Source organism: Typopeltis vanoorti, chromosome 15, assembly GCF_054136105.1.
Source record: "Typopeltis vanoorti isolate ZY-2024b chromosome 15, IOZ_Tvanoo_1.0, whole genome shotgun sequence".
Classification (NCBI taxonomy): domain Eukaryota; kingdom Metazoa; phylum Arthropoda; class Arachnida; order Uropygi; family Thelyphonidae; genus Typopeltis; species Typopeltis vanoorti.
In genome coordinates, this window is record NC_143563.1 from 30,028,416 (window position 1) to 30,150,311 (window position 121,896).

At 35.7% G+C, this 121,896-nt stretch overlaps 2 protein-coding genes across 6 annotated transcripts; one reads left to right on the forward strand and one right to left on the reverse strand.

Annotated features, from left to right (window-relative positions):
• The first annotated feature begins 9,814 nt into the window (after positions 1–9,814).
• LOC150098556 (EARP-interacting protein homolog) lies at positions 9,815–84,587 on the forward strand. 2 transcript variants are annotated; one of them, XM_090404964.1, is made up of 10 exons: positions 9,815–9,898; positions 11,932–12,027; positions 19,447–19,530; positions 32,286–32,421; positions 39,851–40,010; positions 47,548–47,644; positions 60,724–60,860; positions 72,374–72,541; positions 82,578–82,745; positions 84,356–84,587. In XM_090404964.1, the coding sequence occupies exons 2-10, from the start codon at positions 11,986–11,988 to the stop codon at positions 84,522–84,524; spliced, it is 1,161 nt and encodes a 386-aa protein (XP_090261090.1). In that variant the 5' UTR covers positions 9,815–9,898; positions 11,932–11,985; the 3' UTR covers positions 84,525–84,587. The 2 variants fall into 2 exon arrangements, with proteins under 2 accessions (XP_090261090.1, XP_090261089.1); XM_090404963.1 differs by lacking the exon at positions 9,815–9,898 and adding an exon at positions 9,911–10,077.
• Positions 84,588–98,456: 13,869 nt separating this feature from the next.
• LOC150098557 (dual specificity protein phosphatase 23-like) lies at positions 98,457–120,874 on the reverse strand. 4 transcript variants are annotated; one of them, XR_016549525.1, is made up of 4 exons: positions 120,759–120,855; positions 111,836–112,107; positions 101,602–101,859; positions 99,151–99,274 (listed from the first exon to the last, which is right to left on the reverse strand). XR_016549525.1 is itself a non-coding variant. In XM_090405523.1 (3 exons), exons 1-3 carry the CDS (start codon positions 120,842–120,844, stop codon positions 99,074–99,076), a joined length of 495 nt encoding a protein of 164 aa, XP_090261649.1. In that variant the 5' UTR covers positions 120,845–120,874; the 3' UTR covers positions 98,457–99,073. The 4 variants fall into 4 exon arrangements, 3 of the variants coding, with proteins under 3 accessions (XP_090261649.1, XP_090261648.1, XP_090261650.1); XM_090405523.1 differs by lacking the exon at positions 101,602–101,859 and having other exon boundaries at positions 98,457–99,274; positions 120,823–120,874; XM_090405522.1 differs by lacking the exon at positions 101,602–101,859 and having other exon boundaries at positions 98,457–99,274; positions 120,759–120,801.
• Between the last annotated feature and the right edge of the window lie 1,022 nt (positions 120,875–121,896).

Here is a 121,896-nt window from a genome sequence, read left to right on the forward strand (position 1 = left end):
TTTTAGAAGGAAAAACTATGGGAAAAGGATCAAGAGGCAAAAAACGAAGGACATGGCTTGAAAGTACATGGGCAGGTTCACATGCAATGCAGAAACAAAAAGGAAAGTCACCAACAGAGCCAACTGCAAGGTCATGGTGCTGCACCCTCTCACTGAGGAAATTACATGAAGAAGTAAGAAATACAGAAAATATTGCATATCACAATATTATATTCAATGTCTTCTGAATATCATGTGAAAAAAGTTGCTTGGTATTTCAAGTTTGCTAGTTTAATTTACATCATATTCATATGACAACTGGAGCTTTATAATCACTGCTAATACAAACGTGGAAGTGATGTAAATTTTGGCAAATAAAAAAGCATTTGAGTATTTTTATATTTAAAAAAATCAGCTTGTGCCTTTTGTTCCCTTATAGGGAGTAGGCGAGGGCTTTATACTCTGTCTAGCTTTTGGAGACTGAGTGGGCAGTTCAATCTCAACCAGTAGCCAATCAGAAATAGCTGGCCCATGTCTATCACTAATTATAGGTGGCCACTGATGAAGAGACCACCAAACAAGCGCTGCCATCTCTTAGTACCTAACTCTAACAGGATATGTTACGGTCTGAAATAATGTGGGTACTACGGTCGATTTTCTTGAGTTTATGTGATGAAAAACCCGAGTTTCCAGGAGAAAAAACCCGCTGGCCCTTGCTAGAGATCATCAAATCAGTACAATGTCTGGTTCATGGGCTTTCGAGGAAGCTCATGAAAACAGATAAAGCAGAAATAAATAAATAATTTGAATTAGACATCTGTGGAAATAGTCATTGCATTCATAACGCTAGGCCATCCACACAAAGACCCGTAGAGTTTCGTTTCTAGTTGCCAAGTAGAATTACTCTTCAATGATTACTTTTCGACCTGGCTTATGACCTTTTCATACATTTGAAAACTAGAAAAGGTAGTCTATGTAGAGTGTAACCCAATGTTCCAGGAGTTCTTGAAAAACTCAATATTTTGGATGCTATAAAAGCATTAGAAATGCCTGGAATCAATTTGAGGAAAAAAAGAGAGTCAATTGATAGTTGGTTCGAGATTAGGTGAGTCATCATCTCTGGTTATTCACTTCACATGACATTGCATTATGAGTTTCACTTGGATTTTGGATCTCGATTCAAAATTCTGTCAATCAAATCACCAGCCTTCGGATATAGAGTAAGTATTCTTTATCTTTCTCTCTTTCCTTACTTTAACCATTCCCGACAAAGCAGGAGCGAATGATAGATCTAAAATGTAAGTACCTGAACTATGAATAGGTGCTCGGGATTCATGAGCAGGCTGAGTGGTGCTGCAGTAGAAATGGCCACACCGTTTCCAAAACGCAATTAGTTTCCGAACATGTTCAAATCAGGCTAACAATAGAACAGAAACGGGCTACAGGAAAACCTAGCACAGCGGCCTACGCAGTTTCCAATAAGTCGACTCGGAAACAAAAAGCGCAAGAAACAACTAATTAATACACAGAAACGTCCATGGATGCAGAAACCAACAAAAGAGAAAGAATATTACCAGTCATACTGTAGACAAGATACAGTGGACCGCACTAATCCAAACTCTAAAAATCCAGAAAATAAAGTTCAACAGGGCTAAAATCATCAACAAAGGCGTCTGCATTCAACCAATAACAGTGGCGTAGCTTGAGCTGTTGCCACCCAGGCGGTCCCTAAGCTTGCCGTCTCAATACACCAAAAATACTACAAAAAGTCAAAACGACATATAGGGAAATTAATTAAAACACCATGTTTAATTTTGAAGTAAAACTTTAATTTCAACATTCTAAAATTGTATTTTCTTGTTTTTCTGTTAGTATAATCGTCGATGACATTGCCGAAGTCTATTTCATAGTAATATAAGTAATTCTTAATCACATTTTATTTAGAAAAACTCCTCTCACAACTAGCAACACTTACAGCTATTTTGAGGAAAATTCGCAGTAGTATTACAATATTTGGAAATGAGTTTTCGAGACTCTATTTTAGAATTAACCGCAAAAGTTCAGAAAGGTTAAAAGTGCGGCCCGGGGCAGAGTCCCCCCTCCGCACCCCCTAGCTACGCCACTGACCAATAACAATAGCCGACTCCTCGATTCTAGTTGCCGAGTAGAATTAGTCTTCGATCTGCTTTATGATTTTTTTTCGTAAGATCTTTTCTTGTAAGTGTGATGACATTCATGTCCACAAACTATGCAACTACAACAGCAGCATTATGACATGATGCATTGTCTTACTGAAAGAGACAATGGTCGGTTCCGTAGAAACGCCACAAAGTAGGATGCATTGCAATTACCCAGAATGTTCAGATATCTCACAGAGTTCTGTATTTGTTGCACCACAAACAGAAATCCGAGTCCAAACCAGGAAAAACAGGACTATACTACCATACCTCCACCTCCGAATTTCATACATTGATTACTCACTCTGGTACCGCGATTCGTCGCTCCATAACACAGCCTTCTAGCCTTCACATTCCACTGTACACGCTCTTTGCAACACTAAAGACGATGCTACATTTTGATTGTGGATAATGTGGGATATGAATATTGCAATCATACCATGGAAACCCATGTAATGGACCTCTATTTTAGATGTTTTTATGCAGATTCATGTTCTTGTCGATGCATAGAACTCCTCATTCAGCGTGTCGGCCTAAAAATAGCGATTTTTACATTTTATCCTTCGTAGCACGTCACATTTGGTGAGTGTGGTGAGTCGTCCACTGCGGTAGCTCTTGCAGTTAACTGCAAATTCCATCTCATTATGCTGTCACTGATTGTTGACTTGGGATGGTCGAAGTTGTCAACAGTTTGCAAAACAGGAAAGCCTGCAGCAAGGCATCCTATAATAACGCCTCTTTGAAACTCCACCAGTTCCCTTCTCGCAGCCATTTTACTTGGACACAGTTGCACTGACTTGGAAGAATCGTATTCGTCCAATTTATACCAGTTACAAACATGTGACTCATAACATGGAGCATTTCACTTTTCCCTTTGGAAGTCCGTTAACTTCTTTTCAAGCAGAGTACGTTTTATATCATGATAACAACTCCAACGACATAGTAGACAGCGTGGGTATCTTTATCAAATGCAATATTGAACACAGCGAAATCTAAAAATTCCCAACGGCTACCATAGACATCACAAAAGTGGAAATCCATACATCCAGTGCAAGCAGCCTAGAAATCTACTACATGGTTTATCAGCAAATGACTACTTGAAACCGACTCAGCAGAGATACCAGACATGAACCGAACAGGTGCTAGTGACTTGACGTTAAGCAGGTGACTTAATGGCCAAGCATCTAGAACTGGAATAGCAGGACGACAAATCATAAAAGTTAAATCCTCAACGATTACGCCTGCACAAGGAATATCGAGGTTGTAAGACCACTAGAACCAACATGCTATGGCACGATAGGGACGTGTTGACGTTTCTGACATCCCATAATCCGAAACGTCGCTCAGTCATACAGACTGAATTGAGAGGATAACCTCAGCTTTGACCACAACCCACCACTGCTTTACTTAAGGATGGAAAAAGAAACGATTTGAAAATATTTATCAGTAATCAAGTATGGGAAGCTATCTAACACACTGCTCGAGTTTATAGGTCCATTTCCAATTATTACATCTAAAGAGATTAACACTTCAATACACCAAGCTGCTATCTCTACCGTTCGAAGGAGAAATAAAGAATTCCCTCTGCAGAGAACAGAGCTAATTGCCTGTATCACAGATGTTGAACATTGAAGACGACAAACCCTCAATAGAGCCCCTTATTCAGTACAGCAAACACTGAGGAATCATCAGAACGAACAGTAGGAAACGAAACTGCTATACAAATAATAATCACCAAGTTGGGGACACACGGTGGACCAGAACGTCTAAATAATAATAATAATAATAAGTCTCTTCAGTGCCCTCCCGAAGGAACACGACCTTGTCGTAGGGGTGGGGCTTGCGTGCTTCAGTGATGCCGAGAGCTATTCTGGAGCCAGCATAACTGCCAGCATGGCCACTCTTGTCAGACAGGTCTCAACTGAGGAACCAGACTAATAGTGTTCCAGTCCCCATCTTAATGGTGAAAAGAAAGAAGAAATCCATACCGCATCAGTCGACTCCCGGGTTATCAAGGACTGCATCAGATGTTCGTGATCCTGGGCATCAGGCTACAAGTGGGCTACACGACCTAGCTCTCCTTGCTGGGCAATCAGGGTAGGAAGCTGAAAAGCGACTGGTAAAAACCAGTCGTTTTACTAAATATCGAGATCTGGCAATCGAAGCTGGCCTGCTGTGGCTTAAACGCATCAAAGTTACCTGGATAGTTATTGGTGCAATTTTAAAGTAGCCGTAAAATATTTACAGCAATTAAACATCAACGAAGTGACCCGAATACACATCAACGAAGTGTGTTCGGCCTTTGGAACACAATAGACCTGGCATCACAATTAATGAACATCGACAGGTTTGGATTATTAACATCGCAGTAGTGATAACAACAAAGAACTGGAAACAATTACTAAACATCGAGAACTGGCAAGCGAAGTTGACCGGGTGCGGTTTAAGCACACCAAAGTCATCACAATATTTTAATTAAGGGGATATTAAATCCCACATTGTTTCAAAACTGAATAAAAAATTCAAAGATCGGAATAAAAGAGTTTCATGCCGATAGTAAACTATAAAGGTATCGGCGGATACTACGGTGAGCCAAAGCACATACTACAAACTAGGGCAACTCATAGCAAAGGAGGGTAAAGCTCTGATCGCTGTTCTTAGTATTGCCCATAATGTAAAACACATCTCCTAGGAGATGTATGATGTTATGCATTATGGTGGAAGGTCACCCACTACCTAGGCCGGTTTCGACCTTTATTGAGGTCTCATCAGTGAGTAGGTAGAACACATTAATACTGAGGGTATAGCGAAAAGAACTTATATACTCTGCTATACGAGTTGCCAAACAGGTGCACCCATTAAATCACTTAAATAAAGAGCCAATAAGCTTCATTTCGGCAATGTAACATCGCCGAGGTGAAGCCTGGTGGCTCTTTATTTAAGTCATCACAACAATTATTGGTGCACTTGGTGCAATTTCAAAAAAAAAAAAGCTATCCAACTATTTACAAGAATTAAACGTCAACGAAGTGACTACATATGATCTAAAAAAATAATAAACCCGCATTGCTTGGAATAGTCTGTATTTTACGATGCTACCTGACAGACTATAATTACTTGGAACAGTCTCAGCATTACTTGGAACGGTCCATATTCTACGACGCTACCTGACAGACTATTCTTAGATTCTTGGATAGAATCTGAATTGTTTTGTATCACCAGTCAAATTGTTGTTTAAATGATATCTTGTTTTGACTGTGTATCAATTAGGTGAATAAATAAATAAATAATCAGCTAATGCGTTTTATTCCCATAAAGAGAGTAGGCAAGGTCTTTTAATCCCATGTAGTTTTTTGAGGACTGAGTGTGCAGTTCAATCTTCATCAGTACCCAATCAATCAGAGATAGTTGGCCCATCACTCTCACTAATTATAAGTGGCAACTGATGAAGAGAAAAGCAAAGAAGTGCTACCATCTCTTGGACCTAACCTTGACAGGATGTGTTACTGTCTGAACTAATGCGGATTCTGAGGTCGATTTTCTTGACTTTACCAGACGAAAAACCCTAGTCTCCAGAAGAAAAAACCAGCTTGCGCATGCAAGATATTTTTAAATAATCAGATAATGCCTTTTATCTCCTTAATGGGAGTATGCAAGCCTTTCTAGCTTAAAATCCTATCTAGCTTTTAGAAACTGAATGGGTGGTTCAGTCTCCACCAGTAGCCAATCAGTGATAGCTGGTCCACATGCCTATCACTAATTATAAGCAGACGCCGATGAAGAGACCGCAAAGAATTGCTGCCATCTCTTGGTACCTGACCTAAACAGGATATGTTACTGTCTGAAATAATGTGGGTTCTACGGTCTATTTTCTTGTGTTTCCGGGACGAAAAACTCGAGTTTCCGGGAATAAAAACCCGTTTTCCCGTGCGAGACATTGACTAACTCGGGAACTGGTCGAAGAAAGGCTTAGATTAAGTTCCTCCATTTGGCGACTAGACTTGAACTATAAGTCTATTTTCGGGAGACATTGCACAGAAATTACACACGTCACTTCCACTGAGCTACACAGGCCTGAGAAAAATAATAATGCTTGCAGCAGGATAGCATGAAATAGAGGCAATATCGGAAAACGAAACAGCAAAAATTCTCTGGGACTTTAGAATACAAACTGATCTGCCTTTGGAACACAATAGACCTGATATCACAATTAATAAACATTGACAGGTTTGGATTATTGACATCGCAGTGCCCAGTGAGTGATAACAACAAAGAACTGAAAAAAATTACTAAATATCGAGAACTGGCAATCAAAGTTGACCGGGTGTGGCTTAAGCACACTAAAGTCATCATAATAGTTATTGGTGCACTTTGTGCAATTTCAAAAAAAAAGCCATCCAACTATTTGGTTTCGAATCTAGTCGGCGACTAGAAGAAATTTTTATAAGCCTTTTCTCGACCGGTTCCCGAGTTAGTCGATCTCTGGCACCGGGCAAGCTGGTTTTTTCTCCCGGAAACTCGGGTTTTTCGTCCCGTAAACTCAAGAAAATCGACCGTAGAACCCACATTATTTCAGACATTAAATACGACTGTTGGGGTTAGGGACTATGAGATGGTGGCACTTGTTAAGCCGTCTCTCTTCACTTCTTCTCTCAGTACACGTTATTCCCGCTTCCTATGCAGGGTCTGCATGTTACTTAGATAGCGATTTCTTATTAGTACCACTCTCAACTGACCTGTCATCTAGTCTGTCGCTGGGGGGGAAATATTTTTGATTGTAGCAGCGTATGTTCAAGGGGTCAGTTTGCCTGCTTGCAGGATGAAAAGCGCCAGATAAACTGGTGGAAAAAAACCCTACTGGTGAAAAAAACCGTGCCCAAGACCGGCTAACTTGGCTATGCCTAAGGAAGATCCTCAAGTTCCTCACGTCTTCGACGGGAATCGAACCTGGGACGCTCCTTCCCCAGGCATATGGTTGCGAAGCGCAAAAGCCACTAGGCTAACCTCGCAGACAGCCGTCTCTCTTCACTGCGTGCAGCTTAATTAGTGATAGCCTTGGGCCAGCTATCTCTGATTGGGTACCAGTGGAGATTAAACTGCCCACTCAGTCTCCAAACGTTAGATAGAGCTAAACGGCCTTGCCTACTCCCCATATACGTGAATAAAAAGGCATTAGCTGATTTTTTTTAACTATTTATAAGAATTAAACGTCAACGAAGTGACTACATATGATCTAAAAAAAAACAGCATTGCTTGGAACAGTCTATATTTCATGATGCTACCTGATAGACTATAATCAGATTCTTGGATATAATCTGAATTGTTCTGAATCACCGGTCAAATTGTTGTTTAAATGATATCTTGTTTTGACCGTGTATCAGTTGCAGAATGTTTCCTATGAAGATAAATTGAGGGTGTGTGGATTGCAGAAGTTGGTTGATAGAAGAACTAGATTGGATATGAATAGAAAAATGTAAATTGTTTAAAGGGTTTATAGGATTTGTGTATGGGTAGGCTGACTACACATACCGTTTTGAACGGGACAGTACCGTTTTTTTTTTCATATTTCCTAGCCGTCCCGTCGTTTTAATAAAAATGTCAATACTGTCCCATTTTTAATAAAACTTAGAGCTTGTGTAGCTCAGTAGAAGTGGCGTTTGCACTCTACAGCGCTTGACCCCCACGACGAAAGTCGTTCGAATCTAGTCGCCGACTAGAGGGACTTTTTCTGTCTTTTCTCTACCGGTTCCAGAGTTAGTCGATCTCTGGCACGTGCTAGCGCGTTTTTCGTCCCGTAAACTTAAGAAAATCGGCCGTGGAACCCACACTATTTTCGGACATTAAATATATTGTGTTAGGGTTAGGGACCACCAGATGGCGGCACTTACCAGCCGCCTTCTTCTCTGCGTGCTGATTAATTAGGGATAGCCTTAGGCCAGCTATCTCTGATTGGCTACCAGTGGAGATTGAACTGCCCACTCTGTCTCCAAAAGTTAGATAGGGCTTAAAAACGGCCTCACCTACTCCCTATACGGGAACAACAAGGCGCTAGCTGATTTTTTGATTTGATAAATATACTTGAATATTGGTGAATCATAAATTATTATTCATAACCTTTAATCGTATATCGATATCATGGATACCAATAATTTGTATAAACATGGAGTCGCATTTTTCGATACTAAATATCGATATCTGTAGTGATTTATTCAGAGAAAATAATAAATACATGTTGGCAACATTTGCGCGACTCTGATGCGGCGTCTGTTCTGCTATAGCGTTAGTTTTTGTTTTGTCTGTATGCTAACCGGTGGCTTTGTTATTCAATGGCGGTGATTTAAATTTTGTATTTTTTAAAGTTTTAAGTCTAGCCTTGCAATGTCAAAGAAGCGAAACTGTAGTTTTAATGATCGATCTCCAGAAAGAATTCAAATTTATTAAACTGAATAAACTGTGTAGTGATGGAACAAAAAAGTGTTATGCCAACATTCAATTTTTCCGTTACTTATGGAAACAGAAGCGATATCAACCAACATCTACGTAGCCAGAAACCATAAAGGATGCTGAAAACATTCTAGCTTCAGTGACAAAAAAAAAAAAAAAACATTAGCTCGTCTATGGTGAGACATGATGGTGATAGCGAAAATGATAAAATTGCAGCAAGTGAAGCTCTTGTGGCTTATCATACTGTGGGTCACAGCCAATCGCGCAAATGAGAGCTTGTCGACATTGATCAATAATATTTATGAACCAAAATTTCTTCAGCACGTACCAAATCAGAAGCAATAACTACCAACGTTTTATCACCATACATATTGGGCAAAGTAAAACTTTTTTATCGTCTTACAGTTTCATGAGTACTGAATATTATAAAACCCCCGTCCCGTTTTTGCCATCCCAATGCCATCCATTTTTGTCTCAAGGAAATATGGTCAGCCTATGCATGGGAAATGTTTCAGCACTTGGCTGGAGGGGCCAGAACAAGGTGGTCATCCCTGGAAGTTGAAGGAAGGCGTTATTATTAGGGGTTGGGAGGACTAGATTGCTTGGAGAGTTGTGAATAAGTGGAATGGATTGGCATAGTCAGTTGTGGGTTCAAGTCAGTAGCGCATTCAGGATTTAATCCTGGGGGGGGGGAGGAAGTTGAGTAAACAGTTTGAGAATACACACTATGCATCGCATACGACCTGTGACAGCATCTGCAATGATCGCTAATCCATAAGTAGTATAGAAATAGAAGACACGACACAACATAAATAAAAATATGAATTTTAATTAGGAAAAGATTTTTGGAAAATTTTCTAGTGTTTTTTTCCTTTTTCTTTCAGGGAATCAGGGGGCCTTTCCCCCTCGGGTGCGCCACTGGTTCAAGTAGAGGTATGATAGATTGCGTGAATAGTTCGGGTCTCCCACGATGAGTCTTCGGACTGCATGGTGGTGCCCATATAATAATAATTATTATTATTGTGTGCATCAAGTAATAATAAAAAACATGGTCGTTTCATTTCCACACAATTATTCAAATTGCAAAAAATGGATGCTGAAATCCAGATGATAAAATCCAGATAATTATGTTGAGTTTTAAACGTTGTATGATTTTATCTCATTTTTATCATTGGATGAAATGATGAAAAATCTACACTAAGACATGTACAGTACTCAAAATGAATTTGGATAATTTTAGGTTTTGAGAGCTAAGAAAAATCTATGATGGCAGCACTAGTAATCGTTGTTTTTAACAGGTGATTGTTATTTTTTCCCCTGCAGATTGGTTATTTAGAACTTGGAGTGTGAATGAAATAAGAAAGAGTACAGTGATATTAGAAATGAAATGTGAATGGAAAGTTCCTTTTCAGACAATGGATTATGATTTTCGATATACTTTTCATACAGTTATGCCCTTCAGATCGCTAACGCAAAGGTGTTTGTCACTGCTTGATACATAGTAGTATTTACGTGTTTGGCAGAAGTCATTTAATAACGTTCGTGGATTTTTTATTTTGACAGAAGAGAATGACAAATTTTATCTGACAATCATGAATATTAAAAATACAAATATGTCAATAAAATCGTATTGTAACTTGTTCAGGTATTCTTATTAGACCAATAGAGTCACTTGATTCATCACGAGTAGCTTGTTTTCACACTCGTTATACCCTCCCCGATTAATGCATCTTATTTATTTATTACTGTGATTGAAGAATTACCTTTTATTCGGACCCCTTGGAGGTATCAGGAATAATAATAATAATATTATCTTTCTCGCACTCCTTTGTATAAATAACATTTTCCCTTATTCTTCCTTTCTCTGTCCTTCGCTAAAAGGCAATAGTGGAATCTGAATACCAGTACGTATTTTCAAGCAGTATAAGCATATCATTAACGAATCTCTTATTAATTTCTCCAAAATCTTAATCACAGAAGAAATGCACTCTGGTTTATAATTTGATGCACGCATTCTACCACCACCCTTGTTCAATGATTCCCCCCCCCCCCATCTTCCACTCAGTGAATCTTTTCCCACTAACTAGGCTATAATTGAACAGCTTGATCAATGGAGATGTCAGTTCCTTGTTGCATTTTCTCTAAACATTCAAAGAAATCCCATCCAATCCCACTGCAGCATTGATCTCCAGAATACTTTGTACTTGAAACACATTCTCCTTATTCCACTTGTAAGCCTTCAACCCTTCCTACTCCTATAGGAATAAAACCTACTTTTCAGAATGAAATGCTCCAATAAACTGATCATTAAATAGCTGTACTATATCATCTTCAATGGTCACTTTACCTCTTTTCCATCTGATAGGGTCATTTGTCCACAATCTTTTTTTTTCCTTCTTACTAGCTACATAAAATAATTCCTTGGGATTTTCTTTTGGCTGTAGAGCTATTCGCTCCTCATATTCCATTTTTGTCTTCCTTACTTCTTCCTTAGTTACCCTCCTGACCTGAATTATATTTTTCATGCAACTGCTCTCCATCTCTCCTCTTTATACTTTTTTGACAATCTCTTTTACATCTGTAGTTCCTGTTTGATTTTTTAGTCATCCACTTTACACCAAATTATTTCATATTTTTTACTTGAGTAATGTTATTTGCCATTGCTGTTGATAAATATTTCTTCATTATCCCCCATGCACTGCTGATATCTCTCCCACAATTCTTCCATCAGTGGTACTGCCCTAAGCTGGTTTCTAAGATTCATAATTGTCTGCCTTATAATTCCACATAAATTTCTTCTGCCTCAAAACTTCTGCATGTCTATTCAACTTCTCAAGACTGCATAGTCACTTTCAACAACGGGGGAAAGATTGACATCTCAGTTACAATTAGCTCCTCTGATGCAAGGACCAAATCTAAAATTCTTGATCCTTGTGTTCCCTCTACTACATGTTGCTTGAGACATTTCTCCCTCAAGAATTTCAGAAATGTCATTCCCTTGCTATTGTATACTGCTGCTTCTACTCTATAGCATTTTATATTACTACAGTTAACATCTATAATGATTACTCACTTTGCACTTGCCAAACTGATCTGCTTGAACATTTCCTGTTCCTTGGCATATAGTAACATCCTAATAAGTATATATTGTCCTGTCCACCTCACATCGTACACTTTCAAAGCAATTAGTACCATATTATACTATACTACTATGTAAACTAATGAAATAATTATACTAAATTATATCATAATGATGGTATATCATAATAAATTAATGTTGTTTTAATGTCATATGTTTTGAAAATTTATTGGATTATATTATTTTATTTAGCACTTAAAGAGACTAGGCAGCCAATCATTTGATTGAGAAGTTAATGCAAATAGAATGGAAGAAGAAGCACCTATAATATATGGGTTGGAATTGCAAGTAATAAAAATTTCATGAATACTTATCAGTATTATTCTGTATAAGTTTACTTTATGATTCTTATACATCATTCTTCCAGTTATGTATGCCTTTGTCATTAAGACATAAATAATATAAATCATGACATCTTTGTCTTTTCTTTGAATGTGGCCTCAAGAGATATAATGCTGTGATGGGCCAACGCAAGATTTTATCACTACTTTCATATTATTCATTTTGTTTCAAATTGGTTCGTTTGTTAGGGATGTAATTTTTTCAGCTGTTCTTTATTTTTTATTTCTAGGGCAGTCTTAATTTACATAATTTTTTTTATGTTTTAGAGCATTCTTTGCAATTTTTTGCTTCAGATGCCTGTTTTGTTTGAATAGAACAAAACAGAATAGATATTCATAATTCACATTTTATCATCTTCACCGTTTCTTTAAGGGATTATTTGTTTTATGTTTTGAATATGTATTGCCATGACAGTACACAAGAATTCATCACTGCTTTCTTATCTTCCTTTGTCTGGTTAAGCCATATTATCATATGACCTCTACAGTCTTCAATACAATGCTCACATACTGAACCTTACATATTGACACACAATTACATTACATTCCATACCTACCCATCCCTCTGAAAAAAACTATCTCTTTTCCCTTGCTCACATCCTCTTGTTATTGGAAAAACTCTGTATATCAGTCTCTTACAAACTCTTTACGAACTTGGAAGTTTATTTTGCACTTGGTTAGGCTATAATAATAATTTATTATTATCTTTACCAACTTATTTCTCTGTTGTAAACATCATGTCTCTGAAATCACTCTTCTCTGGATGCTTTTCAAAAATTCTCTTTATTGCCTTAAAATTGGTTGACCAAATCTGCATGCATTAGTCAAAATGCATGCTTGTATGATGTAGCAATTAATGGTAGGTGTGCAGTTATTTGCAAATGACTCAAATTGGAGACAGCTGTAATGAGTGAAGCTGATATCATGGCTCAGTAAGATTTAAATTGGCTGACTGTGGACAGAAGAGTGGTACTACTGACTTTACCATTCAGAAGACATGGTTGGAAATTTTTTATGTAAATCCTGCCTGTCCACAGCTGAAAATCTGACATACATTTAGCACCATAGATTAGATAATCCTCTTCTGCTCTGGAGACCAAATATGGTACTTTTCTGGCCACCTCAAGTCTCTAATCAGTAGGATAGTGATGTCATAGCAGTCAAGGATAAAATTCCCCATCACAATGAAATTCAACCATACGGCTTGCTGATTTGAAAGTGGTGCTGTCACTTGTGTATTTAATTAGTCTGTGCTGCTAGCTTGTGCATTTAATTAGTGAAGATATATGAAAAAAGACAAGAGATCTTGGAGTGACACTGAACAAGGAGCTGATATTTAGTGGACACACTTCATCAACTGTAAAGACAGCAAAATAGATTATAGCAATGTTAATGATGATGACACTGACATGCAGTTACTTTCCTTTCCTGGGATTTCCTCCTTCCCTTCATGGAGTCTGAAGATTCATTGCAAAAAAAGCCAACACCATTTCTGTTCATACAGTACCTATCATACTTTTCCTTGAACTTATCTACCAACAAAGCACTCACAGCAGACTGGCAACACATCTGTTCATTTGCCTCTCCTAACAAAAAATTTAGTTTTAACACCATTACTAACCATGCTCTTATGCAATTTTTAGGGTGACACTTTGTTCTTTCCCTTTTTATCTTCCTACCAAAAAATATTTTCTACATAAGAGTGTAGGTATTAATGTGTAGTAATCCACAAATCTTCAATCTATCCTGACAGGGAGAATTCTATAGAACTGTTACTATTTTGGGCACTTGTCTCCAGAACAGAAAAATTCCATTCTATAAAATGGGCATTCCGTTGTGGCCAGTAATCAACTGTATTGGTAGTCTTATATATAAATTGTTGAAATTTTTATCTAATCTAATATCCAATAGAACAGAAAAATCTCCTTCCTGCATAAAAAACCACAAATTTCATTGTTAAAGTGAAAGGCCTCCACCTCCGCTGTTCTGGTATCATGTTATCTTTGATGTTGTTTCCTGTCTTCATGAATGTTCCATTAGATAAAACTATCCATCTCTCTCTAAGAACTTTCTAGCTGACATTCTGAAATTATTTGATTTTTCTATACACTCCAGATTCTTTTTCTAGTGAGGCAATCTATATAAGCAGGTGGAAGGTTGCACTATGGGTTCACCCTTCTATCAAAGTACTTCATGGAACACTTGGAGGAATGTCTCTTCGCTACTATCACCCCTTGTTCCTCTACTTGGTTTTGTTATATTGATGATGTGTTCACTGTTTGGTCATACACATATTGAAAATTACAATTTCTTAGATAAATTAACAACCTTTTCCCTAGAATTAAAATTTATGTTAGAAAAGGAAAATAAGGGAGTCCTCTCTTTCTTGGATTCACTGACAAAGAGGGAAGTGGATTTCACTCTCAACTTTTCAGTTTATAAAAAGCCTGTGTTCATCAGAAGATATATTCTTTAGGACTCTGTGCACTACCTTTTGCAGAAACTCAGCATTGCCAACTCTTTTCCCTAGGGCATGTCATTTGTTCCACTGAAGACCACTCAGACAAGAATTAATCTATAAAAGATAACAACAGGTTATCTTTTATAGATTGTACTTCTGTACAATCTAAAAAATGATGGAAAATATCTGTACATTCTGAACAGATATTTTCCATCCAAATTACAGCACATCTTGGACAATTATTCTCCTACTAATAGCCCATCATCAGATACCAAGAGAATTGCGATTCCTTGCATAAAAGGCATCTCTGAATGGATCAAATATTTTAGGACTTTTTAGAATTCCATACAATCTTCAAGACAATAAACAAGATTTCCTCAAGCCTACTTTCCACAAAAGACAAACTTCTGCACTTGACTCACCCAGAAGTCTACCAGATTCCTTGTTCCTACAGTCTCTTCTATTTTGGCCAGACCATATACATCCAACAATCACAATATATGGAATATGTCTGTTTCCTTCAATTTGAGAAATATGGCCTTGCAGAATTGAATTTTCTTTTGCTCACAGGATCCTATAGGACAACACAAAAATTCATCACACGAGTTTTTTTTTTAATTCTAAAGACTCTTCAAAGAATGTTATGAACCTCTTTGGAATCAACCCAATCTTAATGACAGTCTAAAAATTTCTAAAATCTGGGAAATAGTAACTCTGAACTCTCATCAATCTTGTTTTCAAATTGTAACATGTATTTGCAATGCTTACTCAAAGTACTTTTTGTGGGTTAAATGTATATATGTAGGTGTGTGTGTGTACACACACACACACATATATATTAAACTCACAGAAAGGACTTTGAGTCATACATATGTTTCTTTTCACTATACGTGAATAATTGTTTTTCTTGATGTGTCTCTTTATACAATTCTAGATGCAAATACTTAATTTGATGTTAGCGGTAAATTTAAATTCAGTAATATTTTATTAAACCTGCTCTGTGCCATACACTTTGTAACCTTTGTGTGGTCTTTCTTGCTTTATGTTGCTTCAGTTTTCATGTTTTCATTCTGATGACGTGTTGAAATACTTATCATGAAATATTAGTAGTTTATATAAATTCTTTATTTCATTATGTAATTTTACATATATAGTCATTTAACTAATTATTTATTTACAACTACAGCACACCTAAACTTACTGCAGTACATCATGCATGATGTCTTCCATAAGAAGGATGGAACGTGTGCTTTTGTCAGCTCTGATATTCCATTCCGAAGGTTATCAAGTCTGGAATCTTCTTTGTATGATCTGTTTGGGCTCAACATTGTCTTGCCTGACTTTATTGTCTTAATTGCTGCCTTTGCTCCTCTATTAATTCTGATGATTATACAAATTATATAAACTATTAATTAAATTAAAATATATTAAAGTAATTATATAAATTATATACAAATTATACTAATTATATTAAAGACAGTCTAATCACCCAAACATTGAGATAATCTTCCTTGGAAATTTCAATGTCCACACATCTGGCTCCCCTTCTCTATCTTCACAGATCGAGCTGGAAGAGAAGCCGAGTTGCATGCTGTCATTAATGACAATGCAAATTAGGTCATTACTGACTTTTAGCTCTCCCTCCAAATACACCATTGATATTAGCTTTCCTCTTTGCAACTCTGACCATAACCTTGTTCATGTTTCTTTTTCTGCAGATCATCCTTCTCCCACCTCATATCCTATAGCACTACAATAGCACTTTTTTCCATAGACTGATTATTACTTTCACTCTTCTGATCCAAGCATGCACTTCAATCTAATAACCAAAATTATTCTTTCTGAGATGAGTGCCTTCATTTCCCATTCCATTTGAAATCCTGGACCTTTATTCTGAGCATTGCTTTTCCAGTAAATGTGCCAAAAATGCAACATATACTTAATGTCCAATCTTAACTACACTACAACCCATAACAACTGCACATGTAATGAAGACTTTTGTAAGGACCAAATGTGCTAAGCTTGCCTTCTGCTTAAGTGGCAGTTGTCTCTTGGCATCAGTTTTCTTCTCCAAATCTTCCCTTTTATTCCTAAAACTACAATTAATATGCATCATCTGATTTTTGTCAGAAGAACATCAGAAAAATACTTCACAGTCATGATACAGAGAAGTCTTCTGGTCAAGATTGTATCCCTCCAGTAGTACTAAGAGCTTCTCCAGAATTAGCACACATCCTGTATTGACTTTACAAGCTTTCTTACTTATTTGGCATCTCCAACATCATGAAAACAAGCATTTGTCCAGTTTTGTTCCTGAAAATAAAATAAAAGTCAGCCATCAAACTATTGTCTCATTACCTTCACCTCAGTACTCTCAAAAGTGATTGAGAAGGTCATCACTCTTTGAGAGTACTGAGTACTTCACAACATAGAGATCCATTGGTTAATTAGTGACCACCAACATGGATTCTTCCTTTCTCATTCTATAGAAGTCCTCCTTGGTGACCTCATCCATTTTTGGACATGGGTCATGGAAAGATTTGGAGAATCTCATGTAATCACTCTTGATATTTCCAAAGTATTTGACTGAGTCTGACATCATGGTCTTCTTTAGCTGCCATTTTATCATTCTCCTTCTTACCTTTTGTGAGCAGATTGCCAACTTCCTCTATGGTTGCCAGCCTAGTTGGCCAAGTGGTTAGCATATCCGTTTTCCAGCCAAGAGGCTGTGGATTTGAATCCCACCAGGGGCATGGATGTTTGTGATTGTCCTACTGACCATTTACCATACATACTGTTGTAACCTGTGTCCTGGCACAGTATGACTTTTAATGTCTTTGCATCGTAAAAATCAAATATAACTAACTAACCTCTCTGATCATTCATTGTGTCATGTGGATGGCACCTTCTTATCTGTTTTTCCATCAATACCAGAGTATGCTTAAGGCTCTATGCTTTTACCTGCTCCTCCTATACATCAATGATCTTCTCTCACTAATATCTAATGCTATTCATAGTTTTGCTAATGATAGTAACTCCATTCTTCTTTGTCCTTTGCAAAAAAACTTGCTACTTAGATGACTCAAGCTTCAAGATCTTCTATGGCCAATTCCTTAAACACTGATCTTCTAGCCATTCTCAAGTGGGGATGAAGATAATTTGGTAAATTTTAATTCCACCAAAAACAATCCTAATTTATATCCCAGAAGAAAAACCATGCATCATTTTCTCTCACTTTCTATAACACTCCACTCCAGTCCAAGAAGAGATTATTTATCTCTTCTTGGACTGACTTTCATATATATATATATATATATATATATATATATATATATATATATATATATATATATATATAGCTTATCTTTTTTAATTATATAAATTATGCATATAAATTCTGTTAAGCCAGTAAGAGTTATCATTTTGAATCCTTGTCTTAATAAAAACAGTCTAATTGTAGCAACAAAGAATATATATAAAATATTATATTATATTTATGTCAGATTATTTTGCCAATAAAAATAAAATTTATAATATCTGTGGTCTCTTGGTCGGATAATGCATATGACATAGATATATTCTTCTCAGTATCGTGATTCAAGGGTCAACCATAAATTTCATTTTTGCTGTTAAACCCCTACACAAATTAAATATTACTATCTCCTTAACTTATAAAATAGTGATTTTGCTGCATTAGCAAACATGCTCCTTATGATTACCCACACCTGTAGATGGTTACAGAATATTATATGGAAGATACTTCACTCTTCATCTCCTAGTATAAACTAATTCACATCACTGTCAAGCTATGGGTCTGACATGCATTTCTTTTCATACCTTAGAAGAAATGCATGTCAGACCCATAGCTTGACAGTGATGTGAATTAGTTTATACAAATTTGGTGCTATGGAGGCAGATTGGGATAATAATCCCCTCTTTGTTTCCTCCCCATATTGGGAAAGGGTAACGATTTTTGCAACACAACTGTAAATTCATTGATCATGCAGTGGTACATGTTTTCTGAATTGACAGGATGATTATTCAAAAAAAAAAAGAAAAAAAAAGAAAAACATTTTGCACATTTAGAGGTTCACACATATTGCATAATTTCTTTGTTCTAACAATACATGCTTTTTAGTAATAAAATTTATTATCTTACTTTTCAAATAATCCTCATACATTCATAATTTTTTTGCAAATATTGCAGTTTATAGTTTTCTAGACTTTGAAGTGTCACGTATTCATCTTCCTGATGAATATTTAATGCTTAAATGGTAATGAAAATAATTTCATTACAAATGAATTTTTGTAAAACCTTTTTTTCTTTTTTTTTTTTTATAATAGGCAGTAGAAGGTCTGGTTTTATTCATTTACTGTTTTTGAATTATTCAGAGCACTTGTAAATTTGGATGGCTTGGTTGGACAAGTGATTACTATAACTTCTCTCCAGCCAACACACTGCAGGTTTGAATCCTACTAGTGGTATAGGTATTTGTAAATGCCTTTACATAAGAGATTGATTTCATTATCAGCATAAAACCATAGCTTTGTTTATTGGAGGTCTGAAATTGCTTGAAATAGTTCCATGTTGTGTCTCAAGAGCAAGACTTCCAGATTATTTGAAGTAAATAAAAATAAATGAAAAATAAAACCTTATTCCATCCATGATGCTAATGTACTGTAGGTTTACAACCTTTAATGGTGAGAGAGTCACATTAAAAAAAAAAAAACTTAATGTAAGTATTATTTGAAACTGTTCAATAAAGATTCCTCTATTATAAACATATTACCAAAAATAATTTGCTAAATGTCAGTCAGACTTAGATAAATACATAATATTTCATGTCAGAAAATATCAGAAGATATTTATCTTTTGGTAATTTTTTAAATTTCAATTTAATGCAGGCACGAGCTCTTGCTTCACAGGTTGCAGAAACTGAAGCAGTGAGGTTTTTTGTTGGAACTCAGTCACTGAAGTTTGATAATCAGGTAAAGTTTTTTTTTTAATTAATATGCATAATTAATTTTAATCAAGCCCCACATGGCATGAATAAATTTTTGGTTCTGAAATCTGATGTATGGGATTGATATTTATATAAAACATAGCAGCCAATTTCTTCAGGACTGAGGGAAATTGCTTAAAGCAGCTTAATGTTATAGGGAGAAATATATGCAGGTGTCTCAGAATTATGTATAAATAATTTAGAAACATATAGAGATCCTTCATAGATAATTGCATGACTTTGTTTTGCAAGACAAGGTAGGTCTTTGGTAATGTACTCATGTTTTACAGTGAGTGACAGTGCAGTTGAATATGTGTAATGGATATATACAACTGAAAATCACTATAGAAACACCATTATAACAAATTTATTCCATTACACACTGCTGAAAAGTCTTGACAAAAGCTGATAGATATAATTCTAAAAGAATTTCACTATAGTAAACTGTCCACTAAAACAAACTATTCCTGTGGTCTTGCTGTAGTGAGATTCAATACCATGATACTTTTGAATTTTGTCAAGGCATTTTACAGGATTTACATGGGAGATTATTGCATATATATACAAAGGGTAGGTCGAGATAAGCCTGTGACATGAATAGGAAAGTGGCTGGCTGGCTGAAAAGTATCAGAGTGATGTGGGGAGGAGCTGATTCTAAGAAAATGAGTATAATGAATGGTTATCACAGGGTTCTGTGCTTGGACCACTACCATGACACTTTAACTGTCTACTTATAGTAGACAGTTAAAGTACATTGCTAAGGTGATTACATCATCACATCATATATGAAATGTTGAAGTTGATAATGCTAACTTGTAAGTGTGAGGATGTTATTTTCTTGCTTTACAAGCTTTGATAAGACCACATCTGAACTGATGTGTTCAGCTATAGTTGCCTTGAGTTCTGTAGAAATGAGAAAACATTTAAAATGATTTGGCATCTGGTGTGTGAAATTTTGATGGGAAGATGGACTGAAGGTCTGGTCTTCAAAGTTTTACATAAAGTTTTAGAAATAGAAGGAGAGGAGGTATGATAGAAGCATATCAGTTGATATGCTTCTATCATACCTCATACTGTACAATACAGACACAGAGGACATTTTGCAGCTCATAGCAGGTTGGAGGAACTCTTGGTCATCTCTTGAAGCTGAGTAAGTATATGATCAAGAAACATGATGAGTTCCAAGTTCTTCTTATGGCATATGCTGAGTGAATAGAATAAACTGCCAGTGGACATATGAGTGCATCTTTTGGCAAATTTTTTTTTGCAAGAAAAGAGATAAGTACTCAGGCATTGCATGACCTGCAAAGTGCACTTCCTCAATTAGCCAGTGACTCCCTGGACATGATCATTGACTAATAATGTTTTCTGTGTCTTTTGGATGAAAAATTTTATATAAACATGGGTGCTGACACATATGTAATTTTTTTTTTTTTTTTTTTACTTTATAAGCTATAAACATATGACTCCTAATTCTGTGAATGGCCATGGAACTATGGCCACTTGAATTAATGTTTTTTTTTTAATTCATCATCTAAAGAAAAGACCTGCTAAATCTGAAGATGACTCCTGATTCTGAATCATTACTGATCTATGACTTTGAATTTTCAATATGAAAATGGTTGTAGTCAATCATAAAAAAATTGCATTTTATAGTTGCATTCTTGTATAGGTGGCATCATTCATAATCACAATAGCAACTGGCCTGGTTGGCTAGATGGTTAATGTGTATCCCTTTTCCATCCAATACACTTCAGATTTCATCTAATGTATCCCCCTTTCCATCCAACACACTTCAGAATTCATATACCACCTAGAGACAATCACCCATGTTGAGCATGGGTGATTGTCTCTAGGTGGTATATGAATTTCATTGCATGGTGTGAGACTCTACTTATTGGAGGTGGGAAGTGACCATGTTGTCTAGAGCATGGTTTCCAGACTATGTAAAATTATTATAATTTTACATAGTTTTTTATATTTATATAATTTTTTTAAAAAATTATATAAATATAAATAAATAAAAATGAGCCCATCCTCTATATTAATGTACTGCAGATGTTCAACCTTTCATGTGTAGGAGACAAATTAATATATCAAACTATTGCATTGGTTTGATATATTCTTTATTCAAGCTGTCTTGAATCTTAGGACTTTTAACACTGAAAACTAATATGTTGTGCTCCATGCATTATGCTCTATGAATATTAGTGTTAGTAGGTTCTTATAATTCTTTATGTACAATACAAGTTAAATCGTTCAGAGGAGAAATTTTGATTATCAGTATTTCTGTCATCATCAGTGATGATAGAAATACTGATATATGACATCTTTTGGCTACTCGTATATGAAATTATGACTTCAGCCTATTTACTAATGGTAACCTTTCTTTCTCGGTATATAGAAAACCTACTCATACAGGCAGATACATTCACAAACTCTCCCACCACCACCCCTCTCAGCAATATGGCATTATTGAAACTCTAACCAATAGAGCCCACAATGTTTGTTCCAGTGAAACTGCCCTTTCAACTGAACTCACACACATACACAACACCTTCCTTTCCAATGGCTACAATGACCACAGGATTAAAAAAAAATAATCAAATCCTTCCCCATTTCCCGACCACCTCTTCAGAAGGACTACAGAAATGTCATCACTATAATTACATCCGTGGTACATTAGAAAAAATAACCAGATCGTTAAAAAAGTACAACCTCCATACAGCTTTTAAGCCCTACCGTAAACTTGTTACCCTTATCCCTTCCACCAAAGGCCAACTCCCTCCTCTCTCAGTGCCTGGAGTATATAGAGTACCTTGTGCCTGTAAACTGGCTTATTTTGGACAGACAGGCAGGTCAGCATCCATTCGGTTAGAAGAACACAGATCTTACATCTGCAATCACGATTATGGTCAATCTCGCCTTGTAGACCATGTTTTGGATACTATCCACAGGATCTCCTGGAAAAAACGACCATGCTCCACCATAGTAAATTCAAAAGAGAAAGACTGTTTTTTGAATCTGCATTGGCACTCAGGAATCATCCTAATTTAAACAAATAATGGTTGCATTAAACTTCCCAAAATTTGGGAAACATTAATTATTAGAGATCCCTCTTTACATCCTAGGCCACCTGCGAATGCCCATAAAGGGCACACCACCTAGATAGGACTTTAGTTTTACTCACTATTGTATTGCTTTTGTGTGTGTGTGTGTTGTTATAAAAAGTTTTTTGTAATCCCTGATGATGTCTCTGTGACAGAGATGAAATATTGGAAGTATTAAAATTATTTTTAATCCTTTCTCAGTGCTGATAATTATTCCATTAAACCTTCAACATGAATTCTGCACAGCACTTAAGCCTCAACACATGGAGACCTCAATAAAGGTCCAAACCAGTCTGGGTAGTGACCCTTCCCATAATGCATAGTATTATACATACCTGTAAGGATATGTGCTTTGCATTATGGGATACGATAGCAAGTGATGTGAAGTCATTAGCCTCTATATATGAGTTGCCTCAGTCCTGAAAATACTTCATGTGCAAACTTTGTTTGCTTACACTTGGATAAAGGATTAAACCAAGTATATAATTTCTTGACATCTTTAATTTATATTATAACCAAGTGAAAAAACTTTAACATTTATACCCTATGCCACACATAGGGGTGTATATAAGAATTACCAAAAAGATCACATTACAGAGGTTGACATGGTATGCTTGAAAAATAGTTGCATAACACCAGAATGGCATATAATCCAATCCCCTCTAATGACTAAACACACCTGATAGCAGTGGACCATGCTCAGTGTAAGGGATCCATAAGATTCTGTAGCAACAAATCCCATTCTTCTGCTCTAGTGGAAGTGACCAAGGTAGTGGCTGTCAGCATGGAATGTTATGCCAAGGGTATTCGACACATGTTCAGTCATGTTTAAGTGTGATGATGATTGCTTGTTACAGCCATGTTTAAGAGTGGTGATTGCTTGTTACAGCCATTGGACATCTTCAGTTTCAAGGTACTCATCTACCACTTGAGCTATATAAGCATTGTTATATGTGGGGAGAAAAAAAAAAATCGTAGCTAACTGCACTCCAAAAAAAATGGCACATAGGATTCAAGGATTGTTCTCAGTACCTCTGCATCAAAAACATGAAGGGTGGAGTGCAGCCATTAATCATTATTCTATCCCCACACAAGAACACTGCCTTCACTGAAAGTGTCCCTTTCTCTAATGTTGCAAGGATGGCATTGAATTCCTCATTCTCTCCAGATCAGCCAATGTCTAGACTCTGATGTAGGCTAAAATGAGACTCAGAGAACAGAACCATACCCCCATTTGTCAGAGCTCTAAGTAACATGTTTATTGCACCAATTTCGATGAACTCTGCAATGGTTTTGTGGTTAATGGGATACAAACCACTGGTTTCCTTGCTTAGAGTCCACTTGGAAATCTTTTCACCTGTGGCCACAGCAACTTTAAGAAACAGTTGGTGGCAGGACACATTCCATCTTACTGTTAGATAGCAGTCTCTTCTGGTTGACATAGCCTTCTTGTGAACTTAGTCAGCTCTTGTAATGGCTCCTATCTCCTGAAACTACATCTATAATTTTGAGATAACAATTCATGACATATTAAGCCAACATGGCACCTTTTCCTGTGATTTCTTGGCTTCAAGTCATCCAGTGACTTACCATCTCAAAGAACCATCTAAATGACAATGACTTGTCATCCTGAAGATACTGGAGATATGGCTAAATTACTGACCAAAAAAAACTCAAATATAAAGTGATGCAATTGCAACCTGTGTTTTTATAGGTATGGATAATTTGCATTGGTCTGGACCTGTTGGGCAGTAGATCAATTTCTATTGGATATTTGGAATTTCCATGTGGAAATACCTTTGGTTAAAAACAAAACAAAACAAAACAAAATAAAAACACTGGTTAAAAACAAAATATACATGAAAAACATTTTGTTCTGTAAATTTTTTGGGGAGTAGTGTATTTTGTTATTATTATTATTATTATTATGTGACACCTCGGGGTGCTTAAGGGTCAAAGCTGTATAACTGAGAGGAGACTTCCACATAGCCTTTAAAGAAATGTGGAGAACCGACCAGGGCTTCTGACCTAATGTCCAATCCTCACCTTTACGTCGTGCACCCTGTTTGGTATCTACCTGGATACTGAATGAATGAGGATGGGCTGGCAATTTAGGATTTAGCCAACCAAATTGTATTCTGGTTAAACCAAAATGCAAAATGATGGTACAACATGACAAAATTTCATGCTGGCTGGAGCGTTGCCCGGTTAAACAAGGCCCCCATTGTTTTTGCCAAGGAACCAGGGTGAACAGCGAAAAGTCAGCTACTGGAACAAATCTGAAAACACACCCCAACTCAACATCACTAGAGTTAAAGATTGGTACTATCAACATAAGAAGCCTGAATGGCAAAGAAATGCAGCTAGCTGAGGAATTAGATAAGTACCAGGTCGACATAATAGGAGTTACTGAAACAAAAAAGACAAAAACTGGTGAGATCTTTCTGAGCAATAAATACAAAATGATATACTCAGGCAATGACAATCAAGGAAAAGAAGGAGTAGACATAGTATTCAACACAAAATACGATGCTAATCATCTTGAATGGCAGGCAGTCTCAAGTATAGTGATGTGGGCAAATATTAGAATGGGGAACTGGACAATGAGACTTATTTGTGCCTATGGTCCCACAGAAAGTTCTACTAAGGTAGAAGTGGAGGAATTTTTTGAGGATTTAGAAAAAGCAACTGACACAATGAAAAAGGAAATGTTGGTCCTTGTTGGGGATCTAAATAGCAGAGTAGGAAATGATTATGAGACATACAAAAATATTTTGGGAAAATTTGGAGAAAAGAGCAAAGCTAATAATAATTGCAAATATCTGTTGGATTTCTTCTCAGGACATGGAATGGTTATTACTAACACCATGTTCCAACATAAAAATGTGCACAAATTCACATGGAGAGAAGAGGTAGGGAATAAGAAAAAGTCTCATTGACTATGTTATTGTTTCTCCCTGGTTCAGGACACCAGAGTGTACAGAGGATTTAAAATTGGAAGTGATCACTATTTAGTCTTGAGCAGGATAAAATTGAATTTCATATTGAAAGGGAATAACATGTAAGAAAGTTTTAAAGCGAATAAAAGTTGAGCAGCTCTCAGATGTGAACTGTAGACTAAAATACACAAAGATTATTGAAGAAAAAATGAAAGAGTTTGAAAAAAGGAACCAAACCTTGGAGATTCTATGGCAAGCCTTGAAGAAAACCCTGATTGATTCAGCTAGAGAGGCTTGTGGCGAAGTTGTCTGCAAGGATAGAAAAATTAGAACTCCATGGTGGACACAGGAAGTTAAAGAGGCAGTGAAGGAAAAGAAGAAAGCATATCAAAAGTTCCTGGCAAATAAGTCAGCTTGTGCTCTTAGAGAATACAGAGGCAAATCTAAGAAAGCTAAACACTGTGTAAAACTAGCTAAACAAAAGTCATGGGAGGACTTCGGCAAGAACATAGAAAATAAATATCAAGAAGGTGGAAAAATATTCTGGAGATTTTTGAAGAAGCTTAGGAATGGAGGAAAAATTGCTGTAAAAGGAGTTAGAGATGATAAAGGTGACATGAAAGCAGGAGAAAAAGATATCCTTGAAGTATGGAGTAATTACTTTGAAAAACTGCTAAATGAAACAAGCAGTGATGACAGCACAGTGGTAAAAAACACTGACCAGGCATGCAGGCAGGAATACATATCCATACTTGAAGTAGAAAAAGCCATCAAAGGCTTGAAATGTGGAAAGGCAGCAGGATTAGATGATATTCAACCAGAAATGCTGAAGTACGGTGGTATAAAAGTCTTACAATGGCTGCACTGCATAGTTCAGAAAGCCTGGACAGAAGGATGAATTCCTGATGATTGGAGTAGAGCTCTCATAGTACCCATATATAAAAAGGGAAATAAAACTGAATGGGAGAATTGCAGAGGTATTTCCCTACTGAGTGTTCCTGGTAAGATATATGCAAGTATACTTGAGAAACGGTTAAGAAGAATTGTGGAAGAAAAGCTTGGTGACGAACAAGCTGGATTCAGGTCAAATAGAAGCTGTCAGGATCAGATCTTCACTTTACGACAAATAGTGGAGAAATCATGGGAATATAACAAAGATCTGTATTTAAGTTTTGTCGATTTGGAAAAGGCATATGACAAGGTGCCAAGAGAGAAGCTATTCAATGTGCTACAGTTATATGGTGTCAATGGGGCATTATATGAAGCAATATTTAGTATTTATTTGAGTTGTAAGTCAGCAGTTAGGAAGTACAGGAAGATGGTTTAAGGTTAAATCTGGTGTCAGACAAGGATGTACATTACCCCCCTGTTATTCATTATCTATATGGATAACATTATGAAAGAAATTTGGTATTAAACATGATATCAAAATTGGAGATGTTAATGTCAGCTCTTTGCTTTATGCGGACAATGTTATACTTGTAAATAAATCTGCTACTAGTCTGCAAGATTCACTGACTAAATTGAATAACTGAATTGAATAACATAGTAGATATGGTATGAAGGTCAGCAATAAAAAGACAAAGACAATGAAAATAGGCAGAATCATTGAAAATGTCAACTGTGTTGTGAATGGAGAATCTGTGGAACAAGTAAAACATTTCAGCTACTTAGTCATGATTTTTAGTGAAGATGGTAAATTAAATATAGAAATAGACAACAGAATCAACAAAGCTGGTATGATAGGAAGTCAATTTAATAAATTCATATGGAATAAGAAAGAAATTAGTCGGAACACTAAATTCCAGATCTATAAGTTAAATCAGTTTTAGCTTATAGATCTGAGAGCTGGGTCAGAAGTAAAACACTTGATCAAAGACTAGAGACCGCAGATATGAGAGAGTCCTGAGAAAGATTAGAGGCGTTAACAGATGGCATCAATGGCAATATCATATTAAAAACGAGGATATTAGGAAAGAATTTGATATTGTCAGTATCCAGGAATGCATTAGCAGTGTTTATCTCAGGTAGTATGGTCACTTAAACAGAATGGGTGAGGAAAGATTAGCAAAACAAGTGTTCTCTGCCAGGTTGGCAAGAAAACGACCCAGAGGAAGACCAAGATATAGGTGGATTGATACGGTACAAAGTGCCTTAGACGATAGAAATGTAAGATCTGATAATGTTGGAGTCTTGACAAGTAACAGACTGATTTGGAGTAAAATTGTAGATAGGAAGTTGGTAATGATGTAAATTTTTCATGTAGTACTATCATATCCTGTACATCCCTCTGAGGGTACATGTCAGGAATTTGATGATGATGTGACACCTCCAGGGAGTCCCAAGACTCATTGAGCGAGGGGATCCACTCTACAACTCTGTCTCCACCACTCAATCCACCAACTACAAGGACCCACAACTACACTAAAACGATCTACTGCCCACCACAAGTATTTCTACAGACGATCACAAACATCTATGCTCACGGCGGGATTCGAACCCACTGCCTTTTGGCTGGAGAGCGGGTATGCTAACCATGTGGCCAACCAGGCCAGCAATTATAGCTGTATGGTCACTGTTGGATCCTACTTTCTACTCCGATGTATATTCCAGCTTTTGACTGACTCCACATTCAAACACAGTGAAAATTTATTTTTAACTGTGCCACTCTATGTTCTAATTTGCATAAGCAACATTGTGAAATCAACCATCAGCTAGCACAAATTGTTATCAACTGAATTCAGGCCGAAATTCTCCTTATTATATCTAGGGTTCCCGCTAAGATTCGAACTATTTTAATGAGCGGTGCAATGAAAGAAATCAGGCAAACACAAGATTCAACTCAAATAAAATTATTTAATGCTTTAACACATAATTATACATTAAAACAAGGATTTCTAGTTGGGATAATGCAATTAAGAATGAATAAGTTCTCATTAAGACATCAGCAATTTACTCAGCTGAGTATATCATTTACGATTAGAATTTGTGCAAATAAATTCCACTCTTCTTATTATCAAGATTCCAAACACAATTTTACTCTAAACAAAGCTATCGTTCAATGTACTCTAAATATTGATTCAGTGTAACTATTCAGAACAATCACAAAGCACAAGTCATCAGTCATTCTTTCAGTAACTTTCAAGTTTATCAGTCTAACACAATAGTTCTCAGAAAGTTCAGTCTCAATTTTACATTGCGTTCTCACGTAACAGACTTCACTATATCACACATTCAAATATGAATTATTGATCAAGAGATACTTCATATATTATGTTTATGAGGAAATGTTTCACTATATCACACATTCTATCTTGAACTGTTAATTTCAGCAATATGAACTATATCATGCTCTCTAGAAACAAGTTTCGCTACTTCACACGAGGCATAGAAAAGATATCCTTACCGGTATAAACAGTATAGCTTCCTCGTTATCGAGCATCCTAGAAACACTCCTTGGTTCTTGAATACTTTCACTTTGAGAGCACACAATTATTATAGAATACTGGGTTTCAGTAACTGATCAGTTAACTCAGGAGAATTTATCTTCTTGCTTGTAAGTGCCTTCAATGTACAATAACCTCAATATTTCTTACCGGTTCTTATTATCCTTTTGTCCAACGCTATCCTTCTGCGAGGCGATAGGAATTTATAAAAGAATAAGAGCTCGAAGAAAGATAAGTCAAGATACAGAGCGGTTCCCAGTCCTTCTTATTCTGTTCAATCCCAGGTTATTTCTCTCCTCTTTCTACTGTGTTCTTCTTTTTCATGTCTTGCTCATGACCTCCTACTCTCCTTTTCCGCCAAAATCTGGTTCTAACTGGTTTTGTTGATACCGAACTGGCTTCTTGCATACTGTACAGTAACTCACGTTAAGGCAAGCGCTGGCTAAAAATAACAAAATTTCTCACAACAACCAATCAAGTCTTATTTTGAAGAATTACTTGAATACATTACATTTTACTAATAACATGAAAATATTGCATATTTTACAATTTTTATCTCTGTATCAGTAACATTAATCTCATAATAATAAGCGACATTTAATACACAGTTTTCACAACTGTACTTCATCTCAAAATAATAAACGAACGAATAAATATTAATAAACATAACTTTAAAGAAATCATATAAATAGCATACTGTTAACAAGAGATTATTAGTTGGATGAGCAAATTTGGCTTTGGGAATAGCTGATTATGTTGGACTCTGAATGAAGTATTAATAATTTCCAATTCTCCTCATTCAGTATCCAACAGTCACTCTAAGCACAACTGTTCTACTTTATTTCATGCAATCTTTGTTTAGTAGAATATTGCAGCCTTTCATTTAAGTTGATGTTGATAAATTATGGAGACTACAACTGTGCTAAGAATAATTGCAATCAGTGACAGTGATGACACAGTTTCTTTTATAAGCCAAATAACTGCCCAATATCATGGTGCTCTTTTCCCATGTACCACATTCTGGTTATTTTGTGTGGCACAATACTTTTTACTTCCATTTTGTTATCCCCCCTGCCAAACTTTTATATCGAAGCTTTTGAGCAACGTCCTCTAGATTCCTTTATTTTAAAACCCCAAGTCTGGCTTAGGTATGTTGATGTTTTCTTTATCTGGCCCTATGGCCACCAGACTTTAGACACCTTCCTCAGCCACCTAAACAAACAAGACATACAATTCATAATTGAAATTGAAAGTCAGAATACGCTTGTCTCACTTCTTCCTTCCGGCAGCCTTTCCTTCACTGTTTACCATAAGTCTACATATACTGGCCAATATATACACATAAACTCCTACCACCATCCAACACAAAAACAAGGTATCATTAACACACTAAAAAATAGGAATTTAAAGATTTGCTCCAATGAGCAAGCACTTAAGAAAGAATTAAGCGCTATCAACAGTATCTTTCTAAAAAAAAATTAGGTGCAATCTTGAAAATTCTTTTCAAGATTGCACCTAATAATAAAAATAAACTAGATTATAATAAAAACTGTGGCCATTCCATATATTAAAGAAATATGACCTTAATGCCATCTTTAAACCTACTGCAAAATTAAAGAATGTGTTCAACTCCTCCAAGGATCCACTTTCTCCTCTAGCCCACCCTGGACTATACCATGTTCATTGCATCTGTAATTTGCTGTATGTAGGTGAAACTGGATGCATAATTCCTATCCAAAAAAAGAAACATAAATGGCACATTAAATTTAATAACTATGGTAAACTGACCTTTCTGATCATGTCCTGAATATTCTATAGAATTAACTGGAAAAGCATCTCTCCATTACATCATACCAAAATGTGGTGTGGCTGCAAATTTAAAGAGGCCTGTGAAATTCTAATCAACCACCTTAATCTTAACAATAACGATGATCTAAAATTCCCAAGAATATGGATGGCACATATTCTACCCACATAACCTTTTGTATTAAGAGTTCATTATAAATCATAATTAGGATAGTAGTAATCTAGTTTCTTAGCCTAAATATAATGAACACTTATGTTAAATTATTGATTAGGCCACCATTATTGCTGTATTAAAAGTATTAATATGAATTTCTTCTCTGACCTTGTCATAAATAGGGTATAACTTATTGATATTATTATTATTATACAGGCACTTCCATGGAGTCCGAAGACTCATCACAGGAGACCCAATCTATCTGCACAATCTATCATACCTCTCCTTGAACCCATTACAGACAGAGCACTCACAACTGACTCTTGCAACCCATTCTACTCATTCACAACTCTCCAAGGAAAAAAATCTTGTCCTCACACCCCCTAATAACCACATCTTTATTCAACTTCCAGGAATGATCCCTTGTTCTGGTCCCTCTAGCCAAGTGCTGAAACATTTCCCCTGCATTCTTTAAGCAACTTAAATGTTTCTATCACATCCCCCTTTTTTTTTTTCCTATCAACCAACTTCTGCGATCTACACACACACACACACACACACACACACACACACACACACACACAATCTATCCTCATAAGGAACATTCCATAGGCCAATCACCATCTTGGTCACTTGCCTCTGAATTAACTCCACCACTTCCTCATCCCCAAGAAACCCAGGGGACCAGACTTGAGCAGTAATCCAGATGTGGGTGTATCAAGGCCTTATAAAGAGGAATAACAACTTCCTTATCTCTACTTGTTAATGTGTTTTTCAATAGCCAAGTAATCTTATGGGCTACCTTAGCAATATGTCCTCTGAACTTTAACTCTCTCTACCACCACCCTTAAATCTCTAGCATCATCTATTTCTTGATTACAGTGCCATCAGTGTGATACACAGCTTGTTATCTATTTATCCCAAAATGCATAACTTTACGTTTCTCCACATTAAACTGACAGCCTATAAGTTTTTTTTTTCACTAGAGGTCAAGCCAGTAAAATAATGGTTGATCAAATCATTGTCAGTTTGGCTTGCTGTTTAAATTGTAATGTAGCTTATCTCTCTATATATATATGTGTATACAGATGATGACCTTAATGTGAAGGTGAAAATGTTGGAAAATTAAAGTAATTATTCTTAACACTTTGTTAATGAAATTTTCTATTTAATTTCAGTATTAAAACCAAAATCAGTATTTATTTATAATGAACATTTAAGTTTAGAATAGTAATGTGCAGTTTTAGTCATTAATAGTTTTGTTTTTGTGATTTGACAAATATTAGATTCATCTACTAGAATATGATGAGGAGAGTGTTAGTGTCACAAAGATTGTATTTCTACATTTAGCAGGTGAAGTGTGGCATATTAGTGTATCACCTACACACTCAGAACTCTTGACTACATGTTATAATGAAATCAGTAAGCTTCAAATTTATTATTCATAATTTATATATTTCTCTAATTTTTAATGCATAATTGTCATATTTGTTTGATTATTTTTTACATATTTTTTCTGCATTTTAAAGTTTTGTTGTTATTAGTAATTTCTCTGAAGACTGTTTCATTTTATGGGCTCACATAATTTTATGAATACCTCTTAAGGAAAGGTGACTTTATTTATATTTATATAGTCAACTCTCACCCTAGTAGACACTGATATAACAAATTGACTCATTATAACAAGCTGCTATAAAATCCCAACCAAAGTCCATAGTCAAAATGTTGTTGTAAAGAAATTTCACTATAGTAAACTATTTACTATGACAAAATATTCATATGACCCCAGTGAGTTCACTACAGTAACAGTTAACTGTATAGCATCTTATGTTTCATCTATATTTAAATTTTATTATTATTATTATTATATTGGCATCACCGTGAAATCCAAAGATTCATCATGGGAGGGCCAAACTAACCATTATTTTCACACAATACTTATCATGCCTCTCAGTAAACTCATTCACTGTCAGAACATTCACAGTTACAATCTGACAATCTATTTCAGTCATTCACTGCTCTCAAAGCCAAAAAACTAGTCTGTGTACCCTTACTAACCACAGCCTCCAAGGGTGATTCTTTTTTCTTTCCCTACTGGCCATGTATTGAAAAATTTCTTCTGCATCAACCCCCCCCCCTTGTCTTCTTTTCATCTAAAACTATAGGGAGCAATTTGCAAATCTGTCACAATGATGCCTCTGGATCCTTGCCATCATTTCATCATCTCTGAGAAACTCAGGTGACCAAACTTGTGCAGAGTAGTCAAGAACATGCAGCCACATCAAAACCTTATAATAAACAGTAATAACCTACTTCTCTCTGCTTGTCAAGGTAGTTTTTCATCATCCAAGTAATCCTTCAAGCTCTTTTATCCAATTTTGTAGCATGCCCACTAAAATTCATCACCTGTCCACTATCACTTCAAATTCCTAGCTTTATTTATTTTTTGCAGTCTGGTACCACCACTGTTATACACAATACATTATCTATTCACCCCAGAATGCATAATGTTACACTTTATCACATTAAACAGACAACCATTATCTACTTAATGATTTAAATAGATTATAGCCCATACTATGATCTATTTAAATCATCCCGCAGGATCAGCTAAACTTTATAACCAGTCATAATCTTTCATCACTATCATCACCTTTATCCTTTTCCAATTGTGTATCATCAGCAAACAACTAGATATTCATTCCCAAATCATTCTTTATATCATTAATATAGAAATTAAACAGCAGAACCCTGTGGCACTCCATCAGTCACCCTCATTCTTCTGAAATTTACTCCACCATATATTACTTTAAGGTGTATATCCACTATTTACCCTTCTATTCTATCAATGCAACTGGCCTCATATCTATTCCTAATCTACATAACAGATTTACATAACAGATTTTCATGATGTATTCTGGTGTTGCTGTTTCTTTTACCCAGCTCAGCTATCACTTTATTATAAAAAAAGTGAGTAAATTACTAAGGCAGGACCTACCCTTCATAAAGCTTTGCTGCACTGTCCCATAGAGTATCATATTCACATCCACTCATCTTTAAATTCTGCATTTAACCAACTTTTTCAGTACTTTAACCACCACTCACCACTTCTAAGATTCCAGTTGGCATGTAATTTGCTACTTCTGGTTTGGAGCCACTTTCATGTAATATTGCCCTCTTTTTACACTCAAGACCTTGCCAGAACCAAGACTTTAAACAGCTTGGTCTGAGAGACTACCAGTTCTCTTGCACATTCTCCCATAGGTGAATACCCCATCCAGTTCTGGCTGTATTCACATAGATATTTAGCATCTCCAGTTCATATACCTCTATTCTCACACTTGTTTCTGTCATGTCAGCAACTGTACTATCTCTACCTGAATGAAATACACTTGCAGAGTGATCAATTAGTAGCTAATTTATTTCTTCTGCTTCTATCACCTTCCTATCATCATTCATTAAACTTATCCTTTCTTAATCATTTTCCTGTTACTCACTACATAGTAAAAGAACTCTAGGATTTCTTTGTCCAGTTCAACCAAGTTCCTCTCATTATCTGATTTCTTCCTCTCTGTCCAGCTAGTTATCCTTGTCTGTGTGCCATGTTGCTCATGAACATGCTGAACATCTTTTTCTTTATATTCCCTTCACATTTTTATTCTTTCCCTGTTTCTGCTTAATGATGCTATTCATATCCTGATCCCAAGCATGCAGCCTGATACTACTTTCTTCAAACATTCTTCCCTTCCCCACACACACCCCAACTATTTCCCATGCACTACTGACATCCTTCCCATGTAGTTATTTAAGCCATGGCACTATTCCAAGCTCCCTCCTAAGTTTGTCACAATCACTGACTCTGTTGTAATCTCACATTCAATTAAAAGTGAGTTAGCTGATCTCATACAGGGATAGCAGATTTTTCCTCCCAGAAACTTGCCTTTAGAATACTTACATTTTTCATTCCACATACAGGCATATTGGCTAGAGAAAACACAATTTACAGACAAAAATACTATTAGCGAGCAGTAGATGGTGTTGGGAGTAAATGATGAATAGCGGCGTTGTAAATAGAGGATTGAATAGTATAGATGGTGAGCTGTGTGGAGTGGTATGCTCTTGCCCACAATGAGTCCTTGGACTCATTGTGGGCGAGAGCATACCACTTTTTTTGGAGTTGTCACAAAAAATAATACAACCCTTATTAATTGGAAATTCACATGTTTATCAACCTCCCAGGGTAAGACTGCATGTGATCTTTTTCTCTCTCTCTCTAATCAGAGGCATAGTGGCTGTGTTGGCTTTGGATACACCTTCTGATGCTGTTACCAGATAGAGTTTTGTTGCCAGATACAGCACTTTCACAAACATCAAATGTTGTTTCAGGTAATTATCCCATAATAGCTGTATAAATTCTATTTCAATCCTGCCATGTGCTCTTTCCTCTTTTTATCCTGTTGCCATAACCAAAGTCTCTTCCTCTCCCTAATAATTACTTGACCCACACTCATCTTCTATACACAGCAATAGCAAGACAAAGACAATGAAAATAGGCAGAAACATTGAAAATATCAAATGCATCATGAATGGAGAACTTATAGAACAAGTAAAACATTTCAGCTACTTAGCCACAATTTTTAGTGAAGATAGTAAATTAAATATGGAAATAGACAACAACAGAATCAACAAAGCTGGCATGGTAGGAAGTCAACTGAATAAATTTATATGGAATAAGAGAGAAATTAGTCAAAATCCTAAATTAGCTGTATACAAGACAGGGTTCACACCAATTTTAACTTATGGATCTGAGAGCTGGGTCAGAAGTAAAACACTTGACCAAAGACTAGAGACCGCAGATATGAGAGTACTGAGAAAGATTAGAGGCGTGAACAGATGGCACAATGGCAATATCATATTAAAAATGAGGATATTAGGAAAGAATTTGACATTGTTAGCATCCAGGAATGTGTTAACAGTGTTAATCTCAGGTGGTATAGTCACTTAAACAGAATGGGAGAGGAAAGATTAGCAAAACAAGTGTTCTTTGCCAGGTTGGCAGGAAAAAGACTCAGATGAAGACCGAGATATAGGTGGATTGATACATAAAAAAGCACCTTAGAAGACAGAAATATAAGATCTGATAATGTTGGAGTCTTGACAGATAACATATTAATTTAGAAGAAAATTGTTAATAGGAAGTTAGTAATGATGTAAGTTATTCGTGTAGTACTATCATAATATCCTGAACCCCCCTTTAGGGTACATGTCAGGAATATGATGATGATGATGATAGAAAGTCATTTGAATTGGATAAAAGAGATAGCCACATTGTGATATTGCTGGACTTTGCCAAAGTGTTTAACAAGGGCTAATACGGCATGGTTCTTATGTAAATTGGATGAAATAGGAATGGATATTGTTGTTTATTATGTGCATAGGTGTGTGTGTGTGCGTGCACGTACGTGCATGTACGTGCTTGCACACACCCATTTGTTGATTTTGCAAGAGGGAAAAAAAACCTGCTGTTTCTCTAGTGTTAGTAGACTAATAACTTTTTCAAGTAAGACTAACAGAGGCCTTCCCATTGTAGATGAAATTTGAATCTAGATCTATTACTTATCAAGTGGTGATGCATAAAAATCACTCATTTGCATATTAAACAGAAGTGATTATGTGATATTCAATTTAAAGAGGAGAATAACAGTTATGAAGTACATAATGTGTTTTGTACTTCGACTTATGCAAAGTTGCAAAAGAGTTAAAAAATCAGATTTTTTTGTATTAACTTTATGTTGTAAGTCAAATGAAAATTAAGTTTAAAAAAATGTTATTTAACTTTTTTCCTTTTTTTTTTTAATCATGGATTGTATATGACAAACAGGTGAAATTAACTAGAGAAGATGATTATGCTAATTAAAGAATCTAATTATAATATTTCTAAGAATTTATTTCTTTTTTTTGTCATTTATATATGCATATATTATTAGCTGAATTATAAAGGTTCAGCAATAAAATAATAAGATTTTGTTATGGAGCACATGGCAACACTGCATCAAAAAGCAAGTATTTTTGGCACATTTCTCAATACACCTTTCTTTTAGTTTTCTTTCTTTTCTCAATACACAAATGCTCTTTGGTAAAGTTTTGATGACATTGATGTATCAGAAACAATAAAATTATTTTATCGAGGTAGTGGTTGCCACATTTATTGTAGAAACGAATGACAAATATGTAGACAAATGACTAAAACAGTTATGAACAAAAAAATTCATATCTGTTTTAGTGAAACTTGGAATAATGGTACTGAGATTCTTGAAACGTTAAACCCACTTGCTTACAATGCCATATCCTCAACATCCAATCTATGATGAAAATTTTGAAATAGTAAGATATTTGATGAGAAGCAATAATTGTTTAAGTGCTAAAATGATAGCTGAAAAGTTACATATCACCAGGGTGATTGTAAGATTAATATTAATCATAATTTTAAGCACAAGGAAAATCAGTGAAGAATTTTTTTCACAATCTTTCACAAAAAAAAAAATTGTGACCTGCTCCATGTGTCATTACTAGAATTATAGAAATTGGACATTTAACCCGTAAATGAAGAGCCAGCATGCAGCATCAAATTATAATATCTGATGCATGGTATCAGATATCATAATTAAAAAAAAAAGTCAAAGTAAAAAGTAAGATAATGCTGATCTGTTTCTTCAGTAGAGAAGAAATTGTACATAGGAATTTATTTCAGTATGCAATTTCCTGGTCAGATGAGCAAGGAGAAGTAGGTATTGTTTTGATGATCAGAATTTGTGTTAATTTTGAAGAACTAGAATTGTTTTCTAACAAACAGATTATGTTATGATATTTCAATTGAGCATACATATATCCCTTTTAGTTAAGAAATTTTTGGCCAAAAAAAAAAAAAAAAAATTATAGTCCAACAATGATGCTAAAAAAGTCATTGGAAATATCTAAAAAAGTCACTCTTCCTTTTTATCAGCTTGATTTCAATGGTTCAGTGATTTCACTGTTTGATTTGGATGCTCAATAAAGTGCCAAAATGCATACATAGCTGGAGAAGAGCACTACTCTTAGGTATTCATCATTACTAAAAGTAGTTAATTATCATTTATAATACAAATACTTGTTAGGACAGCCTCTGCTTTATTGTTGGAACAAACTTATACAGTATACCCTTGCAGAGCGCGGATTTGCAGAATGCGATTTTGCACATACGCGTTATCTTAATTGTTTCCATTTAATTTGTCCAACGCTAGAATTTCATTCATACGTGGTATGCTGCAGAGCGTCGGCCAGCAACCCTGCTTGGTGCTGCCTGCTAGCTGAGTGACCCAGGCCCAGTTACGATCATTTCACTCACATTAGCAGAGCTTTAATCACGTCTTTATCAGTGTTTATCCTCTTCTCCTTTTGCATTTGTATTTCTTTTAATTTCAAAAATTCAATATGACATCTAAGTGGAAGAATGAAGATGATAAACAGCAAAAAGACACAAAGTTTTGACATTACCTCAGAAAATTGAAATTTTAGATAAGTTGAAAAATGGTACACATGTTTCATCACTTGCAAGAGAACTAGTTATAAACAAATCAAGCATAAAAATAATACGGGAGAATGAAGGAAAGATCATTCGTTAAAGAAGTCAAACATTACTTAGAACAGCAAAACCTGTGCTTTAAAATTCTCCTAATTCTCGATTATGCTCCAGGACACGATGCTGAAGCCCTCACAACATTGCATCCAAATGTAGAGGTTTTATTCCTCCTACCTAACACCACTTCCTTAATCCAACCAATGGATCAAGGGATCATAAAAATTTTCAAAGCCTATTATGTCAGGCATGTTTACACCTCTGCAAATAAAGCACGAAGGAAAGCACAACACGCTAATGGCATTTTGGAAGTGATTCAACATAAGCCACTGCATAGAAATGATTAAACTCGCATGGGAACAAGTGAATTCATCAACATTGAATGCTTGCTGGCATCAGCTCTGGCCAGAAGTTGTCAACAATTTTAAAGGATTTCCATCGATTGAAAATGAAGCCAAAGAAATCGTACAAATTGCAAAAGCAATTGGCGGCAAAGGATTTTCAGATATTGAAGAAGGAGAAGTCAAAGAATTAATTGAGAATGACGATCGAGAAATGACGAATGAAGAATTGGATGATCTTGTAACACCAGCCGACAGTGAAAGCAGTGATAGTGAAACAGATAAAGCATCTTTAACTTACAAGTAGTTAAATGAATTGTTAAAAAAGGCGCAGGAACTGTCTGATTTTGCAATGGCGATTGACCCAAATGAAGAAAGAAAAGGATACTTTATGGAAGGCATTGAAAAACTCTTCGCTCCTTACCACGAAATTTTTAAAGAATTGCGTCAGTCATTGTCCCAAGCAAAAATCACTAGCTTTTTAAAAAATTAATTGTATGATGTACCTACTTATTAAGCAGTAATAAAAATCCTTTCAATTAACATTTGTTTCATTTTTCCCTTTTAATTACAACAACATTTAGGTTAGTTTAAATTATACATACATACTTTCTTAATTTGAACTATACCTAAAACATTTTTTTCCATAGAAAGTTAACTTTGTGGAACACGATTTTGCCATACGCGCAATGCATTAATGACGTAACCCCCACGTTCGGCAAGGGTTTGCTGTACTTGCATATTACATGGTATACTTAATACCATGTTTGGTAATTTTCTAATTAATTTTGTCTTCAGTGTGGGAGAGAGAGAGAATACAATAATAAATGATTATACTTAGTTTAATAATTACATCCTCAGTGGGTACAATTATATATTAGTCATATTTTTATAGCACGTGATGGGAAATGTGAAATGCATGGATCTCTCTGGAGGCTTCCTCCTGAATCAAATGTGGGAGATGTTCTTGCACCAGATGATAACTCTTCAAATGCTACAGCACTAGAGCTGGTCACTACCTTTGACACTGCTGACTTTGGAAATGAAGTGAAAAGGTATAAACATAAATTTGTTAATGATATAAATATTTGTATGAAATATAAATAAAGGCACAAAAATAAACCTAAAACAGAATTGTTTTCCATATGTAGATAGTAAGCAAAACTATGTCATTGCTCATTTATTAAAAAAATAAAAATAAAAGATTTTTTTTTTTTATATGATCCCATCCACAAAAGGTTATTTGCAAACCTATAGTACATTTGTACTCTGGGTAGGCTAATGACTTTTTTTTTTTCATTTTTATCAATTTTATGTTTTTTTTTTTGTAATTTATTTTTTACACAAAGTGCTGCTCTAAAAACCAAACATCGAACGTTTTCAACCATAAGCATCCAGCCCATAGCAGCATTCAAACCTGTGACTTGTTAGTTTGAGAGTGAATACACTAACCACTCAGCTAACCAGGCTAGCTGAGAAGTTACGTATTTGTGCATGTATAGTATTATATTGAGATTTTTTCCATTGATGCAAAATTCTGTAGTTTTCTCCTGAGATGGTCTTAAGGACTTCTTCTAATGTAGCAAAAAATATGGGTGATATAGGATGTCTTTGTTTTACTCCTCTCCCAGTACCAAATTCCTTTCCCTGATGTTTTTTAATAATCAGATATACTTTTTTGGGATGGCTTGTTGGTTTAACCTGTTTATTACTTTTGAATGGTATAGAAAATCAAAATCTTTTTCAAAATCTACAAACAGTAAATATACAATAATACCAGCAATATATAAGTTACTAAAGTAACTTATACATTACTACGATATCCCTTTTTCCACTAATGAAAATGGTGCTGCTTTCACATCTCCAAGAAATACAACCACACTGTGCACAACAGTGTGGTTGTATCAGTCTAGACTAAAAAAGGAATAATAACTTCCTTTTCCTTGCTTGTTATTGTTTCTTAACATCCAAATAATGCTTTGGGCTGTCTTATCACTTTTTTTTACAATATGTTCTCCAAACTTCAGTTCTCTGTCCGTGATTATCCTCAAATTCTTAGCCTTATCAATTCTTGCAGTTCAGATCCATCTACATAATATGCAGTTTGAAGTTTTTTCGTTTCAAAGTGCATACTCTATACCTGGGGTTCTCAACCTGGTTGTGGTTGCGGTGCATTCAAGATTGAGAAAAGAGTGGTGGGCACCAATATTTTTTTTCTATGAAAATTTATACTTGCTTATCATATCAAATGATAACAAATTAAATAACTATGAAAGTAGTATAAATACACATATAACATTTATTATACAACTAAATTAAACCATCACACAATAAGCAAAAACATTTCTCTTTACTCTGGATGAAACGATAATCCTCTTCCCAATCATTGTTGAATTTATAGGTTCATTGTTATTTATTTGGCTTACTCATTTTGGGACAAAATTTTTATACATGAGAAAACAATGGTTAAAGCTTTCCGACAACACTGGTGAAGTGGTGACACGTCACTCAGGTGCACAGTTGCCAGTGGACTAAATACATAAAACATATGCACAAAATTGACACTGGTAACACTCGCACTCAAAGACAGAGGAATTACAAAATGTTCGTAATATAACATAAATGTTTACATTTTTTACGATTCCAATAAATATTATTACTAGGAGAAGACATTTTCGGTTTTAATTTTATTTTTTCCTTATTTAATAATTCACAGTGGGTGCCTGCAAATAACTTCGCATGCACATTTGCACCTGTGAGCATAGGGTTGAGAACTCTGCTCTATACTTTCACACATTGAACTGGCAACCATTATCCCTTGCTCAAACTGCCACTCTATTTAGATCATCCTATAGGATCTCTAACATCACCTTTTTTTAACTATTGCCCTCCCAAGTTTAGCATCATTGGCATTCAGCTGGATATTCCACCTCACATCATTAATTTACAAGCTGAACAGCAGTGGCCCAAGTAAAGAGCCCTATAGTGCACTGCTGGTCATCTGCCTTTACTTTGATTTAACTACACCATAATATAATACTCTCTGATATAGATCAGTCACCCTCTTATCTTTGTAATTGGCATCATATCCATCCCCATTTGCTTCAGCTTGCATTATAGGCTTCTGTGTAGTATAGTATTTGCAAAGTCTAGCAATATTATGTGAGTAAATTACTACCATCCATTCCTGAATTTTGCCCGTAACCACTACTGGAAGGAGAACAAGTTAAAAAAAGATCAAGGGTATTAAGAAAGTGGAGGAGATTATCTAGAATTCAGGTAGATATAGGTAAGATTTGTATTAGATCATTGCTTATAGCAAAAATTCACATCATGTCTATCTTGATTAATAGTGTTGAAGAAGGGGGAGGCCAGTTGGAGTTGTCGATATTAAGTTCTCCCAGGAAGATAACTTCACTGTTTGGATAACTAGACCGAAGATGGTTGAGCTTCATGGAGAGGAAGATGAAAAGGTCTGAGTGGTTTTGGAGTTTGGAGACTGGTATGCAGCAGATGAATGTTACTAATTGGGCAAGGAAATGTTGAGCCAGATGAGATCAAAAGCAGGAGATTTTAAATTTGGCATTCTCTGGAAGGCATTGTCAGATCAAGCAAAGTCAGAGATGTCACTCCTGTGGCAAATTGAATAATGAAAAATATAATTTATAGACATTGAAAGTGAACTGTGATTGATGTAGCTGCAGTTTGTGTCTGTTAAGAACAGGAGATCAGGTTTGGATGTCTGTAAGTGGTGATGATTAACGTTGTTTATGTTGGAATTTATGCCACAAGTGTTGATAAAGTGGATGTGAAAGTGATTTTTTTTAGGGGAGGGGGGATTCTGGTATGTTTGGAATATTGTACTTGATTTGTTTGGATGAGTTGATTTTCATCCAAAGGAGATTTATTTTTATCGCAGTGTTGCCATCATCGTTTGTTTGTTTCATTTTTTGGTTTATTGTTAGATGGAAGGAAAGAGTGGGACATACAGTGGGAGGAGATAGACTCATGAACACAACACCCATACATCCAGCCTCCTTGTCATGCTTTAGCCTCGACGGTGCCTCCTACATACTACTACGACTTCCTCTCCAGGCATGACCTGGCAGAGTATGTGACAGTGGGATTATGCACCAATTGACCAAGAAGGCTCCTGACTTGTTACGGACGGGTTCGGGCCTGTATACTGCCTGGCAGCTGGCTAGCAGTACTACCATTTTAACTGTTGTACCTTTGAAATGGAGGAGGTTCTAAGTATGTTTGGCATTATCATTCACACTGCATGGAAAATAGAGGCAGGGACAGCAGTAGAGAGGTGACAGAAACAGACAAAATAGTTGAGTTTCTAAGTGACCACTTTGCAAGAGTCTGTCATCTGAGTGATGATATTACTGTTGCAGTGACAGGAACTGATATGAGAATAGATGTTGATGAATTGGAAGTACTTACGATATTGCAGAATCTCAAATGCAAATATAGCTATAGAATTCGATGGGATATCAGTTTGCATATTACAAGAATATGCAAAAGAATTGGCATTGCCTGTGATTAGACCTTTTATTTTATGTCTCAGCTCTAGTAAAGTGCCAAGGAAGTGGAAGGAGAACAAAATAGTTCCTTTACATAAAGGAGGCTCCAGGATTGCAGTAGCAAATTATGGACCAATCGGTATTTATTTGGAGTAGTGGTAAAGTATTGGAAAAGTTGGTCAAAACAGAATTTAAAAGTGGGGGAGGGGAGCATGGTTTTGTGAAGGGTCAGTCATGCCTTACTAATTTACTCATCATTATCATCATCATATTCCTGATATGTACCCTCAAGGGGGTGTACAGGATATGATAGTACTACATGAAAAACTTACCAATTTCAAAAAACATATTTCGGTGATTACACCACATTTTTTATTATTCAGTTATACAACATACTGAAATAATAGTTTTGTAAATCGTAGGATTTACATCTTCAGAGGTAAATAGTATAACTTAAAGTTTAAACGAGAAATTAATAAATGCAAATCATAACCATCTGGCTATTCATGAACTCAAATAACAATGCAGATATAAAACGTTATTGACGTTGAACAATACTGGTCGATCTCACTTGTTCTTGTTCTCGTTCATACAGTCCGAGCTCAGATTGAGGTAGATTTTTTATTTGAGCTGACCACACTTGATGGAGAATTAAGCCTTGATTTTTATTGCATTGGGTTGGGTTTTTCAGCATATTAGCAGCTTCTTTAAATTTTCTTATGTAGCAGTTGTTTTCTATATATGACATCGTCGTTTTTTGCCAGTGTACATCATGTCCAGTGGAAGTGGTATGGTAAGTAAGACCCGTTTTTTGTTTTCTTTTGTATTCTACATCTTTTTGGTGTTCAGCCATGCGTATTTCTCCAGATCTTCCTGTCTGTCCTACGTAGCAAATCCCGCAAGAGCAATGGATTTTGTAGACTCCCGGTTTTTTAAGAGGATGATGAGATGGTTTTGGTGGATGTAGGAATCTTGAGATTTTTTCCATAGGAGGGAATGCTACTTTTACATTGTGTTTGTTCAATAATTTGGCTAGCTGATATGTAACATTTTTGATATAAGGAAGCGAGATTGTGTTTTTGTAATCCTGTTTTATTGTGTTGTTAGTTGGAGGCATTTTAAGGATTCTCTTGATGGTTTTTGTTTCATACCCATTCTGTTGGAGGATTTGTGTTAAGTATTTTAGTTCTTCATTACATCTTTCTGGCGTGCTGGAAATATTGTATGCTCTGTCTCGAAGAGTTTTAATTAAGCTTATTTTTTGTGAAGGATGGTGGTGTGAGGCTGCATTTAGAAATCTTCCTGTGTTGGTCGGCTTCCTATATACTGAGAAGGAGAGTTTATTTTCTTCATTAACTTCTAATAGAATAGAATATCTAGAAAAGGAAGTTTTCTATTTTCTTCTTGTTCTAAAGTGAATTTTATGGTGTTGTGCAAATTGTTGAGATAATCTTTAAAACTGATTATCTATATATTACGTAGATTATCTCAACAATTTGCACAACACCATAAAATTCACTTTAGAACAAGAAGAAAATAGAAAACTTCCTTTTCTAGATATTCTATTCTATTAGAAGTTAATGAAGAAAATAAACTCTCCTTCTCAGTATATAGGAAGCCGACCAACACAGGAAGATTTCTAAATGTAGTCTCACACCACCATCCTTCACAAAAAATAAGCTTAATTAAAACTCTTCGAGACAGAGCATACAATATTTCCAGCACACAAGAAAGATGTAAAGAAGAACTAAAATACTTAACACAAATCCTCCAACAGAATGGGTATGAAACAAAAACCATCAAGAGAATCCTTAAAATGCCTCCAACTAACAACACAGTAAAACAGGATTACAAAAACGCAATCTCGCTTCCTTATATCAAAAATGTTACAGATTAGCTAGCCAAATTATTGAACAAACACAACGTAAAAGTAGCCTTCCTTCCTATGGAAAAAATCTCAAGATTCCTACATCCACCAAAACCACCTCATCGTTCTCTTAAAAAACCAGGAGTCTACAAAATCCATTGCTCTTGTGGGATTTGCTACGTAGGACAGACAGGAAGATCTGGAGAAAATACGCATGGCTGAACACCAAAAAGACGTACAATACAAAAGAGAACAAAAAATGGGTCTTGCTTACCATACCACTTCCACTGGACATGATGTACTCTGGCAAAAAACGACGATGTCATATATAGAAAACAACTGCTACATAAGAAAATTTAAAGAAGCTGCTAATATGCTGAAAAACCCAACCCAACGCAATAAAAATCAGTTTAATTCTCCATCAAGTGTGGTCAGCTCTAATAAAAAATCTACCTCAATCTGAGCTCAGACTGTATGAACGAGAATAAGAACACGTGACATCGACCAGTATTGTTCAACGTTAATAACGTTTTATATCTGCATTCTGTTATTTGAGTTTATGAATAGCCAGACGGTTATGATTTGTATTTATTAATTTCTCTTGTTTAAACTTTAAGTTATACTATTTACCCCTGAAGATGTAAATCCTATGATTTATGAAACTTGTCGGGAACTATTATTTCAGTATGTTGTATAACTGAATAATAAAAAATATGGTGTAATCACTGAAATATGTCTTTTGAACCAATTAGCCACAGAGTCTATGCCTGCACTTACTAATTTACTTATTTGTTATAATAGAGTGATGGATGAGTTGGATAAAGGGAATGCCTACATGATAATACTGCTGGATTCTGCAAAGTGCTTGACAGAATACCACATGGAACTCTGTTATGCAAATTGGAGCAGATATGATATAAAGCTGGTGATATGAATACAAAGGAAACTAATGGACAGATAACAAAGAATGGTATATGGAGGCACAGACTTAAGGAGAAAGCAGGTGATGACCAGTAGTATACTATAGGACTAAGAGTGCTTGGAACATACTTTGTGCATAAATGATATAGGAAAAGACTTGAAGGGAGATATTTAGTTGTTTGTTGGTAATGCAAATTGGGATAATATTTAATGAAGGCAATATAGAGAGCTTGTAGGATGATTTAAATAGGCTATCAGTATGGACAAACAATAACATGTGCCAGTTTAATGTAGAAAAGTGTAAAGTTATGCATTTTGGGATGAAAGCTCATAAGCTGTGTACTACATTCATGGAGGTGTATTGCAGTAAATTGATGAAGCTAGGGATTTGGGAGTGTTGGTGAATAAGGAGTTAAAGTTCAAAGGGCATACTGCAGAAGTGATGATGGCAGCTCATATGATTACTTGGTTACTGAAGAACACGCTAACATGCAGAAATAAATAAGTTATCAGTTATCATTCCCTTTTATAAGGTTTTGCTACAACATTTGGATTGCTGTGCATACAGTCTCACCTGGGCTCTTGTGAAGGAGAAAGTAGTGTAGAGGCTCTAGAGGCACGTGACAGTGATCATGATGGTCCTCTTACAGTAGTAGGTTGAAGGGTTTGTGGATTGCAGAAGTTGGCTGATAGGTAGAAAAGAGGAGATAATAATAGAAAATTTAATTACCAGGATTTTATGTGATTGATTCAAAGAAAAATGTTTAGTGCATGGCTAGAGGGGACAGAACAATGGGTAATCCCTGAAAATTGAGTAAGACTGGATTTTTTGGTAGGACTAGATTTTTTGCTTAGAGTGGTGAATGAGTGAAATGAGTTCTCCATCTGTCATGTCTGCAAATGCCTTTGAGAAAAGGTACTACAGATATTGGGTGGATAGTATGGGTCTCCTGCAATGTGTATTTAGGCTCCATGGAGATTCCTATACAATAATGGTAATAATAAATGGGGAAAAATAAACATCCATCAGAATTCCCTAATCCTTAAACCTATCTCCTCTTCTCAGACCGCAGTTCATATTTTGATGATGAATATTTTACTTGATATCATTAGTAAACATGTTAAGTTACTTCTTGTTAGGTCTACATCTATAAATGACTTGCATAAGTTTCCTTTTTTTTTTAATATATATTTTTTATTTGTTTATAATCATTAAGCATATTAGTTATCTGAATTGGGGCTCTTACTGTTCGATAACAAATTAATTAATTTCAGTATTATATGGGAACCTGCTGAAGGATGTCGTCTTGCTGGTCTTGCAGACAATCATCTGTTGCTATGGGATTTAAACATGAGTGGTGTTGAGGCTAAGGTATGAACTTTTTGTAAAGCATATATACATATTTTTATTTTATTTATTTATTGGAGTTATAAGAATATGTTTTCACTTTGAGCATGGTAAGAAATTTTATGAAATGAAAATAAATCAGCAGTTTCTCCTGTGAGGTCCTGCTCTTATATTACCTGGAGCATTTTCTCAACCTTTCTAATGATAAAGGTTTCTAATCAGAAAGAAAGTTTCCCACAAGTTATCTATACAGAGTCAATAATCCTTGCCACATAGGCAAACGAGAATAGTTGTTCAAATTGTTAGTAACATTTTTTGTATGTAGGTATTGCAAGATGCCTGAGCACTCTTCAGTATGCTGCAATGAAATTATTCCATGTTCATGTTACTTTCTTCTTTCTTTTGTGTATTAATTAATATACAAAAGGAAGAAGAAAATGGTTGTACTGGTGTATGTACATTGACTTCTGGACAGATGGCCAATGTGCATATGCCAGTGACTTTTCAGCTCCAGAGGAAAATGGTCAAGAGGAGATCTGGGTGCCCTTGATGTTACTCTGCAGTCCCTCCGTATCTGATATACTAGTTTGAGAAAATTTTGTTTACAAATTTTTAAATGGTTAGTTGAAAATGTGGTGGTGTGCCATCCTGCTGGAAAATGCAGTTGCACTAATGAAATATTATCTACTTTCACTATCGTAAACATGTAGAGTATAGGTGTTGGTTGTTATTCATAATAGGCTTCATGGTATAAGCAACACACTACGAGGAAAATAATTAATTTATTGACTTACTAATATTTTGTTGGATTTCCAACCCCACCATCTTCAGAGCACAAATTATGAATGTGATAAGCACACAGCCCTTAATTAGATAGTTGTAGAGATGGTTCAAATTGTAACTGAAAAGGAACTACTGTCCTAACAAATTGCCCTCTAGGGGCCAGATAAAAACAAAGTTAATTCAGAAATCAATCAGGCTAAATGTTCTTTGAATGACAGTCTTCCGATCTTTGGCAAATTAATACAGCTGTGTATGTTGAGGTTTGGGAGGGGGGGGGGTGCTTCATAGCTGATATTGATTCTAAAAATAGCCTCTCAGATCTATAATGACTTCTGTGCAGCACAGTTTGTCTTTTTACATTTAATTCTGCATGAAGGAATGAGTCTAGATGTCTAGACTCATTCTGATGTCTAGAGCATGTTCTACCAGTCCTAACTTGTCATACAGGTGATTGCAGATATAGTTTTATGTTCTTCAAGGTAGATGTTAACAAATCTATTATTATTACTATTATTACATGACACCTCTAGGAAGTCCAAAGACACATCAAGGGAGGGCACCAACTCTACAGCTCTGTCTCCACTACCCACAATAAACAGCAACTACACCATCACCATCTACTGCCCACCACTAGTGTTTTCACAGACAATCACAAACATCCATGCCCATGGCGGTATTCGAACCCTCAGCCTTTTGGCTTGAGAGCGAATATGCTAACCACTTGGCCAACCAGGCTGGCAAATCTACCAATTCAAAGTAGGCTAAGTTGCAGGCACAAGAAACGTTATACACTCTAGGATATGCAAGAGGATGAATCTGATCCTTAAGAAAGGAGATTAAGGTTGCTAGCGCTACAAAGATAATATTTGTGTAGAACTTTATGTATCCTTTCTGATGTTCCTTAAATATAAGGGATAGGAATAGTTTTACTGTGATCTGAATAGGTAAGGAATTTAATAATCAAGATCAAGACTTCACTTAATTTTATCAATTATGAATCTACAAGGAGCTATTTTATTATTTTGTTTTTTATAGTATTCTCCCTTATCATCATTAATTAGTCCCTGAAAATGGTGATGGAAAACAATCATTTTCTTCACGGCATGTTTATGGAGAACAAGACCATTTTTCCTTTGAAAAGAAATCTACTTGAAACAAGTTTCAAGTATCATCTGCAGCCAACAAAGAAGCAGTATGTGCTGTGTTGGAAATGATTTGGTGACTCAAATGAACTCAGTTTAAAATATATCAGTGTGTAAATGCATATACAGTTCAACATGAATTAATGTGCCTAAAATTAAGAAAACTCAAGACCTTTATTACATCAATCGTACTATTAATAATACGAATATCTCAATTGAGCCAGAAGACTCATGACTCATCGTGGGGGATCCATTATTCACACAATACCTATCATACCTTTCCTTAAACTCATTCATTGATGAAGCACTCACAGCCACCTCTGGCAACCAATTCCACCCTCCAAGTAAAGAATCTAGTCCTATAACATCCTTGCTAACCATACTCTTATACAACTTCCACTGGCGATCCCATGTTCTCTCACTTTTTTTTTGCCATGTGCTGAAAAATGTCTTCAGTGTCAATCTTATAAAACCCCTTTAATAACTTAAATGCTTCTATCATGTCCCCTCTTTTTCATCTATTAACTAATTTTTGAAGCCTACAGACCATCAATCTATTCTCATAGGGAGCATTCCATAGACCTGCCACAATGTTTGTCACTCGTCTCTGAATCCTCTCCACAACTTCCTCATCCCCACGGAATGTTTTATATGGCCTTATATATGGGAACAATAACCTCTCTGAATGATATAATCACGTAATCACAAGAAAGATATTTATTTAACCAAATATTTCGGTCTGGAAATAGCAGACCATCGTCGGTGGTATTACAAGAACAGTTTAAAAAATATACAAGCTAGAATACTAACAATAGATCGTTGAAATTAGAACATGCCGCGTGATGTTATATCACTAAGTATGAAACGAAATATTTTGAAGTAGAAACATGATTGAATTTGCTATAAAAAAAAAAAAAAAAAAAAAAAAAAAAAAAAAAAAAAAAATTAATGAGTAATCTTGATTAGGCTTTCCCAGATTTTTGATATAGATATGCAGTCATTACGATTCAGGTTGGGATGATGCAGCAAGGCCTCCACGCTTTCCTTGAACAAACGTTCGAACCTATAACGGGATCTATGTAAGAGGCGCGTTTTGGACCAAAGGATGCTGTGGTCAGTTTCAATCCCGTGTTGAGCCAAACCAGACTTTTCAGGTTTATTGTGAAGAATGGATGATTGATGTTCTTGGATTCTTTTTTCAAGAGAACGTCCAGTCTGTCCAAAGTAAGAGAGATCACAGTTGCAAGGAATTTGATAAACTCCAGGAAGAGATAAAGTTGAGCGTTTGTCTTTAGGAGAAGGAAAATGAGAAGACAATTTGTTAATAGGAGAATACGTAGCTGTTAAATCATATTTCTTCAAAATTCTTGCGATAGGTTCTGAAATACCGGAGATATAAGGAATAGGTACTCGACGTATTGAATCTTTGTTGTTTTGTGGAGGATTATAAGATGTAAGAAGACGTTGAATACTTTTTTCAGAAAAGCCATTGAGTTTCATGTGTTGCTGGATAGTAGAAAGTTCTTTCTGTAGATAATCAAAAGTAGAACAATTAGTTTTGGCTCTTTTGATGAGACATTTTATAATTCCTGTTTTATGACATGGATGATGGGCTGATTCTTTCAGAATATAACGACCTGTGAATGTTGGTTTCCTGTATACTGTAGTTGTAAGAATATTTGAAGATGATCGGATGAGGAGAACGTCTAAAAAAGATAACTGGTTGTTTTCTTCTAATTCCATAGTAAACTTTATGCGATGATGTAAGGAATTAATACAGTTTAAAAAGGAAGATAAAGTGTTTTTACTGTGAGGCCAAATAGCAAATATGTCATCTATATATCTTACCCAAAAAGATGGTAGAGGGAAACTAGATGTGAAGAGGACTTTTTCTAAATGTTCTAAATAAAAGTTGGCTAAAGCTGGAGAAAGAGGACTTCCCATGGCTGTTCCTTCTACTTGGCTATAAAATTTGTTTTGACATATGAAATAACCAGAATGTATAACGAAATCGAATAGTTTTATAATATCTTGAGGAAAGATGTCAGCAAGTAGTTTTAAAGTTTCTTTAAGAGGTACATTGGTGTATAAAGATTCTATATCAAAACTAACCATAAGATCTGTAGGTTGTAATGAGACATCTTTTAATTTTTCTAAGAAATGTGAGGAGTTTTTTAAAAACGAACTGGAGTTGCCAATGTAAGATTTCAGTAATTTAGCTAGATATTTGGCTATACGGTAAGTAGGAGAATCAATGCAATCTACTATTGGACGAAGAGGATAGTCAATCTTATGGATTTTTGGAAGGCCATAAAATCTAGGAGGTCTTGCAAAATGAGTTTTAAGTCTTTCAATTGTGTCTTTATCCAAACTGATGACTTCATCAAGGAGAGAATTTAATTTCTTTAGTTGTCTGTTGGTTGGATTATAATCAATTTCTTGATATGTGGAGCGATCTCGAAGCAAAAGAGAAAGTTTTCTTCTGTAATTTACTGAGTCCATAACTACTGTTGCTTTTCCTTTGTCAGCTTTAGTGATAATGAGGTGATTATTTTTTCTCAAGGACTGTAAGGATTTCATTTCAGAAGGAGATATGTTAGAAGGAGGAAGTTTAGCCTTAAGTAGAGAAGAAGCGACTTCTAGGCGAAGAGCATTAGCTTTATCGCTGGTTAGATGATTAAGATTCCTTTCAATGTTAACTAGGAAATCTAGATATGGTATTTTATTTGGAACAATAGAAAAATCATGTCCTTTTGAAAGGATGAGGGTTTCGCTTTTAGTCAAAGGACGTCCGGATATATTTACAATCCAATTATCTGGAGTTATGAATGGCTTGGATTGTTTAGACGAAAGAGCCTCATATTTACGGTTAAGATGTTGACTTAGTTTATTATAAGCACGTTGAGTAGAACGTTTAGCTACATTTAGAACTATGTGAGAAAGATGTGGATCCAAATTTGTGGATATATAGGTGCGTAAATCAGAAGTCTGATGACTGTGAATAGCAAGATCACGTTTAGCAGCTTTAAGTTGATTACGGATTAGAGATAAACTTGTGTTCCGGTAAATATTATGAGCTCCAGGAGATTTTATTGTTTCTTTAATCTTAGCGAAATTGGGAATAATCTTGTTGTCGCGGCACTTTTTTAAGAAATTAATCTTTGCTCGTAACCTACCTTGTATAACTGAAAGTTTTCCTAATTTACCAGTTATTTTGGTAGCATTTTCCCCGTGAAGGATAAGAATTTGTTGTTTTAAGGATACTTGCGACATAAGACTGAATGATATAATCACGTAATCACAAGAAAGATATTTATTTAACCAAATATTTCGGTCTGGAAATAGCAGACCATCGTCGGTGGTATTACAAGAACAGTTTAAAAAATATACAAGCTAGAATACTAACAATAGATCGTTGAAATTAGAACATGCCGCGTGATGTTATATCACTAAGTATGAAACGAAATATTTTGAAGTAGAAACATGATTGAATTTGCTATAAAAAAAAAAAAAAAAAAAAAAAAAAAAAAAAAAAAAAAAAAATTAATGAGTAATCTTGATTAGGCTTTCCCAGATTTTTGATATAGATATGCAGTCATTACGATTCAGGTTGGGATGATGCAGCAGTTATATCACTAAGTATGAAACGAAATATTTTGAAGTAGAAACATGATTGAATTTGCTATGTCATTGATAAGAAATGAAACAATAGAGGACCAAGTACTGAGCCACCCTGTGGTACACCACTGGTCACTTTTTTTTTTTTTTTTTTTTTTTTTTTTTTTTTTTATAGCAAATTCAATCATGTTTCTACTTCAAAATATTTTGTTTCATACTTAGTGATATAACATCACGCGGCATGTTCTAATTTCAACGATCTATTGTTAGTATTCTAGCTTGTATATTTTTTAAACTGTTCTTGTAATACCACCGACGATGGTCTGCTATTTCCAGACCGAAATATTTGGTTAAATAAATATCTTTCTTGTGATTACGTGATTATATCATTCAGTCTTATGTCGCAAGTATCCTTAAAACAACAATAACCTCTCTATCCCTGTTTATTAGTGTGTTCTTCAACAGCCACATAATCTGATGTGCTGTTTTCATTACCTTCACAATATACCCTCTAAACTTTCAACTTCCTGTCCACAATCCAAGTGCCTGGCCTCATAAGTTTTCTGCAGTTGAGTTCCATTAATATAGTACACAGCTTGTGATCTCTTCCCTTCTAGCAGCCATTTACTTTTGTCCACACTGCTAATCTGTTTAAGTCTTCCTGCAGGATATCTGCATTACATTTGTTTACCATTGCTCTTCCCAGTTTAGAATCATCAGCAAACAATTGAAATTTCCTATCAAATTAATTCCTATGTCATTGATAAGAAATGAAACAATAGAGGACCAAGTACTGAGCCACCCTGTGGTACACCACTGGTCACTTGGCTTCTCCTGGACTAAACCCCTTCCATAAACCATTCATTGATATCTGTCCATCACCCACCATTAATCCAATCACCAGATTCATAGCCATCCTCATTTGCTCCAATTTATGCAATAGAGTTCTATGTGGAATCTTGTCAAATGCTTTTGCAAAGTCTAGCAGTATCACTGAGTAGCCATTTCCTTTATCCAACTCCTTTGTCACTTGACTATAAAAAAGTAAGCAAATTACTAAGGCAAGACCTACCCTTCACAAAACCATATTTTCCCTTATAGAGTATCATATTCCTATCCACCCAGTCATGAATTCTGTTTTTCACTAATTTCTTCAATACCTTAAATCACCACCCCTGAGATACTGATTGACCTGTAATTTTCTACTTCTCTTACCTTCCTTTCTATATGTGACTTAGCTGTATGTAATAGCCAAGTAAATTAGTCTGCTGATGTGTATATTCTTTGGCTAATTTATTTATTTGTTTTACAAGAGGCAAAACCTGAGTTTCCAGGAGAGAGAGTAAACCTTGCCAATCTTTATTATATTGTAGTACAAGACCAACAAACTTGCCTTCAATTGAAAAGCTTTTAGAAATGTTGCTTGCATCGTTATTGGGATTCAAATCTAAAGCTTCCTGAAAAATTATAACTTAGTTGCTACGGCAGTAGATTATGTTGTTATAGGAAATAAAATAGATAAAAAGTTAGCAATTAAAAATAGACTTATTTTAATACATTGAATATATGTACACATACCAGCCACTTAATTAGAAACTTCACAGAAATCAGTAGTTTCTGTATAGGTATGTAACTGCCATTACTGATTCTCTTCAATTGTGTAGTGTTCGTGCAAGCTCCTGATAAGATAAGTATTATTTTCAGTTATCGTTGATAAAATTAGTTAACATTGCGTAGTTTTGTTTGCCTTGCGTATTTTAGTGCGTCTGTTTGTGTGTTTTTGGTGTGTATAACTTATTATTTGATAAAATACGTTGCAATAATTATGGCACCTGTACGAAGGAAAATGGCGGCCAGTAATGATGGTTCGCCATCGTTATCAAAGAACAATAGTATAAAAGAAATGAGTCAGTGTACTAGCTGTGAAATGTACGCTTTATGGAGTGCAGTCGGAGTGTGGATAGATGATAATAAAGGATTTAATGTGTGTAGAAAATGTAGGGAGAATGAGGAATTGAAGTGTATTTCGGATCGTGAGTGTGATATTTTTGTCAACCTTCAGAATGAAGAAAATAGCGATATGACAAGAAACGGCAAGGTTATGCATGAGAATTATGAGAGTGTGAATGATAGTATTAATGGTTTCTCAGAGAATAAAAAAATGAGATAGATGCATTGAATGAGATCGCGTTGTTGAATGGTGCGATAGAAAGGGCAAAACAGCAGCTAGAGTGCATGAACAAAAGTCGACTGAATGAACCAACCAATAATAAAAGGTATGACAGGAAAAATAGGCGTATGAATGTGAACATGAACAAAATGAAGGATAGAGTGTGCTGTATGGAGACTCGTTAGTACGAGGTGTGTTAGTAGAGGATTTGACAAAATCGTACCAACCTGGTGCGACCATAAAGGATGTAACTGAGTCTATTAGAGAGCAAAAGGAAAGTGTGAAAGAAATGATTGTTGTGGCAGGCACGAATGATTTGAAAGGAGATAAAATGGAAATGATAGAGGACCTGAATGAATTGTTTGAGGTAGCAAAAGAAAAGAGTGAGAGAGTTAGAATGATTAGTCTTTTGCCACGGTATGACAGTGAAATGTTTAAAAGGAGGGCCATAATTGCGAATGACTTTATGCGTGGGTTATGTATGACGAGTGGTGTGGAATTTGTGGACGTGTGGAGTGAGTTTGATGGGCGAAAGGATCTATATAAGATGGATGGCTTGCATTTGAATGGTTATGGTGTAAGAAGACTTGAGAAAGTGTTGCTGAATGTAGTGGATGTGCAAATTCAGGGAAACTAGATTCGTTAAGGGGGGGGAGTAGATATACAGTCCTTAGGGAGGCAGTTGAATGTAAGAATGAATATAATATGCTAGAGCAAATAAGGACAACAAACCAGAGTGGGATAGTTAATAAGGCATCAAGGTAGGGTTGGGGCTAATGGGGGTCTTAAATTCATGTACACTAATACTAGGAGTATTAGGAACAAGAAGGAAGAGTTTTTGGCCATGGTTGGCACTTCCAGACCACAGGTTATTGGTATTAGTGAAACATGGCTGACTGTAGATGATATAGCTAGTGGGATTGAATGTGATGGGTATAGTGTGTTCAGGAATGACAGAGAGAATAAAATGGGGGGAGGAGTATTGTTGATGATAGCTGATGAGCTACAGCCAAGGAGAACAGAAGTTGAATTGCAGGATAGAGAAAAGAGCACATTTGAGGCCATTTGGTGTGAGATTGTGGCTAGCAGAACTAAATATACAATTAGGTGCTGCTATAGACCAGGTGATGGAAAAGATGGTGGTGACAGTATGCACAAGCAAATAGAAGAAATGAGTGGAAGGAGGGTGATTATTATGGGAGATTTCAACTATGGTCGCATTGATTGGAGTGAGGAAAGGACACACGGGAGGAAGGAATTGGATTTGATGCGGTTATTAAGGGATAACTATCTGCGACAGCATGTAATGGAAAATACTAGGGGTCAGAGAGTGCTTGACCTAGTAATTACATCTGAGGATTTGGCTGTAACAAATATGACCACATTGCCACCAATCGGTGAGAGTGATCATAGGGTCTTGACTTGGGAGGTGGCTAAAGGTGTAGAATTTTCAATTAAGACAGGGTACATGTGGAATTATCGGGCTGGAAAGTATGACAAGCTTAGGAGTTTGATTGGCTCAGTGCCATGGCATGTACAACTGCAAGGACTAGAAGTTGATAGTGCATGGGAGGTGGTTAAGAAGTGCTTGCATGAAGCAATGGCTGACTGTATACCTAGAGTCCGAATAATAAATCAAGTAGGGGTTAAATGGATGAATAACACCATTAAGCTTGAGCTGCAAAAAAAGAAACAATTATGGAGGGAATTTAAGGAGAAAGGTGACCGGCAGGCACATGAACAGTATAAAGCGCAGGCCAGAAGGGTGACGAGTGTGATAAGAAAAGCAAAAAACGATTACGAAAGAACATTGGCCATGCGGGCTAAAGAGAATCCTAAACAGTTTTTTAGATATGTAGCAAGTAAAAGGAAAAATGTACATGGCAGAATGATTTTAAAGAATGCCGATGGTAGGGAGGTAACTGAATCAGTTGAGATAGCTGAGTTACTGAGTGAGCACTTTGCAAGAATATATCATCCAGGTGGTGACATTGCAGAAATGAATAAACCAGTAGATTATACGGGAATTGTGGTGAATGAAGTGGAGGTGAGTAGTCTATTGCATAACCTCAATGTCAATACATCTGTGGGGTTGGATGGTATACCAGCTCGTGTAGTACGAGAAGCAGCTAATGAATTGTCAGTACCCTTGACCATTTTGTTTAATTTGAGTCTCGGGTCTGGGTTAGTCCCGAGTGGGTGGAAGGAGGGGAAAATAGTTCCACTGCATAAAGGTGGTTCCAAGACCGCTGTTGTAAATTACCGACCGATTAGCATATCAGGAATCATTGTCAAGGTCTTAGAGAAATTAGTCAAAAAAAGAATACAGGATTGGATAGATGAAAACGGGATATTGTATGGGGGACAACATGGTTTTGTGAAGGGTAGATCATGCCTCAGTAACTTGCTCACGTTTTATAACACAGTGACAGCTGAACTGGATAGGGGTAATGGGTTTACAGTGATACTACTGGACCTTGCCAAGGCCTTTGACAGGATACCACATGGAACCCTAATCAGTAAACTGGAGCAGATGGGGATAGATATAGGGTTGGTAAGATGGATAGGAGGGTGGTTGAAGGAGAGATACCAGAGAGTGGTTTATTCAGGAGTGGAGTCAAAAAGACGTAGATGCAGAAGTGCTAGTGTAACGAAGTGGAGTGCCGCAGGGCTCTGTTCTTGGACCACTGCTTTTCAATTTGTTCATCAATGATATTGGAAAGGATTTGAGAGGAAGTGTTCACTTGTTTGCTGATGATGCAAAGTTGGGTAGAGCAATTGTGAGTGCACAGGATGTCAAAATTTTACAGGATGATTTGGATAGTTTGGAGGACTGGGCTAGGAAAAATGGATGTCAATTTAATGTGGCAAAGTGTAAGGTTATGCACTTTGGGGTGATAAGAATAGCAGCAGTATATCGCATAGGTGGAACCGTACTCCAGGAGATTGATGAGGCCAGGGATTTGGGAGTGCTGGTGGATAGGGAGTTGAAGTTTAGGGGGCACATTGCAAAAGTAACTAAAACAGCTCACCAAATCACTTGGCTTATGAAAAATACTTTAACATGCAGAGAGAAGCAAGTTGTTGTTCCTCTGTATCGAGCCTTAATAAGACCCCATCTGGACTTCTGTGCCCAGTTATGGGCACCAGGGTTTCTGTGGAGTGGAGTGGAGAGGGTCCAGAGACGAGTGACCAAGATGATAGCAGGTCTGTGGAATGAACCTTATGAGAATAGGTTGAGGATTTGTGGGTTGCAGAAATTGGACGATAGGCGAAGGAGGGGTGATATGATTGAGACATTCAAATTACTGAAGGGTTTTTATAAGATTGATCCAGAAGATATTTTTGAAAATATGACTGATGGTGGGAGGACTAGGGGCCATGCATGGAAGCTGGGCAAGAGCGTGGTTGACAAGGGTGTTAGAGCTAGGTTTTTTACTTGGAGAGTGGTGAATGAGTGGAATAAGCTTCCAGAGTCTGTTGTGGGTGCTACGACCGTGAATGAGTTCAAGGCAAGATATGATAGATACTGTGTGAATGTTGAATAGTTGTTCCAGACATGATGTTAGGGCCTCCCTCGATGAGTCTGTTGAATCCTTGGAGTTTCCCGGAACAATAATAATAATAATAATAATAATTCCCTGTGCGCAGTTTGGTGAGATATGGGTTGGGAACAGCCTTCATTAAATGCTTTGGTCAATTGCTGCATACAGGAAGTTCGGTTTGTCCGTACAAGCCTTCAGTTGCAAATTCGTTCCTGACAGACTGTCTTAAGACCACAGTTACTCCTCTTAGACCAGCAACATGGGTTATTTTTCTGCTAATTAAAGACCCAGGATATGTCACCTTTTGAGAAACCAGTCAGCTCTACTGTTTTCAGAACTGATGGCTTCAGCTAGACAGGTCCACAATAAGCCCTTTATTGAACACTGAAAGATCCTTTGTTTATTTCCTTGGGATCTACACTATTGAGAATTACTGACCAGCAGCATTCTTAAATAGTTGCCTAGAAAATGTGGGCAACCAAGTATTTTGCATATATTCTGCATAAGTGACATTTACATACATCTGTATAAAGGTTTTTAATTCAGGGTAGGTATGTGTACTTAATATAAAATGGGATGTATATTAAGTGCATGCATTCAATAGGTTGGCTTTGAAAAGTGGGGGGAATGGAGTGAAAGAATCTTTATTCTTATGAAAAACTTAGTCCAACCTCATCCTTTATATTTATATAATACAAGTAAACTGGAGAATATAATAGAACTCCATTGGTTTTCTTTTTCATTGCATTTTGTGCATTAAAAAGAAAATCTATTTTTCTCTTCTATTGCATTTTGTGTTTGAGATCCATATTATCAAGATGATTTTTTATGCATTCCATAAGTTCTTTTGAGTATAGAGCTCTCTGATTCATAAAATTGTATCCATATCTGAAGCCATCCTTCTCTTTTGCAGTATTTCTTCTTCCTGCATCCTCGTGTAGCCTTAATTTGACTTAATAATATTTCATACATAAGATTTAAACTGCTTTTGGATATCTGAAGCCTTTCACCAAGCTATTCTCTGACCTTGTTAACAATTACTCTTTTTGCTGAATTCCTGTGAAGTCAGTAACACATTCAAGTTAACACTTCTATCAGAATGGTGACGGATATTTCGTTGATAGTAAGCAAGAGCTCGTTACCCGCACAAAAATAGGAGAATCGAGAAAATGCTCAGTGATTCAGGGAGGAAAAACATTAGAATGGTGAAATGGTTATAGTTCAGAACAACAGATTTGGAAACTTTTATGATTTAAGCTATATATATTTGAGCTAAGAGCCTGTGTAGCTCAGTAGAAGTGCCGTTTGCAGTCTATGGTGCTTGACCGCAAGACGAAAGACTTGGGTTCAAATCTAGTCGCCGACTAGAGGAACATTTTCTAAGCCTTTTCTTGACTGGTTCCCGAGTTAGTCGATCACTGGCATTGGCAAGCGAATTTTTTTCTCCTGGAAACTTGGGTTTTTTGTCGTGTAAACTCAAGAAAATTGGCCGTCAAACCCACACTATTTTCAGACATTAAAAAATATTCTGTTAGAGACCAAGATGTTAGCACTTGTTAACCGTCTTTTTCACTGTGTACCGATTAATTAGTGATAGCCTTGGGCCTTGAACTGCCCACTCGGTCTCCAAAAGTTAGATAGGGCTAAAACGGTTTCGCCTACTCTCTATGCGGAAACAAAAAGCCGTTAGCTGATTTTAGCTTATAGCTGATATTTGAGCTATACACATTAATACCAGAGTGAGTAGCCTGTAATTAATATTATTTTTTTATTTACTACTATAATTCTGATTTTGTCGATATCATTTTAATAAATAATGAAGAAGTTTATTTTCTGTAATCCTAGTTGATAGGTTCCGCCAGTGCAGAAATGAAAGGAAAGTCAAAATTTACTTCTGTGCATTGGAATCCTCATCAGAATTGTAATTTAGTTGCTACAGCAATAGACACAACTGTTCAGAGCTGGGATCTTCGTTCAATGCAGTAAGCATATTTTCTACATTAACATAATAACAATTTTATTATAGAACTGTAATATTTTAAATATATTTTGATGATATCAGATATAGACAAGAGAGACCAGGTAGAATTTTTTTGTTGTTGTTGTTTGTTTGTTTTAAGTCATTTCTAGTATGCTTCTTTTTATTGCACACTTGTTGGAAAATATGATTTTAGATTTTAGTTCTTGGACTCAAAATTTCCTTGGTCTGTTTTATTTGTTTCATTTTCTGCCTTCTACCACACCACTTTACTAACTGAACTTTTTTCTTTACTTTCCTCAAATCTGCAGTCTTCCTGCTAATCTCACAGAAAAATTGTTTTCCTTCTTGACTTTAATTTGTACATCTACAAATATGACACTGTAATAGACACTTCCTGGGAAATGTGTTATGCATTATGGGATACTTAGAGCAGTTTTTAGTGAAGACAGCTGCTCTTATTATACTAGTGGCTTGTTATGAAGATATCTTGCATTCAAACTTTTATTGCTTGCACCCACTTGGGTAAAATAAAGCTGAAACAAGAATATTATTTCTTGTCAAGTGTCATATATAATACATGAATCACTCCAATTCTCTGCTTTCACTGTCCCATCAAGTAAGTTGCTGAAGTACTTGTCATCTCAGTGATGATCTTACTCAAAAAGTACGTGTATCCACCAGAATTATCATGTAATTCTGTTTACTTTCCCAATGGTCTTTTCTCTGCAGATAACACTTCAAACTATATGGCTGATGTTTAAATTATCAAATAAGTATAATTGTTATCCATTTAATGTTTGTGCATTGATATCTGAGCATATAAGCTATTTATCTGCTATCATTAATTCAGAAAGAAACTTGGATAAAGTAATAAAGTGAAATGATGAATGTATGTTGAAAAAAAAAGAAGCCAACCAGGCAGTTTGATTTCACTTTGGAAGAGTAAGTGTGGATTTTAAGGGCATTTTTTTTTAATATAAATCCCAAACATGAGAGGCAAAAAAACTTCTGGCATATTACTGCCATGTGTAGATGTAGTTGAGGGCTGGAAAATAATGAGCCTGTTAGCATTTTTCTTGAAAAGCTGGAGGTTGTAGGTGTTAGGGAACACTTCCCAAGAAAGACTGTTGCAGAGAACAGACAGAGATAGAATAAAAGAGGAGGAGGATAAGAAGAAAACAACAGTTTCAGTGCATTTGTAGTTGGATCAAAGGCATGCTGCAAATGAACTACTATTACTATGAAACTGTATTTGTAAGATTTGGGGAGGGGGGGGTTCATTTTTAAATCTACAGATCTATTCATATTGGTTTTGCTTTCAGTTTTTCTTTGGAAAAATCAAATTTAGAGGTAGTAGTATGCAGCAGTAAACTTTATAGGTTGGTCATGCACATGAAAGAGACACTAGATTCCTTTATTTCATGTGTTCTTCTGACTAGTTTAGTTGAAAACTCCATATAAAGATAATCTTCACACCATAGATGGAATTTAAACTCATGGAAATAAAATTGGATGTGAGAATTACAGAAGAATTTCCTTACTGAGTGTTCCATGTAAGATTTATGCAAGCATACTAGAGAAGAGGCTAAGAAAAACTTCCATTAGAGCAAGCTAGATTCAGGCAAAAGGGGTTCATTGATACTAACTGATCTGCAGAACATTAGAAGTGTCCTTCTGCATCCTGTTCTTCTGACTTTATTTAGATAAACTACTTGACAGAGTAGTACAATGAAGTTAACTGTATCTGATAAGTAACCCAACTAATGTAATATCATTAAGTTTGGCAAGGGAGATGTGGTGAAGTTTTTTGCAAGGATAGAAAAATCAAAACCTTTTGGTGAACTCAAGAAGTTAAAGACACATCCTGGAAAAGAAGAAGAAATATTAAAAATTCCTGGCAAGTTAATCAGCTGGTTCCCTGATGTAAGACTTTGTGAAAACTTTAGAAGATAAATATCATGATGGTATTATGATATTCCTTATGCTGTTGAAAATGCCTAAAAATGAAGAAAAGAAAACTACTGTAAAAGGAATTGTACATTATAAAGGTAAGGTAAAAACCAAAGATCTTTATCTTCAGTTTTTAACCTTACCTTTATAATCTATATTCTGGATATATGGAGTAATTATTTTGAAAAAAATTGTTGAATAAAACAAGCAGTGACAGAAGAGTGATAGACACTATTCAAGAGAAATGCAATTAGGAGAAAATTATATATCAGTACTTGAAGTAGAAAAAAGTCATTAGAAATCTGAAATGTAGAAAGGCAGCTGGACTGGATCATATTCCAGTGATTCCACTCAAGACAATATTTGGTAATCTTTGAAAGGACATTCTCTGGATATCTCTGGAGGTATCCAAACCATTTTAATTGCTGTTTAAGAATTATAACTATATTATTATTATACATGCACCTCCATGGAGTCCAAAGATTCATTGCAGGAGACCCAATTTATCCACACAATCTGTCATACCTCTCCTTGAACCCATTAACAAACAAAGCACTCACAATTGAATGACAACCCATTCTACTCATTCACAACTGTCCAAGCAAAAAATCTAGTCTTCACACCCCTACTAACCACACCTTTATTCAACTTCCAGGGATGACCCCCTTGTTATTCTGGTCTCTCTAGCCAAGTGCTGAAACATTATCTCCTCCATCAATCCTATAAAACTCTTTAAGCAACCTAAATGTTTCTATCATATCTCCTCTTTTTCTCATATCAGCCAACTTCTGCAATCCACAAACCCTCAATCTAGCCTCATAGGGAACATTCCGCAGGCCACTCACCATCTTAGTCGCTTGCCTCTGAATCCTCTCCACCGCCACCTCATCCCCAAGAAGCCCAAGGGACTAGACTAGCACAGTAATCCAGTTGTTGGCATATCAAGGCCTTATAAAGAGGAATAACAACTTATCTTTACATGTTAATGTGTTCTTCAATAGCCAAGTAATCTTATGAGCTATCTTAGCAACATGTCCTCTAAACTTTAACTCTCTGTCTACTCACCACTCCTAGATCTCTAGCTTCATCTGTTTCCTAGTACAGTGCCATCAATGTGATACATGGCTTGTAATCTATTTTTCCCAAAATGCATAACTTTACATTTCTCCACAACCGAAACCCAGCTTTTACCCATACTGACAGCCTGTTTAAATTATCCTGTAAGCTCTTCACATTGCCTTAATTAACTATTACTCTTCCTAATTTTGCATCATCAGCAAACAGCTGAATATTTTCTTTCAGGTTATTTCCTACATCATTTATGTACAAATTAAACAGCAATGAACACACCACTAGGCACCTGTTTTTTCCTTGATTCTGCTTCTCCATATACCACTTTTTTATATCTGCCACTAGGGCCACCCTCTTTTACACTTAACCAGTATCATATCCATCCCCCATTTGTTGTAATTTGCTTAACAGAGTTCCATGCAGTATTCTGTCAAATGCCTTTGCAAAATCATTGTGTAGCTATTTCCTTTATCCAATTCATCTGTTACTCTATTATAAAAAGTTAGTAAATTACTAAGACATGACTGACTCTTCACAAAGCCATGTTGACCCTCATACAGTATCACATTTTTATCTAACCATTCTTGAAATCTCTTTTTGACCAATTTTTCTAGTACTTTTACCACCATGCCTTAGATGCTGATTGGTCTAACAGGGATAGACAACTATGCATCCTTTTGGAGCCAAAATAATTCTGATAGGACTTAGAAGAGTCCCAACCTTTGACCGATGTGATGGTACGGGAGTAAGTGAGTGTGTGCACATGGTGAGGCTGTAACGAGCTTGTAAGAACTGCTGTGACTAGTTACACACCTAATTTTAAGGAGCTTACTAAAAAAATGGATACTGGGAAAGCCTATACTAGTAAATAAGTAACTAAAATTATTGTATCAACTTTGAAATTATTCTAATTGTTCAAAGTAAACTTCATTTAATGTGTTTCAAATTAAACTTTTTATTGCAGTAATTTTTATTAACCCTCTTTTTCTCTCTCTCTCTCTTCTCTTCTCTCTTTTTTTTATTTTGTTCCTCTTTTTTGTTGTCTCTCTTCTCTTTTTCTTTATTTTTTTCTTGGTAGATCGTGAAGAGCCACATGACACGAGCTGCATGCAGCTCATAAGCCACGTTGTGGCCACCCCTGCTATAAACTATAACAAACTATACCTGATGTTTAGTGAGAGTTGATTATAGCACAGCACATATTTTTATTATGACCAGTCTATAATTTGCTACTGCAGTCTTAGAACCTCCCCTTAATCAAGGGAATTATTTTGCCCTCTTTCCACTTCCTTGGAACTCTACCAGGGCTGAGACTTAAAGAGCCTAGTCAGAGGCGTTGCCAGTTCCCTTGCACATTCTTGCAGAACCCTAGTTGATATCCCATCCAATTCCACAGCTGTATTTATATCGAGATTCTGCAATATCCTAAGCACCTCCAATTCATCTACCTCTGTTCCCACGTCAGTGTCTATCACATATGTTAAAGCAGTAACCTCACGAGGATGATATACCCTTGCAAAGTGGTCATTCAGTAATTCAACTATTTTATCTGCTTCTGTCTCCTCATGACCATCATCACTCATTCAAGTTAATCTTGCATAGCCATTCTTCCTCTTACTTGCCACATAAGAAAGAACTCTTTAAAATTTCTTTTGTCCTGCTTGACTTGATTCTTCTCATAATCTGATTTTTCCTTCCTTGCCATTCTTGGTCACCTTTCTTGCCTGAGCTTTGTACTGTTCGTGAGTTTGCTGGTCACCTTTCTCGTTATATACCTTCTGCAGCATTTTCTTTTGCAGCTCATGCTTAATGATATTACTCATCCATCTAACTCCTATCTGATTAACCCTCCTTACCTTAGGTATACAGTTTCATATTGCTTCCTCTAGATGACCCTTAACTATATCCCATGCACTTACATCCTTATCCTGCAGTGTTTTATGCCACAGCACATATTTAAGCTTCTTCCTAAACTTATCATAATCACTTGCCATGAATTTCCACATACTCTTTCATGACAGAATATTCCTCATGTTTTACAGTCGCCTAAATCAAGACAGCATGGTCACTTTCACCATTTGTGGGTAATGCCTTGTAAGGTCACCTTGGTTATGATGACTCTTCTGATCTTGTGACCAGGTCCAATACTCTCACACTCCTAGTCCCATCCATCACACATAGCATTAAGTAATTATCTCTTAGTAGGTGTATAAATTCTATTTCCTTCCTGCCATGTGATCTTTCTTCCTTCCAGCTTATATGTCCATAGTTGAAGTCCCCCATAATAATCACTCGACCTGTACTCATTGTACTAATTTGGCGATGATGCATGTCTTCCAGATCATCTGTGGAACTCCCTGGTCTATAACAATAACCAACTGTATGTTTTGTCTTACTGGCCTTAATCTCACACCAGACTTCAAATGAACAGCCACCCTCCTGCATATCTCCTATTCTTTTTGGCTGCATTTCATTCATTATCATCAGCAGTACCTATCCCCATCCTGTCTTCTCTGTCTTATCTGAAAATACTAATCCTTTCACATTATATCCCTATAGCTACATCATCACCTAGTAGCCAAGTCTCACTAATCTGTATAACTTTTGGTGAGGTTGCACAAACCAAAGCTAAAAACTCCTCCCTCTTGTTCCTGATACTACTGGATTAGTATATAGAAACTACAGCATCCCTTTAAGCCCTCACCTACCTTTACTTTCTGAATTGACTACTCTATTCAATATTTTTGCCTGAGAGACTAGATTCCTCACTTGGTCATTCTCACACTCAGTCACTTCACAAATTTTACTTGATTTTGAAAGTAAAATTTGTGATCTTCTTCTTAGCCCATCTAATATAATGATCACATTGGATATAGGTTCTCTATTTACCAACATACTTTTAATGTTGATTTAAGTAAATGCTGGCCTGGTTGGCCGAGTGGTTAGCGTATCCGTTCTCCAGCCGAAAGGCTGCAAGTTCAAATCCTGCTGTGGGCATGGATGTTTGTGAGTGTCTGTGAAAATACTAGTGGTGATAGTGGGCAGTAGATGGCATTGGTGTAGATGATAGTGGTATTTGCTGTTCATTGTAGTTGGTAGATTGAGTGGTGGAGACAGAGAGTTGTATAGTAGATGACCTCCCCCCCGATGAGTCTTTGGACTCCCTGGAAGTGTCAAGTAATAATAATAATAAAAAATCAACATACTGTTGATTTGATACAACAGCCATCAAAAGGCCACTAATCTGAAAAGTATATAAGACAAGAACACAGAATAAGTACTAGTTATGCCAATGTCAGTTGTACTGCCCATGAGTATACTTATTATAGCATGAAAAAATGTGAGTAGATGTTAGTTTTTCCTAAAGAAAAATGTTACATTATTCCTAAAGAAATATAATATTCTGAAAATATTTTATGTATTGCTTAAACTTTAGATATAATACTATACAGGGTGTTTCAGAAGAAATATGCCAAATTCAGGGATTGATTCCTTGAGGGATTTTAAGTAAAAAAAAAAAAATTATATCAACATAGGTCTGATTCTAGAAGGTGAAGAGATATGGTCATTTCATGGTTCATTTGCTAATAAATGTAACACTACATTTGCTGTAGTCTAGTGTTCTCGAATTATAAAGCATTCTATCTTGTGCTAATAAATCATGATCATCATCAAATTCCTGACATGTACCCTCAAAGGGGTGCACAGGATATGATAGTACTACACGAAAAATTTACATCATTACTAACTTCCTATCTACAGCTTTCCTCCAAATCAGTCTGTTACTTGTCAAGACTCCAACATTATCAGATCTTATGTTTCTATTGTCTAAGGCACTTTGTATCGTATCAATCCACCTATATCTTGGTCTTCCTCTAGGTCGTTTTCCTGCCAACCTGGCAGAGAACACTTGTTTTGCTAATCTTTCCTCGCCCATTCTGTTTAAGTGACCATACCAAATGAGATTAGCTCTGCTAATGCATTCCTGGATGCTGACAATGTCAAGTTCTTTCCTAATATCCTCGTTTTTAATATGATATTGCCATTGATGCCATCTGTTCACACCTCTAATCTTTCTCAGGACTCTCATATCTGCAGTCTCTAATCTTTGGTCAAGTGTTTTACTTCTGACAAAGCTCTCAGATCCATAAGTTAAAACTGGTTTGAACACTGTCTTGTATACTGCTAATTTAGTTTTCTGACTAATTTCTCTCTTATTCCATATGAATTTATTCAATTGACTTCCTACCATACCAGCTTTGTTGATTGTCTATTTCCATATTTAATTTACCATCTTCACTAAAAATGGTGCCTAAGTAGCTGAAATGTTTTACTTGTTCTACAGGTTCTTCGTTCAGAACACAGTTGAAATTTTCAACGATTCTACCTATTTTCATTGTCTTTGTGATTTTATTGCTGACCTTCATACCATATCTATTACAACAGTTATTCAATTTAGTAAGAGAATATTGCAAACTTGTAGCAGATTTATTTAGAAGTATAACATCATCTGCATAAAGCAAAGAGCTGACATTAACATCTCCAATTCTGATATCATGTTTAATACCACTTCCTTCATAATGTGATCCATATAGATAATGAATAACAGAGGAGGTAATGTACATCCTTGTCTGACACTAGATTTATCATTAAACCATCTTCCTGTACCTCCTAATTGCTGACTTACAACTCAAATAAATACTAAATATTGCTCGATATAATGCCCCATTGACACCATATAACTGTAGCACATTGAGTAGCTTCTCTCTTGACACCTTGTGATATGCCTTTTCCAGATCGACAAAACTTAAATACAAATCTTTGTTATACTCCCATGCTTTCTCAGCTATTTGTCATAGAGTGAAGATCTGATCCTGACAGCCTCTATTTGGCCTGAATCCAACTTGTTCTTCACCAAGCTTTTCTTCCACAATTCTTCTCAACCATTTCTCAAGTATACTGGCATAAATCTTGCCAGGAACACTCAGTAGGGAAATACCTCTGTAATTCTCACATTCAGTTTTATTTCCCTTTTTATATATGGATGCTATTAGAGCTCTACTCCAATCATCTGGAATTCGTCTCTCTGTCCAGGCCTTCTGAACTGTGCAGTGCAGCCACTGTAAGACTTTTATGCTACTATACTTCAGCATTTCTGGTCGAATATCATCTACTCCTGCTGCCTTTCCACATTTCAAGCCTTTGATGGCTTTTTCTACTTCAAGTATGGATATGTATTCCTGACTGTATGCCTGTTGAGTGTTTTTTACCACTGTGATATCACTGCTTGTTTCATTTAGCAATTTTTCAAAGTAATTACTCCATACTTCAAGGATATCTTTTCTTCTGTTTTCATGTCACCTTTATCATCTCTAACTTCTTTTACAGCACTCTTTCCTCCATTTCTAAGCTTCTTCAACAATCCAGAATTTCTTGCCACCTTCTTGATATTTATTTTCTATATTCTTGCCAAAGTCCTCCCATGACTTTTGTTTGGCTAGTTTTACACAGTGTTTAGTTTTCTTGCATTTGTCTCTGTATTTTCTAAGAGCACAAGCTGAGTTATTTGCCAGGAACTTTTGTTATGCTTTCTTCTTTTCCTTCACTGCCTCTAACTTCCTGTGTCCACTATGGAGTTCTGATTTTTCTATCCTTGTAGACAACCTCACCACATGCTTCTCTGGTTGAATCAATCAGGGTTTTCTTCAAGACTTGGCAGTGAATCGCCAAGGTTTGGTTCTTGTTCTCAAACTTTTTCATTTTTTCTTCAATAAGTATGTATATTTTAATCTACAGTTTACATCTGAGAGCTGCTCAACTTTTATACACTTTAAGACTTTCTTACATGTCATTCTTTTCAATATGAAATTCAATTTTATCCTGCTCAAGACTAAATAGTAATCACTTCCAATTTCAAATCCTCTGTACTCTCTGGTGTCCTGACACCAGGGAGAAAATATCACTGTCAACAATAAAATAGTCAATGAGACTTTTCTTATTCCTTGCCTCTCCATGTGAATTTGTGCACATTTTTATGTTGGAATATGGCATTCAATAGCAAAATGTTTGCCATTGTGAACAATACTTATAATGAGTATTTATGTGCTGATGAAAATTTTATACATAGCTGAAAGAATTTCCAATGCTGGTTTTTGATAAATGTATGGTATAGACTCATTGAGAACAAATTAACTGGATTATGTATGTTAAATGATTGTCTTGGCAGGGATGATATGTCTTAATGATGATATATGTATTCCATTGTGATGAAGCTCCTTCACATTTTTTTTTCCTGACAAGTTTCTGATTATCTGTACTGTCACTATCTACAACCTTTGGATTAATCAATGAAGTACTAATCCTTGGTTAATTGTATCTCCTATTCTCAGTCCTTCAGATTATTTCATCTGAAGCCCACTGAAATGCAAGGTTTAACAATAGGAATGCACTGCATTAAAAAATCTGGACATTACCAATGGAAAGAACAATGCCAGCATTAATTTGAAGCATGTCTATTTCAAGGCAGATATTATGAGCAACTATTATGAAATATTTATTGATTTTCCAGTTTAAAATGAAGTTTTCAAAAAACTTTCTAAAGCTGTATAAATAAACTTTTTTTTTAAACTTAATTCTAAAATAAATGTTTAATAGGGTATTCTGTTTTTTTTTGTTGCAATTTTCTAGCCTGGTTGTCCAAGTCAATAGCACTTTTGTTATTTTATTGCTGATTTTCATTCTAGGTTTGTTACATAAATTATTCAATTTAGCTAAGGAATCCTGAAGACTGGATTTAGTAACATCATCAACATAAACTAAAGAACTGAGATTAATGTCCCTGATTTTGATATCTGGTATAATGCCACTTTCCTTTATAATGCAATCCATTCGCTGGCCTGGTTGACTGAGTGTATAGCATTTCTGCTTTTCAACCAATAGGTCATGACTTTGAATCTCATTATAAGTATGGATGTTTTTGAATGTCTTTAGGTGGGAGGCCTGAAGTCGCTTGAAAATGTCCGATGCTGGGTCTCTAGAGTAGGTTTCCTAGATTATGTGAAGAATAAATAAATAAAAAATTAATAATAATAATAAAATTGCTATATCTCTACCACTTTGATATATGTTGAACTTTTTTGCTTAAAATTACTCAAAGAATCAATTCCTGAAGTTTAGCAGATTCCTCCTGGCAGGAATGCCCCAGGAAGAGTCTGCTAAACTTCAGGAATTAATTCCCTGCTATAAACTCATATAGTTAGGCTATTTAGTTTTATTGCTGATTACTAACAGCGGAAAGGAGTGATGACAAGGAGGCCATCCCTGGAATTTACGAAAGGAAGCTGTGTGCAAGAGGGTGAGAAGTGGTTTCTTTGCATGGAGGGTGGTTGAACCGTGGAATGCATTGCCTGATAGAGTGGTGAGAGCAAGAACGGTCAATGAGTTCAAGGAGTGGTATGATAGACTGTGTTTCCTAGGAGGCACCTCCCGTGATGAGTCTTGATAGACTTTGTGTTTCCTAGGAAGGACCTCCCGCAATGAGTCTTTTGACTCCATGGAGGCCTGAATAATAATAATACCATATTTTTCGATAGATAACATGCACCTAATGTATAATGTGCACCCTCAACATTTTCATCACGCCTTTTGATGTCTAGATAACTTGCATGCGTCAAAAAATCCTACACAGTACAGTTCAAGATTGAAGTGGTAGAAGTAGCAAAGGAAAAAGGGAATTGTGAAGCTGGTAGATTGTTGAGTTGGAGAAAGTAGTGTTCGTGAATGGTGAAAGGCTGAAACAGCCCTGAAATGTTTACATATGAGGAAACATGCTATGAGGTTTAGAAGGTGCTTGTGGCCAACCATAGAAAAAAAAACTGTTTGATTGGGTTGTTAGTGAAAGAGCTAAAGGTATCAGAATATCTGATGTCCGTGCATTGCAGGAATTGAAAAGAATTGCGGAAAACTATAATATAAAGGATTTCAAGGCCTACCCCATCTTGGGTTTTTGGATTTATGAAGAGAAACAATTTAAGAAATGGTTTCATTAAAGCACAAGGGAATGCAGTTGTGTCCAGTGACAATTATTATGCACATGACGATGTATCTTCTGAAATAGAAGCTGAAGAAATACCAAACGAAATTTTTAACACAATTGATTCTTTCATTATTGAGTCTGATGAAGAATTTTTTGGATTTGAATAGTGTAATGTTCAATAAATATTAAGTAATACTTCTACCTTAGTTTTGTTATTACATTTGATTTACCTCTCATAACTTTCAAATGTATACCGTGCATGTTCATTTTTTAACGAATTCAGACTTTTTTGTATAGATAACGTGCGCGTTATCTATTGAAAAATACAGTAATTATTATGAGAGAAAAAGAAAACAGTTATTGTACCAACAGAGATATTTATTAATTATTAAACTATTAAAAATAAATGATAAGATGCAATAGTTGTTTTATGTATAATAAAAGTTATTTTTTTTTAGGCAAGCATGGACAATTGAAGGAAGTCATGGTCAGCTGGTAAGAGATATGGACTTTAATCCCAACAAGCAGTATTATTTAGCCACTTGTGGTGATGATTGTCAAACAAAATTCTGGGATGTCCGGAACCCACATTCTCCTGTTGTGGTACTCTCAGATCATTCTCATTGGTAATTTTTCATGTGATCAATTATAGATCAATTATAGAATCACTATTTCAGTTCTTGATTTGGCTATTTTGAAGGATTCATTTATATTATACATGTGCCAAGATGAGGACTATAATCCTTAGTCCATCACAAGTCCAGAACTTTTTTTTCTAGACTTGCCACATCCATAAAAAATTTATTGTATACACTTCTGAAGATGCTAACATTAATAGATCACACTGGTATCCAGATCCAGTTATGGGACTGAAAGAATGGAGAGTGCATGCATAATGCAATTGTAGTAAATACTGTAGGAAACACTGCTATAATGAAATTATGGACTATCATGAACAAATTAACTCTACAATTCCTTCTGCCATAAGGTGCATCTGTGCTTTTGTATAATCTGATATTGCTTGCCAGTGATGCCAAATTTAGCATCTTGAGCTTCTAACCTTCTTTGGCTTAAGGTTTCCTTGCCTCTTTTAGTAATGCTTGTCTGCTGTATTTCCTGGTCACCAAATTCAAGAAACCATTTTGACTTATTCAACTTCGTATCCTTGAAAGTTGACTTTCTATATCCCAGTTAATGGAAAGGTCCTTGCAGAAATCCTACGTTTGCTATTGAAGTTCACCATCACAAACAAAAGAGTTCAAAACATTCACTATAGCAACCTGAATTTACTAACAGATGACATTTATAATCCATGTCCCAAACCTTTTCATTTGTTGACACATATTTTTTTTTTTAAACTTAATGTACTTATCAATGAAGAGTAGTGTTGCCATGGCAGCAGATTGATAGGAGGTCACCATGCCTAAGATTGGAGGGTAGCCAAACCACATGTTTACATTGACTGGTAGCTGAAAATCAGTGTAACTTAAGATACAGTCCACTTGTGAGTAGTGCAGTGGAAAATACTCTGTAAAAAATTTTAATAGTGTTTTTTTTTTAACTTTTAAAATTAAAAACTAAAACAAATAGTTATTTATTGCACCAGTCATTTTAATAGATGCCAGAAGTTCCCAGGTTTTAGCATTTAGATCAAATAAAGAATTGTGACCTGAAGTGGAGGGACAAACAGAAACTCTTACAATGTTTTAAGTTATGATATAAGAGATGGTTATAGCTTTTTTTTTTGTGTAGATAAAATTTTCAACAGTTTGATCTAGAGCTCCTGGATGTAATGGAAAAAATAAAAGCCTTGAGATGCATAAGAGAAGGCTGATACCAAATTTAGAAAATGTAGTTTTTTTTTATTAAGATAAAGTATGCAATAGCTGTGTTAGACTTCCTGGATGTTTGGAGGTGGGGAAAGGTAATAAAAGCTTTATAAGACTTAAGTTACAATAAAAGGAAACAGTACATTAAATTTTTGAAGGTCATAGTGCTTTTAAATAAAATAACTTTGGTTTGGTTCTTTTCTTACAGGGAGGGGGGGGGACATAAAAGTTTTATGATGCTTTAAGTTATGATAAGAAGCTGTATATCAAATTTAGAGGTCATAGCTCATTTTGTTAAGATAAAGTCCAAGTTTGGTTTCCCTGCCCCAAGTTTATGGTGAGCCAAACCTTTATGATGTTTTAATTACAATCCATCAAATTTTGAGATTATAGTTTTTTCCTTTTTTTTTTTTTTTTTTTTTTTTTTTTGTGGTGGGAAGGGAACAGCAAAAAGTCTTATGATGTTTTGAGTTATGATAAGAAACTGTATACTAAATTTCAAGATCATTGCCCATTTTGTTCTGATAAAATTATCAAGACTGTTTTGGGGAAAGGAGGTGGGTGATAAAAGCCTTACTGTGTTGTAAGTTATAACTAGAGGAAACTATACCAGGTTGGTGATTAAAGATTTTGAATGTCAATCCCACATTGAAGGATGCAAAACATATAGCACATCAGTGCTGTGTGTGTAAGCAAGAGGTTAAGAGATAGGAGGTTGTACTTCTTGAGAAGTGTAGAGAGGGAAAAGATACATGGAATGAAAGAAGAAGAAGAGGAGAAGTTGGTTAGATAGCTTTAAAGCTGAACAGTAAACAGATCTTAACCACTAGCTGCTTATGTTCTTAAAGACCTATCAAAGAAAAGTGAATGAATTAATGATGACCAATTAGTGTGGAATAGTCCCATTAAAATAGAAAAGTGATAAGGCAGAAACAGAATATCTATTTGGAATTTTAGCCTAAGCAGCTAAGTCTCTAAAGCTAATGTATTATGTCTGTTAATTGTATATATGCTTTCTGACTGGTTTTGCCTATTTTTATGAGGTGAAAAACCGAAGTTGTTTCCAGGAGATAAGACACTGCCACCAGTATCAGACTAGCTATCTAATAGAAAGTGACTGAAATGAGTTTGAGAGAGAGAGAGAGAGAGGACAGGCATTATCGTTAAGTAGATTGCCCTTTTCTGGATAACATTAAGCATTTTTAAGGAGATTTTCTGGTGCACCACTTCAAATGTGAGAACAGCATTCTAAAGTTAGGCAAGTTTATGATTTATTAGTGTTAGAAATCATACAGGTGAGAAAAATTGTCTTGAATAGAAAAGGAGTCTTTTGGAAACTAAGTAGGTTATGGTGTGACACTTTGTGTCAGGAAAAGGCTAGAGGTATAAGGTAGTGCAAAAAGGTAAGGGAAATTAATGAGATTTTTCTTATGAGAAATAAGCCAAGATTGCATTTTAGTAGCATTAACATTCATAAGATTGCTGTTGCCTCATTGACAAATGGCAAGGAGATCACAGTTTAAGAAATCGGTTCTGGATAATCTTGAACTTAGAATGGTTTCTCACTGAGAAGGAATGGAATGCATGTCATCAGTAAAGCTGTACATAGAATTTTTTCCAGCAAGAGAAAGTCATTTATGTATAAGAGGCAAAGAGTGGGGAAAAGTACAGAGATCTGGGGATACTCCAGCATTAGTGAGGAACTTAGCCTTCCACCATGATATTTATTGAATGACCAGAGAGAGAAAGCTGGCAACATCTAATTGCAAAAACGGAGAATGCAGGATGTTGGATAGTAATTTGGTGAGCAGGCCTTTTTACCAGACCCACTCACATGCATTGGAAATATCAAGAGCAAGCACATAAGTTTTTCCAAACCTTTCTATGGTTTGTATCTGCTGTGAACTGAGATTAACAGAATTCATATTAATGATCACTAACTAATCAGCAGGCCTCCAAGTAATGAAGAAGTTGGTTGTTTTTGAAAGCATTGAGATAAGGGCAATGGAACAATAGCTTGATAGCTGACTTTTATTACTGCTTTTGAATGGGCTGAATGTAGGCTTGTTTTCATGCTATTAGGTAGATGCATGATAGTATGAAAGGTTTCAGAGATATAAGGGACTCAAAAACACACGTGTTGAACAGATTATTTTATTAATTACAAATAAAATAAAACTTGACGTTTCGACCTCTATATCGAGGTCATCATCGGAAGAATACAACTGTATACAGAACCAAGCTACATGCTCATGCTTTATATACCAGTAAACTAAATCTACGTAGTTAATAAATCTTTTTTCTAGCCTGACCTCTAGTGATAGAAAAGCAAAGCAAAAATAAAGAAATAAAGAAATAAAATTATAAAAAATAAAAAATAAATAAAAAAATAATAATAATAAAAAAAAATATATATATATATATATATTATATATATTATAAATAGATAAATGCAACTACAATAAACTGTTAGAGTCCTCATGTATTAATATTCTTGATGGTTACAAAATGATTTCTTTCAGTTGCTATTGAATGTTCTAAACACTTCACCAAGTCACCAGGTTGTCTTCTTGTAGTGGGAATTTTTCTAATGCTAGTTTAGGATGTTATACAGGTTGTAGATGGGTCCTCCACATTCTTGAAATGATGAGGCCATCATTTTTGTTGAGATTTGGGTTGTGTTTGAGCATTTCACAAGACTCTTTAAATTTTCTCTCAAACCAGGTTTTGGTGCGGTGTAGGGACTTGGTATTTTTCCAGTCAATTCTATGGTATGTTTGGAGTGCATGGTCAGAAAGGCCTGTTTTACCGAAGTGGAGGTATTTAATGTGTCATTTGTGTTCGTCTTGTCTGATTGGGATAGTTCGCCCTGTTTCCCCTATGTATGGTATGTTACATGTGCAGTGTATTTTGTATACCCCTGGGTGTGCTAGGTGTGGAAGAGGATCTTTAGAGGAACTGAATAGGTGTCTTAGCTTATTTGGGGATTTAATGTTGTATTTGCGAAGTGTTCTGTCTATTTTTTCAGAAATGCCTCTAACATAAGGAATGGCAATAGCATTCTTGAAATCTTTTTTGTTCTTACTGGTATCTTTATGGAGGATCTTGTGAATAGTTTTTTTATTGTATCCATTTTTGATAAATGTTTGGTTGATGATTTTGTATTCTTGGTTTAGAGCCTGTTCATTCGAACAAATAGTTAGGGCTCTGTGTTTAAGAGTGCTTATGACACCTAATTTTTGTGTTGTTTGGTGGTAAGAATTTTTGTGTATGTATTGGCCCGTGTGTGTAGGTTTGCGGTAAACTGAGAAGGAGAGACAGCCAGAGGGAAGACGTGTGACAAGTGTGTCTAGGAAAGGAAGAGAGTCGTTTTTTTTCATTTCGATGGTGAATTGGATACGTTTGTGTTGTTTGTTTAGGTGGCTAAGGAATGTATTTAGAGCTTTGCGGCCATGGGGCCAAATGGCGAAAATATCGTCGACGTATCTGAGCCAAATTTTGGGCTTTAGACTTGCTGTCTCTAGAGCACGTTGCTCAAAGTCTTCCATATAAAAGTTAGCTATTGGGGGAGAAAGTGGTGAGCCCATGGCTGTACCTTCTTTTTGTAGGTAAAAATTGTTTTGCCATACGAAATATCCGGAGCGGAGTACGTGGGCAAAAAGGGCCGTGATGTCATGTGGAAATATGTTCTGTAGGAGAAAGATCGTATCATTGATTGGGACATTGGTGAAAAGGGAAGTTACGTCAAAGCTGACTAATAAATCTTGGTCGGTGAGTGTAATGTTTTTGATTTTACTGATGAAATGTTGTGTATTTTTTATGTAGGAAGGGGATTGACCTACCAATTCCTTGAGTGTGGCAGCTAATTTTTTTGCTAAGTGATAATTTGGGCTGTCAATTCCTTCAACGATTGGGCAAAGTGGTGTGCCAGATTTGTGTATTTTTGGCAGGCCATAAATTCTGGGTGCACGGGCATACTGAGGTATTAATTTTTTTGTTGTTTCTTCTGGCCATGTGTGGACGGATTTGATTAATTCAGTTGTTTTCTTTTTGTTACGTTTTGTGGGGTTGTAGTTAACCTTTTGGTAGGTGTTATGGTCCGATATTAACTGGTTCATTTTTTCAATGTATGTCGTACAGTCTAACAGGAAGGTGGAATTGCCTTTATCGGCTTTCGTTATTATAATATCCGGGTTATTTTTTAAGGATTTAAGGGTAGATTTTCGGTTTTGTTTATGTTGGTGTTTAGTTTTTTGTTAGAATTTAGTATACACGATGTTTCCATTCATATTTTATCAGCCAGAATGGTGGGGACGGATCGTAAACCTCTCTCGATATGATACACGATATCAAGCTTGTTTACTGACCTCGGAGCAATGGCGTAGTTCAAACCTTTCTTTAGCAGCGAGAGTTCACCTTCGGTGAGAATGTGGTTTGATAGGTTGATAACTGAGCATTGATCAGATGGTGGTTGGTGGCTCCTAACGTTGTTTGCAGGTGATTGGTTGCTCCTTATGATGTCGGTTCGTGGTTGGCTGTTCCTTTCGTAATGGCGTCTTGATGATCTTGTGCTTTTCTGTTGTTGTAGGGCTTGAAATTTCATTATTAGTTTTTCTTTATTTTTCAGTAGTGAGTGCTTGGCCGAGTCGTCAGTGATCCTATCTAGAATCTCCAAAAATACACAAATCTGTCACACCACTTCGCCCAATCGTTGAAGGAATTGACAGCCCAAATTATCACTTAGCAAAAAAATTAGCTGCCACACTCAAGGAATTGGTAGGTCAATCCCCTTCCTACATAAAAAATACACATTTCATCAGTAAAATCAAAAACATTACACTCACCGACCAAGATTTATTAGTCAGCTTTGACATAACTTCCCTTTTCACCAATGTCCCAATCAATGACACGATCTTGCTCCTACAGAACATATTTCCACATGACATCACGGCCGTTTTTGCCCACGTACTCCGCTCCGGATATTTCGTATGGCAAAACAATTTTTACCTTCAAAAAGAAGGTACAGCCATGGGCTCACCACTTTCTCCCCCAATAGCTAACTTTTATATGGAAGACTTTGAGCAACGTGCTCTAGAGACAGCAAGTCTAAAGCCCAAAATTTGGCTCAGATACGTCGACGATATTTTCGCCATTTGGCCCCATGGCCGCAAAGCTCTAAATACATTCCTTAGCCACCTAAACAAACAACACAAACGTATCCAATTCACCATCGAAATGGAAAAAAACGACTCTCTTCCTTTCCTAGACACACTTGTCACACGTCTTCCCTCTGGCTGTCTCTCCTTCTCAGTTTACCGCAAACCTACACACACGGGCCAATACATACACAAAAATTCTTACCACCAAACAACACAAAAATTAGGTGTCATAAGCACTCTTAAACACAGAGCCCTAACTATTTGTTCGAATGAACAGGCTCTAAACCAAGAATACAAAATCATCAACCAAACATTTATCAAAAATGGATACAATAAAAAAACTATTCACAAGATCCTCCATAAAGATACCAGTAAGAACAAAAAAGATTTCAAGAATACTATTGCCATTCCTTATGTTAGAGGCATTTCTGAAAAAATAGACAGAACACTTCGCAAATACAATATTAAAACCACCTTTAAACCCCCAAATAAGCTAAGACACCTACTCAGTTCCTCTAAAGATCCTCTTCCACACCTAGCACACCCAGGGGTATACAAAATACACTGCACATGTAACATACCATACATAGGGGAAACAGGGCGAACTATCCCAATCAGACAAGACGAACACAAATGACACATTAAATACCTCCACTTCGGTAAAACAGGCCTTTCTGACCATGCACTCCAAACATACCATAGAATTGACTGGAAAAATACCAAGTCCCTACACCGCACCAAAACCTGGTTTGAGAGAAAATTTAAAGAGTCTTGTGAAATGCTCAAACACAACCCAAATCTCAGCAAAAATGATGGCCTCATCATTTCAAGAATGTGGAGGACCCATCTACAACCTGTATAACATCCTAAACTAGCATTAGAAAAATTCCCACTACAAGAAGACAACCTGGTGACTTGGTGAAGTGTTTAGAACATTCAATAGCAACTGAAAGAAATCATTTTGTAACCATCCAGAATATTAATACATGAGGACTATTAACAGTTTATTGTAGTTTCATTTATCTATTTATAATATATATATATATATATATATACAGGGTGTTCGGGATAAATTTGACATATTTATAATTAATTATATTTTTCCGTAAGTTACATGTATTAACACACACTTCTCTTCATTTAAAAGTTTGGACCCTTCTTCATTCATATACAAGATGTCAGAAAGGATGGATAGCTGGAACCCACCTGAATCATGGAAGAGAATAACTTGTATCATGATGATTCGTGCCCGCCATCAAAATAAGGATATTACGACTGCTGCCCAATGCTCCCTGAATACAGTAAAAACAATCAGGCATGAACTAGAGACTTGCAATGGTGACTAGGAGGATGTAGCAAGAAGAAAGATCCCTAGCAGATGATCTGATTGCGTTCGTACAGCAGAATTCCTCGCAAATCTGCAGGAACAGGTGTTGAAGAACCCTGGCATTGGAATTCGGGCTTTGTTCGTGGAGTTGCTAACTGTAGTCAAGCCCTGGATAACAAGGGTAGCCAATGGTAGGCCGTATGTATGGCAGCAGGATTCGGCCCCTTGCCACACCTCTGGGAAAAGTCAAAAATGGTTGTCTGAAAATTTCTACGACTTCACCAGTCCAAATGTTTGGCCTCCAAACTCCCCAGACCTTAACCCCATGGATTATTTTGTATGGGGCTCAGTTGAAAAAGACACCAATCACACTTCCAGTAATACAAAAGCCCAGTTAATGGATAAAATTAAAACAGTTTTTGCGGCCCTTCCCAGGGAGACTGTAGCATCAGCTTGTTCGAGGTTCCGAAGCAGAATTGAAGCTGTGATCGATGCTAATGGTGGTTATTTTGAGTAAATCTTGTTGATAGTATTGTAATTAACTCTGCCTGTAATGTTTTTTTGTCAATTCATTAAATTTAATAGATACGAAGAAGATTTTCTTTTTCCTTACGAAACTGTCAAATTTATCCCGAACACCCTGTATATATATATTTTTTTTTTTTTTATAATTTTATTTCTTTATTTATTTATTTTTGCTTTTCTTTTCTATCACTAGAGGTCAGGGTAGAAAAAAGATTTATTAACTACGTAGATTTAGTTTACTGGTATATAAAGCATGAGCATGTAGCTTGGTTCTGTATACAGTTGTATTCTTCCAATGATGACCTCGATATAGAGGTCGAAACGTCAAGTTTTATTTTATTTGTAATTAATAAAATAATCTGTTCAACACGTGTTTTTGAGTCCCTAAATCTACAAATATGAGTGCTGATCACTGTGTAACCCTAAAAGAAAGATTCAGAGATATAAAATGGATGAAGTCTGGAGAACAAATTTTGAGCAAATTTCATGGGGGGAGGGGGTAGATAGCTTGTTGGTATCCAAGCTGAATATAGCAAACTGTACAGAAATCAATACAAGAATGAAATCACCTGATTTCATTCTTGTATTGATGTGAAATGAAAGATAAACAGTAATACATGATATACATATCCTATATGTATTGTTTTTATTGCATCACATGTACAAAGAACTGTTTTCTACATCACATGTTTATAGATTACCCACTAGCATAAGTACCCATAAAATAATAGGGTGGATCCATGAACATTCAAATAATTGACAGTATGGCCTACTGTTAAATCCTCTAAAATGAAGATTCATTGCTTCTTGACCAAAGCATATTAACTAAAACATCATCATCAATACTTGGCATGTTCCCATCCTTTTGAAAATTCTATTAAAACCATATATTATATACACTATATAGTCAACTCATTATAGCAAACACCTTAATAACAATTTACTCACTGCAAAGAAAAGTTCTAACAACAGGCACAATGTTATTCTAAAAAAAACATACTATAAACCAGGGGTAGCCAACTATGCATCCTTTTGGAACCAAAATAATTCCAGTAAGACTTAGAGGAGCTGCAACCATTGACTGATGTGAGTGGGAGTGAGTGAGTGTGCGCATGGTGAGGTTGTAACGAGCTTGTAAGAACTGCTTTGACTAATTACACACCTAATTTTAAAGCTTACTAAAAAAATTGATATTGGGAAAGCCTCTACTAGTAAATAAGTAACTAAAATTATTGTTTCAACTTTGAAATTATTCTAATTGTTCAAAGTAAACTTCATTTAATGTGTTTCGAATTAAATTTTTTTTATTGCAGTAATTTTTATTAACCCTGTTTTTTTCTCTCTCTCTCTCTCTCTTCTTGTTTATTTTGTTCCTCTTTTTTGTTGTCTCCTCTTTTTGTTTATTTTTTCCTGGTAGATCATGAAGAGCCACACGACGTGAGCTACATGCAGCTCGGCTATAAACTATACCTGATGTTTAGTGAGAGTGGATTATAGCACAGCACATACTTTATTATGGCAAATGCAACATACTTCATTTTTGGTATCACATCTTCAATCCCCAGAGATGGAGATAAACATATTTGAGATTGGCCAACTCCTAAGCTGATAGTTATTGTATTCATAAAACTTTTGTTTTGTAAAAATAAAGCAACTTTTTTGTTACTTTAGTTCGACATAAAAATATTAGTGTTATATTTGATTTCTGTTAAATAAAAGGTTACTTTGAAAAATGCTTGTTTGTGTGCATGTGTGTAAAATCTTTAACCTTATGTTATATAGAAAGGCTGTGAAAAAGTTTGAGCACTTATTGTCTTTTCAGGGTATGGAGTGTTCGTTACAATCATTTTCATGATCAGCTTGTTTTAACTTCAAGTAGTGATTCTCGGGTGATTTTATCTAGAATAGCTTCAATTTCTTCAGAACCATTTGGTCATTTAGTTGAAGATGAAGATACATCACTCAATGGAGAAGATGAACAGCAAGACAGGTAAAAATCTTTTAATTATTTATTAGAAATTAGTGCTGCTGAAATGAGCTGCAAACACAACTGATTTCATACTCATGTTTCCCAGCCATTTATCATATAGTTTGGGCTAATTAGTCTAAAGTATGCATCCACACCAGGTATTGAGATGGTAACACAATTATCATTTGTGTTTTTCTCTTCAATTCAAAAACACATATTTGGGGGTGATAATTAAATAACTTTTTATTAAATTATTTCTTCTTGGCTGCTAAGGCATTTTCATTGGCACAAGGATATGATATACTTATACATGGAAGTATAACTGTAGAAAGGCAAACACCAACTAAATTCAAACAGGTATAATCCTAATGTCCTAAAATTGGGAAGAATGGAGAAATCCCTTATTTGTTTTGAATGAAGTTTTAGTATTTGTTAAGTACTGGATAAGTAAGGAAGACTGTTTGAAAGAGTGGATGAGATGAAAGGTTAGTTAATTGAGTAATTAATGTTTGTATTAACAGATTTGTAGGAAAGTGGGGGAACTTATTTATTACGTATTTTAACATGTGTTGATAAAATGTCCATGAAGCGTATATTTCACCATCTTGTTAAGTCAGTGTATTGCTATTGATTGCAATGTAATTCTGTCTATAACTGCATGTGTTCCCTGGCTAGTTTGTCTGTTTTGTGGAGTGAAAAACTCTTCCATCTCTGTATGAGATCAACTAACTCACCTTTAGTTGAAAAACCCTTATGAAGATCTCAGTTGAACTTTAGAAAATTACATGTGTACGTAGTTTAAAAAAAAAAAAACATTTTTACCTGTTGAACACTTTTTTTTCATAATATAAAAAGTGAAAAAATAATAATAAAATAAAATAAAGATTTCACCTGTAATTGTATATATTAGGTGCAATAATCTCTGTACTTATAAAAAGTATTTTTATTTAGATCCAAAATCTATTTGAATTTAATTTTTTAACACATCATATATAAAATATTTACATATATTATGACTAATTAGGGCTCAGTCCTGTCACATTCATAAGAATGACACATGCCCTTTGGTCAGGAAGATAAAGCTTTGAATCCTCTCGAGAATTCAAGAAATATTTTCTAGGCATATTAAACTAGAGCTTAGTTTAGTGTGGTGGTGACATGGCTTTCTGTAAAATTAGTGTTTCCCTCTCTCCACCAAAACAGATAAACTAGATAATGAACACACTCACTTAACCACCTTACTGTCTATTATGGATCAAATATGCATCCTCATACGCCTTGTATCCATCATATATTTCAATGGTATTACAATTTTAATATGCACTCCACATCCATGATAACCTTGATGTCTTGGACGGTAGCGTGGTCAACAGACATAATACAGTTGACTCAGTAATTGTACTATGTCTTTCAAGTGATGATGTTTATTATTTCTGAATTACCCAAGCCTAGCCTAATAATAAAACTCATATGGGCAGAGCTATGTATCATTCAGTATATAATTTATATACAGAAATCAGTATAACATGAATATCTAACTGCAGTTTATATGTTGTAGTCTCAAAATCTCAAATAAAATGATTTTTCTCCATAAAAATTAGTAGGTTTGTTTTTTTTGTTTTTTTTTTTAGGAAGTTATTACAGGATGGAGTAGTAGCCACTTATGAAGAACATGAAGATAGTGTTTATGCTGCTGAGTGGTCAAATGCTGATCCTTGGTTATTTGCTTCTCTAAGTTATGATGGACGATTAGTCATTAATAAAGTGCCTAGAGCAGAAAAGTACAGAATACTGCTCTAAAAAAAGTTGATTGAATTTCATGTAAAAAGTAAATGAAAAATAAATGTATTTATTTGGCTGTTATGTGTTCTTCAGAAACTGTTATATTTTTTTTTTCTAATAGCATTTAGATCCCAGAAAGAAAAAAAAAAAAAACAGCCGGTGTATTCTGTTAGGTTCTAAAGTCTAAAATGTATTTATTCTATATTCTGTCCTACCAAAAGTCACATATCATCCTCTATGTAGAGGATGGTATGTGACATTTAACATTGCAAGTTATCCTGTTTAATGTGATCCCAATACAGGATAAATGGTCAACGTGCATGGGCATACTTACTTGATAACTATCTTTTGATATTCACACCTAAGGAATAATAAAGACAAAATATTCTTCAGACACCTCTTGAATTGTAAAGGCCAAACACAATAGTGAATTGTTTTTGTGTGGTTTTTCCCATCTTTTCCATCAGCATAAAATAATAGCAGCCAAAATTAATCACTTCACGGAACCTTTCTCTAGTTTTCTGTTTTCCAACATTTATCTTAGCTATAGCTCCTTGTTTTTGCAAAACAGGTACATTGAATGGCTGTCTGCTACTAAGGCAAATGATGTGAAGTCATTAGATTCTTTATATAAGTTGTCCCAATCCTGAAAATATTTCGGGTGCAAACTTTGTTTGCTTACACTTGAATAAAGGATTAAACCAAGTACAGTATATAATTTCTTGGTATCTTTAATTTATAGTATAACCAAGTGGAAAATCTTCTAATAACTATCTCTAATCTAGAGTATTTTAATAATAAGGTGCGACACCTTTTGGCTACTCGTATACGAAAATATGACATATGCGTTACTTCAATCTTAGTATCACTTCTGGATCTGGCTCCCACTGAAGAGAAAGGTCCAAACTGGTCTGGATAGTGACCCTTCCCATAATGCATAGGTGGCCAACAACAGGCCTGCGGGCCACGTGCGGCCTGTAACGTGATTTTGTGCGGCCCGCGGCAGGATAAAAATGTCACAAAGAAGCCGACTGACTGATGATCACCTTCAGGATTTGTTATGAATATTGTCATCATCATTGAAAATCGACTTTGATGAACTTGTTGCTGCACATGAACGCCCACAATGTTCTCATTAAGTTGTGTTACATGTAAAAAAAACCAGAAATATGTAATTAAATTTAATTTAACAACTTATATAAAATCAATGAAGTATTTTATATTGTTCTTCCAGTAGTAAAATGATTTAACAAATATAGTAATTCAATACATATAACTATTGCCTTGAAAAAACGCTGAGTTTATTTTTATTTAAGTTCTGTCTAAAAGTGTGCGGCCCATGATGCTACCAATCATCATATATTGGCACTCATATAGAATGAAGTTGGCCACACCTGCCATAATGCATAGCATTATACATGTCTGTAAGGATATGTGCTTTGCATTCTGGGATATTAAGGCAAGTGATGTGAAGTGATTATCTTCTTTATATGAGTTGCTCCAGTCCTGAAAATACTTCAGGTGCAAACTTTGTTTGCTTACACTTGGATAAAGGATTAAACCAAGTATATAATTTCTTGGTATCTTTAAGTTATACCTATGATTCATTGTCCTTTTGGGATAGTTGTGTGATATTTGGGACCCGTGAATCATAAACGTGATTTGGTTTACAAAGTCAAGAAAACAGTGCAAGTATTCAGTAATACACATTACTTGCAGCGCCACCCTCACTTAGAAAATGCAAACATCTTAAGTTTATAAATTTTCACACATTATTACATAAACAAGTTTCCTATTTTAAGCATAAGTGTGCTAACAATCATCCTTATAGTTACACACATTAATATCCCAACATTGGTTAGAATTCATAGATTAACACGATGGTTGCAAATATTCAGACTGGAAAAATATGGTGGAATATTAATGTATGAGTATTTTAAAACTGTGTAATATGGCAACATTCAATCTCTTCTTCAAGAGGCATTCTAGAACATGTTGAGTGTTTTTGTAATCATTTGATTTAATTATTTTCTTCTTCATTTCTTGTGAAGTAAATAAAGTTTACGACTAAATGGTAAGAGTGGTAAAATCAAGATTACACTTCGTGCTTGTTTCGAGTTTAATTATACCTAATGAACTATAACTATATCATAAAAAGGGAATAAAACATTCAAATAAGGCTTACTGAAATAACCATGTGCATGTTTTTCCATAGTGTAGGCAGCACCTGATTATTCAGAATATCAAGGTACTAAGCTGCTTTCATGGAACCACCAACAATGACAGTGGTCCCACTCCAAACCAGCTGAATGTACCCCACACCATTACTCTGCCACCACCAAACTTTACTGTGGGTACAACACATTGTTATCACAGTGTGTTGTACCCACAACAGGCAGCCTGGTAAACAAGCATTTACCAGGCTGCCTCCACACCCACATCCTGCAATCAGACTAGAAAAAGGTGAACCTTGATTCGTCGCTCCTGAGTGCTGTTTTCCACTTATCAATTGTCCAGTTCACACGCTCTTTGCACCAGGCCAGACAAGCCACCTTGTTCATTGTGATGTTTGGCTTGGCTGCTGCTCATCCATGGAAATCCAGTAAATGGGGTTCTTTCATACAGTACTAGTACTCACTATGGTGTTATTGATGCTCTGGAACTCATCACAGATGGTCTGTGCCGATTGTAGCCGATTTTTGCGTATCACCCATTTTAACATCTCCTGTCCCTGTCAGTCATTTTAAGCAGCATCCTGGGTGTTTGTTTTCTTGCACTAGTGATGCAGGACATCTCCATTTGTTGATCACTTCGCTAACCATTGAGCAGCAATGGCATATGGACATGCCACGAGTGTGATAGCCCACAATGACACCTCTCTCGAAGTCGCTGAGTTCACATCATGTTGCTATACCACCTGTATTCAACTACAACGATGAAATACTGCTTCCTACTATTTGTACACCAGTTTTTATGCTATTAATAAACCTGGAATGTTCTATGACTTCAAATAACAGGAATGTCCAGAAAACTATTGGTAGATAGTGTGTGTGTGTGTATACGAGGGCTGTTTGATAAGTCTGTGCAAAAATGAAGAAAACGTAATTTTTTGGGGACAGACATTTTTTATTTTTCAACATAGTCTCCTTTGAGGTCTATACACTTAGTCCAACGATGCTCGAGTTTTTTGATCCCGTCCATATAGTATGATTTGTCCAACTCTTCAAAATAGGCAGTTGTTTTGGCAATCACCTCATATTTTGATGAAAATCTCTTTCCTGGGGGGGGGGGGGATGCGAAAGGACTTCATAGCGAAAATCGAACAATTTTGCAGTCACAACACGTTGACGCTTTTGATCCAGTGTGAGCAAACATGGCACCCATCTTGCAGATAGTTCCTCGTATGTAAATGTTCATGTAAAATATTATGTACACGGTCATTTGAGATGCTCACAGCCTTAGCAATTTCATGCACCTTCACTCTTCTATCATCCATCACCATATCATGGATTTTTTTCAATAATTTCTGGAGTAGTAACCTCAACAGGGTGTCCAGAACATTCAGCGTCACTTGTGCTCATATGGCCACTTCAAAAGTTACTAAACCACTTATAAACCGTTCTAATCGAAGGTGCAGACTCACCATAATATTTACCAAGCTTAGCTTTGGTTTCCTGAGCCGTTATGCCTTTCAGAAAGTAATGTTTAATCACTGTACGAAATTCTTTCTCATCCATTTTTCACAAATCACGGTACTTGATTGATTCAAATGAACGCCAAACACAGAGTAATAGATCTATCTGACTGAAACTTAGTGTGTGATCCTCCAACAGTTGCCAGTAACTAAAAATAACCTCGATACATACTGTTGGTGCCATCTCTTAGACTTTCCATGGACTTATCGAACAGCCCTCGTATATATATATATACACACACATACATACATGTATATACACATATTATTAATATAACTTAAAATCACAATTGCATTCGATATTTCCTCTCATTATGACGGTTCACCAATAGAAATATAGTATATGTTTAAAACTTCGTACAAATATACCAGTTTGATGAGGAAAGGAAATAATATACGGCCAAGCAGGGTGTGAAAGCATTAACGCCACAAATCACTGATATTTTCTATTCTATATCATTAAATAAAAAAAAAATGCTGGTCACAGCCTGCTAAAACTGATTTCATGACCCTAACAGATTGCAACCTGCAGTTGAAAAACATTAGAACAGCTGACCTATTGAAGACTCGTTATGATTAACATGAGTGGACCCCAAAGTAGAACTTGAATCTGGTTTCAGAATATATGGCACACTTCATCCAGCTTACTGATACTCTAATCTAAATTTAAAAAAAAAAAAAAAAAGCAGGAACTGGACCAGATAGGTAGCCACTGAATTAGAAACCTTTTTGCAGATGTACAAAAATGCCACTTATGCAGCATATATGCAAAATACTTGGTGGCAATTATTCAAAAATACTGCTGGTCAGTAATCGTCAATAGAGTTGGTCACAATGAGAAAAACTAAGGATCTTCTGGAGTTCGATAAAGGGCTTATTGTGGGTTCCCCATCTGGCTGGAGACACGATTTTGAAAACAGCAGACCTGACTGGTTTCTCAAAAGTTGAGATATTCCGGGTGTTTAATCAGTGGGAAAATAACCCACATTACTTGTCTAAGAGATGTAACTATCTTCTTAAGACAGTCTACTCGGAACAAGATTGCTTCATCTCAATTCAATTACTTTAGTCAATTGTGAGATAGCAATTGACCATAGCATTTAATGAAGTCTTCCCGACCCATATCTCAAGGAATTATGTACAGGGAATTAAAGAGGATCAGTTCGACAAAGTATTAAAAGTTTCTCATTCAGTGGCTGGTATATGTTTAATAACTTGAGATATGAAGGTGCTTTGGTACCAATCAAGGGGAAGATCTACAGACCTCTCGACTTTTCTCCTTGGAATATCCAAATAATCCTCATCCCACTAGTCTCATGCACTATATATTTACAACTCATGTTTATAATAATAAACATTTGGTTTTGACAGGGGGAAGGAGAATTAAATAAGCTTTTGTCAGAAGTTTGCTGTGAATGTTTCATTCACACCAAACTTCTGACAAAAGCAAAGGTCATTCGTTTCGTAGATAAGGAAAGGTAATATGACAATAAATAAGGTACTGTAGAGCTTATTCTCAGTTTGCATAAATCTTTGGTGTTTTAATTACATGTTATTTGGTTTTCGTTAGCCAATTCCTCCCCCCTTCCTCAGAGCGATCATTTTTGGGTTTTGGCTAGAACTACTATCTCATCAATACCAGAAATATCTAGCAGAAGCTCAATGGTTTTTAAAAAAGTATACTGTTTATAAATGTGTCGTATCTGCCTGCCAAAGTATGAATTAACCAGCATTGTCAGGTATTGACTCATCGTTTTGATTTGATTATTATAACAGTTCTGAACGGATTGGTGAAAGTTACAATAATACATTTTTACCTTAATTTTCTTAACTTCAAACTAATAATAATATAAGTTATTTTAAAATTAGTAAATTTCATGTTGATTTGTTATTAATAATCAGATTTTTATTCATACATCTTATTTGGTTTATCATTAGATAATCTAATGATTATTGCTAATGAAACCAAACACCTCAGCATCCCTGTCCTGGAGAAGGGAAGTCAGTTATGTATTTTGATTATTTTTGGCTATAGAAAAACATTGGAAATAGTACATTTAATGTTTGATTTAATTAAATTAGACAAGAAATCATATTTTTATTTTATCCTTTATCCAACTCTAAGCAGTTAATACTTATACATGAGTGTACTGTACATGAATTACTTCAGTAACTTATAATGACACGTTCACATTAGTACGATCTGAATTCTCTTGGGAAAGACTTTCAGGCAAGACAAGACAAAATTTTGTGTGTGAATGTTGGTGGATGTACCACATATCATGTTGAGTTCTTCAACTGTAACCAAATCTGCATGTGGGGGAAGAGACAAATGTGTTTGTTTTAGGATATATTAGAAAACAGTAATTAAGGATAATTCTATATTTGCTGAAGAAAACATTAATTGATTCAGCCAGAATGGAAGGAAGTACAGGAAGATGGTTTGATGTTAGACAAGGATGTATATGATCCCCTCTGTTATTCATTATCTATATCAGGGCTGTCCAACCTTAGGTAATCCGAGGGCCACATTAAAAAAAAAATTATCTGAGGGCCACATCACAATGCGTATCTAGTAAATTGGTGACCAGGAGACACAACCTTGATAGTTCAACAAACTAACAACACTAATTGCACACTCACGTTTCCTGTGAGTGCCCAGAGCATGCATGTTGGAACAAAACAGTGTAAGAACGCTTCTTTGACACATCTAATATTTGAAAAACACGTGAGTATAAGTGATGTCAAAACACGAAATAAAATTACCAACATCAAGATTATCGATTAGTGATAGAATTAAAATATTTAGTACGCATTCGATTCAAATTATTTTATTTTTTCCCTCATGAAAATAAAAACCCACAGGCAAGCCACACAAAATTGCACTGCAGGCCGCATCTGACCCACAGGCAGTGCTTTGGACAGTCCTGATCTATATGGATCACAATTTATGAAGGAAAGCGGAATTAAACCTGATATCAAAATTGGAGATGTTAATCTCAGCTCTTTACTTTATGCAGATGATATTATACTTTTAAATAAATCCAGTACAATTCTGCAAGATTCCCTAACTAAATTGAATAACTGCTGTAATAAATTTGGTATGAAAATCAGCAATAACAAGACAAAGAAAACAGGCAGACACATTGAAAATATCAACTGCATCATGAATAGAGAACTTATAATACAGCAAGTAAAACATTTCAGCCACTTAGGCACAATTTTTAATGAAGATGGTAAATTAAATATGGAAATAGATGACAGAATCAATAAAGCCAGTATGGTAGGAAGTCATTTGAATAAATTCATATGGAGTAAGAGAGAAATTAGTCAGAACACTAAATTAGCTGTATACAAGACAGTGTTCAAACCAGTTTTAACTTATGGATCTGAGAACTGGGTCAGAAGTAAAACACTTGACCAAAGACTAGAGACCACAGATATGAGAGTCCTGAGAAAGATTAGGGGCATGAACAGATGGCATCAATGGCAATATGTTAAAAACGAGGATATTAGGGAAGAACTTGACATTGTTAGCATCCAGGAATGTGTTAGCAGAGCTAATCTCAAGTGGTATGGTCACTTAAACAGAATGGGAGAGGAAAGATTAGCAAAACAAGTGTTCTTTGCCAGGTTGGCAGGAAAAAGACTTAGACGAAGGATATAGGTGGATTGATACAGTAAAAAGTGCTTTAGAAGACAGAAATATCATCATCATCAAATTCCTGGTATATATATATACCCTCAAGATATGATAGTACTACATGCAGTGGTGTTGCTAGCGCTTTTGCTGCCTGGGGTGGTCCCTGAGTTTACTGCCCCTCTCAATACATGCCAAAAACACTACAAAAAGTGAAAATGACGTATAGGGTAAGGTTGAAAGTGCTGCCCGGGGTGGACCATCCCCTCCTAGCTATGCCACTTACTACATGAAAACTTTACATCATTACTAACTTCCATCCATCCATCCATCTTCAAGGCCCACCTTTCCTAATTCAGTTGTGGGGTCAGCAGCTGTAAGAGGGACTTCCAATGGTCACGATCCTCTGCCACCAAGCTCAGGTGTTTGGGTGGGAGTCCCAGATGTGTTCACCCAAGTTTTCAATATAATCTATCCAGCGAGTTCTTGGCCTCCCACCCTCTGGCTTGGCAGAGGGGGCCTGCTGGGGGAGCCTCTTATAATTTTGACTAGGTGCCTGTACCATCATAACTGTGTTCTCTCAACATGGAGAAGCTATGGTTGAGTATTGAGGGGTCCCCGAATTGCAGAGCTTCTGACTCTGTTGAGTTTGTCAGCCCCGCAACTCCTCAAAGGAACCTCATTTCAGCCGCTTGGATTCGTGTCCACATTTCTTTCAGTCATTACCCAGCTCTCATCAGCATAGGTGAGGAATGGGGACATAAACTTTATTGAAGCCAGCCAGCTTTGCCTTCTGGCTTAACTCCCACTTCAATACTACCAAACGGCCAAGCTCCCAGAATATTTCACTTGATTACTAACTTCCTATCTACAATTTTCCTCCAAATCAGTCTGTTACTTGTCAAGATTCCAATATTATCAGATCTTATATTTCTGCCTTCTAAGGCACTTTTTACTGTATCAATCCACCTATATCTTGGTCTTCCTCTGGGTCTTTTTCCTGCCAACCTGCCGATGTTAGATATTGAATGGAGAACTTCCTGAAAAGTTATTCATTCAGGATCTAACATCTAAGCCTTACAAAATAACAAAGAAATTTGCATAATACCTGCTTACCAGCGGAAAGTGAGAAACAGCTAAGTTGTTGTATGTGAAAGTGTATATCAGTATGTGTAATGTATTGGATTTATTTATTGTCAAACAGAAAGTTAAAATCAAGAATTATGTCAGATTAGCATTTCATGTAAAGAAATAATGGCTTAATTTATGTATTATTAAGCTATCATAATATCATAAGTCGCCAGGTAAGAAATGACTAATAGGATCAACGGTCACATCTAAGCCGTAAGTGCCTGTCGTAACGCCGAAGGCTGCAACTTACTGGGAAGGCTTACGTAAGTACCTTTCCTTGAAAACAACACCTAATAGCAAGGAGGGAAAGCAAGGGATCAACCTAAGGGCAATGTAAGTTATGGATCGTGTGAAAAAACAATACAGAAAAAGAGGGTGCTGAGAAAAAATATTTAAGGCAATACGCGCCAAGCTCTAGGCTTTTTTCTGTTTTCTTCTGGGATTTTGATGATCGAGGACTCTCGACGAGTGATCAGAGATAGGATAAGCCGAGGGTGCTATGTCGACGGACAGCCGGCCATATTCATAACTTGCGCTGAGAGGTATTCCGCGGAGACCTGTATGAGAATCAACAGCTCATGCAGAATGGTGCCAAACGCTGAATGATCCACCTGAGCGAGCAGAGAAGGCTTGTAGTTCCAGCCATTTCTTGATTTGTGTCCGGTAGCAGAGAACGGAACAACTCAGTCACAAGACCTGACCCAGAACCAGCCAAGACGAAGGATGACCCGAGCAACACGTAGCAGCTAATAGACCTTCGGAGGGACTTGGTAAAGTAAAGATCCTTTGGTTTTATATCTTGAGATTGTTTGAAGGTAGAATTTGTGTCTTGATAAAGCAAGACTGAGGACATTTTAGAGAACTTTGACAAGATAAAGTAATTAATACTGCCAATTCTATTAGACAAAGAATTGTATAGGATAAATCTTAACTTGTATATGATTGAAGTAGTGAAAACCCTTTGTTAATTGAGTAAATTTAAGTAAGAGAGAAATGAGTTGTGAAATATCTATTTAAAGTAAATGCGAATGAAGGAACTCGACTTGAGTGTGACATTGGTTGATTATCCATTTGTATTACATGATTTTGCATGTCAGTTTGTGTAAGAAGGTTAGATTAGTATTGAACAGTTTGTATAGCTTAGCATAAGGCATTCACTTAGCTAGCAATTCAGAAGTTTTGATAACTTAATACAAGATTTAATGTACGTGTCTTTTAGCATTAATAAACATGTTTTGTTACTTCAACCTGAGTCTTGCCTGAATTCGAGGTGTCAAACTACCACTTCTGAAAATAGAACTAAAAAGTTCTCCATTCACAACACAGTTGACATTTTCAACGATTCTGCATATTTTCATTGTCTTTGTCTTTTTATTGCTGACCTTCATACCATATCTATTACAACAGTTATTCAATTTAATCATGGAATCTTGCAGACTTGTAGGATTTGTTTAGAAGTATAACATCATCTGCATAAAACAAAGAGCTGAGATTAACATCTCCAATTTTGATATCAGGTTTAATACCACTTTCCTTCATAATGTTATCCATATAGATAATGAATAAGAGAGGGAGAATGTACTTCCTTCCTAGATATAATGCCCCACTGATACCATATAACTGTAGCGTTTTGAATAGCTTGGCACCTTGTCATATGCCTTTTCCAGATCTACAAAACTTAAATACAGATCTTTGTTATATTTCCATGATTTCTCAACTGTCTGTGGTAAACTGAAAATCTGATCCTGACAGCCTCTATTTGGTCTGAATCCAGCTTGTTCTTCACCAAGCTTCTCTTCCACAATCCTTCTCAACCGTTTCTCAAGTATACTTGCATATATCGTACTGGGAACACTCAGTAATGAAGTACCTCTGTAATTCTCACTTTTATATCCCTTTTTATATATGGGTACTATGAGAGCTCTATTCCAATCATCTGGAATTCATCCCTCTGTCCAGGCCTTCTGAACTATGCAGTGCAACCACCATATGACTTTTATACCTCCATACTTGAGCATTTCTACTCCTGCCTTTCCACATTTCAGGCTTTTTCTACTTCAAGTATGGATATATATTCCTGACTGCATGCCTGTTGAGTATTTTTTACCACCAAGCTATCACTCCTTGTTTCATTTAGCAATTTTTCGAAGTAATTACTCTATACTTCAAGGATATCTTTTTCTCCAGTTTTCATCTCACCTTTATCATATCTAATTCCTTTTACAGCATTCTTTCCTCCATTTCTGAGCATCTTCAACAACCTCCAGAATATCTTGTCACTTCTTGATATTTATTTTCTATGTTCTTACCAAAGTCTTCCCATGACTTTTGTTTAGCTAGTTTTACAGTGTTTAGCTTTCTTATATTTGTCTCTGTATTCTCTAATCTCAAATAAGAGCACAAGCTGGCTTATTTGTCAGGAATTTTTGATATGCTTTCTTCTTTTCCTTCACTGTCTCTTTAACTTCCTGTGTCCACCATGGAGTTCTGATTTTTCTATTCTTGTAGACAAACCTCACCACATGCCTCTCTGGCTGAATTAATCAGGGTTTGCCACTGAATCTCCAAGGTTTGGTTCCTGTTCTCAAACTCTTCCATTTTTTTCTTGCATAATCTTTGTGTATTTTAGTCTACAGGTCATATCTGAGAGCTTCTCAACTTTTATTTTGCTTTAAAACTTTCTGATATGTTCCTTCTTTTCAATATGAAATTCAGTTTTATCCTGCTCAAGACTAAATAGTGATCACTTCCAATTTCATATCCTCTGTATACTCTGGTGTCCTGCACCAGGGAGAAAACATCACTATCAACAATAACATAGTCAATGAGACTTTTCTTATTCCTTGCCTCTTCTCTCCATGTGAATTTGTGCACATTTTTATGTTGGAACATTGTGTTAGTAATAACCAGTCCATATCCTGAGCAGAAATCCAACAAGTATTTACCTTTGTTATTAGCTTTGCTCTTGTCTCCAAATCTTACCAAAATATTTTTGTATGTTTTATTTCCTACTCTGCTATTTAGATCCCCAACAAGGACCAACTTTTCCTTTTTCATTATATCAGTTGCTTTTTCTAAAGCCTCAAAAAATTCCTCCACTTCTACCTTCTGTGGGACCATAGGCACAAATAAGTCTCATTGTCCAGTTTCCCATTCTCATATTTGACCATATCACTTTACTTGAGACTGCCTGCCTTCAAGATTAGCCTCATATTTAGTGTTGAATACTATGGCTACTCCTTCTTTTCCTTGATTGTCATTGCCTGAATATAACATTTTGTAATTACTGCTCAAGATCTCACCAATTTTGCATTTTTTGTTTCAGTCCCCCTATTATGTCGATCTGGTACTTATCCAATTCCTCAGCTAGCTCCATTTTTTGCCATTCACTCTTCTTATGTTGATAGTGATCTTGAACTTGGTGATGTTGAGTTGTGGTGGGTTTTAGGATTTGTTCCAGTAGCTGTGTTTTCGCTGGTTCCCTAGTGAAAACAATGGTGGCTTTGTTTAACCGGGCGACACCCCCAGCCAGCATGAAATTCTGTCATGTTGTACCATCATTTGATATTTTGGTTTAAGCCAATAAGAATACAATTTGGTTAGCTAAATTCTAAATTGCCAGCCCATCCTCGTTTGTTCAGTATCCAGGTAGATACCTAACAGAGTGCACCACGAGAAGGTGAGGATTGGACATTAGGTCAGAAGCCCTGGTTGGTTCTCTGCATTCTCAGTTCTGATAATGTTGGAATCTTGACAGATATCAGATTGATTTGGAGGAAAATTGTTGATAGGAAGTTAGTAATGATGTAAGTTCTTCATGTAATACTATCATAATATCCTGTACTCCCCCTGAGGGTACATGTCAGGAATTTGATGATGATATCTGAATTACTAAAAGGTGTAAATATGTGAGCCATATGTAAACAGAAATACTTTCATTACTGGCAAATGAATTATTAATAGTTTACATCTGTGACATTATATGCATGTGTCCTGTAAGTTGGTGAGGGGAGCGAATAACATGTGATGCTATTAACTCTGGATACGAATTGCATTAATGATGGATATAATTTTAATAAAGTCCTATCGGGGGAGAGAAAGAAATTTGTTTGCAAAATATAAATAACTAACCAATAAGAAACAGTAGCTGTATACATTTGTTAATTCATAACTAGTAAGGGGCTAATCCACTGAACTAATAATCTTGATTAGGTGATTAATCCAAGCATGGGAGAGATACATGTGGTTGGTTGGTTTGATGGGAGCAGAAAATCATCTTGTACAATTTGTTGTGCTTATTATGTGTATTTGTTTATTTCTGTTTTATTTATATTTCACTTAGTTTCCTAAGAATTTTCTTTTTCTTAGATGATCACTGATGATCTGATTCATGGATGATCAGTATACAGTTTTTACACAGAAATATATACATATATAATTTCAGTCATCATCAGAATTATCCACAAATTCGATGTTCATTACATTCCCCCCCCCCCTTTTTTTTGTATGAGGCTCTTCTGTCTTATCAATAATAGATCTCTCACATATTCTAGAATTGTTGGAGATCAATGGATGCAGTCCACTCTTATAATGCACAGAAGGAATTTTACTAACTATGTACTATATTTAGCAACAGTTAGAGTAGTTAGAGACAACTTGAAAACACGTCAGAATAAAAAAACATCATCAGAATTAACCACCTCTTTCACAAATTCGATGTTTATTACATTTCTCCCACTCCCCTTTTTTGTAAGAGGCTCTTCTGTCTTATCAATAATAGAGCTCTCACATATTCTAGAATTGTTGGAGATCAATAGATGCAGTCCACTCTTATAATGCACAGAAGGATTAATATTTACTACGTACTACATTTAGCAACAGTTAGATAGTTAGAAACAACTTGAATAACACGTCATAATAAAAAACATTCCCACCCATGGACACTATGCTGTATGCAAGGCAGCTTTGTTGTTGCACCAAAGTAGTACCTAACTAAATACATTTGTTCTAACATCCTCTTTCAAATTTTCAGTTGCAAAAATAAATGGTAACAGCTGTTTATAGTGCTATCATTGGGTCCAGAAAGCAAATAATATATATATAATCTTACAAATAAAATTCTACCAAAAAATTGCAACTAACATGTCATATAAACTTTGTGAAAATCCATCTGTCTGTAGCTTGAAGCAGCATATATATGGTAAAGCTAGTTCTCACTGGTGGTGTCAGCATTTGGACACTCCCAACATGAACGTGTATGAATTACTAAATTAATGCACTCCCAGCATTAATTTAGTAATTTACTTTATAATCAAGTGGTAAAACTTTGGCTAATCATGCCTAAGTGAACTTTTCATTGGAGTATTTATATTAGAATATAAATACTATTATTTATATTCTAATATAAAGGAAATGAAAAATAAAAATCCATAAACAAAATATTGATTCTTTACTGAAAAAAAAAAAATAAATAAAATAAAACACATCAGATTTTCAAATGATTTTTATTTCTTTAAAGATTTGTTTTCATTCATATTGAAGATATTCACAACATTTAAAAACTACATTTCTATGGGTTAAGTACAATCTATAATTGTAGAAATTTATGGAATTCATTCATAAATTTGTATTGTAAACTTTTTTTGTGTGTGATAGGGAATATATTTACAGCAGGTTGTTTGCAATAAATGAAATTCTTATATATGTGTATCGGACTGGCTGAGCAGATAGCATATTCCTCTCGAACTAATAGGCTGCAGATTTGAATCCTGTAACAGCCTGGATGTTTGTGAAAGTCTCTAGGTGGTGGGTGATATTTTGTTGTCCAGTGTGATACTACCACCACCACTCTGCTTACTGGAGGTCTGAAATGGCTCAAAAATGTTTTAACTGGTCTCCAGTGTGGGAGGAAACTGGATTATCTAACCCTTAGCCTGCTCATGGTACTAACAAGGAATAAGAATAAAATTAAATACAGATGACACTTACATTAAATTAGTTATTTTAAATTACATTATATTTTAAGTTACATTAAACAAGAAGTTAGACTGCTTAACATAATTTAATGTAAAAAATAAATAAATGTAACTAATATATTTTGTATCACAGTTGTTGAGTTTGACAGAGATAGATATGATACTCTATTACTGCTTCTTCTTGGGAATAAGTTTCTACTGAACCTGGTCTTAGTTTTTGAATGTACGCTATAGCATCTCGAGGCTTCATTTTGTGAAATTTAACAAAGTAACATGCTATCATTGTTCCTGTTCTTCCTCTTCCCATCCAACAGTGAACTCCAATTGCCTAAACAAAAAAGAAAGGGGAAACATTAGTTTCACTTTTTTTTCTATATATACATACATACAGAACACGATATGTTTGTGTTCAATATGTCACTTTTTCTTTAAATACTATTTATTATTATTATTATGGACAACTCCAAGGAGTCCTTAGACTCATCGAGGGAGGCCCTAACACCAAGTCAAGAACAACTATTCGATATTCACACAGCATCTATCATACCTCGCCTTGAACTCATTCACAGTCATGGCACCCACAACAGACTCTGGCAGCTTATTCCACTCATTCACCACTCTCCAAGTAAAAAACCTAACTATAACACTCTTGCTAACCACACTCTTGCCAAGCTTCCATGTATGGTACCTAGTCCTCCCACCAACAGTCCTATTCTCAAACATATCTTCTGAATTAATCTTATAGAAACCCTTCATTAATTTGAATGTCTCAATCATATCACCCCTTTTTTGCCTATCAACCAATTTCTGCAACCCACAAATCTTCAACTTGTTCTCATAAGGTTCATTCCATAGACCTGCTATCATCTTGGTCACTCGTCTCTGGAACCTCTCCACCTCCTCCCCATCAAGAATATAAATACTAAATATAAATATAAATAATAAATACTATTTATATACTAAAGTATATATATTAGTATTTATACACTACTATTTAAATACTAAATATAAATACTATTTATATTTAGGAACACAAAAGAATTTACAAACCAATCAACACTATTCGGAAATTTTTAAGATCACCAAAAGATCACCCATTCTACAAGTACTCTGGAGTATATAATATACCTTGCTCATGTGGTATTAGTTACGTAGGTCAGACCTCTAGAAGCTTTGAAACAAGAAAGAAAGAACACATAGGATATGTCAGAAATAACAGACAAGACATTTCAGGCCTTTCATGCCACTTTGCCTCTACTAACCATCACACTGAGTGAGATAAGAGCCTTATGTCATACATAGAAGATAACTACCATTCAAGAACCTTTAAAGAAGCAGCTACAGTTGCTCCTAAAACTGAAAACCTAAACAAGAATCAAGGTCTAATTTTACCAGAAATTTGGAAAACTTTTATCAGATCATTAAACATCAAAGAAATGAACTTTCATAACAATTACGTCATGAACCATAACGAATAAATCATGTTAACGAGACACTCACATTGTCATCACGCACAATACCAATTAGAACCATCAGTTATAACCTAGTCTGTAACCTTCATTTTAGCTTACTAGTTTGTATTCCCTGAGGATGCCAATAGAAAAATTGGCGAAACATGTAGGAGGATAAAATAAAGCTACTTGACAAAGATTATACAAAAGAATTTAATATATTCTAAGTAAAAATTTTATGTAGCAGTATCAAACATACTAACTAATGTAGGAAGTTCTTGTCTTGATCCCAAGAATCATTCAGAATTATCCATTATCATCAAATTCCTGAATGTATCCTCAAAGGATATACAGGATAACATTATAGTAATAATATACTATAATGTTATCCTGTATAATAAAATGCTATAATGACATTTTTTTTAAAAATCAGTCTGGTATCTGTTAGGACTCCAATATTAATAGTACATATTTATTATTATTAACATCTGATCTTCATGGAGTCAGAGGTGCATACAAAGCTCATCCATCCATGCCTTAAACTGATTCAATATGTCTACATTCACAACACACTCAGGCAATGTATTCCACTCACCAACCATTCTCCATGTAAAGAACATATCCCTCTGCTCACAATTTCCTTATACAACTTCCAGGGATGGCTTCTTGTTTTACCTCCTCTCTCATTCTATGAAAAATCTCTCCCATGTCAACCTGATAACAATCCCTGACTAGCTTAATGTCTCAATCATATCCCCCCCTACTCTTATTCACAAACCTTTCCAATTTACGTTCTCTCAAACTGCCCTCATACTCCACATTCCAAAGACCATTGACCACCTTTGCAAATCTTCTCTGGACTCTTTCTAACATTATCCTAGTCACCATGAAAACCCAGTGACCAAATCTGTGCACAATAATCCATATGAGGCCTGATCAAGGCCTTATACAATGGCATCCATAATCTCTTTATTTCTGCATGTCAGGGTACTCCACATCATTGCCATTATCCAATGTGATCTCTTCACAACTTACGCAATGTGGCCCCTGAATTTCAGGTCCTTGTCCACCACCGCTCCCAGATCTCTCATCTCCTCTACCTTCTTTAAAGTTTCCCCACCAAGTGCATACTTACATCCCATCATTGGTTACCAAATTTCAAAACCTTACACTTTGCAACAATGAACTTGACAGTTCCACTTACCTGCCCATTCATGCAATCTGTTGATTCTGCATTGCTCTCCCCTGTTTTGCTTCATCTGGAAATGGCTGCAAGCCAGCCTGGTTGGCCAAGTGGTTAGCATGGCTGTGGTACGAATCCCGCCGTGGGCATGGATGTTTGTGATTGTCTGTGAAAATACTAGTGGTGGACAGTAGATGGCATTGGTGTAGATGATGCAGTTGGTGGATGGAGACTGAAAGTTGTAGAGTAGGTGCCCTCCCTCGATGAGTCTTGGATTCCCTGGAGATGTCAAATAATAATAATAAAAAACAATCCCAATATCATTAATATACAAATTGAACAACAATGGTCCATAAACTGACCCTTGCAGCACACCACTAGTGACCTTCCTCTTTTGGGATATACAACTTTCTGATACCTATCTGACAACCAGTCACCGATCCAACTCAGACATCTGTTATCAAATCCTATCAATTTAATTTTATTTAACAGTTTGTCGTGTGGCAGTCTATCAAAAGCTTTTGCAAACTTTTAATGTTAAATCTGGTGTGAGACAAGGATGTACATTATCCCCTCTGTTATTCATTATCTATATAGATCACATTATGAAGGAAAATGGTATTAAACATGATATCAGAATTGGAGATGTTAATGTATGTTCTTTGCTTTATGTGGACGATGTTATACTTCTAAATAAATCCGCTACAAGATTCCCTGACTAAATTGAATAACTGTTGTAATAGATATGGTATGAAGGTCAGCAATAAAAAGACAATGAAAATAGGCAGAATTGTTGAAAATATCAACTGCGTTGTGAACGGAGAACCTGAGGAACAAGTAAAACATTTCAGCTACTTAGGCACCATTTTTAGTGAAGATGGTAAATTAAATATGGAAATAGACAACAGAATCAACAAAGCTGGTTATGGTAGGAAGTCAGTTGAATAAATTCATATGGAATAAGAGAGAAATTAGTCAGAACACTAAATTAGCTGTATACAAGACAGTGTTCAAACCAGTTTTAACTTATGGATCTGAGAGCTGGGTCAGAAGTAAAACACTTGACCAAAGACTAGAGACCACAGATATGAGAGTCCTGAGAAAGATTACAGGCGTGAACAGATGGTATCAATGGCAATAGCATATTAAAAATGAGGATATTAGGAAAGAACTGGGCATTATCAGTATCCAGGAATGCGTTAGCAGAGCTAATCTCAGGTGGTATGGTCACTTAAATAGAATGGGCGAGGAAAGATTAGCAAGACAAGTGTTCTCTGCCAGGTTGGCAGGAAAATGATCCAAAGGAAGACCAAGATATAGGTGGTTTGATACTGTACAAAGTACCTTAGACGATAGAAATATTGGAGTCTTAACGAGTAACAGACTGTTTTGGAGGAAAATTGTAGATAGGAAGTTAGTAATGATGTAAATTTTTCATATAGTACTATCATATCCTGTACACCCCTTGAGGGTACATGGCAGGAATTTGATGATGAAGTATACCACTATATGTATTTGCCTTGTACAAGTTATTTGTTTCTTCGTTATAGTACATAAGTAAGTTGGTAAAACATGATCTCCCTTTAACAAACCCATGCTGATAACCACAGAGAATACTGCTGTTATCAACTCATTTCTGTATCCTACTTCTCACCAATCTCTCCAGTACCTTTACCACAACTCCAGATATACAGACTGGCCTATAAATTGAAGCTACAGCATTATCACCACCTTTATACAGTGGAGCAATTTTACCTTCTTTCCACTCCCTTGGAACCTGTGCTGTTGTAAGACTCTTATTAGACAGGTATGCCATTGTTACTGCTAATTCCCTGGAATATTCCCTTCAGATGTGTGGTGATATGTTATCAAATCCTATGGCCTTACTGACATCAAGGTTATTTATTTCCTGAAATACCTCCTGCTCACTCACAATTAAACCATCCTCTCTTTGTCCCCTAAGTTTAAGTTTCTCTGATTTCACCCAGATGAGAATGAAACCTTATAAATTATTATTATTACATAACACCTCCAGGGAGTCCAAAGATTCATCGTGGGAGGGCACCTACTCTACAACTCTCCTCCACCACTCAATCCACCAACTGCACCTACCTTCATCATCTACACCAATGCCATCTACTGCCGACCACCACCACTAGTATTTTCATAGACAATCACAAATATCCATGCCCATAGCGGGATTTGAACCTGCAGCCTTTTGGCTGGAGAGCGAATACACTAACCACTCATCTGACCAGGCCGGCTTGATTGATCACTAAATTGATCACTGAATACCCGAACATCATCTGTAGCAGTTAGCATTCTACCACTTTCATCCCTTAACTTCATCTTACTATGATCATTCTCCCTTCTACTTGCCACATATCTAAAAAACTCTCTAGGTTTTTTAGATTTTCTTTGCCTGATTTGCCAATTTCTGCTCATACTCTACTTTTGTTTTCCTTACGAACTGACTCACTCTCCGTCTTGTTATTTATACTCTTCATGTGACTGATTATTATCATTATTCATGTTGCACTTCCTCCAAAGGACTTTCTTTTTCCAGATTTCATGCTCAAGCTCCACACTCATTCCATTTTATACTTACCTTATTCAGCCTTTTGGCCTTCGAAATACATTCGCACATTGATGCTGTAATGTATTTCTTTGTCAGTTCCCATGCAGCATTTATATCCATACTCCTCGTTCCACGTTATAGCTCCAAGCTGTCTCCTAAGTTGTCATAATCACCAGCCTTATAATTCCACATATATCCTTTCCTCACAAAAGTCTGCATATGACTAGCCACAACACAGGTGATTACATCATGATCACTTTCAACAACTCAAGGAAAGTGTGAAACCCCTCTAACAATTACATCCTCTGACGAAATGATGAGATATAGAACTCTTGATCCTTATGTGCCTTTCTTTACATGCTGCCTGAGATAGTTATCTCTCAAGAACTCGAGAAATTCATTTTCCTTATTCCCAAATGCTATCTCTTCATTCCGATGTATACTGCCATAATTAAAATCACCCATAATAATTACCTTTCCTTTGTTCGTTAATCCAAGTTGTTCATACATTTCTTCATCACCACCCCTCCACGTTTCCAGGCCTATAACAACATCCAACTAAATATGTCTTCCTCTCAACTTCCAGATTTACACCACACTGCCTTATAACCATTGCCACTATTTCCCCTTTTCATGTCTACCTTATGGGGACTTAATTCCCCTGCTATCATCAGCAGCATCTCCCTCCCTTCTTGCCCTTTCTATCCTCACAAAAAATACTGTACCCTTCTATTTTTATTCCCGTTAAGATATCATCTTCATTCAATCATGTTTCACTTATTCCAATGATTTTGGGGCAAATAAACTCAATCACTGAAACCATTTCAGCCCCTTTATTTCTGATATTCTGGTATTTGTAAACAAATACAGCATATGTTTTATTGTCTTTCAGCTTCATGGTTTTCCTTTAACATGCCAGTGAGGCATACCCTAATTCTTTTATAAAAAAAATTAAGGATCAAAAAAGTTGTAATAAATTTGAGGAATGAATTATACTTTTTCCCCATAGGTTATGATATTTGATTAGTGCATTTCGATTAACATGCCCATTTTAAAGAACACATTAAGCACATTAATGGAGGGATTGCTGTGTTGATTTATATGCTGAAATAGAATTATTTCTTTGCAATTTCATGATTCCTGTTTTTCTTTTTTTCCATGTCTGGGTATCAATTATTTTGGGAATAGCAAACAGCTCAATTTTTTCTAATTTTTACAAACAGAATTCCTATTATATCTTTCCTATGTGAAAATTGTTCGAGTTTATATCATAAAAAGTTTTGAATGCTGCTGTTTAAAGAGTATACCAAATGCTACTATCTGCTAAATAAGCTATCTTATATGCATTAGCTAATAATCCTCTATGCCCTAGCAACAGCTGATAGTTAACTGAAATTATTCATTACTATTAGAATAACTTAAGGATAAGTAACCTGGTAAATCTTGAAACTTTCTGGCTATAATGATTTTCCATTCATGTGTCAACTCCTATCCAGGAGGGGAGAACAAGGTCATCCCTGGAAGCTGTATAAAATAGGGCTGGACAAGCAGGTTTTTTGCATGCAGAGTTGTGAATGATTGGAATGCCTTGCCTGAGAGTGTGTGTGGTGTCTCCAGAGAATTTGAATGTGTTTAAGGCATGGTATGATGCGACTCATGGTTGACCACATGTGGTGGGACCCTCTCTCTTCCACACACATATTATCATAAATATTCATGGCTGTAAATCTATGTTTGTTCACAGGGACGGTTTGCTTGTTCTGAGGGATGAACAGCCTGGGTTTCACATGAAAAATCCCTCTATATGAGACTAGCTAACTCACCTTTAGTCGAAAGAGACCAGATAAAGAATCCTCACATCCTAGATGGGAATCGAACCCAAGTCTTTCTGACCAAAGGGCTTCGTCTATACTGACTGAGCTATGGAGGCATCTATGATTAATGATTACAGTTTAATATTTTTTTCATATTTATAATCTAATTATCACAACTGAGGTAAAAACATCCCAGAAGGCATATTAAAGAGCTCCAAACCATAGCTCAGTACATATTAAAAATTTGTTTCATTTTTATCCTTTCAACTGACAGACATTCTAAATAAAAAAGGGTATTTTTTTTGTAGGCTGATATGATATTTTTTAGTTAAAAAATTAATTCTGCCTAATCAGCCTGTCTTCACACAAAACATCACATAATTGCCTGTATAACTATAATAATCACAGATTCATTTCTGCTACCACATTAAATCAAAAAGTAGTAGTAAATGGATTTCGTCAAATGTACAGTCTTCTTCATACTACATAATAATAATCAGGGCTAGACAAATATGCTTGCCCACTAGTCTGTGGTGAGTAGATTTTGCCAGCTGGTAAGTAACTGCAGATGAATAAAATATAATATTTTTTATTTCATAAAAAAACTTTTTAAACGAAGTCTTTTAACTTTAAAAACCACAGATGCAGCACAACTAATCAGTAGAATCCTACTGACTTATTGAGATATAACATTAAATAAATAGATGTCTTGGGAAAGTACATTTATTCTATGGTGAGTAGGATTTCGAATGATTTGTCAAGTCCTAATAATAATAATAATAATAATATAGCATTTTCTTCTTCATAGGATATATTCTTTTCAAAACCATATTTTATCCACAATGTTCTTCCCCCCCCCCAAAAAAAAGTGTGTGCGAGATTATTTTTTGGCTATTTTCTCCTGCTGAATATGGAAAATAACCATAAGAATAAAATTATTCATATTACTTTAGCTACATGTTACATGGATTGTTTAGTCAATGCACAACTGTTTAATTCTTAACTTCTTCTTCTTCCTTTCTAGGCTTATAGGCCAAGTGGCCTTTTCTGGACTCAATTCCATCTTTTTAAGGGTCTTCCTCTGCATCGAGTACCTTTTGGGTGGTAATTTAGAATTTGTTTAGGTATTCTGCTTCTATTCATTCTTAGTATGTGTTCTTTCCATTTTTCTCCATAATTCTTAATTTGATTCCGAAAAATGGGGAGGAATGCTGCTCAGAGTAATACACCAATACCTGTAAGAATCTTACAAAGTGATTTCTAATATAAACAGACAGTAAACAAATTTAGAACAAACAGCAAATTTTCAAAAAAAAAAACTGGACATATGTGATTAATTTATAAAATAATTGTTTTGCAAAGTAATTATCTTGAATAAAGTTCTTTGAAAACAAAATATTTGCTTACAGGAAATTATTCCATTTCCCTGTATCCAATTAATGGCCAATGAATTTTTTTTTTGTCAGTGATAAAAAAAAAAAATCATATCTTTCAGTATGGAAGTTTCTCTTATTTTATCCTGCCATAAATATCATAATTATGTGATAAAAGGATTGATTTCAAGAAATGTGCAGGAAGTATGTGTTTCTTCCTTTCAGCAGTACTGGCTCTGATATACAACTATGAACACAACTGGTTAAATAAGAGCCTCCATAGTTCAGATGGTATAGATGAAGCCCGTTGGTTGGAAAGACGTAGGGTTGAGTCCTATCTAGCATGCAAAGGACCTTTATTGAAACTTTTCAACTGAAAGTAAGTTAGCTAGTCTCATATAGAGGTGGCAGGGTTTTTCCTCTCACAACCAGGCAAATTGGCCTGCAGAACACAGAAAAATACATTACAACCACTAGTAACATGTTGACTTCATAAGATAGTGCCAAATGCCCATCTGGATATCCCAGCCATTATATCATCAAATAAATAAATAAAAATCAGTTAAGTATTCACTTAGGTGTGAAGGATTATCACAGCCTCATAATGGAAATAATTGATAGTTTACCCTTCTTATCTATGCTGTTCAACTCTGTTGAAGCAGACAGCATAGATAAGAAGTGAATACCATGACTGTTGTATGCTTCACGTCCATATTTTGATGGGTATGCCAGCAATGACATGTTTTCACACCCACCAAAATATAGATGTGAAGCATACAACAGTCATGGTATTCCCTTCTTATCTATGGGTGGTTAACTGTTATCCTCTCTAATTTAGCATCATTGGCAAAACTGGATATTTCTCCTCAAATCATTCCCAACATCATTAATGTGTAAATTAAACTGCAACCCAATTACAAGGCCCTGTGATATGTCACCTACCTTCTTCATTCTACTTTGTGATATCATTATCACCACATTACATAATGTTCCATGCAGTATTCTGTCAATTGTTGCCTTTGTGAAGTCATAATATTATGACATAACTATTTCCTTTATCTAACTCATGTTTCACTAACTTATTTATATACTATAACAAGGTGACAAATACCTTGGCCAAGGGAGATGCATATACAGTGGTGTACTTGGATTTTGCAAAGGCTTTTGATAGACTGCCACATGACAAGCTCTTAAATAAATTGGAACAGATGGGATGGGATAACAGACTTCTGTGTTGGATCAGTGACTGGATGTCGGATAGGTATCAGAAAGTTGTATATGGGGGGGGGGGGGGGGGGGCAGTATCTCGAAAGAGAAAGGTCACCAGTGGTGTGCTGCAAGGGTCAGTTTTGAGGCCATTGTTGTTCAATTTGTATGTTAATGATATTGGGTTGGGTTTAACTAGTGATATCCAGCTGTTTGTGGATGATGCAAAACTGGGGAGAGCAATGCACAGTCAGCTGATGTTAATGCCTTACAACAGGACTTGAATAGATTGCATGAATGGGCAGGTAAGTGGAACTGTCAGCTCAATGTTGCCAAGTGTAATGTTTTGAGATTTGGTAAACAACGATGGATTGCAAAGTATACACTTAGTGGGGAAACTTTAACAGAAGTAGAGGAGATGAGAAATCTAGGAAGGTGGTTGGACAAGGACCTGAAATTCAAGGGCCACAAGTTATGAAGACATCACATCGAATAATGGCAATGATGGGAGAACCCTGACATACAGAAATAGAGAGGTTATGATTCCATTGTATGAGGCCTTCATCAGGCCTCATATAGATTATTGTGCACAGGTTTGGTCACCGGGTTTTCATGGTGATGAGGATATGTTAGAAAGGGTAAAGAGAAGATTCACAAAGGTAGTCAGTGGTCTTTGGAATGTGGAGTACGAGGACAGATTAAGAGAATGTAAGTTGCAGAGTCTCGTGAATAGGAGGAAGAGGGGGGGGATATGATTGAGACATATAAGCTGGTCAGGGGTTGTTATCAGGTAGACATTTGACATTTGGAAGAGATTTTTCATAGAATGGGAGAGGGGAGTAGAACAAGAGACCATTGCTGGAAACTGTATAAGGAGGGTGTGAGCAAAGGAGTGAGAAGCAGGTTCTTTGCATGGAGGGTGGTTGGTGAGTGGAATGCATTGCCTGAGAGTGTTGTGGATGTGGACACATTGAATCAGTTTAAGACACAGTTGGATGAGCACTGTATGCAATGGTGAGTACCTCCTACGATGAGTGTCTGACTCCATGGAGGTCAAATGTTAATAATAATAATAATAACTGAAGTGTCACTTTATTATAGAAAATGAGGCAACTACTAAAGGACTTCCATAGCTCAGTTTAAACGATGTCTTTCAGTTGGAAAGATCTGGGTTCGAATCTATCTGGGATGTAAAACAACCTGTATTGAAGTGAAGGTGAGTTAGCTGGTCTCATAGGTTCCAATGTTTTTAATTCGAAGAAACTTGGAGTTAAAAACATTCAAAACTGGCCATATGAGGAGAACACATGTAATTGACACACAAAATATAGACAGAGAGCTAACCACCTTATCCTGGAATCATGGTTACAAAATCCAGGGATATCTTGGATTTTGTAACCAAGGGCCCAATTCATAACTATATTAGAAGAGTAAATTACAGAGGCAAGACATATCCTTCACAAAGCCATACTGTCATCTCCATAGAAAATATATAGCATGTTCTTCAATGTAGAGCATATAACTGATGGATATATCTTATAGGAAGTGGTGGAAATAATGGATTTGAGAGTCATGGTGGACAAGGACCTGAAATTTAGGGCCATGTTATTAAAATTATAAGGACATCACAATGAATTATGCAGGGAAGCAGATGACACTGGCATGTATAAGTATGGAAGCTTTGATTTGCTTCATAACTTAATGAAGCAAACCAAAACATTCAGGCTGCATATAGAATATTGTGCGCAGATTTAGTCACCTAGTTTTCATGGGGTAAATGATATACTGGAAAGAGTCCAGAGATAACTATAATGATTTTTGGTCTCTGGAATGTTGGGTGGTACAAAAAAAAAATCGAGAATATGCAATCTTGCATTCTCTTATAGACAGGAGAAAAGATATCACTGAGACATAACAGGTTGATTAAGGGTTATTACAGATTAACATGGAAGAGATTTTTCTTAGAATAGCAGCATACAAGTGTAGAAAATAAGGCCATCTCCAGAAGCTGTATAATAATAAATTGTATGTAAGTAAGTAGAACATATTCTTGTAGAAAAGTTTTTAATGTTGAGCTGGTAAGTGTATTATGCTTAACAAAAAAAAAAAAAATATGTTCTTGTTTTCATCTATATTTATCCAAATATAAGCAAACAAAAGTTCATACATGAAATATCTTCACACAACAAAATTTGCCTCATCTCAGGTTGCTTCCTGCATTCCATAATGCATGGCTGACTCTCTTCTCTCAAATGTGTAATACTATGCATTATGATAAATCACTATCCCAGACTAGTTTTGATGGTCTCATCAGTGGGAACCATCTGTGAAGTTACTGGGAGCTGTTATGATAGCAGAATCATATTTCCCCATATGCAAATAGCAAAATAGTAAGTTCAGCTATTAACTGTATATAAACAGCCTAATTATGAAGCTAATTCATGTGAAAAACATTTGTTTTCTAACACTCTAGACAAATAAAAATATAAACAATATAATTTCTTGTCCTGTTTACTTCATAAATATTCTCTATCATACCAAGATATCCAGTGTGATTTAAGAAACTTAAATATTTATTTTCTTTGTGCCACAGAACTAAAATTCTTATTAGTGTCTTTCCTAATCTTCTGCTGTCATGATGATTGAATGTAATGTATTTGTCATCTAATATGTGTTAATTTTCAAGCCAACAAGTGGAGGGAGTGATGAAAACCATCTATCAACTAAAGCAATCACAAAAAATTCCATGCCACAGTTGGATTTGAACTCACAACCAGGTTTCAAACTAATATCTTTGATCAACTAGGTCCAAAGAACAACAGTACTTCAAAACAAGAATTTATTTAATGGCTCAATCTCATCAAGAGGCTGAAAACATGAAATCTTCTTTATTAAAAATCTTATCTAGAATTTTAACTGTGAAGGAAATTATTATGTTTAATATCATGCAGCACGATTAAAAAAAAAAAGTTTTTTTCTCAGCCTCATATAACCAAAAGAATAATGTTTTGTCATCAGAGAGATCTGGACTTAAAACCTGTCAAGGATATTATGAAGAAAAATTTTAAGTATTTTCAAATGAAGACTGAGTAGTCTTGCCTCTCTCTTTCTCTAACAGAATTTTCCCCTCCTTAAAAAATCAAGTTTTTACTCCCATATGCCAAATGATAAACACATGCAATTAGCACTTCCTTCTGGTCTAAGCTGTCTGGAATTAATTCTAAACAACCCAACTCTGAAATATATGTTGTGAACAGAAATGATTACTGAAATGACATATTTACCTCCTTCTTCCGAAAAGCATCACTACACAATCCAATGAATTTTTCAATCTGTGATATTTTTGGAGGATAAAATTCACAAATCTTGATTTCTTCCCATGTAAATTGTGGAAAAGCATGGATTGGAGGTTTCTTCTCTGGAGACAAGGTGACCAAATATGTAATTCCTTCTTTTAACAGAAAACGTAGATGGTCAGGAGTATTTGGCCATCCAAATGCTGCAAGTTTGCCATCTTCGATCCAAGAAAAGTTACGAGGTGCTTTACAGCCCATTTCTATTCAAATAAAAATATTTAAATTAGTGTGTGTTAATTAATGGGCAAGTAATAAGAGAATTGCAGATATATTTAGGATTTATTAGCTCATCTTTTTTAATATTTGCATGTTGGTACAAACTGGATATTTAAAAAAAAATCAGTGCATAAATTGAGTATTATCACTGTTTATCAGAAATCAGTCCCTTTAGAATCAGCTGTTTTAATAATGAAGGATCATTATAATTTTAAATATCATCATCATCAATTCCTGATATGTGTCCTTAAGAAGTATCTAGGCTATGACATGGTACTACATAATAAAGTTAAATTATTACTAATTTCTTACAGTTCAATGATAACAGGATAGTTTGATGAAAGTGTGACAAAATTGTACCTTCCACTTACAAAGATTAAGAATGTTAGCAAAGCTGTTAGAATGCAGAGAGGGAAGATGAAAAACATTGTTGTTATGGGAGGTAGCAAATGATACAATAAATGAGAAGCATTGTGAGAGAAGTGAAAAAGAAGAGGGAGGGTAAAGACTGTAAGGGCAATAGCATGACAGAGGCAAGCTAAAAAGAAGAGACATGATTGGGAATGAATTAATGTATAAGTTTTAGCAAAAATAGTTTGGGGATATATGTCATGAATAATGGGAGGGCTTATGTATGATGGATTGTAATCGAATCCATCAGTCATTTACAAGTCAGTCAGTCACTGAGAGTATAAAAGTGTAAAATCAGAGAAAGCACAACCATTTGATGGGGAGAGAGGGAGCAGGGGTGTGTGTGTTTGTTTAAATAGCCCTAAAAGAAGAAAGTGAGATTCATATTTAAAAAAAAAAAAAAAAAAAAAAAAAAAAAAAAAAAAAAAAAGAATATATTTCTGTAGGTCCCAAATTTAAATAGGATAGACTATATAAGATGAAGGGGCGGTGGATCTGGTTGGCTTCAAGGTATACTGCAATTTTTATGCATACTAAAGCAAGAAGCATCTGGAATAAGAAATTGACAGTGATTACTTTAACTTGGTCAAAGTTACTAATGATACGAAAGCATACTAATGATAGCAATAAAAGCAGAAATTCAATTCAACAGAAGAGGTAGTGCATTTGAAGCCCTCTGGTGTGAGAGGCCAAGGACAAAATATATAGTTGGTTACTGCTACAAGGCCAGACAGAATAAGCAAAGAAAGAAAGAAAGACACAGATATCATACATTGTCAAATTAACACAATGAGTGCAGATTGAGTAATTATTATGAAAACTTCAGTGACAAGGACATAGATTAGAAGGAAAGTTCATATAAAGTGAAGGAAACAGCATGTGATGGAAAGGACTCATCTGAGAGTGATGGATCTAGTGACAGAATAGAGGATTTGTCATTTTCCAAGATAGCTACAATGTTTCCAACTAGGAAGAGTGATCATGTGGTCTTGACCTGTAAGGTTACCGAACATGGAATTTTCAGTTAAGAGATATGTGGAATTACAAAGCAGGTGATTATGACAAGCCTAGGAGACAGCTTGAAGCAATACCATGGCATAAGAATCTGCAAGGAAAAGATGTTAGCAGTGCATGGGAAATGGTCAAGGGGTATTTAAAAGACTGTGTATACAGTGTCAAGATGATAAGTCATGCAGGAGTGAGATGGATGAATAGCACCATTAAATAGGACTTACAATTAAAAAGAAACTATTATGGAGGATATACATAAGTAGAAAGATGACCAATAAGCTTAGAAGCAGTACTAGGTACAAACAAGAGGGATGACTAGCATAACTAAGGAAGATAAAATTAGATTATGAGAAGAAATTAGCCAAACTTCCAAAAAAAAAATTCCAAAGAGTTCTTTCGCTACATGGTGAGTAAAAGGAAGAATGACTATGACAGAAAAACTTTAATGAATGCTGATGGTAAGGAAATGAAAGAGGTAGACAGCCAAGTTAATGAGTGATTGCTTTGCAAGGTGTACACTATCCAGTTGGAGATACTGTAATGACAGATATGATGGTGACTGGTGTGAGAATAGAGATAGATGAACTGGAAATTATTATTATTATATGTGACACCTCCAAGGAGTCCAAAGACTCATCAAGGGAGTACACCTATTCTACAGCTCTCTGTCTCCACCACTCAATCTACCAGCTACAACGAATCGCAACTACACCAACACCATCTACCACCATTAGTATTTTCACAGGCAATCACAAATATCCATGCCCACAGCAGGATTTGCCGTATACCACTTTCTGATACCCACTTATCAAAGTCAGTAGCTTATATTCCAATCCCATATTCTCTAGTCTATGCCTTTCATGTGGTATCCTCTCAAATGTCTTAGCAAAGTCTAACAACAGTGTCAATAGTGTATCCATTCCCTTTATCCAAACCAGCCAGTGGTGCACTCAGGGGGGGCCAAGGGGGCCTCCCCCCCCCCAAAAAAAAAAAACATTAGAAAATTTTCCAAAAATCTTTTCCTAATTAAAATTCATTTTTTTTATTTATGTTGCCATGTCTTCTATTTCTATACTACTTATGAATTAGCGGTCACATAAGGTGGGAATACCCTATAGCTCTTGGGAATCACGGCCACTGTGAACTCAAGGCTAATGAAGTAGTGTTTGGCAGAATGAGTACTACTTCATTTGCCTGAGCCAGCCAGAGGAGATCAGGGGTATCATGTATTGGCGATCACTGCAGATGCTCAGTCATAGGTCGTATGCAATGTATAGTGTGTATTCTCAAATCGTCTACTCAACTCGGTCCTCCCCCCCCTAAGATTAAGATTAAATCCTGAGTGAGCCACTGAACCCAGCCATAACATTACTATAAAATGTGAGCAAATTGCTAAAACATGACCTCTCCTTAGTTGACAGACAAGCTATGCTTTGCAAAGCATAGCTTGTCTGTCAATCCATTTCTGTAGGAGTTCTTACAAACTTCTCTAAAATCTTCACCACCACCTCAGAGATACTACAGGTTGATAGTTAGACACATCGGTTTTTGCATCACCTGTATAATAGAACTATCATACATTCTTTTCATTCCTGTGTGTTCTTTCCTAAGCTGAGACTCAAGTTATACAAACATGTCAAGAGCCAAGCCATTTCAGCCAAATTCTTTTAGCACATGCTGATATCATATCTGATCCTATTGCTGAATTGATAATAACCAAGTTATGCAACAGCTAATAAAGACCATTCTTATGAACCATTTTGCCTCTTTATCCAGTGTAGTGATAGTATCATGCTACACATGGTTGATAGATCTTAGCAAAGTGAACTTGTTATTTGAACAATCTCATCTACTTCTTGTCTGCATTCACTAAATGATTCTTCCTCATAACTAAAAGCAGATTACTTTTTGGATGTGTATGTTGTTATGCGCATTACACTGTTTTGCATTATAATGACTCCTCCCTTAATGCATAGCAATATATATATATATATATATATATATAGTAAAGTCAACAGCCTCTATTATACAAGTAGACTAATTGTGAAGATACTTCATGCACAAATTTTGTTTTGCTTACAGATAAAAGAAATTAAATATAATTTCTTGTCAAGCATAATTTACTTTGTAACCAAGAAAAAAAAATTATTATAACTTTGCCACATAGCTGCTGTAGCGCAATTGGAAGAATAGCAGAACATTGCACCCTTCGATTGGAAAAGACCTGGAGTTCGATTCTCGTTGTGACGAGTGGAATCCTTATATGGGTTTTTTTCAGTTGAAGGTGAGTTAGCTGATCTCATAAGGTGGCAGCAGGGTTTTTTTCTCCCAGAAACTAGGGTGTTTCATCCCACATGCAGACAAATCGGCCTTCAGAATACACAGAATTTACAGACAAAAAATACTGTTGTTGGTGATGATGGATGATAGATGACATTCATGGTAGTAGTGCCGTAGTTGGAGAATTTAGTAGTAGTGGAGAGGATGAGATATATTTAGCGAAGTAGAGTAGTATGCCCTCCCACGATGAGTCCTTGGGCTCCCATTGTCATGTAATAATAATAACTTCGCCACATGCCTCCCTGGCTCAATCATTCAAGGTTTTCTTTAGATTTTGTCACTGCATTTCAAAGATTTTGTTTGTTTACAGACTTTTCATTTTGTTTCTCCACTACTATCTGTATATTTGAGTCTACAGTCCCATCTAAAAGATGCTTGTCTCTGAGTCTTTAACTTTCATACATTTTTTATCTTTTCAGTATGAAATTAATTTTTATCCTGCTCAAACTAAATGGTAATAACTTCCTATTTCTTATTCACTGCATACTTTTTTTTTTCTTTTTGTACTCTGAACCAGTTTGGAAGATATCAATATAGCACATGGTCGATAAGACTTTATTATTTATTGTGCATTCTCTCTTTGTGAAATTATTCATACTTTATGTTCATGCATGGTAGTTTGTAATGACTACATGTTTTGAAAAAAAAAAAAAATTCAGCATAAATTTGCTAGTATTACTTATTTACTGGCTTTGCTCATTCTCCAGTTATTTTATGAAAAATAACTTATTTATAACGGGCTTCATAAAACGATTCTTCACATTTGTGAAACTGCAAACAAGAAATGGAATCAGTGATAAAATCATTACATTAGTTGACTAAGGACTGTGCTATTTAGATCCTTAAGAAGAGCTGCATTTCCTTTTCTTTATTTCAGCTGCCCTCTCCCTATAATTATTCAAAAAATGTGTCCACTTTTTTCCTTCTAAATTTTTCTGTGTGGTACCTTTGAAACTGCCTACAATTCAAAAAAATAAAAAAATAAATAAAGTAATTGAATATTATAGTTACTCTTTCCTTTCCCTGATATCACTACTGCTCAAATATAGCATCTTAAGTATTGATTTCCACTTCATTTTCATTGATATTTCTTACACTGATAGTGTGTCTGCTGAGTTTTCTACTATACTTTAACTCAAAAAGAATAAAATAATCATACACCAAGCCTTGGGGTATAAGATTTAGTATATGATTTTAAAAAGACACAACAATCACAAAAGTGTTCCTTATTATTCACAATTACAACATATTTTCATGCATTTTAGTCTGAAAGATATCCTCAAAGTTTCAAAGACAGCATTAGTCAGACATTGTCAGTGAATGGAATGCATTACTAGAATGTGTTGTTAATGCAAGAAGTGTTAAGGATTTTAAGATTCTATATGATAAACATGTTGTCAGCCGAATGAACCTCCCACGAGGAGTCTATCAACTCCATGAAGGGTGTAATAATAATAATAATAAATATAACCATCCAATGCTAGCACATCAGTCATCATGCATATGTAATGAATGTGCCTATATTACTGTAGTAAGTAAACCTAATGCATGCAATGCTGTTAAGGTAACTAAAAATCTCTTCAATTATGTACTGCACATAGACCTGTTATACTTTGTTTCAGGTTTTGCATGCCCACACATTTATATGTATATGCTACATTTGATTTTATGTAAACAGCACAGCAGATCAGTCTTTTAACAGATGAAGAAAGGTTATTAATGGTCTAGGTGTGTGAGAGGAAACAACTCAGAAATCTTTAAAAGAGCTGTTCTATGTATTTCAAGCTCATTTTAGTAAGCTTCCTCCATTAAAACTAACAGTATTTGCTTGGAAAAATAACTTATTTATAATGGGCTGCATAAAACGATTCTTCACATTTGTGAAACTGCAAACAAGAAATGGAATCAGTGATAAAATCATTACATTAGTTGACTAAGGACTGTGTTACCGCGATTGTTATCAATATTTAACATCTCTGCAGAAATATCACAGTGAAGACCTGCCTTTCATCCCTACCATCTAAAGTTTGTGAATAATCCATCTGATCAATCTACGGGTACAAGATTGTTAAAAGTTGTCATCACTTTGTAATATTTTCTTCAGTGATGAATGCACAATTTTATGCAGCAAAAATTTCAAATTGTTTATTTTTGAAATAAAAAAAATCTTTACTTTTTAAAATCAAACAATACTCCATATGTCATGATATCGGGAAGGAATTAGTATACAGAAAATAGAACCTTATTTCTTCACTGGATTAGTGAACTTAGGTTGAGTAAGTTAAAATTATAATTAAAACAACTAAAGCTATGAAGTCTTAGTATTATTGTTATTATTAGTTGACACCTCCAGGGAGTCCAAGATTCATTGAGGAAGGGCAACTCTGTCTCCACCACTCAATTCACCATAAAGTAATCAGTTTAAAACTAGAGCATGGTAGCAAGAGTAATTCTTCAAAGCTGCTGCTTTATTAATTGGAGTATTCATCAAAAGAGCCAGGGAGACCTAGGAATCAGCAACATATTCTTCAAATTCTGGAATTGAAACAAAGCATTCTGAGGATAGTTCACTAGATGCATAACTTGTGGAAGGTCTAGGCTCAGAGGATGAGGTAACTGCAGGATCTTTTTTATTATTATGTGACACCTCCAGGGAATTCAAACTTTTCAGGGGAGGGTACCTACTTTACAACTCTCTGTCTCCACCACTCAATCCACCCAACTACAACGAACTGTAACTACACCAATGCCATCTACCTCCCACCACCACTAGTATTTTCACAGACAATCACAAACATCCATGCCCACAGCAGGATTCAAACCCACAGCCTTTTGGCTGGAGAGCAGATACATTAACCACTTAGCCAACCAGGCTTGCATTATGTCTGTTAATAGTACGTGTTTGCCAGATAGGTTGCTTATTTCTCAGGATCGAAAGTCCAGGTTGTTAGGATGAAAAATCCTGCCACACCAAGGAATGACCTTCAGTTGGAAGGTGTATGAGAAGGTTTGGTGATAACACGGTTACCTGCAGATGTATTATGAAGTTTTTTTCCACTACCAAATATTCTTGGATATTTTTGATGCTTTCTCATTTGTTCTGACAGTTCAAAAATACCTCAATGAAAGTTTTCCAAGAAGAAGGATTGTTGCAGGGATCAAAAACAGCATCTATTCCAGTTCATACTTCCAAACCTTTGAATGCACTGTGATTTCATCAATGTCATATATGTTAACACACTAATATGTCAAACACCAAGGCTAAAAAGCAATCAGCAAATTTCAAAACCACGCTGCACATGCTATGAATTATTCTATCTGCTAGCACATCATTCTGTATGCAGAGAACAATAGTTCCCGTACACACTAGTGGCATAAGCCACTAGTGTGTAAATTATGAAATGCTTTCAGTACATCTCCATGTACTGCCCAATTTATTCTGGAGTAAAGATAATATTACGATAGACTTAGTTTGAATTAATCACATTTGTACTTCCTTTCGGAAATTTCATAAGATGCAAAATCGTTTTTCATTGTAACTCGAAAAAGGCAAAAATCCCATATAACCCAAACTGTCTAGCAATCCTAGTCCATGTAATGGCTCAGAAATCTGCTTTTGCTATAAAACAATAAAATCGGCGACGCTGTAAATATTCACTCGTTAAGGGAGAAATTAATATATGCAACTTTGTAGAAAGTTTTTTTTTTTTTAACTTGGGTATATTATGTATTCAAGAAAGATACCAAGTTTATATAAAATTACTTTATATCTTGAATTTATATGCAACTTTATTTATCAAGAAACGGACGAAAAATAGCCAACACCAGTTGTTCTTTAGTACAAACATAGAGTTCTGGATTGATAGGGGTGGATAGAACTAATTGTATGCGGTAGTTTCTTAGTTCTGGTTATTATCATTTGTATATTTCATGCGAAACGGATAACGCCCAGTGGTGTGTTGGTAAATTTTTAACAACCGGCTCGCTTTATGAAAATGTGATTCTTCACAAAGTTCTATTGTATCTTCAGATGTCTTTGTTTCTGTTTTTCAAATTTTCTCCTTTTAATGTCTAAGAAGTTTCGTTCTATTACTATCCGCTTTTTCGACCGCAAAACTCTAACCCTGATTAAAATTATTTTAATTATTGAAAAAAAAAGAAATAAAAACATATATTAAAGAAAAATTCCCTATATTACCTACAACTTACTTATTATCAAATGAAATCCTGAACAAAAAAAAATGTAACACTAATATTACCACTCGTAGTCGATCAAATGACCAGAGACTGTAGCCGTCGCGACGAATTTTTGTATTTATCGATAGTGCAACAATGTTGCATTTCCAAGAACATAATGTGGCAAGTTCTTGGAAATTCGCCGAAAAATAAAGCATTATTGTTTATTCAAATACCCACTTCGGGAGTTTTGATAACGTGTTTGTGTTTTAATGAATACAGACATTGTTTAGTAAATAAAATCGTTTCCAAATTCCCGTTCGTAAATTGCGTTTGTGTTTTGTGAATTCTCCTTTATGCATTTATTTTTGATAATAATAATAATAATAATATATGTAAATGTTTATTATACAATTTCAAATATTTACGAGAAAAAGTATATACCACCATTCATCATCTATCCTTTCATAAAGAATTTTAATAACCGGCTCGCGCGAGCCGGTCCCAACACACCACTGATAACGCCCCAAGTACTAAAACTATTATAAACTGAAGCAGGCAAAATAGCCGCAATTATAATAATAATATTATAAAGGGTCTACTTGGTTTTACACCAACATAGCTTTGCAGACACCCAGTAAGTATATATAAATATTATATTATTGCGCCCTGTCGCTTCCTATGTTCTTGTCCATACCCAACAAATAATAAGAGGATAAATGCATTCAAGCTGCATCACTTCGTTATTACTAATAAAATACCTCTTCTCGTTTCGAGGTACATATGACGACATCCACATTTTTTAAGACATTCTCGAACTAAAACAGCTGATTTGTAAGATGAAAAACACGTAATCCCTTCAACAACAGAAAAAGAAATCCCCATCCAATTCAACAGAAAAAGAAATCCCCATCCAATTCAACAGAAAAAACAGCCAGAATGCGCACAATATACGGCATTAAATTTTCACCACTGGCTTCTGCAAAAGTTCAAGCGAATTACAGTATGTAGAACAGAAGGGAAAAACTGTTTTATGAGATGAATACCGTAAATTAAAGATGCCAAGAAATTATATTATTGATTTAATCCTCTATCCAAGCGAAGCAAACAAAGTTTGCTCGGGAAGTAACTTCCCGATTGGGTAACTCTTATATAGAGTCTAATGACTTCATATCACTTGCCTTAGTACCCAACTATGCAAAGTACATATCCTTATGGACATCATAATGCTATGCATTATGGGAAGAGTCACTAATCAGACCGGTTTCATTATATAAGCGCCTCCGTAGCGCAATTGGAAGAACAACGGTACATTGCGCCCTTCGATTGGAACAGGCCTAAGTTCGATTATCGTCGCGACGGGAGGAATCTTTATCTGGACGATTTCAGTCGAAGGTGAGTTAGCCGACCTCATACGGAAGTATCGGGGTTTTTTCTCCCGGAAACTCGAGTTTTTCATCCCGCATACAGACAAACCGGCCCTTCAGAACACGCAATTTACAGACAAAAAATACTAGTTGTGGTAGTGGTGCAGGTGGGCGGTAGATGGCGTTGATGGAGATGATTCGTAGTAGAGGTTCGGTGTAGTGGTTGAGACAGTTGTAGGTGTCCTCCCGCGATGAGTCTTCGGACTCCTTGGAGGTGTCACGAATAATAATAATAATAATATAAGGGGTTTCATGAAACTCACCTGAGTGAACCAGAAAGATCATTTTACTCAGTGGTGGTCCCACTCAGCGACACGCTACTCTGCCATGGAGAGGAACCCTCAGCGGTGGTCCCAATCAGAGACAGGAAAAATCCCATCCCCGAGAGGAGCTGCTCATGTTTCAGGG

What these genes read in the sequence shown, in the direction of transcription:
- LOC150098556 (XM_090404964.1), top strand. Translation starts at nt 11,986, where the DNA reads ATGGAAGAAGAAGCACCTATAATATATGGGTTGGAATTGCAA. An exon ending in TGAGTGGTGTTGAGGCTAAG is followed by an intron (nt 47,645 to 60,723) that starts GTATGAACTTTT and finishes CTGTAATCCTAG; the next exon opens with TTGATAGGTTCCGCCAGTGC. An exon ending in TGGGATCTTCGTTCAATGCA is followed by an intron (nt 60,861 to 72,373) that starts GTAAGCATATTT and finishes ATTTTTTTTTAG; the next exon opens with GCAAGCATGGACAATTGAAG.
- LOC150098557 (XM_090405522.1), bottom strand. Translation starts at nt 120,786, where the DNA reads ATGCATTTATCCTCTTATTATTTGTTGG. An exon ending in ATCCTCTTATTATTTGTTGG is followed by an intron (nt 112,108 to 120,758) that starts GTATGGACAAGA and finishes TTATTTGAATAG; the next exon opens with AAATGGGCTGTAAAGCACCT. An exon ending in ATGCTTTTCGGAAGAAGGAG is followed by an intron (nt 99,275 to 111,835) that starts GTAAATATGTCA and finishes TTTTTTGTTTAG; the next exon opens with GCAATTGGAGTTCACTGTTG.